This window comes from Nicrophorus vespilloides, unplaced genomic scaffold, assembly GCF_001412225.1.
Source record: "Nicrophorus vespilloides isolate i.1.1-1 unplaced genomic scaffold, Nicve_v1.0, whole genome shotgun sequence".
Lineage (NCBI taxonomy): Eukaryota > Metazoa > Arthropoda > Insecta > Coleoptera > Silphidae > Nicrophorus > Nicrophorus vespilloides.
Window position 1 is genome coordinate 1 of NW_017098920.1, and position 144,179 is coordinate 144,179.

At 32.6% G+C, this 144,179-nt stretch overlaps 11 protein-coding genes and 1 pseudogene across 20 annotated transcripts in view; 5 read left to right on the forward strand and 7 right to left on the reverse strand.

Annotated features, from left to right (window-relative positions):
- Positions 1 to 668: 668 nt before the first annotated feature.
- Positions 669 to 33,795, forward strand: LOC108563597 (cAMP-dependent protein kinase type I regulatory subunit). 2 transcript variants are annotated; one of them, XM_017922323.1, is made up of 4 exons: positions 669 to 836; positions 32,157 to 32,513; positions 32,581 to 33,092; positions 33,635 to 33,795. In XM_017922323.1, exons 1-4 carry the CDS (start codon positions 816 to 818, stop codon positions 33,717 to 33,719), a joined length of 975 nt encoding a protein of 324 aa, XP_017777812.1. In that variant the 5' UTR covers positions 669 to 815; the 3' UTR covers positions 33,720 to 33,795. The 2 variants fall into 2 exon arrangements, with proteins under 2 accessions (XP_017777812.1, XP_017777813.1); XM_017922324.1 differs by lacking the exon at positions 669 to 836 and adding an exon at positions 14,166 to 14,364.
- Positions 1,319 to 5,909, reverse strand: LOC108563599. Its single transcript, XM_017922325.1, has 2 exons — positions 5,633 to 5,909; positions 1,319 to 2,212 (listed from the first exon to the last, which is right to left on the reverse strand). The coding sequence occupies exons 1-2, from the start codon at positions 5,775 to 5,777 to the stop codon at positions 1,533 to 1,535; spliced, it is 825 nt and encodes a 274-aa protein (XP_017777814.1). The 5' UTR covers positions 5,778 to 5,909; the 3' UTR covers positions 1,319 to 1,532.
- A 4,888-nt stretch (positions 33,796 to 38,683) lies between the features above and the next one.
- On the forward strand, positions 38,684 to 41,177 carry LOC108563606 (tyramine beta-hydroxylase). The gene is made up of 10 exons (XM_017922337.1): positions 38,684 to 38,810; positions 38,877 to 39,094; positions 39,153 to 39,302; positions 39,357 to 39,620; positions 39,673 to 39,870; positions 39,935 to 40,019; positions 40,084 to 40,250; positions 40,359 to 40,541; positions 40,638 to 40,825; positions 40,875 to 41,177. The coding sequence occupies exons 1-10, from the start codon at positions 38,753 to 38,755 to the stop codon at positions 41,098 to 41,100; spliced, it is 1,737 nt and encodes a 578-aa protein (XP_017777826.1). The 5' UTR covers positions 38,684 to 38,752; the 3' UTR covers positions 41,101 to 41,177.
- On the reverse strand, positions 41,135 to 44,295 carry LOC108563605 (probable leucine--tRNA ligase, mitochondrial). The gene is made up of 9 exons (XM_017922335.1): positions 44,200 to 44,295; positions 43,923 to 44,135; positions 43,617 to 43,859; positions 42,591 to 43,560; positions 42,361 to 42,534; positions 42,109 to 42,300; positions 41,813 to 42,045; positions 41,520 to 41,750; positions 41,135 to 41,411 (listed from the first exon to the last, which is right to left on the reverse strand). Exons 1-9 carry the CDS (start codon positions 44,284 to 44,286, stop codon positions 41,169 to 41,171), a joined length of 2,586 nt encoding a protein of 861 aa, XP_017777824.1. The 5' UTR covers positions 44,287 to 44,295; the 3' UTR covers positions 41,135 to 41,168.
- Positions 44,296 to 45,285: 990 nt separating this feature from the next.
- On the forward strand, positions 45,286 to 48,275 carry LOC108563600 (uncharacterized protein C630.12). 2 transcript variants are annotated; one of them, XM_017922328.1, is made up of 6 exons: positions 45,286 to 45,477; positions 45,700 to 45,915; positions 46,023 to 46,188; positions 46,251 to 46,511; positions 46,565 to 46,796; positions 47,511 to 48,275. In XM_017922328.1, exons 1-6 carry the CDS (start codon positions 45,461 to 45,463, stop codon positions 47,711 to 47,713), a joined length of 1,095 nt encoding a protein of 364 aa, XP_017777817.1. In that variant the 5' UTR covers positions 45,286 to 45,460; the 3' UTR covers positions 47,714 to 48,275. The 2 variants fall into 2 exon arrangements, with proteins under 2 accessions (XP_017777817.1, XP_017777815.1); XM_017922326.1 differs by having other exon boundaries at positions 45,286 to 45,359.
- Positions 48,276 to 48,953: 678 nt separating this feature from the next.
- Positions 48,954 to 54,353, reverse strand: LOC108563601 (ubiquitin-conjugating enzyme E2 W). Its single transcript, XM_017922329.1, has 6 exons — positions 53,987 to 54,353; positions 53,583 to 53,674; positions 53,419 to 53,521; positions 53,206 to 53,361; positions 49,195 to 49,270; positions 48,954 to 49,125 (listed from the first exon to the last, which is right to left on the reverse strand). The coding sequence occupies exons 1-6, from the start codon at positions 54,008 to 54,010 to the stop codon at positions 49,112 to 49,114; spliced, it is 465 nt and encodes a 154-aa protein (XP_017777818.1). The 5' UTR covers positions 54,011 to 54,353; the 3' UTR covers positions 48,954 to 49,111.
- Positions 54,354 to 56,575: 2,222 nt separating this feature from the next.
- LOC108563603 (putative inositol monophosphatase 3) lies at positions 56,576 to 58,012 on the reverse strand. Its single transcript, XM_017922333.1, has 4 exons — positions 57,399 to 58,012; positions 57,193 to 57,338; positions 56,983 to 57,133; positions 56,576 to 56,925 (listed from the first exon to the last, which is right to left on the reverse strand). Exons 1-4 carry the CDS (start codon positions 57,895 to 57,897, stop codon positions 56,690 to 56,692), a joined length of 1,032 nt encoding a protein of 343 aa, XP_017777822.1. The 5' UTR covers positions 57,898 to 58,012; the 3' UTR covers positions 56,576 to 56,689.
- Positions 58,013 to 58,166: 154 nt separating this feature from the next.
- LOC108563604 (CAS1 domain-containing protein 1) lies at positions 58,167 to 61,012 on the forward strand. The gene is made up of 4 exons (XM_017922334.1): positions 58,167 to 58,470; positions 58,539 to 58,635; positions 58,686 to 59,435; positions 59,504 to 61,012. The coding sequence occupies exons 1-4, from the start codon at positions 58,347 to 58,349 to the stop codon at positions 60,936 to 60,938; spliced, it is 2,406 nt and encodes an 801-aa protein (XP_017777823.1). The 5' UTR covers positions 58,167 to 58,346; the 3' UTR covers positions 60,939 to 61,012.
- A 97-nt stretch (positions 61,013 to 61,109) lies between these two features.
- Positions 61,110 to 61,884, reverse strand: LOC108563595 (annotated as a pseudogene).
- Positions 61,885 to 62,506: 622 nt separating this feature from the next.
- LOC108563602 (DNA topoisomerase 2) lies at positions 62,507 to 68,272 on the forward strand. 3 transcript variants are annotated; one of them, XM_017922330.1, is made up of 8 exons: positions 62,507 to 62,689; positions 63,151 to 63,382; positions 63,450 to 64,822; positions 64,886 to 65,123; positions 65,208 to 66,200; positions 66,258 to 66,453; positions 66,508 to 67,412; positions 67,542 to 68,272. In XM_017922330.1, the coding sequence occupies exons 1-8, from the start codon at positions 62,675 to 62,677 to the stop codon at positions 68,117 to 68,119; spliced, it is 4,530 nt and encodes a 1,509-aa protein (XP_017777819.1). In that variant the 5' UTR covers positions 62,507 to 62,674; the 3' UTR covers positions 68,120 to 68,272. The 3 variants fall into 3 exon arrangements, with proteins under 3 accessions (XP_017777819.1, XP_017777821.1, XP_017777820.1); XM_017922332.1 differs by lacking the exon at positions 62,507 to 62,689 and adding an exon at positions 62,808 to 63,100; XM_017922331.1 differs by lacking the exon at positions 62,507 to 62,689 and adding an exon at positions 62,808 to 63,080.
- Positions 68,273 to 68,847: 575 nt separating this feature from the next.
- On the reverse strand, positions 68,848 to 69,908 carry LOC108563594. The gene is made up of 3 exons (XM_017922317.1): positions 69,599 to 69,908; positions 69,347 to 69,469; positions 68,848 to 69,286 (listed from the first exon to the last, which is right to left on the reverse strand). Exons 1-3 carry the CDS (start codon positions 69,754 to 69,756, stop codon positions 69,109 to 69,111), a joined length of 459 nt encoding a protein of 152 aa, XP_017777806.1. The 5' UTR covers positions 69,757 to 69,908; the 3' UTR covers positions 68,848 to 69,108.
- A 15,938-nt stretch (positions 69,909 to 85,846) lies between these two features.
- The window catches only part of LOC108563596 (potassium voltage-gated channel protein Shaker), a 63,482-nt gene continuing 5,149 nt past the window's right edge, over positions 85,847 to 144,179 (reverse strand). The window contains exons 1-6 of one of the 6 annotated variants that reach the window (XR_001891097.1): positions 137,778 to 137,955; positions 95,923 to 96,956; positions 95,073 to 95,202; positions 93,363 to 93,721; positions 91,848 to 91,980; positions 85,847 to 86,033 (exon numbers count right to left, since the gene is read on the reverse strand). Coding sequence is in view for 5 of the 6 variants with exons in the window: in XM_017922319.1 (XP_017777808.1) it covers positions 93,370 to 93,721; positions 95,251 to 95,380; positions 95,923 to 96,956; positions 137,778 to 137,866 (1,605 nt within the window). In the remaining variant the exon portion in view is untranslated. Of the gene's footprint in view, positions 86,034 to 91,770; positions 91,981 to 93,362; positions 93,722 to 95,072; positions 95,203 to 95,250; positions 95,381 to 95,922; positions 96,957 to 97,575; positions 97,667 to 98,393; positions 98,532 to 137,777; positions 137,965 to 144,179 lie in introns of those variants that run through there. The other 5 variants (XM_017922319.1, XM_017922318.1, XM_017922321.1 and 2 more) reach the window with 5 other exon arrangements.

Below are 144,179 nucleotides of genomic sequence, written 5' to 3' on the forward strand. Positions count from 1 at the left end.
ACATTTAAAAGGATCTACAACCAAATTCACAGTTTGTACATCAATATATGAAAAGTAGTCAGAGAACCGCTCTCTGAGTTTGGTAAGATGAAATTAGAAAAATTACCCAAAAAAAAAAATCATTTTTACCCCATTTTGGGTAATTTACCCCGGTTCCCCGACCGCTGCTCTAACATGTCTGTAAAATTTATTTGAATTCTGATTTGTTTATGCTAAATATATTTTAGTTGCGACTTGATTTTGCTTCTTCTATAATACCGGATTTTACAGACAATAATAACCTCTGAAATATAAGATTAAGGCTTTTTGAAAAACAAATTATATAAGAATGTGCATTTGTGTTTAAATCTCTGAAATCCTTTCAGTTCTTCATCCGAGTACTATTTGTTCCATCATTGTATAAGAACTACAGATTTCTTACGCTCTAGAAACTGTATTGATTTCTATTTCATCTACGACCTGATATTTGTTTACGTTCGCATCCTATTGTATTTTTGTTTTGTTTTATGTGATCCCTCTTATTTTTGCTCTTCTTTGAATTATTATTCGCGCAGCAATTCGCCCCGAATCCGTGGGCGGCGCCTGCGTCGCGCCCTTTCCGCCTGGCCCTGCGTGTCGATAAGGGAAGAGCGTCGCGACGCGTCGACTCCAACTAGTGTTCGGCGTCGCGGTTCTTCTCGAGGAGTCGGTCACAAGGTCGCGACCGCGCACCAACGCTCCCTCCAAAAAGATAAATAAATAAATTTAAAAAAATAATAAAGAGGAACTGATAGATCGTCACCATCGGTGAAAGAGGTGATAAACGCGGGAGAAAAATGATGCTCACGTTGAACGTGGTAAGGAAAGAGAACAGATTACCTTTTTCATCGTAGGCTCGTATAGTTACAATTCATAACGCAATTACTCTTCGCCATCTCCTCCCCGGATGCTGGCTGGCTGCATGGGCGAAATCATATGTTTCGCGTTTTCTCTAACGTAGATCGCTCTAAACGTACTTACTATATTTACGCTATGTATTATTAAACGTAAACAATATATTAATAAACAAACAAGATAAGTTTCTATGAAAGTTAATATAAATTTATCTTGCTAAATTTCATAATATATATGTAGAAAAATAAAATGGATAGATAAATTGTTGGAGTAATGTTAAAGGTTATAGATTGTTTTAGTGGATGAGGTATTGAGTGTTCTTTATATTTGTGAGGGAAATCATTTGTTTCTTGTAGCAAAATTGAATACTGATTATCACATCTATAAAAAAAAACATATTTATTTCTTTTTTAAAAACAATAATATATTCTCAATATATAATATATAATCATAAACTATTCTGTATAAATATAAATGTAACAATACGTATAGGTATCTTGTTTTCCTTAGGTATAGTAGAAATGTGTATAAATTAGTCTAAGTACCAATGATAATAATAATGACCGTGTCGTGAGGGGTGGTGGGCTGTTTGTTATTTTTTAATATATTTTTTTTTGCTTTTCGTTTGTTTGCAAATCGGTGGTGCATCGCATCGGCCATCACGAGTAAGTCCCTAGTATGTACTCCGGTTTCCAGAGTTGGTTCGAAAAGAAATTGTTCACAATAGCAATGTCCCTGTCATGGTCGGGGGTGGCGGTGACCGGTGCGATGGTCACCCCCTCAGGTACCACCAGTCCGAACGGTATTAGCGGATCATCGACCACTCTCTTCCTTCCGCCTCTACCGGACGTCTTGTTGGACGAGCCCTCGGCGGTTGCTATCAGCTCGCACTGAGATGGTAACATGCCTACATCCTGCGAGGAGCTCGTCTCCGCCTCATCCAAATTCTCACTAGTTTGCGGCGATGCTGCGGGCTTGATGGCAGCCCCCCTGTGGTGGCCGTAACTGTTCAAGCCCATGCTGCTGATAAGCTTCTCGCGCTGCAATCGAACCCTCTTGGTGGTGATCACAAATGCGCTGACGAAGGCCTTCTGGCAGACGTCCACCGTCTTGACGCTGGGCAGCACCGGCACCAGATACTTGCAGGTGATCCGACGCGGCGACCTTCCGCTGACTGTCATTTCCGGCAGGTTCATACGCGCCCTCACATCCATATGCTTACGCAAGAACGCGTTCTGTTTGTCCGTGTCGCAGAGGCCGTAGAAGTGCGTGAAGAGGCGCTCCCTCAGCTCCACGGGAACACGTTCGTCGCATTTTTGCGGGCACGTGCACAGTTCATCTGGAAAAGCAAGAAAATTGAAAGTTAGAGGGCGAGCCAAATCAAGGTTTTCTTGTCTGTGCGATTCGATGGGCGCGAGTTTCAACGTTTCAACCTACGTCACACCGCGGGGGTTTGTGTAATCCCGGCGAACTTTGGGGGCGGTCGGGGGATGAAATCCCTCTCGTTCTGCTCTATACTATTGTTCGATCCGCATAAAAGCTCACCTACATTCCATCCCACGTTCCATATTTAGACCTCTCCCATCGTCCAAATTGCTTCTCTTATTTATCATCCTCACAAAACCCAACAAAACGAATGATACAGTAACAAAATTACATTTGATAACAATATCATCTAGTATATAATGTTTCAATTCATCAAGTATATTAATTGTTAAATATTCAAAACAATTGTATTAATAATAACGAGTTAAATCATTTTGTTACGTTTTCCAATTCAAAATTAACAATTCTTGACATATAAAACTACTTCTGATTTATATTGTTTAAATTTGCATCTATCAATTACATCAATGTTTAAAAACCTTTACCAACATTGTTAAATCAGATTTATATATCTATTGATTATTTACCAATAATATATTTAGTAATATAATAGTATTAGAAAATGTTATGCCTTTAACATGTAACATTCATATTAATTCTTACTAGAACAAACTACTTTATCTTTTAAATATGCATGCGTATACACTTGCACAATTCAATAGTAATTAGTAATCTAAAGTGCTTGTGTCAAAAATGCCGTTTCTAGTTTACCATTTCGGAGATGATTTCATCAACATACAAACAGGTTCTTTTCTAAGACGTTGGCGTGCACAGACCGAAAACTTTCGTTAATGGTGGTCTAGCGAAACAGAAATGAATTCGTTCAATTACGAGACAAATTTTGCAGTGGTTTGTTTCATATGTTTTTTACTCTTATTACGCATTCACATCAACAATCCCATTCAACTAATTATCGCGATTCTGCTTACCTATGCAAATTCATAGATCGTGTGCAACGAGTAAATTTATGTTTCTTTTTGAATCGCGCACGAAATTCTTCCACCTCGTGCTTAGAATACTAATATATCGTAGGTAATATCTATTTATTATTTAATTTACTCTATTAGAAAAAATAATATGTAACTACTATCAATTTATTTAATATAGAGCATGTATTTAATTAAACTGGGATGAAATTTATGCCATTCGAAATTTGATTTGGATATAGCTGTTACATTCACAATAATTATATTCTCTCAAATAATTTACTGTTCTTTTCAATAAAATAATTTTAATAATTGAATGATGAAAAATCCTGGATAAAAAAGTTACAATGCGCAATGTAAATTGTAAGTTTGTTTTTAAGTATATTTTAATTAACAGAACCATCTTATAATCGATGAAAAAACAAGATGCAATTGAGTCGAGTGTTTTTTTTTTTATAGATTTTAAAATGCTGAGAATAGATCCGAGAATCTCCCATTATCTGATAAAAATCAAGATGAAAGTTATCCAATAATTGAATACACCACATAATCTTGTTTTGATGTCGAAATTATAATTATAACAATTAAATTCAATTTACGTTTCGTTTCAATGGCAAATTAAAACGTGTGAATGTCGGAATTGTTAAAATATAAGCGGTATATCAATGCGTTCCTAATTAGTAGCAAAATAAAATAGTTTAATTAATCGATAATTTCGTAGATGCAATAAATAAAATAATTTTGAAGTATTTTTACATGTTAATCATCGATAGTCGCAAGAAAACTTAGGAAAGTTTCTAGATAATTGTTTCGATTAAGGCTCTTTCCGCTTTGCGGTTATTAAAAACCTGTTGGCGTTTTTCGAGTGAAAGAAAATAAAGCTATTTTTACGATCGAAATATTTAGTTTCTTAGCATAATTTTTTCGAAAACACCAACCTAAGATTGTCAATACTCAATATTATAATTCTCAACATAGATGTTATGGTCGGCAATAAATATTGTGGTTTTATGAATGTCTTAAGGTTGACGACTCGCTGAACCCACGCGCCTGTACAAATAAAGTAGATTTGTTTATTTTTTTAAATTTATGACAATTAAAATAAAATAATTAAATGACGAATTAGTGGAAGTTCTAATTCGTCATTTAATTAACTTGGAAATAGACTGAGTTTAACTGTATATTAAGTTGTCATTTACATAATTAGCTTTGAAAAAAATCGATGTAATGTAAATGGGGATATGGACTAAATTGATGTCAAAGGGTTAATTGAATATTAATGAAATTGATGTCACAAAGGTGTTATTGACTATCAGCGTTCTATTTGTATATGTGACTATTCTTCGTGTTTAAGGTAAAAAATGGTTTAAACTTTCACGACGAGTATTTCGGTATGTTAATCGTTTTGGAGTTCTGCATACGAAGAGAGCGCGTATCGATTCGAAGATGGGCTCCTAATATTTAATTTAAGGTCTTTAATGGCTTGATCGATAGGCGGTCGCGGCGTCACGGCAAAAAAAGGAAAGGCGGCTTTCGCGTAATTTTAGACGAATACTTCTAAGATTCGGATGATTAGGTAATTTTTAAGGTCTTGATCAATAGGCCAAGCAGCCAGGACTTTCTCTCCCCGATCGGTTACGCGCTCGAAACAGCGTTTTTGGACCGTGGTGCCAAAGCACCTTCGGCGAGGGTCTTTTGTTTGTTTGGTCTAGGTCTTTTGCAAACAAACAGATTGTAGCCTGGTTACTACGTGCGCTCTTTTCGTTTGGAAACAAACGGGGACTTTTTTTGCGGTTCGCGTTTTGGTCTTTTATTATTTTTCCGAAGGCCGCTGGTGTTGCACGATGTCGTGGACGGACGTTCCTTGAAACTGCGACCTACATACAAGTAAGGTCATCGCGGATCGGACTTTTTTTCCACTCTCGAACGTCGTTTTGCGTGTGTGTGCACACGTTCGGGGGGCCTTTTTAAATGGCACGTCCATATCCTAAAAGGGGCCCCTCGCAACGACGATGACGAACGCCCTACCGCACGATTCCGTACAAAAAAAAACTATATAGTACTGAGATATACTAAACGACCGCATCGGTTTTCCCCGAATCGCATAAACAGAAAGCACGATAAATAGCATGAGAATACTGACAAACAAAAACATGGAGATAAATAAATAATGTATGGGCCGCTGGGACCCGGAACTGCCCGATGCAATTGTTTTTAGGGAATCTCTTGGATTTGAGCAGGACATCATCGTCGACGAGGTGTTATTATTGTTGTCACAGGGAGCTGTCAAAGCTGTGACGACAATGTAAACACACCACGTACATCGGGATGACGAGGAAGGTGGAGGAGGACTATACTTCTCTTCTCATGTTTTCACGAGCTCTCAGGGATTTCTTATTGGAAGGTTGTCGGATGTTCGGGTAGGTTTCTGGTGGCGGGATACGAACCTGCGACTTTCTTCGCCGGTATGAGTTTTCCCGTCCTCGAGATGTAAGCCAGACCGGAGCTCCTCAGGTGCTTCTGGAGTTTCCTCTTGGAGCGCGGCGTGTTTTTCTCGATGCCTTGCAGAAGAGCAGCTGTCAACGTCGCCATACTTTTTAATACCGTGGCGCTAACATAATGGGCGTGAGGAACGATACAAACACTCGCTGCTCACACTCTCTCTCGCACACTCTCACAAGTATACGAGCACACACAGAGGCGCGCATGCATACACGTACACACTTATACCACGGTGGGGTAAAAAAACACACTCATACACACGGACGCACACATTCATAGGAGGAGGTCGTGCGACGCACACCAACTCTGCGCCGCTGCTGTCGCTCCTGCCTAACCACCGTTGCGCAATCCAATTACAATTGTAGGCATTGCACACCGCTGTTCTTTCAGTTGCATACGTTTTTTTTTCCCTCCTCGACCTCTTCGCAAATTGATTTAAATCGCCAGCTGTTCATACTGTGCTTCATCATTTCCAAGTACTCCCGAAGCGCTCTTAACTTGCATATCATCTCACCCATTGTTCTCGGAACAAATTGATTCAAATTTGTTAGAACACAATGACTTGATCGATATACCTGTTTACATATACGTTCATTGAATACAACATTCATTTGTATCTTATAATTTAACATATTTGTAGATTTCATCGATATCCTAATTGGAATTGATTAATAATTTATCCAATTAGTCTTCAAGTGCTCTTAGCTACAATTTGATTTCTTTGAAAAAATCCTTTCTAATCTATTCATCTCCTTTACTGAATCTATTTGTATAAACAGAAGACTGTTTAGTCAATCTGTCTCCACATAATTTTAACTTTTATTTCGGAATAAATAGTTCTTAGAACAAATTGATCCAAATGTCTTTACTATATTTATCTTTACTAGTTATTTTAGTATATATGTAAGAACAGGTATTCCAATTGGAATTGGTTAAACATTTATTCGAATTATCTGCAAATACTTTCATTTCAATATTTATTTTGCCTGAGAATAAATTGATACAAATTTGTTACAATGTTTTGTTAGAAAATAAACATTTCAACACTATCCAAATTTGATATCTTCAATCTTACCTTTTTATATATACGTTCATTGAATACATTCATGCTAATGCATATATCTTAATTAATTTAATGAGCTTGTAAGAATATACAGATCTAAATTAATTAGTTTTTTTTTGGTTAATTAACCTTGAAAAACTTTAATTTCATTTTGTTTTATTGAGAAAATTTGAAATAAGTTGAAATTCATTACATCTATTTGTACATGCGTAAAATCGATAAGATTTCACTAGATGTTGGAGATATAATCTTACTTCAAGTTAATTTGTAGGCATACTTCAGTAGCGTCTGATACATTGGATTACAACTAACATTCTACAAGTACGTGCATGCTGCAAATAGATGCTTGGGGTTTGAGGCCACAAGTGGCCATTGTATGCGAAACCCTAACAAATGCCTAACATACCGCATGTAATGTTATTTAGTTTCAAACGTATATTAAACTAGTCTCCTATTATGGCAATTATTAACGTTATTTAATATTAGAGTATAGTACAGATTGCTTCGATAATTGTAAGCAACAATCAATGAATTAACCGATCAATGTTGTATTTCATCATGTATAAATGCATCATTCTATATAATTGCGAGCCACTTTGTTTAAATGTAACAGAAATAATTTATATTTGTGTGTTTATTTATTCCTGGCCTTGGCTTGTTTTTTTTCTCTTACCTACGACGAGGATTGATTTTTTTTCTCCTCGCAACATTTGTCGTTTACGTGGAGAGATCTCTGTAGAAAGAAAACGGCGGACAGAATATAATTCCATTTCAAAAGTACTTACACAGAAGGCAATTTAATTATATTTTATAATTTACTTTGAACCAAACCCGTCGCATCCATAAATTTAATGCAGTTGCGTTTCAATTTTAGTTTGCGAACGAAAACAATTATGTTTGCTATAATTTTCTAGAGAAAAAAAATAAAGTAAATTGGTTTCAATTCTAAATATATATACAGTTTTGCATATACTAAGTGTGAATGACGCAATAAGCATGTTTGAATGTATAATTTTGTTAGTATACGATCTGCCCTTGCCCTATGTATTATTCAAAGAGAACATAAGTTAGTGCGAAACGATAAATAAAACAAAACGAATTTGTTAATATCTTAACGCGATCTTTTATTAACGCCGCGCTGAATACATTAAGTGCATTTATTACTTTTGCTCTGGCATTGGGAAATGAAGAGCGACACGTAATTATATTAGTTTCGCGAATAAATAACCGTTCCAGCTCTTGAAGTTATACACATTTTCCTGTCATAATTTCTACTTTATGTAGTTCACTTCAAGAGCGTGTATTTTTCTACCTGCAGCTATTTAATAATTGATATTAGCGTTTCTGCAGAAGTAGGATAATTACTTTTACTTGAATCGTGGGTATTGTTCTTCATGGTTCTCAGCATACGAGAGTTAAGCGCGTATTTTTTGAGTAGTGTTTTGGGTGGGTGGATAATTGGTACAAGAATTATCGTCACATTATTGAAGATCGTTTAAATCAGGATTTCCCAAACTATGTTCCGCGTGTTAATAGGTATTGCGTGAAAAACAGGAATGAAATAATTACTAAATAAATAATGAATTTTTTTTTTAATTTTATTGATTATATACAAAATAAACAAGGTGTTACGTGAAAATTTCAGGATTTACGAAGTGTTCAGTTGTAGGAAAAGTTTGGGAATTCCGGGATGAAATAATGGATGTATGTTAAAATATGTATTGCAAATTTGGATTAGGATATTTCTGCAAAATATATAAATTGCATTAGGTGTACCACATGGTAGTGTATTGGGTCTTATTATGTGTCTCTTAGATTTGATGAAATGAACGGAACAAAAAAAAACTAGTTTTTAAATAAATTTTCTTGTGTAATTGACTAGAGAAAACAAATTATATTTAATTATTGTAGTTGGAATCAGCGCGGTTCTAACGCGTTTGAAATATTATGTAACATCTTTTTTTTGTAAGATTAGTACCAATACATTTGGCATAGAATACAACTGTAAATTTCGTACGTTCAATAGGTCACCATATGCAAAATTAACGAAAATGGTCTGGAGCGCAATCAGATTTAATTGCAGCGCCATGCATAATAGAAAAGGCAAGGAAGGCGTGTGTGGTGTGTGTGTGTGTAGGAAGAACCACTTGTCTTTTGAAATTCATAAATTTACGACCGACACACAGGAGATTTATGCATGCAACGTCGGTAATTAAGTAATTTCGAGTGACGGAAATAATTAGCAATGTAGGAATGGCAAAATGGGTTTCTAAAAACGTGCCGACGAAACGATTTCAGGGTAAAGCGAGGCGCGGCGGAGAGAGAGAGGGGTGGAAACAACGATCAGAATCATTATCGAATTATGAATTCCAGCTGCAATGCAAAAAGAGAAACGTTCATTCTCATCCTCGAGTTTCATTAATTACAATCAAGTGGACTGTTTTGCATTTCTTCCTACGTCGCAGGATGCAATTGTTTGTTGCACTCTGTGTGTTTGTTGCAAATTTTGTTATTGTCTTTGGTGGTTTTTAGGTGCGGCATAAAATGTTCGGATGGGCTAGTTAATAATGAATCGACTATTTAATGGAGAACAAAGAGCAGTTAGTTTTGATCGTGTTGCTCGGTTTCCACCCTCGCCTCGCGGCCTGCGCTCAAATGTCAGGGGTCAAGTGCAGCGCCGTTGCCCAGGGCAAAGTTTGATGCTATAAGGTCACTTGATATTTCGTCGACTGTGCGATTTTCAATTGTCCTTTGATTATTGGAGTAGATCAAGTTTAGTTTTTTGCTAACGATTTATTTCTATTTAAATGAATCTAAAAAGATTAACTTCTAAATATACCTCGCTAATATCCTGTACTGTTTGAAACTGCACAATAAGAGACTTGGGTGTATAAATGAAAAACAAATGATCATTTATAATTTAGTGTACTAATTTGTAGAATTTATTAATATTCAAATTTAGTTTTTCTATAAATTTTCAAAAGTGAATCCGCACTGATCGAATCAGCACTATGTATTGCTGTATTAACATTTTAAATTTATTGATTATGAATACAGTGGAATTCGCTTAATCCGTTATGTGTGTGCAAAGTTTATGATGTAGTAGGCGCGCAATCCGGGACTTCTCTTCTCCTCGTCACTCGTTATGCGAATCGTCGCTCGTTAAGCGAGTCATTTTTCTTACAATTCATTTTGATCGTTAAGCGAAATGCTCGTTATGCGAGGTTCCACTGTGATCTAGTTTTAAAGGATTTAACTAAAAAATAGTACACTATTTCATAATTCAATCTTTTAAATACAAAAAATATATTTAATCCATATTGTATAATTTAGTATATATTCAATTAATTATAACTACGTGAACTATATATATTTTTTTATTTATAGATGTATATTATAATACGTCGAGTTGTTTGTTTCTTTAGTTAGCAATTAGCGTAATTTTACCCCCACGAGTCTCATAAATTATATTCCGGTGTTGGGTTCTATATTAGAATTCCCTTTAAACGCTTACTACACTAGGGCGGATTACATTCAAAGTTCTGTCAGCGCTTTAGTTAATAATTCATTCTTTATGTTTTACTGTTATCAATTGTATACAATAATTATCAGTATTACTCAAACAATTCAATTGCAGATTATTCTCTACTCTATTGAGTTAAACTTCGTAAAGTGTAAAACTCGTGTTTATCACTGTTGAAATTTGTATTCTGATCTTTTTATATAATCAAAGTTTTTAGTCTCTCAATTGATTGTTAAATATAACAATAATATTTGCAATAATTACAAAAAGTGCCCAAAAAACTAATGAGTATTCATAATTAAAATCATGAAATAAATGATTCGTCTTTATAGCTATTGACCAGTTTTTTCGTCCACTTTTACACTTAATATAACATATTTCAATGTAATTTTTCTGTCATATTACATTAGACTTAATATTTTATACGTTTTATAAACTACATAAATAATATACATTGAACAAATTCGTTAACTAAATTTGAATATTTTAATTAGAATTAGAAGTAAAATATAAAATTATAGAATAAATATGATTTAGTAATGTAAAGTGTATTCAAATTATCTGAAAAGAAAGTTAATTTTAATTGAATTTTTAATTTTTACTATTGAACAACATTTATGAATGAGTAAAAGTGAGCGTACATTTGTAAATAGTAGAAACAATGTTATTAATGAATGGACACAATAAAAACTGTGCTTGAAAATCTTAATATAAGTGTTAGTAATAAATTAGTTCAAAAACTACAAATTTCTATAAAATCAGTTTTAGATCGTGCAATGCCAACTCACGTTGACACACATATCGCAAGTACTTGTACAAGTTGTCGAATATAAGAAATTTGGCAAAATCCGCGTAGTTTGTACGTATCTTTATGTCGTTATATTTTCACTTGAGTAATAAAATAAAATTCGTGACGGCTTGCAAATATTTGATACTTTTTCAATTAAATAATGCCATTGATATAAATCTAAGTCGAACAAAACCATACATTGTTCTTATCTGTCAATGAAATTGTGCAGGTCATAAAATGATAGCGGAATGCAAACTTTTTTGTTTTCATTTTATGTGGGAACCACAGCCAACGCCGCATAACTCATATTCCACAATACAAAGTTTCCTCTGTGCGCGGAATGTGTGCAATATAAATTCAGTTTAAACTTGACTTTCTGGTCTGGTCTGGACATTCATTGTATTGTATTGTGCAATACGCGTTTTATTGCGGAGGGAGTGAAACGGACGGTGCATGCTTCTTGCATGCATACCTTTAAATAATGCAAAGGTAAAGGTTGCTTGAATTAACCTTTACATGTTCGAACGGAGTAATATTATTAATAATAATAATGATGATGAGCGGGGAAAAAAAGTTTGCATTCGGCAAGTTTTGTTTCTCTTACATCTTTCCTTTTGAACTCCAAATGGAAGGCAAATCGAGCGGAACGAAGGGATGATAAAACTCTGGCTCGCTACTTTTTCTCCAACACTATTATTTATTTATCTCTTCCATTCTTTCTTCGGTTTTTTTTCTTTTACCACTTTTGAGCGCATATATCTTTCGTTGTCTGGAAAACGGGGGTAATTGATTGTAATCATCGAAGCGGCTCTTTGAGTGCTCAGGCAAGTTCATATTCCAGGGTCGTATTTAACAGTTTTTATTTGTAAAGTTTTAAACTTTCTTAATTTGTTCAACATTTGTTTTTAAGAATAAACAAACAACTTTTACAATAACGATTATTTGTCACTAATAAAAAATATAATCAAATGGTTACATAGCAAACCGTTAAATATAACAGACAAAAAATAGACAGAGATAAAAGATTTTAAGAATAATTAAGTTATTATTAAACAACATATTAAGAATATACGTTCATTCAACTTCAATGTACACATTGAAATAAAATTAATATTAAAATAACATTGTTAAAGGTTAAACTATGTGAAAGATCTTTCTAAAAATTTGAATATTGATTTTGTATGTTCTGATAATAAAGTGGAGGATATTTATTGTTAAGTCAATAAATCGCAGATAGTCAACACCCTGAAAATCGTTTCGCGTCTTGACACAATTTGAATTGTAGCTTGAGCATGTGAATTTAGTGGATGCTGTTCGAGTTGAAAGGCAACGAACTGTATCAGTGATCGATCTTAGAGTGAAAGATGTTTGACACGGACGTTTGTAATGATAGCGTTCACATAGGTAACAAATTGGCTTTGTGTGTTAATATTACATTTATAATTGATAATTAAAACGTAAATTTAAAAAAAATAATATGTATTAAAATTATAGTAAAATAAAAAAAAACAATTATTTACTTTTTTTGTGTTGAAGTTATTAGAATAATAATGTTTGATTTGTTTTTGTAATTCTATCACTTATTATTTATGTGATAAACATATTTATGACTATACATTATGTTAATTACTGTTAATTGAATTAGTTTTCATCTATATTGTTTCAATTTTAATATTCAGTAAATTAGTTCCCAATTAACAAGTTCCAAATTACTTTCCTTACAGTCATCAAGTGAATTACACATGTCAATGTTGTTTCATCAATTGAAATTGAATACTTTCTATACATTTTTCTAAAATATTTCTTGCAGAAATATACTATGGTATCAATTGAAATATAAGGACTTTATCTATATTATTTTATGCATCTGCAATATTTAATATTTTAAATCGTGGAATTGTTTGTCCTATAAGTTTATTGAAAGTGTTAAGTTCAAAGTTTATTTTATATATCAGAAGTTCTCAATCTATGGGCCGCGAAATGACAGGTGTCACTTTATGTCAAACCGAGGAAATGGTGAACAACTGTTAGCAATTGGGATACAGTACAACTGCAAACAAATATGTTGGGTCGCGCGAAAAAATGGTTGAGAAACGCTGTTCCATATAAATATTTACTTTAGTCATTGTAGATTGTTAATCTTATTTGGTGAATATGTCTTTATAAAAGGAACATTTGCTGTTCTCTTTTGTTTACTTCATTTTCATACGTTATATAATCTAGACCTTTAGATATGATATATTGTCAGACATTTTTCTTGTTATCTCTTATTCACATTCCAATAAGACTTATTGGAATTTGCATGATGAAGAAAAATGAAATGTATTTATAGATAAAGACTGTTTGTCTTTAAGAAATATAACAATATATATGTAGACCCAGACAACTACCATATAAGTAAACAACATTTAGACGAATTATTACTGAAGTTATATACTACATCCGAGGATAGTGTTTTGGAATACACAAACAGGATTATATGAGATTGGACGGTGGGCAGTGGCTAGATCCGCCCCTGCCAATCGGGGGCGGCAGTAGTTTAAGGTTGGATGGTGTCGTCCGAAAAAAAGAAGAAAGTGTTTAATCGTGGGGGCGCGCAGTGTTGCAGACTAACTGGCACAAAGCCGCCCTCGCGGTTTTCGCAAACTGCGCCGTGCCTGGTATCACCGTCCCCAATCTCGACGCAACCACCCACCCACAGAAAACCACCCTTTTCGGTAGTTAATCTTCACCCATACCAACCACATCCATTTTTTGCTCTTCCCAAGATGTAACCCAAAAAATAAAAAAAATATATTGGCATCTCGGGTTTGATTGTCTATGGTCATAAAAAGTACGCCCTAGTTTCATCGAACAACGATGGATGTTTTCGATCTATTTACCAAATCGAAGCGATTGTGAAAGAAGGAAGAAACTGTAAATGAAATTCTCGGAGCATCTTGCCTGGGTCGATCGGTATTTACACCCAGCAAATATTTACTTTAATTGAAGGCGATATTTTGGATTTGGTCGAAGAAAACTGTGCTCGGATATTATTCGCAGGATGCGTAGGTATGGGAGCGCCCGTTGCGCCACTGCCTGACGAGAAGGACCTGGGGTCTTGGAAGCGCGAGATCCGATTCGCAGTCGCAACCGAGCGCTCTTTGCGAGAGCGCTTCCCCTCACGAGTTTGTCAAGTATATTCGAAGAGCTTCGAAAGTATCGCGAAGTTGTGCGAGTGTGCGTGTGCCCGAACGAGAGATCTCTTCTCCATACCATCGTCCGTGTCGAGAGTACCACTTGGAATACAGCCATGCCTCAGGTATTCACTGCCAAAAGGGCCCAAAGCTAAAATACGCGTATGTGCATGCACGGCCGCTCCGATTTGCCCGTATTTGGTGTGTACACACACAACTCGCCTATTAGGAAAACGCACTCCGAATGCAGTCCAATTGAATATGTATCGAATGATTGCAAACCGTCCCACATACGTAATATCTTCATTAATGCCTCTTTAATTAATTTCTTCTAATGCTGCCTGCTTCGGTTACGTAACGCAATGCGCTCCGGTTTTTAGCGTTTCGTTTTCTGCTCTCCCTATTTTGTCTCTACCAATAAAATATCGTTCGCGCGACTTTTTAAAAACAACAACAATAATACAGATTTTATTATGCACATGATTATTAAATAAGATTTATCTAATATTTCGATTGCTTCGTTTGTGATGATTTGTCTAAAAAACAAATAAGAATATTTTAGAAATTTATAAATTAGTAAATCGATTTACTATTATTTTGCTATAAATAATTGTTACTAACTTATTCGAGACATGTTTTATGTATTGATTGACAAACTATACTTCATTATTTTTAAGACATTTTTAATATTTTGATTTTAATTACAAAATTTCTACATAAATATTAATAACTTTTAGATATTACATTTTTTTACAAATAGTTGTAGAAATTTTATCTTTTTGATCATTCAGAAAAGTCATAAAATTGTCTTCATAGCAAATTCGTAGTAGATATACTATTATTACATTGTTTATGGTTTTCTTGTTTATCCTTTGTTTTTGGATTTAATATTTTGGTATTTAAATTTAGAAGATTTACTATAAAAAAAAGGATAATTTTAGACTAAAATATTATGGAAATGAAGACTTCTTACATATTTAAAGATTAAGACTCAAAAGGAACAAAATATTCAATCAAATATTACTATTTTCGTTTATCAAATGAATGAAAAAGTAATAATTATTATAGTTAACTGTAACTACAATTACAATTATTGTTATAAATTGTAACTTTTAAAGTTTAATGCAAAAACTTTATGATAATGATCGTGAATTTTAAATATTCTCGTGCAGATTTTATAATATCTTGTTAACACTTCGAATAACTTTTATCCTATCATATCCGCTTTTAGGTTGAGGAACTTTTTAACAAAACTCGTTTGCAAGTTTCTCATCTCCCGTTGAAAGTATATTTTTTTTCACTTACATTTTTCATCAATTTTGTTTAAGAACACTACACTTACTTGCCCAATATTAAATTAGTTTTACTATACAAGATGGATTTTATGATGTACAGTGATTTTTTTATCACTTTAAATTTAGTTTGATAACATTATTTTTATATAAATCTGGCAGAAAACGAAGGAATTCAAAGAAACAAAAATTCTTATATTTATAAGTTGATCCACATTATTCAAGGTAGACACATCTAAATTAGATATGTGTGTGTGTAATATTTTCCTAGTAAACTTTAAGAACGCGCGAGTCCGTCCAAATCTTCTCTCTATTCATACACTTGGCTTAAATTAGGAAATTGAAGATGATTGTGTGACTCAGAATTTCACTTTTTCACAGAACGAAATTATTTTTATTTCTGCGGATTGATGCGATCACGTACATAATAATTTTCCCGAAAAACATACTTGCATATTTATTTTAAGAATTCAGACATCAGTTTATAGTTTTCAACTTAACTTTTTGTTTACTCTCTCTCTCTCTCTTTTTACTTAAGTAAATTTGCAATTACTAGCTTCCAGTTATTTCTATGATATCTGTTAATAATTATCACAGCAATATTATAAAGTACAAAATGTGATTCTAAGTATGATTGAAAACTTGCTTAATGTCTAGGCTTCATAATTGAATATTGACTAAAGTTATTTTTTTTAAACAGAATTAGAACGGTTTTTATAACGTATAAAACGTGATAAACATTTTCCTTATAAACAAATTATGAGAAGAAAAAAATTGTAAAACTCCAATTTTCGATATAGAATTGCTTCATTAGAGTCTTTAATAGTGCATGATTGAGCATGAATTTCATTTTAACTTTTCTTTGATCTGGAAAAGTTTGAGAGTTCTTCCAAAAGGTTCATTTTTCATCACCAAGGACATTCAGTTCCAGCCTGTTTGCAAAAGTAACGATCGCTTCTGCGTTCTGCTTTACAATTTCTGCCGTTTCTTAATAACCCTTAAGTGAAAAGAAAAAAAAATGTTTACTATAAACTAGACTTGTATTACACTCAAAACACTTTATAATAATAGTTTACAATTAAAACGAATTGTATGTTTGCAATAAGGTGTAATGAGTTTCCACGAAGAAAGGAAAATAATCTCGGGATTTGATTGGATGCAGGTTGTTAATGTAATTGAAAAAAAAAAACAAGTTGTATAGCCGTCAAGTGGATACTTGCGTTAGGCTTATCCGAATCGAATTGGTTGCATGAAAGCGTGTTTGCAATTACAAATTTTCCTTTTGGATTTGTGCAAGCAAATAGAATTACTATGGATTATTTCTACCTTACGTTTATTTCACTGTTGGGCGACTGATTCGTATCACTTTTATATTATTATCAAGATTATTTATGTAATAATACACCAGAAGTTTATTCTGCAATTATTTAAGAAACTACAGGCGAAACTTATTGCATGTCTGAAGAAAAACAAAACTATTTATGAGAGAACTAAACAAATTTAAAAAAAAAAAAAAAAACTAATGTTGATATTGTTCTTAGCGATTACAATTAAGATTCCATTCGCTTCTATTTTTACATTGTGCGAACCAAAAGCGCGCTTAATAACAGCCCTTTATATATATATAAATTTTTTTTGTCGCGTCTCGAAAATCGCTGGAGCGATCACAAATAATTACCATAAAGAATGAACTCATTTACACATTTTAATTAAGAAGCGAATTTAGATAAGGAAATTGCAATTAGGCTTTGCCGCGTACACATATAAATACGCAAGGCAGGGGTTCTCTAGATTAAAATGGATGTAACATGAAAGCATGTCCGAAATTGTAATTCGCTTGTAAAGGGGGTGACCCGAACCCGCCCTTAATAGGACAAACCAACGTGAATTAAACGGCGGCGCATGATTCGCGTTACCGCAACATTTCCTAATTATCCTGTTTGGATCAATTTAAATGGTAATTTGCCGTTCGAAAGATCTTCCGTATTCCTAAGGTAATGGACAGAAGATGGGATATAATTATGAGTAGAAGAGTGATCGGTCAACGGAATTGATCCCAATTTGCAATCCATTTGCTGCAGAGAAAGAGAGTTGTGGATCGATTGCGTACGAGGAAGATCGAAATTATTTTTTTTTGCTAATTAATTGATGACCGCTCGCTTGTTGCGATTATAACGTTACATAAAGCTGGACACATGTCGTGATTATTTGCTCCTCTTACATGATAAAAAAACACTAAAAGCGTATTTCCATCTCAATTCTAATTGTAATGTAAGTAGTTGACATGCGGATAGCGGCGCTATATCAATCAACGTTTCTTCTCTCTTTGCCGAATGCGCACCATATGGTGCGTTCCGCGCTTCGCAAGAACCGAGTCCTTGAAGATGTGTTAATTAACTTTTGTAATATCTCTCTTTTCTTTTCGTTCAATTAATTTATTGCGTTCATTAATCATTTCACTGGCAAACTTAATCCAGAGCGCACGGAACTTCAGGGATGGTCAAATCGTTTACGTATAATCACTAATTATCTCACTTGATTAATATCAATGTTTTTGTTAAAAATGATATTGATTTAGTTTTTGTAAGGCCTAGAATGTTACCACGTGCAACACCGTTATTATATCGATTTTAAACATTCATAGAATATCCAAATTATTGATTATTTTATAAAATATTGTACGTTTTCATTCACTTTGTGGATACAGAAAAACCTCGCATAGTCCGGCTTCGATCAGTCCGAATTTACTATAGTCGGTTTTGAAAATTTCAAATAAACTAAATTTGAATTGAGTAAAATAAAAATAAATTTTAAAAATTGAGTACACAAAATTCATACATTTAAGTCCCTTATTTTTTACGTATTTAGCTTCAAACAGTCCTAAATATTGGTGGAACCGTTCATGCGCACTATATGAGATATTGCTGAATTTAAAAGATTGGATTTCAATAAAACCATACGATATTTAGTTTTTTTTTTAATTTCGCGTATTTCAGTATAATTAATGCACATGTGCTATACATCAGCGCTTTCTATACTGTGAGACGCGGACTGGGCTAAGGGGAGGCGCGAATATTAGTCAAAGTGAGCAGTGACTGCTAAAGTTTTATCTATTTTATGAAATGTAGAGGAGGAGAGACGCCAAATGATTAGATATTTTTAAGGGAGGCGTAGTAACATCAAGTTTGGAAACCACTGCTATACGTAATAGGAAGATTTAAAGTTATTGAGTAATTCAAATAATTAGTTATTGATTATGATCGAAAGATAGTTATCATATAATACATTTTACATTGCATTGCAGTGAAAGAAAAAGTTAACTTCTATAACATTTTGATGTGAATAACTTATTAGTAATTTCTTTCTTATAATTTTGACTCTTTAACTTTTTGAAGATTCTACTATTCTCTATATTTCTTTTGATAATTTGAATAATATACTGATGAGTTTAGAGTAATTTTCCTCTTTTAGAATGTATATATAATACATACAATACAATTTTTTTCAAGAAGAACAAAATATTGTTATTTGATTAAGAATAAATACTTATCACGCACATGTAAATCATCTCAAATGGATTTGATGGATGCGTTAATTGAAGAAAATAACACAAACATTGACTTTATCATCTTCTAACGTTTAGTTGATGTAACATTCTTTTTTGGGAATTAGTAAATACTTTTAGTTCGATTACCTTTATTGTCAATACCTCGCATAGTGAGGGTAATCAGTTCCGCACTATTTAAAACCGTACTAATCGAGGACATTAAAAATAAACAGTACAAAGAAAAAAATGATGATTTATGTATAAAAGAGAAATTTGTGTACTAATTTATTGTAATTTTACTCAATTATTTTGTTTGTTTTGATATTTTCAAACCGAACTGTTGTGAATCCGCACTATACGATGTATTGCTATATTTCAATTGGAATTTCCTTTCTGGACCAGATATACTAAACAAACACAAATTTCTCGTGACACGAGTAGAATCAACAGCGTTCGAACAATGGAAACGATTAAATAATCGTATTTAATAAAGCATCATTAATAATTCATTTGCGTCAGGGTTTTTCTTCAGCTTCGCTTTTCCGGCTCCCGTTTTCCGGCGAATTTGTTTTACATAAATAAAGCAATTGCGGAAACACAAAGTTTAATAATAACAATAATAACGGGTCGGCCTACGGATCCCACGCGTTATGCAAAATGTTCCATTCCGAAAATGGAAGTACACGAAAACCCACGCCGCTTTCGCGAATTAATCGCATGTTTAAAGAAGAAGAAAGGAGAAGAAAAGAAAAAGGTACGCGGTTGAATAATGAAATGAAAATGCGAACGCAAAACGGAATAATTTCAATAACATTATTTAATAACAGAAGAAGGAAAAAAAGAAGTTAATCGATAATTTATTTTAAACGCTGGTGTTATGGAAATTGCAGTTTAAATCAAACATTAAGATTTGTTTAAATAGTTTTGTTGTACAACACAACTTGTATTTTAATACGTATTACTCTAACAATTCGGTTATGTTATAAAGTAAAGAATGATTTGTCTTGTATGATAGATGGTATTATTATAGACGTTTGATATTAATGTTGTAAGTATATTTATTAGTCTTATTGTTTCGGAAGCTTAAACTGAGTAAAACATGTGTAAATAATGTTGACTTTTAATACTGGAAAGCACAAAATGACTAATGTTAACTGAATTTATGAATGATACTGAATTTATTCATTATTATTTTTGCCTATAATGTTTTCAGGAAAGTTTTCACATGAATCCACAATGAAATTTTGAAAAAAAATGGTAATACAAATATATTGTTACATGATATTTAGTCAAAAATAAACATGTTTTATGCTATCGCCATCTCGTGGGAGAATATTAAAAACAGTAACCCTTAAGGGTTTATAATGTTGTTGCTATAGTAAATAAATTGAAAAAGATAATGGTTGAATAAATTAATGAAAAATAAAGTAAAAACAAGTGAAACGTATTAAGTAATTAGTAAATGCAGATAAGATTGCTGCGGTCTTTGGAGGTTGATAAAAGGTTTTGTACGTAATAATGTTGTGAAAAGAGGTAAAGTGAATTGAAAGAGAGAGTGAGAGAGAGCCATGAACAATGATCGATTTTTGTGCCTTATCCTAAAGGAAAATCAGACTAATTGTTAATGCTAACTTGCATCATTCTTTCCGATACAAAGCGCTGATAATGTGTACGCTAAGCACTCGATTTCGAGCAGCTGATTACGTCCGACGACGACAATGTGAGTTCGCAAATGCAAACCAACCCTTCCAGTTATTAGTATATCACAAATATCGCGTTACATTAATTTTCTTGTCGAAAATTCTACCAGCACGTAGATATAATTGTGCACGGTGGAAACACGTTTGCACGAAAATAATCTATTTTTCACGAATGCCTGCGGGTCTAATCCCGGTGGACGTAAATTGGACGTTTCCACCCTACGCACATGCGAAACGAAAAAGGCCCATACACACATCAAATCCCCCCAATTTCCCAGGGCAAATATTTAATACCTCTATGAATATTTCTTGCTCAGTCGGGGGCCTTTCGAACTTTGCCGGCGCTGCAAAACGTTTGCTTATGTTTTACTAAACGAAAATTCAACGCGAGAATTTCGTCCGATCTAATTAATTAACTGCGAATCTTCAACGAACTAACTTATTATCGTGTTTAAACTTTTAGTGATTAATTATAATTTTAACTTCCTAAATGCCTAATATTATTACTATTACGTTAACTACTTAAACTTGTATTATTTATTACTTAAATACTGCTAGGAAAACAGCATTTATTACTAGATTAATTGAGATAATTAATCCATTTCACTCCTGTACTTTATCTAAAGGTCACTATTAAGCATATACTCAACATTAGTTACTTATGTTTTTTTTGGGTTATCAATAGTCAATTAGCCCGAATTAATTATAGTTGTTGGTTAATCAGGATAAAACATAATTTTGTTGTACAGAAATACCTCGCATAGTGCGGGTTCGATCAGGCCGGATTCAAGGTTGGAAAATTTTCAAAACAAATTAAATTTGAATTCAGCAAAACAGAAAATAATTCTAAATAATTATTTTTATATATATCATATTGTAAATTTCATTTCATTATTGTAAAGTTCATTCTTGTCATTAATATTTAGTAGTTTTTGAATAGACTGTGAATTAACTTTTTGTGGGTTATCAATAGTCAATTAGCCCGGATGCAGCGTATACTGCAGCTTCGATTAGTCCGGATTCACTATAGTCCGATTTGAAAAAATAATTGAACAAAATCAAAATTAATTCTAAAAAGTTATGAATGATTTTCTCTCTTTTTGTGCGTTTTATTTAATTCCTCAATTAGTCAAGTTTCAAACAGTGCGACATATTGACGGAACCGATTATATCCGCATTATACGAGGTATTGTCATTATTTCCATTTTGAATTTCGTGTCAATAATGTCGTGTGGCATTTGCGTACAATAGCAATTTGTGTGTGCGTTCATTCAAATTTCAACCCGATAAAAACGTCCATTTTATAAATTGGATAAATAATGACGAACGCGTTTGACGGGCGTTTCAATTATTTTCCATGCCAATCCGTTTCCGTCAACGTAGCTATTTTTCGCATCGGAAACGAAACTGCTGAGATTTTCTTTTCATACGTACGACACAAAGCCGTTCGCATTTACACTTTTCGATGCACGATGTGAAAAAAATACGATTTAATACATTACGTATCATCCGCTTTGTGACTTGTTTTTAAATACATTTCAATTCTTCCCATGAACAAATAAAATAATTGTATTATTAGAATTACAACTCATGTACTTAATTATATTGGGTAATCCATTTTGTCCTTTTATAGTTATTTTTTTTTGTTACGTAATTGTAAATAAATATTGACAATTTGCCTGTCAATTTTGGACAACCAATATTAACTGTCAAATCAAATGAATTGCAGGTTAAACTTCAAACTGTGCATTTTATTTAATTGTTTGATGTTCATTGAAATAAACAAATTAAAGAATGCAAATTTAAAAACCAATTAAAAAAAATAATAATTTCTAAACTTATTATTATTTTCATGGGAAATTGAATAATGAAAATATATTGAGAAATGCTAATAAACTTTGATTTCACAAAATCTTTATGTGTTTCATAGTAGACTTGTTCACAAACTTTATTCAATGTGAAGAATATTCTGAGAAGAAACAGAAACATTGAAATAAGATAATAAAGATTAGAAACGTTTTAAGAAATTAGTATTGCGTGAATGAAAATGAGATTAAGATTTATAAATGTTTCTGTAATTTGAAAAAAAAAGTGATATTTTTACTTGGATCTATTACAATAAACTATAATTAAGTCCAATTAACTGACCAATTCTATTATTTTTTTTTGTACTTAAAAGTTTTAGTATGTATACTTCATATTTTATAACATAAGTAATTTTGTGGAAAGACAAACAGTAATTTCGTTTTTACCATAAATATTTTAATAGTTTTTGTATGTATAAGGAATCATATATCTAGACAATAACAGAAAAAAAAGATATTAAATAATGAGAGAATGAGATTGATTTATAAATGAAATGAATAATTGATATATAAATAATTATATAGCGTTTATAATCATACACAATAATTACTCTTAGTATTGTAATAATAATAGTATAATTTTATAATGAAAAAGTGAATTAAAATCAAATTAGTTTTCTAGTATCGAAGATAAACAACATTTATTAATGAAATAGTTATATAATCGTTATAATAAAACCGAAACGATGTTATTGTGAAAGTTATATCATACAGATTATTGATATTTCAAATAATGCATTCAATTGTTCGTAGATTTCTATACGTTATGAATAAAAACAAATATGTAACGAATGTGCGGCGCATTTGAACACAAACGAAAATCATTTATGCATGTAAATTTGATTTTGAATAGCTACATTTTAAGTACGTATAATTTATACAAATACCTCGCATAGTGCGAGTAATCGGATTGTTTGAAATAACACAAACTTGACTGTAGAAAAAACTATTATTTACAAAATTACTTGTGTCAATATGTTAAATAATTTTGTGAATTTTAGATTTATTTTTTTTTGTTCAATTAAAATTTAGTTTGTTTTGAAATTTTCAACGTATTAACATTTTCAGACTATAGTGAATCCGCACTAAACGAGTTATTGCTGCATTTCAATAATTCGTCAGTATATTGTCATTAATTGAAATCAAAATTAATTACACTAAATAAATGTAATGATTTATGTACACTTTATGTAAGTCAGACTGTAATTATAATAAATCATTTTCAAATTGTATGTGCAGCAATTTCAACAATTAAGATATAATCCGGTTGTATGATATTATACAAGACAAGATTTGGAAGCGAGTTTAATTGTAAATTTCAGCGAGCAAACGCAGTCTCAAATACAATTAAGTTTTGTAATTGAAAAGCACCATTTAGCGCATCACATATATTTGTTTTGTGTGATTTGTCTAATTTGATTAACGAATTTCGTATTCGAGATTTAATTAAATTTGTGTATAGTACAGTTAGTTTCAGTTAACTGATTGATTTTTGTCTGCTTTAAATGTAACTGAATTATTTATACGCGTGAACACTAAATATGTTAATACTTTGAATCGTTCACATGATTTATAAATCATCTGTGAACATAGTAATTTTTTTTTTCCTGAAAAATCTTCATGATATTTAATAAAATCCAATGGAAACAATAAAATGTTGTTTGTTCAGTCAAACGAAACTTTGTTGTTTACTATAAATTCGATAACAATATTCTTTGTATTGAATACAAGAGAATCGCAGGTTTTTCTTTTTCTGCTGCAATTCATCCATAACAGCGTAATACGGATTTCCAAGAATATCTGGAAATTGATTTGTCGACAACATTTTTTTTTCTTATTTGCAACTGAATATTTTCCAGCTGCGAAATGCGCCTCGTACGTCAACAGCATTTCGCGTTTCATATTCGCTCGCTGAAACGATATTAAATTCGTGCAATTTTGAATGTTATCGTTCAGCACTGAAAATGTTGCGAGATTTACGTCAAATTTGTATAGTTGCTCACATCGCGTTACAAATGAGCTTTCATTGTTTCTGCCTGGTGAAAGTCGGGCTTGATGAGATCATTCAGGCTGAAAGCTTTTTGCGCAAATTGTATCAGAGTGCTTTCTGTCTGATGAAATAGGTAAATATTACGATGTTTTCCCAACTCTACATGTAGTGAATTCCTATATGAAACGTTACTTTTATTGAATTGTTTGATGTATATGTTACGAGTGAAAGTATAATTGTTTGTCGAAGAACGTAAATTGTTGATGAAATGTTTTTCCTCTTTAAATGCATCAATTCGAACATAATGTTTGAATAATATAATGATTCAAGAGATTATCTAGACCAGGGTTTCTCAAACTTTTTTTGCAACCGAATTCTTCGTAAATCTTGATTTTTTATTGAATACTAAATTCAATAAAATTAACACCTATTAACTTTTAGTCCTAATAACTATAGGACATAGTTTGGAAAAACCCTGATCTAGACTAACCTAACCTAATAGCTATAGCATATTTCAAATGTTTGTTTTACCAAAGCTACTTGTAATTTTTTATGATTAATATTCTGATATATTTGCAATGAGTAAAAAGTAAAGTTAATTTTCCTAGCATTGTTTACTAGCTGTCACAACTACATGTTGGCAGTAATACTATTTAAATGTATCAATTTCGGAATGAAGTATTACCATTTTTTTCTTTCATTTATATAAATTAATTATTGTGTTATGAATGTATAATTTTTAATCAAAAAGAAGTAAGTGTTTACATGATTCGCAATTTCCACTATTTAGAATCTAAATTTTAGATAAATAATGTCTCACATTTTGAGAGATTTAAAATAATATGAAAACGTATTTCGGAATGTAGCTTTACGATTTTACAGCAATTATTCAAATTATAATACGTTCATTTACAGTTGATGCCACGAACATTAAAATTTAACTATAAGTAGTCTTGTTTGATCTAGTATTTCGACTTTTGTTTTGCCATAAAACTCGCATCAATTTTATGAGATATTTTTTTTAGAAATTTATGCATTGTATTAAACTATTTATGAGTTGATTTCTATAGTTCCAAAATGAAATGTCAGGTACAATATTCAACGTTTAAATAATGCATCATTACTACAATTAAGTATTGTAATTTTGATGGTTTTGTAATAATGCAGTTGCTATAATTCATTGTTTTGTCGTCAAAAGCAGAATTTGTGCTGGAAATGTCTGTGCCATTGTAAGCCTCAGTGCTCCCCAGTATATAAACCACAATGGATATCCATCGTTTCATTATATTCTTCATACAAAATTCGAACGCATTCGTGTTGTTGTTGTTGTAATTGTTCTTTCTTCTTGTGTTTGTTGTTTTTGTTTATGTTACATTCGGATCGATGTAAACGTTCCAATTAGTATTTGCATTCGATTAATTCTCGCACAGGCTCATTCGTTAACGAGCTTCGATTGAATTGAACTCTCCTCGGTTGTCTGATTTCCATCTGTACAATTATTCAGTGCGATTCTAGTGGAGAAGTCCTCCTTCTCCTCCATATTTCGGAATCCGCAAACGTAGTTTCATAAAAATAAACCGTTCGCGACAACCGCCGCCAACGACATTCCAAGCACGAAAATATTTTCCCGCAGACGAAAATAGACGCCCGCCCGCTCGCCTTACACCAGATTACATTTATTAAAATCATTTTTTTTTGCCCCATTTTATTTTTCGCTCGAATCTCCATATCTCTTTCTGTTGCTGGAGTTGTATTTTGTATGCTTAATGGATTGAACTTGGGTATAAACTCAATCCGTTTTGTACTCAAGAAATTGTAATTTGAGATTAAGTTTTGTAAGTGGTTAAGCACTTAAATAATGATTGCCGCAGTTTAAGTTTGTTAAGATTGGCTATAAATACTGGTAGTGGCAATTCTAAAATGAAATTGAGAATCTATGTTTACGTTTTTTTTTTGCGATTTAGTAAACAAGCTATGAATCTGCTAATATTAGTTTGAAAAGAGATATATTTAAAATAATTTTGTTGTGTTAAATGTATCTTTTTTTATAAATTACGTAGTTGGAATGAAAAATCATAATTATCTTGATATCTGCATTAATCTAAATCTACAATATTGAAATGAAAAGAGATATATTTAAATATTATTGTGTGTTTTATACATATTTCCATAATCCACCCTACATATTTATCAAAATTACTTTATATGTATGAAAAATCAAAATTCTTTTTATGAATCTGATTCTGCAAATATTTGTATACATAATGATATACTTTGAAGTATCTGCGTCTTTCCATGTGTTCTATTTTTTTTAATTACTCTATTTGTAAAATATATCTTAATTCTTATAGTAGTCCATATTCTTTAGTGATTAGGTTAGAGCGTTGTTCAAATATAATGCATTTTATTGATTATATAATGCGTTTCTAATCTTTTATCTTTGTAAACTTTATTTCAACTTTGTTCATTTGTGAATACATATTCAATATTTAGTAATTTGCTAAACATAACTTAACTATTAATTAATCACGGTTATTATAACAAACATCGCAATTTACTTCAATTCATCTTCAATTTATTCAATTATTGTGTTATGGAATTATATTTTAGTATATGTTGATCTTTCCGATTCAGCAATAAAATCAGCGGAAAATCTTACTATATTTTAACATTTGAATGAATACTGTAAAATAGACAATCAATTGGTTTTACTTTATATTGTTGTCAAATATTCAAGTTTATAAAAACTCACTAATAAAAGAAAACAACAATGATAAAAATTATGTTTTTCCAGAAAGTAAATCATCGTAAAGAGAAATTTCGTTACTGAATCTAACATAAGATTATTTACATTACATTACATTTTATTAACAAAAACATTGAAATAAAAGTTATATTTTGTAAAATGATATATTGAAGTGACAATAAGAAGAATGTATATTGAAGATAGATGACGTGAAAGACATGGAAGATAGATATAATACAAGTGATCAAGTAATTGTAAAATAAATAACCAGAACTGACCCAGAAACGTGATTGATATTGGTTGCCAATATGAGATTGATTAAGATGTGAAGAAATCTATTCATGATTGATGGAAATCTAGTTGAATGTGTTAAACGCTTGATGTAATGTAGGATACAAGAGATTTAACTAAAAGATTAGTTTCTGAAATAAATTGAAGAAAAAGATGTTATGAAATTATAAATCCACGAATTAGATTGAAATATTTATTAGTTTGTAAATTGAAAAACTAAATGTTTATGAAATTTATTGTTTATGATAATACTAATCAAAATATTTAGACAAAATATCAAGTTTAAGTGTGTTTGTTACAAAATTAGTAAAATGTTTTCGTTGCACAGGCGTATCTATTTTAAACTAGTATTGAGCATTCAGAATTGCAAACAACCAGTCCAGTTTATGATATTCTCATTTCCCGTTGCAAATATCGTTTTTTTATCGTTTTGCTAATTATCTCTAGTTTTGTTTGTTTTATTATTATAAGTGAGCAATGAAAAGTTTAACTAATTGTGCGCAATTCAAAATAATCACAGCATAGTGCTGCTTCGAACAGTGCGGAAATTTGTTAAAAATTATCACACAAAATTATAATTTTTATGTACATAAATAATTGTTTGTTTGTCTTTATACAGTCAAGTTTTGTCTTTATGTATTTAGTTACTGGATTAGTCCGGTTTCACTATGTGAAGTATTATTGAATATTTTAATGTTTACGTGCCTTGTTTTGTGGACTAAAATTTTCACAGATATATATTTACTTAGTTATGAACATTTTTCATATATTTGTGTTTCACTTTTATTTATTACAAGAAACATTTATTTATTTCAATTATCTGTTGGTAAGAATTATTTCTCTTTCTCTATGAGTAACGCAATTTCTTGTTGAAATTCAATTTATAAAACGGAACGTGCTCTGCAGATGGAAACGAAACGAACGATCTGTCATTCCTAAAGAAAGTTGCGCAACGTTCTTCTTTTTTCCTCCTCTTCGTGGCATCTTATGCCACTCTATTTACAGCAGTGCCGCATACACGCATTTCTTTTTTGTTTGTGCGTTTTATTAATAAAATTCGACAGCCCGGTTTTTGGCGTCGCCACAACAGGTGCGTCGCGACGTCGTCACGCACTGCACGCACGCACGCAATTGGACAGAAGTGGAACGGGCGTCGCGTACTATTAAATTTCTTATGTAGAAAATAGCAAATTCTTCGCTGTTTGGACTGTTGTGCATAATGCGTGTGTACAGGGCCGTTGTGCGCGACTAAAAATAATGCGCCCCACTTCATAAGAAAATGCACGTGAAGGGAAGCAAAATTGCCGCCTCAAAAGGCTGACGCCACAGAGCTTTAGCCCTGTGATTAGGGTTGTCCTGCGTGTGCACATAACGTGCAAAATTTTCTCTCCTTGAGGCGCATTGCGTTAACAATAGTAACATAAAATGTAAATATGTTACATAACAGAACGCTGAAGATCGAAAGAGGAATACGTTTACTGAGCCTTACTTGATGTGTGTCTTATTTAACAAAATCTATATATCCTCGAGATTTGTTATATTAGAGATTACAGCGAGCCGAGTTTCAAGTTTTAAAAAGAAAATTGCATTAATACTGCAAAATATTAGTTTATTATTAATGGATGAGAAATAATTATAGTTATTTCTAAAGTTATGTACATGAAGGTCGTTTTGAACTAAAAGAAGATAAAAAGATGTTTAATTCTTTTAACAACAGAATTTAAACGAGTTTAATTGCATTTTTAAAGTATATATCTTTTAAGAAATTTATACATGAATAAATATATTTAATTGGTATAATTGTATATTTGGAAAAAAAATGTTTTTGTATCATTCCGATAATTAATTATTATATTGTATTAAAATTCTGTTAATCTATTATGAAGAAGTTTGGATTTTATTTAAGATTACTAAAACGTTTTTGTTTCATAATTTTCGAGATTGATCTATTAATTAATTTTGTAAAGTGCTTTTGCTTCTAAGCAGTTCAAGAGTTCTCATATTAGTTTTCAATAACTTTCCATTGTTTTATCCGCAAGTTTCCAAACTTTCTTATAGATTAATTTCAACTTTTTTGTTTGCTCAAATAAAGGGTGCATATTAATTATACAAGCTCTTTTTCTTCAGAAACTTTCTATTGATTTTCATTATTGTATCGTCATCTTCTTGTACCATTAGTATCAATTTTCTCTCCATCTCCTGAAACCATTAACTGTGGTAATGGATGAGTATCTTTGTTTGGTTTTATATTTCTAACTATTGATGCTTCAATGTGCAAGGACGAAGGATGCGGAAGATCCATCAAATTGTGTTTTATCCGAGCTCAACGTTGCGTGATGATGCATTATTGTCACGTCACGGAGGAAACTCGTAAATCGCATTTTCTTACAAAAACTTGGAGCGCAATATTTATGCGCTGATCGTGTCCCAATTCGTTTCTTCGGTTTCCTTCCTGTCTGCAACCAACGCCAGCGAATCCTTTAAATTCCGTTGATATATCATGATTTTCTCTCCTATTTTTCGCTATAATGCGCGAACGTCGTAAATCGCAATTCATTTAAAATAAACTAATGTTTAAGTTTGATTTTATGATATTTTCCGAGCAATATTTTAGTGTTTAATAGCAGTGAAAGTATGTTTGTTATAAGTAAATCCTATCTTTAGCTATAAATTCGTTCAAATGCATCATTTGTAAATTGAGAAATTGTAATGCGAAAACTCATTTCTCGTAGACTAATAAACTATATTTCTGTTGAATCAATTACAATTTATCTTTATAAATATTTAGCAACTTTATTAGTTCACTCATTATTGCAAAATTTTACGTTAAAGATTTTGTGTTCCAAATTCTTCTAACTTTTAGAGTAAATAAAGGAGTTTCTTTTTGATGTTAAGGTTTTCCTTTCGTATCAAACTTTAACAATTCATCAATTATTTAGTTATAGTTATAAAATAATTTGGTAATTACATTATTAAGAAAATATCTTTTATTGTATATTATTGATTAAATGATGTTGAGACGAGTTTCTTGGATTGTTTTGTTATGCAAATATTAATTAAATTGAGAACGGGTTTCTGCAATTTACGTCTCTGGCAATATAGTGTTTTATTAGAGACATTAAGTGTGCTACCCTTGCAAGCGATATCCATTCAAAACCTTCATCCAATTTATCTTCTCTTAAACTACTTGCCTCTGCAGACACCGGCTATGAGCGTAGTTTGCGAATTAATCGCGTCAACATCAATACTGCTTGCACTCACGTTCAATCCAATTTCGGTGATATTAAATTCTGCCTACGACAAGCAATTACCGCTAATACTCTACATACCTGCATTATACACTTAATTGCTTGTAATTCCATAATTCGGAGGTCGTGGAATTAATCTTAGTTTACTTTATTCGTTTAATTTTAATTAATTATTTTGTTGCTATTTAATGCATATTTCTTTTGTATTTATATAAAGAACGAACCTACACGAATTTCAATATTTGGTATAGAATATATTAAGGTGGGAAGTTCTGACTTTCTATTTTAGATGTTTTGATCACAAAACTAAACAATTGAGTAAATTGCTGTGTTGACCTAACAAATCGTACTTTTGGTATTGAAAAAATAAAACAAGAATTAATCTGTATTTAAGGAAAGTACTTTTATTGCATGTTTTGCAAACTTTTAGGAATATCTTGTAGATTACATATATCCAATTTGTTCTATATTTTGAAGATTATTTCTTTTTATAAAATATGAACTTTATTGATAGAAACGTGTTTCAATAAGTAATGTAAATCTGTCTTTATATAATTTAGTATGACAAACTAAATTGATGGAATGGAGATAATATTTGATGACTTTGCTGCTTTTGTTAATGTTAATAGCATTTTAATGATGATATTATAATAAATATTTAATAGTAAGTAACCAATTTGGTGCTATATTGATTGCACAATACTATACGCAATGATAATTAGGGTGCTGCTATTTCCGTACTATATTCAAAATCGTTATAAATGGAGAGAATGTTGATATTTTTGATACAGTTTTTGATAAATAAATACAAAAAATAAGAGGTGAATGAAGATACAGTTGTTGTAGTATAAGATAATTAATGAAGGTTTCACATTAAAAAAATATTAAGTGATTGGTGTCATATAAACTGAAGAGAATGAACATTCTTTGAGTGTAAATCAAACGCAACTAAAGTCTCATTTTCCTTATTGTTCGGTGTTCTCTCCACCATGAACAGACTTCCTTTTTGGTAATGTAATTGTGTTTGAAGGAAAGATAAACTTTAAAAATATTGAAAAAAAACATAGTGCAATGCATTCCTTCCTTCATGGGCGAATAGAACTTGATTTTCAATAATAATCCAACAGGAAGTTGCGTTGCTTTTCGAAGCGTAAATAGATACGGAGATATTACAAATATTGACAAAATGTGTTTGTGTGCTATTCGAATGGATTGCTAATGGTGTGGTTTATTTTTAGGAACAAGCGTTGGACGCGAAGAACCAGGCCGCTTCTCCGGAAGACACTGAGGACCTGTCTCCGCTTCCAACCCACGGACAGCAGCCCGTGCGACGTCGCGGCGGCATTTCTGCGGAGCCGGTATCCGAGGAAGATGCCACCAGCTACGTCAAGAAGGTCGTGCCGAAGGATTACAAGACAATGGCGGCTCTGTCGAAGGCGATCGCCAAGAACGTGCTCTTCTCGCATCTGGACGAGAACGAACGCTCCGACATTTTCGATGCGATGTTCCCCATCAACTGTCTGCCCGGCGAATCCATCATCCAGCAGGGCGACGAAGGCGACAACTTTTACGTGATCGATCAAGGAGATGTCGAGGTACGGAGTAATGGGACACAGCATCCGGAGATGTTAAAGTCATCCGTCTTCTTCCGTTTTTTTTTAGGTGTACGTGAACAATGAGCAGGTGACGACGATAGGCGACGGCGGCAGCTTCGGAGAGTTGGCCCTCATCTACGGTACCCCAAGGGCGGCCACGGTCCGCGCCAAGACGGACGTCAAGTTGTGGGGCATCGACAGGGATTCGTACAGACGCATCCTGATGGGTTCCACCATCCGCAAGCGTAAGATGTACGAAGAGTTCCTGTCGCGCGTCTCCATCCTGGAGTCGCTCGACAAGTGGGAAAGGTTGACGGTGGCCGACGCCCTCGAGCCGGTCAGCTTCGAGGATAGGGAGACCATCGTCAGGCAGGGAGAGCCCGGCGACGACTTCTACATCATAGTCGAAGGAACGGCTCTGGTGATGCAAAATCGGGCGGAGGGTGAAGAGCCCAGCGAGGTGGGCAAGCTCGGCCCGAGCGATTACTTCGGCGAGATCGCACTCTTATTGGACAGGCCCAGGGCCGCCACGGTCGTTGCAAATGGACCCCTCAAATGCGTTAAACTCGATAGGGCCAGGTAATCCATCATTTTCTTATGAAATCACATTATTTAAACAAACTTTATCTGACAAAATTACTAATTAGTATTTATCAATGCAATCAATTTTAATAATTGAATATCTCATCGAGTTAAATTTAATTTTCAGAATGTTTTGTTTTTTGTTAAATTATATTTTTTAGTAATTCATTTTTGATTCGGAAAACACCGCAAAAGCTAAATGTATCTATAACTAAGATTAATAGAAAAACAATCTGCAAGAAGATGGAACAAAACCTAATACACGAAACTTGCCAAGTCACTTTTATAAGAACTTGTAAAATATGAACACAATCCTTATTACAAAATAGATAATAAATATCCATTGATTTTTCACATATTGATAGATTTGCTTTTCAAATATTTCTTTAAAGTAAAACCATTTATTATTAAACATGATTGATTGATGATTATTTGTAATTCATCTAGTCGATTTAATTATTTGAACAATGAACTGTGTTGCTTTTAAACTTTTTTTTCTATCGTGTGCATAATTAATGTAAAATTCGATTGATTTTCAGATTCGAGAGGGTCCTTGGTTTATGCGCGGACATCCTGAAAAGGAATATTACTCAATACAACAGCTTTGTGTCTCTTTCCGTTTAAATTAAACCATGGCAGGTGCTATCAACAATCAACAACAAATATAACAAACAAACAGCAACAGCAGCAGCAGCAACAAATATATACTTATATAGATTTATATATATATAATCTGTGCCTCAAAGAAAAATAATGATGTTTCGATATAAAAAAAAACCGAACTGATTTCAGCCAAATTTTACGTCTTCACATTACTATTTATTTATTGTTTTGTTTATTTTCTATATATATATGTATATTACAATACGCTATATTTTGTGTGTGTGTGTGTGTGCGAGTGAAGAGTCGTAGAAGAGTAATCTCGAAAGTATTTTTTACTACTTGTTGTTTCTTTCTCATATATAATATATTTTGTTTTTGTATGTTCGGCTCTCAGTTTTAGTGCGCGCATATTATTTGTTTTATACGAAACGCATATAAATAAATAAATATCGCGAAGCAACCAGTTCCAAGAACGAAGAAAGGAGGAAGGAGGTGCATACTTAATATTAGTTAGATGTAATGGATGCAACAGTTATTTGTGTTTTTTTTTTCTGTTGCCGGGTAGAAATAATACTAAATGAAAAAAAATAAATATAAATATAAAAATGATGCAAAATATAAATATTGTACGGAGAAATGATATAATAAAAATATATATATATAAAAAATAAATCTGTCGCTAAAGAAATTGTAAAAAAAAACAACAACAACATATATATTATTAATATCATTAATTAATTGATTAAATAATTACCTAATTGTGCGAGTTTGTGTCGAGTTTATTATTGATGTATATAATTAAATTATTTACGTTTTCGTTGTTCAGTCTATACGGTTAATCTATCTTCTGTTTCTCACTTTCTTTGTTTAAATATTAAATATATCTATATTGATTTATATTATTGTTTATTTGTGATTTATAGAAACCCAGATATTTATTACTATTATTATTATATACACACTACATAGTTATATATATTTCAAACAAGCTATATATGATTAATAATAAAGTGCTAACTTCATTTTCTACAAATATCTTTGTTTTGTATCACGTATCACCTTTTTCTTAATTCCTACACAACTACTCCCTACAATCCTATTTATCTACTATTTGAGGAGTCCGAAATTCCTAAATTTCTAGACCCCACAAACCTTTAGACAACTGAATCAGACAACTTCGTCAACTGAATCAACATCGGATCGTCGTGGCCGACCATTTTATTATCATCTATTGTATATGTATATTTCTTAGGTCTACCACTTTCCTCTTAATTATTTCAAAGCATATTTCACGTATCCATCAAATATACAAACGGATACTTGTTGGTGATTGTTTAGAATAATTTGTGAAATATTTTGAAGAACGGTTACACATTAAATCTTATAGTTGCGTCTATTTTATCAACACTCAACAGCCTTCTTCCGCCCTTAAATATTTGGATAGGATCATAAAAATAGATAGATAAACAAACAGTTGTATTTTCCACAAGCTCAAAACTGATTTCTTTACCTCCCACACAGCCCCTTTATGAAATGAACACATTTTTGTATTATATAAGTTAGTTTTAGCTATAGGGTCGAACTGAGAGGAAGTCTTAGTTGGAGGGCCGAAGGACGAGCACTTTCATCCTAATTACTAACTTACGAGAAGAATGTAACTCTTAGTAATAATCCATGAGATGAACTATTGTATAGTTGACTTCTCAATAAAAACTCCGATGTATACAATAAAGTTAATTAAGGATATTGCATTCAATATTCATAAACCCCTCTAAGACTCCACAACGACATAACTACGAGATAATCCACGGTGTCCAGAGATTTCTTAATCCTGGTGTCGTGTCCCAGGGATGGAATTCTGGACACAGTGGAATATCTTCTTCTGGTGTTGTCGTTGTGGAGTCTCAGTTGTAGGAATTAAATAATTCAATTGGTTTAAAACAAGTTCATTATATTAATTGGTACTCTTGGGGTTCTTTCTAAGACAATGTAGATACTTTAAAAGATTGACTAAGACTAATTACAAATACTGATTGTACTAACAAAGTTAATTCTTATTAATAAGGACGGGGTGGGAGTTTGAGGAGTAAGGCACGGTTTTGAGAAGACGCTCCACTTAAGTTTCCAATTTGTAGTTAGGTCTTATCAGTTGAAAATACGAAGAAACGCTGCAAAACGGTCACTGTCTTCCGTGGGATTTGCCTACTCTGCATATTGATTCTGTCAATGACCTATAATAGTCCTCAGTGGTACCTAATCTTTAGTGGTTCGACACAACACTGGGACACGACAGGACTATCGAGATTCTTCACTTGACAAACCAATAAAATTACATGGTAATTCCTCTTTCCTGTACATTTTCTAGAAAATTATAATAATACCCTACTAGGAATGTTCAAAAGGTGGATAATTCATTTGTCGAGATGTTCATTTCTCCTATTAAAAAGACTTATTATTTATTATCTTTAAATTGACGGTAAACTTAAAGAATTATTTTGTGCGTTAACTATATATAATGAGAACATACACAATGCTTAACATTGAATTAAATTATTAAACAACAAACTTAACAAATTGCATCTAAACATGTAATTTTGTACTAGTATATATTATTAAATTGTTAGCAAAACGTAACTACTTAGAGGCATTTTTTAAATCAATTTAGTTATGAGCTAACTGAAAGAGTTTAATTTCTAAATTGAGTTTCTTTTAAAAGTTCTTTATATTCAAAACTAAGTAACTTATTTAATTACGACAATACTTTTCAAATTAAAACCAATTTCAATTGGATCTTGAAAATAATAACAAACTATTTAAAATTACGTCAAATTGTATCGATAATCAAGAATTATTACAATATTAATGTTCAGAAATGAAAATAATAAAAGAAAAGTACATTTTTAAACTCGAAATCTTATTAAAATGAACTTGATTACATTTATCAAATTTCTTCAAGCATTAATCAAATCAGTCCATGCAAATACAACTAACATAAACAATATTCGATCAATTGAGTCACTATGGTAATATACAAAATTGACGTCTAATAAACATATTTTTAGAAAATTTGAAAATACCTGTGATCTATGTTTGATTTAGTTGTTTAGATTTAGTTGCTTGTGCGAAAAGACGACTATATAATTATTATACAAAGTGAATGTTTATCTTTGAAAGTAATCAACTAAAAGTGTTAAAGTTATAAAAGTGCAATAATAATCTTTATTGCAACAATAACAAAAAAACAAAAAGCACAGGGCATGCTTAATTTGTAAGTATTTAACTAATTAATTTATTTTGTTCAATGTAGAGAATATTCAGTTATTAACTCTAAGTTGTGGACAAATGTTCAAAAGTAAGTAAGTAAATTATTTCTTTCTGTTCGATAAATTTACTTTGTATTTCTTAAGTAAATTTCCGATCTCTTAGTAATTTCAACTAAATGTTCGTTATGCAGTAAGTTTTTCCTCTAAGCAAAGCATCTTATACTTTTAGAACTAACTAGAGGAGACGATTCATCCTAATCAATTTAGTCTTTATCAGTTTCAAAATAATTATTGTTTTTTTAAATCAATCTAAAACACAAACATTCCAAATTAGTTTTTTTTTTTTATTAAATACGACTTTTTTTTGTAAAGCAGCGTTTCTCAGCCTAATTTTGAGTTAATTTTTTGATGGGTTACGAATAACAGATGCAACATCAACAATTTCATATTATAAACAATTGGGTCGCAGTATAATTACAGTAAATATGTTAGTATCACGAGGAAAAAAGGATAAGAAATGCTTTTGTAAATTATGACCAAGAATTCTTAATTGTTTTACTTTTGAACTGTTTTGATACACATCTACTTTCGTACTTTATTTGCTCAGTGTCTGCGTATTATTTTTATTTCAACGTTAATTTGTCATTGTTTCGCATGTCAAACACTATCTTGATTGTCTGCAATTAATTTATACAACTTTATTTTTTTCTTGTGAATTTCCATTCGCACACTGAAGAGTATTTTTTTCTAGAAATTTAATTGTGATGACATTAATTGCATGTTGCCAAAAGACCATTAACTATATCAGAAAGTCTTAGACCATGAAATATCGACTTATACCCAAGGAGTGTCCACATAACACGGTATTATGAATATATTTACTAATCTAATCAATATGAGTAATTTACTATGAAATGCGGCCATCCTCAATTCCATGATTTAGGCTTTCTTTATCTACCATATTTGACATTCCCATTTCATCTTCAAATGAAATAAAGACATATAGATCATATATAAATGTTTTATGATGATTTTTATTTAATGTTAGTTAAATGAAAAATACATACATTTATAAAAAATAATTAATATCTTTTCTGTTTTATCAACTTACAAAGGTTTTACATGATTCTACTATTCAACTTTTAATTTAAATAAAAATGTTAAAATAATCAATTTACATTTTCTTCCTTTTTTTAAATTCATTTATTATTATATATTTGACGTGAAAACGCAGCACTTGGGCCGTTTCTTCGTCTCATTAGAAGGCGATAAGCATTTTCGCATAGAATTCCTCCGAGTTCTGCAAGGGTGGAAATATTTCGTTCAAATTGCATTCCACGATTCGCGCACACAGGAATTTACCATTCGGATCAATTGGAAATGGAGAATTTTAATAATTTCACATTCGCATTCCTCAAAATCTCCCTTTATTATTATAAATAATAAATTAGAACAAAGATATTGACAACAAATTAATGAAAACGTTGCTTTTCTAATTGTTAATTTAAAAAAAAATGAATTAGAGTTTCCAAAAATAATAATCATCAATAAATACATTTGCAAATTAAAATTTTCCGCATTCAAATCTAATTAGTTGTATGTTTAAACTGAATTGAAAGTTAATTTCATTCATGAAAATGTAAATAAATTCCGATAAAATGAGGTTTGCTGATGAAAATTGCTGTAATGCAATAGGGTGGAGTATGGATATATATAAGGGTAAATTCGAGCGCCTCGAGCTTAGTTTTCAACGAGCCGTCTTCGTGGAAGGACGATGCGAACTTGGTCGAAATGAAAGAAATATTAATCCTTTTCCTGTTTGCTCCATGCATGACCCACTGCTTCCAAGGTAATTCTAACTTTCGACAAACAAACATTTTAAAGCTGAACTAATTTTGAATGGTTTTGTTCTCAGTTTCAGGATACGATGAGGTCTTTCGCATCGCTTTGGATCACAACAATTCCGTCACGTTAAACTGGGCTCTGGATTACACGAAGAAAATTGTATGGTTCGAGGTTCATTTACCAAATGACTTTAGTTGGTTCGCTCTGGGCTTCTCCGACAGAGGAGATCCGTATCCCGGAGATTATTGCGTCCTCTGGAAGGATTGGAAGGAAAAGTTTCATTTGGAAGTAATTAACAAATTTATTGATAAATTTTAATTATTTTACTAAATATTACTAATTTTAGGACACTTGGGCCGAGGCGGATGGGGTGTTGAGGTTGGACGCGCATCAGGATTGCAAGAATTTCCACATCAAGGAAGACGAGCACGAAGTGATCAAGTTGCTTTTCTCACGAGATTTCGACACTTGCGATGAGCAAGATTATATTATTCAGGTTTAGTCTTAAAACTGTTGCTTGGAGTTGGTGTGCATTTTAATATGTTTCCAGGATGGCACCGTTCATCTCATTTGGTCTAAAGGCATGGAAAATTTGCACCATGTGAAGGGATTCAACATAAGCAGCACTGATTCCGGTATGACGAGGACACAGCTGCTTAAGAACACCGCTATACCGAAGAAACAATTCTCGAAGGACGTCAAGAAACTTCCCATTCTTGCAGATAAAGTCAACGTTCCTGATGACGAGACAACTTACTGGTGTCACGTACATAAACTTCCGGATGAATTCAAACAGAAACATCATATTCTCCAGGTAGATTTATTACTATTTCTAATATATTTATGAAGCTAGAAATGTCTTTTAGTATGAGCCTTCCATCGAGGAAACTAGTCAGGGTTTGGTACACCACATGGAAGTGTTCCACTGCGTAGCGCCTCCAGATCAGGAATTTCCTCAATATAAGGGTTCGTGTTTTGCTGCGGATAGACCAGAAAGCACGCAACTCTGCAAAAGGGTTCTCGCTGCATGGGCAATGGGCGCGAAAGCTTTCACATACCCCGATGTAAGAATTTAAAATATTCAATTTCAACAATAACAAAAAACTATAAATAAATATTATTTTTAAGGAAGCTGCTTTGCCGATTGGAGGTCCTACTTTCAACAGGTACATCATGCTCGAAGTTCATTACAACAATCCTCAAAGGCATAACGGTAACTGGATACTGAATATGCAATATTACATTTGTATTAAAACATATTTGTTGCCTTTCTTCAGGTATTGTGGATAGTTCAGGAATCATATTCAGTATAACTTCAAAGTTGAGACAGATGGATGCTGGCGTTATAGAACTTGGTCTTGAGTACACGGACAAAATGGCAATTCCTCCAAAGATGGACTCGTTCTCTTTAAGCGGATATTGCGTTAGCGAATGCACAGCAGTGGTAATTCCCAATATCTGAAGATCATATTATGTCATAAGATTTAAACTGCCAACATTTCATAGATTTTTATTAAGTAATTATACAGGTACTAATTATGTACATTTTCAGAGTCTTCCACCTGAAGGTATTACCATTTTCGGATCGCAGTTGCATACCCATCTGACAGGTATAAAGGTCGTGACTAGGCACATCAGAGATGGCATCGAGTTACCGGAGATCAACAGGGATGATCACTACAGCACTCATTTCCAGGAAATCAGAAGGCTGAAGAGGACTGTCAAAGTTCTACCGGTTAGCCGATTCCTTAATATATAAAAGAAAAAATGATTTTTTTATTTGATTTAATGGATGGAAAGTATCCTTGGTGATTTATTAAATGTTATCTAGGGTGATGCTCTTATAACAACATGCTATTACGGTACCAAAGAAAGGAGTAACATGACGTTGGGTGGTTTTTCCATAAGCGACGAGATGTGCGTCAACTACGTGCATTATTTTCCTGCGATCAGTCTGGAAGTCTGTAAGAGCGCCATCAGCGATCAAGCGTTGAAGACGTACTTTCAGTACATGAGAGAGTAAGGATAGAGCTTCATAATATACTTTAATTAACTTATAAATTTTCAGATGGGAAAATCAGGATACCGCAAAAACAGCCATCTCCGACAATTACCAGGCCATTGAGTGGAACAGGATGCGTGTGCAACTTCTTCGGGACGTTTACGGGGAGGCCCCGTTGAGCATGCAATGCAACATGTCCAGCGGAGACAGATTCCCCGGTTACTGGGAGAATACACCTCTGACACCTATATTGAGACCGTTGCCTCCGCCCGTACGCCAATGCTTACAGTAAAGTGTAGAAATATAATGAAATATAGTCAAAAGTAGTTAACAGAGCAAACGATTCTTTAATTTCAATCATCAACTGATCTCCCCGACCATTTCATTCTTTTGACCGTTCTTTGGCGGCGGATTTGTCGTTATTATGTTCACAACACTCTCGTATCCCTTATGCATCACATACTGAACATCCAATACTGTCCTTCTCTTCAGGGTCTCCTGAACTTCCTTTTGTTCGAAGGCCAAAGCTATGGCCTCGTCCTTGCACAACATCTCGATCTCTTTTCGTGGAAACTTCATCACTGCATTCTCACACCCGTTCACCTAAATATAAAAAAAATTAACAAATATTACAAAATTCCAGCCATTTAAAATTCAGTTATAACTTAATTAAAAATAACATTTTCATTGATTTACTAATGATTCAAATACCTGAAAGACTAGATCCAAATTATATTCGTAATCAATGTCGGGCCAGGTTTGCTTAAGGATATTGGCGTTCCAATCGATTTCGTTGGATTGATTAAGTCTGTTGGGCGCAGAAAGGAATCCCGACCAAAGTTCGGAAGCGAAATGCGGAGCGATCGGTGCCAGTAATATGATTTGGCAGGCCAGCGCCCTTTCGAACTGGTGTCCTCGGGCGAATACTGAAGGCGGCGCTCTCTAACGGAATGAACCAATCAAATTAGGGTAATCGAGAGATCGGAACCATTTTCTATCATTACCCTGAGGCTATTGGTTAGTCCCTGCATCTTGGAAATGGCGACACTGATCTGCTGCGAGTCGCAATAATTGAACGTAGCTCCCTTTACATAGTAATTCCTGGAGTCAAACATGTAGTCCTCCTGCGCTCGAAATTCGTCTTGGGACGAGATTTCGGGCATTGCCGTACGGTGCTTGATGAAATCTCCCACCGTCAACCATAACCGCCGTTGCCAGCCCAAAATACCCGGAAATGCTAGAAACCAGAATGAATACAATTAAAATTCTAATTACAAATTATATTAGATGATATACTTACTGTTACTGTTCCAATTTCTATGAGACGTTGGAGCAACATCTGCGAGTATAAGCAACCTCGTAGTATCCACTCCATATTCCTTAAACATATCCGAAGGATCGACTCCGTTATGTTTGCTTTTACTCATCTTCTCCCACTGCATCGTAACAGGTTCACCCGTTTCCTTTTTCTCTGCTTTATTTTTCTTAACATCTAAAATCGCATAATTCATAAATAACACATTCACCTTTAGCAATTAACAAATGATCTTACTAATAATATTAACCATGGATTCGTGCAAATATTGCCCGGTTCCTTTAACTCTGAAACTCCGTCCCATCACCATGCCCTGGACCAATAACCGCTTGAATGGTTCCCTCTCCGGCAGTAAACCCAACGAATGCAGAAAATGACTTATAAACCGAGCGTAATACAAGTGCAAAACCGCTGAAAGAAATTTGAAACTGTAGATAATACTAAATTATCTAGTCATTTTTACAAACCATGTTCTTTGCCGCCGATATACAAGTCAACAGGAAACATGGTCTTAGCCCTTTCAACATCGAACATATCCTTCTCGTAATTCGGATTCAAATATCTCAGAAAATACCATGTGCTGTCCACGAACGTATCCATTGTATCACTTTCGCGTTTCGCTGCGCCTCCGCATTTCGGACACTCCGTCTTCAACCATTCTTCGTTTTGGGCTAGCAAAGATCCAGTTTTAGTCGTACTCGTCGATACTGGTAACTTTACTGGTAACTGTTCTCTAGGTACTGGCTGAGGTCCGCACTTATCGCAATGGATGATGGGAATGGGCGTGCCCCAATACCTCTGACGAGATATCAACCAATCGCGAAGCTTCGCGCTGCTAACAAAACCTTTACTCTTAGCCTTATCAATGTCTGGTTCTCCATTTCGTTCGTAGCTTAAATTGAAATTATCCGCAAACTGTTTATCTGCTGAATTCACCATCGGAATACCTAAGTAAGTGTCACAAGATTCTTGATACTCCAAAGAGTCCGTAGCCAAGATTGGAATCTCTTTCCCGTTCAACGGATTAACGGCTTTTAAATCCAACAATCTCGTGCTTGCGTCCAAATCGCTTCCTGCGCTCGCTCCAAATTGCGAAGCCTTTCTCACAGCTATAAAAGCCGCATGTTCCATGTATTCCGGCTTGTCGCTCCACATGCTCAAAAAATCATCTTTCCTCCCCACCAGTGAGAAATCAAGGGAAATCCCATTGCACTCTCCAATCCAGTGCTTCTGTAGTTTAGTGATATCCCTCCAATCTTTCAAACTGGGATCATCCAATCCATCCAATAAGCTTTTAGCGAACTTCCGCGTTTTCACGAACCACTGCCTCAATGATTTCTTCTCCACCTTAGCACCAGACCTCCAAGATTTTCCATTCTCATCCACCTGTTCATCAGCCAGTACAGTCTGATCTATTGGATCCCAATTCACTTCTGCCTATTAAAACGCATTCAAAATAACAATTCAAAAATCACTATGACAACAGATAATACCTGTTTCTGATAGACCAATCCTGCATCATACAGTTTCAAAAACAACTCTTGAGTCCACTTATAGTATTTTGGATCACAGGTGGCCAACTCTCTGTCCCACTCAAAACTCGTCCCCAATTGCTTCAACTGTTCCTTCATATATTTGATATTCTCATAAGTCCAATCACTTGCCGCAACATTTCTTTCAACAGCTGCATTCTCAGCCGGCAATCCAAATGCATCCCAACCAATTGGATGTATCACCTGATTGATAAATATACATTAATAATTGATTCATTTGGCTCGAAACAAATAACAAGAACTAACATTTTTACCATTCATTTTCTGGAATCGAGCAACTGAATCGCTGATTGTGTACACCCTGACATGGCCCATGTGCAGATGGCCAGAGGGGTACGGGAACATTGACAGCACATAATACTTTTCCTTATTGCTCTTTTCATTGTACTTTTCCACTGGCAACTTATTCCGCCAATGATTTTCTATTTTATGCTTAATTTCAGGTGTTAAATCTTCATTCTAACATAAATAAAAAGCAAATTTTGCAATATTCATTATACTAAACGATTGTTACGAAACGTACCCAAATATTCAAACCTGATATTGACCTGTAAATCAACGATTTCTTAAGTTTAAAATAGTTAAAGGGTAGAGGTTTTAAATAAAACATTTTTCTAGGTTAAATCATTAAAAGTTCATTGAAAATATTCCTGCTACAGCAGGATTTGTGCATTTGTGATGATAGATGACGCTCATATCGACAATACAATTTTGAACATTTTTTGAATTTAAAGAAACTTCATTCTCTTTCTTCACATTGATTAAATTCTTAAAAAGGTTAATTAATTGAACTCATTATTTAATGAACTGTAGTACTTAACCCAAGCAACAGCTAACCTTCTTGAGAATGATGAATCATGCAAATTTAATTCAATTTACAATTTTTTATTAGAAGAAAAGTACTAAATTAGTTAATTTTAACAAATTTGTTATTGCTACCATAGATTATTTATCATAATATTATTTACATATTGAAAATTTCCAATAGGATTTACTTAAAAAGTGAACAAAAACAAAGAAATTGTAAGTGTATCAATCTAATTTCTACAAGTAGGCAGAAAATTATGTAACATTCTGGAAAAATACTTCTTAATGTATAATACTATTATATAATATTGAAGCTTTGGATATCTATAATCATTATTGTATTATTTAAAATCAATAGTGAATGAAATCATAGTAGAAAAGTGTAGAAACTATACAGATACTCGATAAAAAACAGTTGAATTTGTAAATCTGTACAGGATAAATTGAGATAAGTAACAAAATATGTATGCGGCATTGAATATTAAAAAAAAAAACAAGTAACGCACGTATTGATAATTGTCTTCTGCAAGTCATAGTAATTTTTGAAAATTCAAATTTTTACACTAAAGAAATATCGAATTTCCTCTTTATTAGTGCATGTTTCGAGTGCAAGAAAATAATAAATGTCTAGATTTAGTATTTGCAAATACTTTGCGATTCTTTTGGTTCGTTTAATTGCAGTTCTTAAGTAATTATCTGCGTTTAAAAATGTTGTTTCCCGCCGTAGTTTTAAACATTGTTTTAATACATGAATCGACCACGAAAGTCGCCGCCGTTGCGCTCAACACAACTCACTTTCTTCAAGAAACATTGTCAGATGAAAACAAGTGCAGTCGTTTTTCTCTGTTTGTCCGTCACTGATCGTTTTGTTTATCCGTTCGTAGATAGAAAGTATTCTATGTGCGTTTGCTCGAATTAGGTAGACGAGGCTGAGACCTAGGTAGTGTGTAGCTATATTAGTCTTATATTTTATTAGCATGAAGTATCTAAGCAGGTAAAAACTAATAAGCAGAATGTGTATGAATTTTTTTGCGCCAAAACGTAGATATATATATATTTTATATATTCACTAGCAAACAAAAAAATAACGTGATCAGAGCTTTAGTCACACACAAGCAGTTAATTAAATTAGCCTTTTGCATGTACCCTAATAATCCTATAAGACTTCTCTGACATCAGTTGGCTATGAAATGTTGAGAGTGTGTCGATGTTGCAGGAAAATTCCCAGCAAGACTTTGCTGGTCTACATCCTGTTCCTTCTGTCAATATATACTTACAATGAGGTGTACCAGTATCATTCGAAGAAGTGGAACCAGCTGGACTGCAAGCAGAAATGCAACAGGATTTTGCTTGTTGCTGACCCGCAACTCATTGGACTTAAGAATGAGGTGTTGCACTTCTTGACACCCCTTACTATTTGGGATAGTGATAGGTGATTGAAACTACAACATTATGATAAAAAAAATTCAAACTCTTTTTTTTAATAATATTATTATAAACACAGTATTTCACTAAGATTACAATTTTCATAAATTTCAGGTACCTAAGAAAAACCTATGAAGATGTCTACAAATTCACCGAGCCGGACATAGTGATCTTCTTGGGAGACCTATTTGACGAGGGCTCTACAGCAACCAACTCAGAGTACAAATCTTACGCTGATAGATTCTTTAATGTGTTCAATATACCGTCCAATTTCGCTAAAGTATATGCGTAAATTCCCTCTGTTTCTGAGATTCATATTTAAAAGAAAAATATGATTTTCAGACTATTTACATTCCTGGTGATAATGATATTGGTGGCGAGGGCTACGAGATAGTCAAAGGAGATAGTCTCATGAACTTCGAGGATGTATTTTTCCAGCAGGATGTACTCGATGTAGGGACGAACACGTTTTACAAGATAAACAGATTGACTAAGACATGGCCTAAGATGCAGGAGGATAAGGAATTTTATAAGGTTGATAAAATTCGTATAGGTTTGAGCCATGTACCGTTGATCTTTCAGCCGGGAGGTTTCGTGGAAAAGGTACGAATATCGGCGCATCTTCGACCTGCATTTTAATGCAATTCAATTTTCAGGTAATCCGTAATCTTGAACCGCATGTGATCTTTGCGGCGCACGAACATAAATCTATGATCGTAACGATGGATGGAATTCTGCAAACGGTCAGAAAACTTATACCAGTTTCTGAAGAGGACAACGACGTGTACACCTTCACTTTGGGTATGACCGATATGTACGAGTTCGTCGTACCTACTTGCTCTTACCGCATGGGAACCAAACGTATTGGATATGGATTTGCGACTATCGGTAAATAAATTTAAATTAGAGAAATAATTTGATAAAGAAAACGTAAATATTTTGAAACTAAACATTTGATTTAAACATTTTTTTTAAACAAAATTATTTATTATTATCGTAATTATTAATCTTAATAGTAAATGAATCAAATCAATTTAGAGAAATTAAGAATTATGTGAATGCCTATATGCTATTTAGAAATGTGTTGAAATCATTTGTAATTATCAGATATTAACGTTTCATAAATCACTTTTGCTTGATTAGAAAGTAAAGTATCTCGATTTTCAACGTTAATCATTTAAATACTAAATGGGTCCATTATATAGCGTTTCTTTGACACATGTTAATGAAACAATTATCATCTAATTTTATAATTATTGATTTGATATATGAATCAAATATGTAACATTATGATGGTATGCGTAAAATTGATGTACAGTGGAACCTTGCTTAACGAGTTTAATCCGTTCCAGCAATACGCAGGCGCGCAATCCGGGAATTCTCTTCTCATCGTCACTCGTTATGAGAAACGTCGCTCGTTAAGCGAGTCATTTTTCTTACAATTAATTTTGCTCGTTAGGAGAGGTTCCACTGTATTTATAATTAATTAAATCGTGCTCGTTGCACAACGCGACGAACATTACGTAAGCGTCGAATACAGAAGATTAAGATCAATTTGCGAGCGAGAGAGCCAAATTGGAATTGATTGAGAGTGCGTTTCAGAAAATGGAGAAATCAACTACACCGTCCTCTGGTCCCCATCCAGACTAGATCAGCTCAAGAATTACGCCTGGATCGGAGGGCTTTCGTTGATATATTTCTTGTACAGATGCATCGTCAGCGCTTGCAAATACTGCTGCAAGAAAACCAAAAGCTCCACCTCGTCTACGCCCTCCTACATAAAAATCGAGAACCGAGAGAATTGACGTTCCTTTTTTTAATATTATTATTTCCTTTTTATTTTGTCCAGAGATAATTGACGTTTATTTTTTTTATTATTATTATTTTGTCTTCGTTCCATAGCAAAACTCTTTTTAAATAATGGAACGAAATTTTTAGGAGACAAAAAGGGACGTTCGCCGGAGAATGAACGCCCACCTCATGTTGCTACATAAACATGAAGTCTCCACATCAATCCTATTTGTTTTATATAATAATATTGTGTGCGTTTTAAAATATTTACAATTTCTGGATACTATTGCTATGCGATGCGGACTAATTGACTAATGGATCTGAAGATATGAATGTTTACATTTCATATTGGCTTTTTATTAATGAAAGCTTTCGTGTTTTTCGTGTGTGTTTGTGCTTTTAAAAAAAAAGTGATTTTTCGTGTTACCAGATCTGAGATGATTTAGCGTCTTGCATAAGTATTATTTTAATTTTGTCGTGTGTTTATTGTCTTTCATCGATGTTTTTTGTGCTTTGTCGTGTGTTTTGTCTAATCCAGTGGTTTCCAAACTGTTCGTCACTACACCCCCACCCGTTTTAAAAAAAAATAACCTTGGCGCCTCCCCTTGTTTGAAAAATGTTTCAAATTTAAGCGTGGAGTGACTTCCAAATTTTTTATTCAATTTATATCAGACTTTCAATATTTTTCCAAATTTGAACGGGAGGGTGAATTCCAAAATATTTCATAAGTGCCATTATGAATTATATTTCCAGTATTTCGTTCGCGCCTCCCAGTTTCGAAACCGCTGGTCTAATCGATGTATTTTATCATGTTTATCTAATTAATGTGTTTTTCGTGTGTGTTTTTTTGAATTATTGTAATCAATGTGTTTTGTTTTGTTTGTGTTTTTTTTTTGCAGTGTGTTAATGAATTAATAAAGTGTTTGAACAAATAATTCATTGAATTCTTTTCTTTATTCAAGTTTCAATTCACACTCGTAATAACTGCAATCATAATCATATGCGCTGAGAAGAAGCGGAACTCCAATTCGAAATCAACGTTGCCTAAACAAAAGGGGTATATTCGATCTGTTTTGTTTCTTCGTCACTACCAAACAATCAATACAAAGTCGTCTCGATCGTCTTTCTTCTGCATCATCGTCATCGCTTTCGTTACATCCATATCTCTTCTTGCCTCATTTTATATTTCATATATATCACTATAATCTATATATTTATATACGCTTAAAATCTATACATTTACAATTGTTGATCAATAAAATAAATTTAATCGAAAAAGAAAACGAACTAAATTTGGAATTCTATAAATAAATCACATAACGTAAAAAGAATAGAGGAGTAGGAGTTATGGTGAGGGGGTTGGGGGGAAGATAGGTGGCGGTTAGGACGTACTATTCAAATTAACATCGTCATTACACGGAATCATCTGCAAGCGAAGTAATAATAATCGATTAGATCGAATTGCAACTAAGCCTTCGCTTCTTTACGAACTTACCGTGATACCACCATTTTGTTTTCTTTGGGTTCTTGTTGCACGTTTTCACATAGAACGCATTGTCGGGAGGCCTCTTCTACAACAGACGAAAAAAAAATCCATTTTTATTATCGAATCAAACAGAAACACAATCATTTTCACTTCTTCACGGTACTTAAATAAAATGTGATTTGCTTTAACTATCTTCATTATTTTATGCTAAAATCAACGTTTTAATAAATATTTTCAATTAATTTTATAGCTTATCTGAGTTGTAATTAATAATTATAAATAATCACAAATCGATATGCTTTTACAATTGTTGTCCGGAAAGTTCGTGCCGAATCTCACTAAGTACAATTGGCTATACTTAAATACAAGATAATTGTTAAAAATAATTATTTTGTGTACATATTCTGACTGTTTTTAGAAAAAAAAATATGGTTCGCATCAAATAATTTGTGTCAGTTTAGTTTCCTCTTGAAGATTAATGAAATAAAATTCAGACTTTTCTATTAGACAATTAGGAAAGTCAAAAATGCCACTAAATAAGAAATATTCTGCTTTAGTTAAAAGAACTGAGCTAAAGTAATTCGCTAAGTTCTGAGCTGGTGATTTCAGCCTTGAAGGTTTGCTAGTAATAATGATGAAATCATTAAATTGATCGAGAATAATCCGCACTACATTAGCAGATACAGTGTAACCTCGCTTAACGAGTTCCAAAATTTCCCGATGTTCGTATAGCGAAACATATTAAAAAATACACAAGTTTTAAAAATGATGTAGCAGGCGCACAATCCGGGACTTCGCTTTTCATCGTCACTCGTTATGCGAATCGTTGCTCGTTAAGCGAGTCATTTTTCGTAGAATTCATTTTGCTCGTTAAGCGAGGTTCCACTGTATATTAAAAATTACAGCCTACATTTTTGTTGACAAAAAACCTCTAAATTCTAAGAGGATGGAATGTTTAAGTTGTGTTTAAGGTGTAACGTAATTAAAAATGTATATAAAGTTAATTCATTTTCTTGCAAAATCGGGACACACTTTCCGGACAACTCAATTTACAACATTTTTTTTTTCATTTATTACTAGATGATAAGTATCTATGAGTAAAATAATCCATATTCTATTTGCACAAACAAAAATTAAACTTGAGTTTTGCATGAATCAATCAAATGTAAATAATATAATAAAACGAACATTTTCTAAGTATTTTATGCGAATAAACAACGACGTTTCAAAAATAAAACTGTTTACAATAATGTTAAGATTTAACATTTAACGCCCACGAAAATTGAAAACTTATTCGCAAGTGAATGCGGAGCTCTAAAATTAACGCGAAGATAAAAAGAGAAAGTTATGAATCAACAAGCAGTCGTCTTTAACAACAATTCACTATCATTGCACAATACATATCAATTGCGTTGGCGTGATATGGAACATGATGGGCGTTTAATGAATTACATAAGAAAATTCTGCATTTCTCCAAAAAAAAAAAAGGATTATTTAAATTCAATTATTAATATTTTCAAGTATTGCATCATTTTCAGTATCTTTCAGATATAATAAAGTATCTTAGCATTAGTATTTGAACACATTTCTTCATTTAAACACAATAATTTATAATTTTGCATTTGTAATCAACAATTCCAATGGGAAAACTTAATTGTAAAATGTTTATTTTAGCTTTTTGTTTTTGCAATTGAATTGCTCTTGATCTACAAACAAGTGTGACTGAAGTTAGAGAAAGGTGCATTTGGCACAGATAGAAAACTCGTCATTTTTCGTTTGAACGAGTTTCAACAAATAAATACATTTCACCTTCAACACAATTTTCCAATCGATAAACGAACAATATAAAAGAAATACTTAGTATTTACAAACAATAGTTCTACGATTATGCAGTATTTATCAACTGCAAAATGAGCCATCAATTAATTATTTAACGCCGATAATACGAAAACCGTCCATGGAAATAATCATATTATAGTCTAAATACATATTAAGTATATTATAAATAACGGTAATTCCGATCGACCACAATACTTTATGAATTATCTACAAGTGTTTACCTTCGAAATAAACATTAATAGTATTATTAACATTTTCATAACGTAATCGTAAATATTATCCGCGTTTATAATAAAAATTAAACAGGAAAAGCTTACGTTATTTCAATACGATTAAATATTTCGCACTGAACATAACATTCAATAAATCATTAAAACAATATTACAAATGACCATTCTCAATTATTCTCACTTTAGATATAACGTGCACTATGCTTATTTCTCAATGACGACATATTTCAGTCTAAACATCAACTGCAATTTGTATAATAATAATAACCACTAAACGTCTACGCTGTGGCCTTCTTATTATTATAATCAGTTTTCATTCAATTCTAGTATTACACATGCATTTATTCCACTTCCCAGTGTATAATAATTCTCTTTACAAACACTATAAACTACTAATTTCACGACAATGGACAAGTTACAATTATCGCAGCATATATGCGGGCAATATGTTCCATCAATATCCCGCACTGTTTGAAACCGCACTAATCGAGGGAATTACAGCCACATACAATTAAACTTGACTGTACCGATCATTTATGTATTGTAAACTATTTTGTTTAATTTGTATACAAATTTGAACAATTAAAACTTAATTTGTTTTGAAATTTTCAAACAAGTTTATAGTCTATGCTAGGTACAAGTTGACCTATCACATAACTAGCAATACTTTATTGTCTACGCATTTTTTTCTGCTTTCTATAAACATTTACTAGATATTTAGTATAGTCTTCAAACACAAGCTTACGTTAAATTTATTTATTTCAGGCAACACTTGTTTGGCTTTCTGTGTAAGCTCTTCTGATCCATGCATACAAATATATTCGTCGAAACTGCTACAAATATCAGTCAAGTAAAATATAGGAAATCATTATTCGAAAATATTTGTATATTGTTGCTTCCAAATATAATTAGACCCTGCATTATTTTAACCAAATTAGTAAATATTTAGCTAAATTGCTTATTTTTCTCAAACATAAGACAATATTTAGATGCGATTAACATAGAGTTGTTGTGCAGTTTCTCTAAAACACGTCAATTAATTAGTGCATGTACGTCCTTCGCTCCAGTCAACCTCAAGATGACAATAATACCATCGCTTGTACGTGCATCAGCCGGATGACAACGTTTTCGGAACGCTTCCTGCTCGCTCCACCGACAACAGTAATTCTATTAAAACAGTAAATCCTCCGCAATACACCTAATCTCTTCCGTTCCGTGCATAAACAAATTCAATATTCATCCGATGTCTTTTTATTTCACCTCACTCGTGACCACAAACGTTTTTAATTCCCGAAGGTTACTACTTCAACGATGCGCACTTCACACTCTTCATATTTATAAACTTTAGCAAAATGCTCAATTAGTGCGGTAATGAACGTTTCTCAATAAGTTATCAGCAATTAAATAATCAACATTCGCTTTCCAATGCGAATAGTTATTTAAAAAAATATTATATATGACTTTCTATTAAGGACGTTATTCCGTTTCAAAAAAATGAAAACATAAACAGAAACATGATTCACTAGTATAATAGATAAAAATTTACCGGCGTGGGTCGCTAAATACAATTCCTAACATTATCATTACACTTTCGAAAAATTGCAGTCCTAATTGCTTCTGTTGCATTTTCAAGCATAAGTCAATGTTTAATTCATAATTTTGATTACTTTGTTGGCATAACAAATTTTAAAATTACATATTTGAATTGGTTCAGCAGATGCATATTCTTCTATGTATTATCTAACAAACTGTTCAAATTTCTTCATATATATATTTTCATGTATTACTTGTTCAAACAAAATATTATCTAATCAATTTTCCAGACTTGGAATGATATTTTAAAATTGGTTTTTCATTATTAATTAAGATTTTCAGTCAATTTTTGATAAGCATATGAAGAAATTAGCCTTACTAATAATAAATGAGTAATAAAAATTAAATAAAATATTACCTTCTCTTTACAGCTACTGAGCATAGATACGATGGAAAGACATACGGATTGTACAGAAAGAGCTGGAGACCAGTCATCCGTTAAAATTGACAGACAGATGTGTCCATTGCTATAGACATGTGGATGCACTGGTATATTAGCGCCAATAAAAGTCACCTGAAATGGATATGAAAATTTAGTGAAAGTAACAAATAAGGAGATGGCTGTGTTTACCTCTGGTGAGTCGAATGGGTACTTTCGGGAGAATTTGAATTGGAGCTGAAACTGTTCCCCCTCATACAATGTGCCAGACACACCCTCCATTTGTATGATCCATCTGAAATAAGAGTGTGCTTAGTACAGTTTGATAATGCATTTTGAGATAAGTGAATAAGTACTGCAGTATATTCTGCTCTGCAAGGTCTACATCAACTACTACCCCAGGTGGGGGCTCCTTCATGAGAGACATAAGCTCCTTCTGCAATCTCCTCTGAAACATAAGAAAACACCACACAAGTTATTTGGTTGAAGTCAAAGAATGCAAATTGTTGCAACAGATTTATTGACTTTTGGCGGAATCATAGGTAGCCTTGCCAGAACTGGCGAAGGGGATTTACCGTCACGTTTTGCGTTCTTCCATTTTTGTTTTGCGTCTCCCAACGACCGAGGGCTTGTTGTTCATATTGAAATGCGGTTTGCAGTCACGAAAATCGTTAAGGTTAATAATATCTCGGAGAAGTGAGAACCTCTTTCAGTCGGATGGGCAAAAGATAGCAGAAGGATGGATCTGTTGTTGACTTACCTCGGAAGGTGAGAGTCCTGCCATCTGAGCTGGCCGACAAATAAACTAAAATAAAACAAAAACTGTCCGCTCCTCGAGCAGCTCACGGGTTCCTTTCTGTTCCTGGCTGTTTCTTTATGTCTGTCTGTCTGTCTCTCATATGGATAAATGTCAAAGTCTTACGCAGCACACGTATCGACGCGCGCAGCCATAATCGTTAACAGCTGCGCGCATACCATGCTATGATGATGATGATAATGATGAACTATCCGGAATTTAATTGCTTCGATCTTTCGAAACGTAAACACGAAAGGGAACTGCACTCGAAATCAACCGAAAACCAGGAAACATATGGACTGAGCTGACATTTGACCTGCCCGGATAACCTGCAATTAAACGCACATAGAATCGATTTAAATATATATTGTAGTGCCGGTTGCCTACCTCACCGCACGCATGCTCTCACATTTGTTGCATCAGTGTTTCCAAACCTGCTAATACATCAGCTGTATTGATTAATAACTACAGTAAAAACGCTATGGTCGCCTGTATCACAAAAATCTGATACGAAAGGTCGTTGGTTCAATTCCGAAAAATCAACAAAAATTTGTGGTGGCTGTTAAACCCGAAAGGGGTAGAAATAGGGCCGGAGAGATTTATATCAATAAATAAATTGATATAAATCTCTTTTTATTAAAAAAATAATTAATTACAGTAAAAACCCGATTAACGCTGTTTCAGTATTACGCGGTAGAATTGGAATGGCACACGATTTTCTTGCTTTGATACTATGCCACAAAACTAGCGCGTTTCAGTACGAACGCTGTGTAACAGTTGATTTACGATTTGTCATCAACGTTATTTTTTACGTGGGACTCGTAACTCGTTTAACGTTGTTTCGTTTAGCGCTGAAACTTATTGGAACGTATCCGCCTCCCGCGTTAAGCGTATGCTTTAAACCAGTGATTCCCAAAGTGGTCTATATCGACCCTCAGGGGTCTATGACAACCTGCAAGGGGTCTACGTCAGCGAAAAAAAAAATTGGGGGGTCCACGATAGTGGATCTTAACATACACTGATAGTACTTATTTACTTACATTATACTATCTTATAATATAAAGACATATACATTATTTATAAAATTACCTATGAAGTAAAAAAAATATTATATATGTTTATAACATTGCGTAAGTTGTAAGATGTAGGCATTCGCGTTGTGGTCGCAATACATTTTGAACTTGTAAAAACCTGCACATAATGATATACCAGTATCATCTTGTTACAAGCATACGCGCAGTCTCAGAGCAAAGATCTTAATAATTATAAAGATGTCCCAATATAAATAATAAATTTACAAAAAAATCAATATCAGGTAAGTAGGGGGTCTACCCAAAACCGAAAAACTTGGCAAGGGGTCTACGACACAAAAAAGTTTGGGAACCTCTGCTTTAAACCTTCTCGCGCTATTTTTCATAGCATCGTTACTCGCGTCGCATCTGAGAAACTCCGTTTCTAAATGTTTAACTCTTTGAGGGGCTGTTGTACCACCTTTTGAATTATAAATATTTATTATTATAATTTTGTAGAAAATGTACAGGAAAGAGGAATTGCCATTTAATTTGGTTGGTAAGTCAAGGGATGAATCTTGATAGTCCATACCATCCGATGTTGATTCAGTTGACGAAGTTGTTGGATCCAGTTGTCTAGAAAATTGTTGGGTCTAGAAATTTATGGCCCCCTCGAAGAGTTAAATTTAACATCTATTGAGCAATAAAATCAATAAAATATTATCAGTTGAGAAAATATTGCTAAATCGTTGATTTAAATATGTTTGTTTGAAAAACAATGTATAAGTAAATTTATATACTACTAAGTTATGATATAGTTTCTCTTAGAAAATCTAATAAACTAGTAATAATAAAACTGTTTAGAAATTCACTTCTTCTAAGTCTGAGAATATTTGTTTGTTAAATACCAATAATACGCTTCCAATTGGAGATTGTGGACCCTTGTAAAATATCATTTGAACGATAACTATTGTAGATAAATATAGGAGATTGAAAACTAAAATCCAGTCGTCTACAAATATTTGCTTTGTCCGTTGAAACGTTTTTTTTTTCTTGATAAACTTCTTATTCATTAAATTACTTATATCTATCGGCCTATTAACGAGAAACTTTTTGATGTTAATTGCGTAACTAATTCTTTGGATACAAAATAATTATAAATTGTAAAAAGTGTACTAAATGTCGAATATGGATTTTATTATGTGAGCAGATGTTAGTTAAACATCTTAACGATTTGTTCATCAGATAAACTCGCATGAGGTCAAATAGCTAGATGAGGAGGTAAAGTGCAATTTCAGCGATATTCACGCTTGAACAAACAAAACGACAAAATATGTTTTATTAATGTTTATGATTCTGTAAGTTACAATTAGTTAGTTTGTGAACTTATCTACATATTGTATTTATTATGTAATGAGTCGACGCCACTTTCTAATTTTACTGATACAAAATCATATCATCTGATATATGTGTTTGTACAAAAAAAATAATTTACAAATTTTTCTACATGGAAAATCATTCAATAACATAGCATAATTTAAATAAGAAACATGTACCACTTTATTACATACATATAATAATAAAAATTTAAAAAAAAAAATGTTTGTTCCTAGAATGTAAACCTCTACAACAAATAAAAGTCGTAAAACTTCACTTTTCACAGTTTTCCAATAAACTTGTTGTGACTCGGTTTGTGCATCGATGCAATGATTCCATTGTAATTCACCACGTTGAATGTGTCGGAATAGTCGATGAGGAAATTGTCGCTTGTTGTCAATTTACCATCCAAACTCTCCAGAATCGCATCTCCCGCGCAAATATCCCATTTCTTTATCGCCGTGTTATGAACGTAAACATCCGCTTTACCTGCAACCACTTCAAGCACCTTAAAACCTAAAATAAGACTTCGTTAGCAACATCAAATGAATCGTATATAATTATTATAGAAACCTGATCCAGCTGCCTCAGTTATGCTAATTCTCTTCATGTTTTTCTGTAAATTCTCCTTGATCTTTCCACTGTGTGACTTTGAAACAATAACTTTCAACTCAGTGTCATCCTCCTCCTGTATTTCACCATCAGCTTCTTCATCAGCTGGAATCTATAACAAAATACTTATAGTTTGCTAAATTAAATAATGCTTGTTTTTTTTGTTGCTACCAGAATGGATTTTATGGAATTGGATTGCCCATTGCCCACCCAAGACCAGAAACTCTCATTTGAAAATGGTTTATAAATAATGCCCATGATGGGTCTTCCATTCACAGCCACACAAACCATGGTAGTGACATAGTGATACAGCTTTTCTAAAACATACAACAAAAGACCTCTTCAAATGTTTCCTTGGTAAATTCCTCAAAACAAACCTGTGTATTCCTTTGTGGCATCAAGTGGGTCAATCCAAACAGTTATGTCCTTCTCATAAACCAGAGAAGGTGGCAGTGATTTGAATTCATCCTCCTTACCAAATGAGTAATCCAGCTCATTTTCATCCTTGCACTCAGCTTTGGCCTCCTCAGAAACAACAACCACATTTGGGAAATGATGCTTTATGGTTGCTTTCATTGCACAATGTGATTGGAAATCTGCTGTGGTCACCACATCATTGAGGCCTTCTTTGGTCTTCCCCTTGCTTTGCACTGTGAGTTTATCTTTGACAGAGACCACCTCAATGCCTCCATTCTTAGCTGCTCTGATCGCAACACCTAACAGTTTCTTCAGGTCCACCTGAGGGGCATCCTTCAGAGAGTTATGGGTTGTTGCATTGCTCCTATTAGAAATCACATAAAACAATAGCAGACACGATATGCCGCAAATAATAAGAAATCCTGTTCGGTTCAGGTGTATTGCACCGCCCAAATTCATGTTGTGTAATTCAACTGTTTTTCACCGGATTCGTTAATTAACATAGTCCACTATGACCTGTAAACTAAACATTCCTAATGACTTTGGCAAATGTCACTTCAAAAAATAATAAACATGAAGTCGTTCCTTTGATACACACACACAAAGAAAGTCCATTCAAATTAAAAGAAAACTTTCTCATAGTTCATTGATTAATAATTGAGTTAAATTAAATCTTAATAAAGCCTTCGATTAGGTCATAAATAATGCAGTGAGAAATATTCTGAAGGAAAGTCACGATCATGAGGATGACGAGTTCGTGACTAAGTTCATTGTTGTAAGTTTTTATTAAAAAGAAAATCTGAAGTTCACTCAGAGCCGGTCAGTCTTAAGATTTATTTTCATTTTAATTTGTTTTTTTAATTTGGAACGTGATTAATTGCAAGCGAGTAAGTATGTAGTGAACAGTTATGGTGCAGAAGTCAAAGGTTGAACAGGTGATTGAGCAAATTAACTCAACAAATGCCAAGTGGGTGGCTTTGTTAATGGTCATTGGATTCGCCTGTTATCATGAATTATTGCATCTCAGATATGGTAAGAATGTCGCCGTCGTTTGAATCCCCTCCATGTATCTATAATTAACAACATATCATTGTTTCAAGGTTCAAACTCATGTCAATGGCTGCTCTCCAATGGAAGGTACAAGGGTGACCAAGAGTGGCAGCCGTACGGCTGCATGTTACATCACTACAGCACAATGTAAATATTCATTGCAATTAAATGGTGCAAAATTCATGTGGCTTTTGCAGAGATACAAGGAGATGCCTACGATACATAGCTTTTTATGGGAAGGAATCTCAGTTTATATTCATAGGTGATTCTAGGATAAGAGATCTGTATGTTGGTTTTGTCACACACCTTCAGCAAGGGGGTGATGTCACATCACCCCCAAATGAGGCTGAAACGAATCTCATTCATGTTGATAATAAGCTGAAAATCAGAGTTGAATTTATTTGGAGCCCAAATATCTCCAAGAAGATGGTGATGGAGTTTAAAAAGTGGAAGTCTGCGGAAACGCCGCCATCAGTTGTGATAGCAGGATGTGGCCTGTGGGTTATAAAAACAGGTAACGCGTCTGAAGCCACCCTGCAGCAATACAGTGTGAATCTGACAAGGCTAGTGCAGCCCATTGATTCTCTGCACAGGAGAGACACTAAAGTGCTCTGGGCGTTGCAAGAGCCTGTGAACACCGATAAATTGAAGTCGGATTATCATGCAGTCACTAATGAACAAATAGATCTTTACAACAAAGCAGCCATCGAGATACTGTCGTATTCGTCGGCGGAACTTTGGTGGAGCGCTCGTCTGGTAGCGCAGGGGATGCTATCAGAGAGCAAAGATGGTATACATCTAACGCCTAGGTCTTTGCAACACAATACTCAAATCTTACTTAACATGTATTGCAACGACAATATGAATTTTAACGATGGGACTTGCTGCAGCTCAGCAGAGACCTATACAATCCTTCAGATTGTAACGTTTTCTATACTCGGAGTTTGGTAAGTTTTCATTTCTTAAGTTAGAAAAAAGAAAATATTGTTATGATTAATTTGCCGTTTTCTTTTAGTGTTCTGATATTTATAATAATGGTTTTACATCGATGGTACATGAAGTGGAGAGGAAAGCCAGTGCAGGAATACATCCTATTACCGAACGAGGATAATAACATGCTTCATACGCCGATTCTCTCGATAACACCAGGAGAAGACGTGCGCACGTTGTTCAAGTCGCTGACGATAGTAGCAGTGATCATGTCGTACTTCTTCATTTGCGATCGGACCAACTTTTTTATGAAAGAAAATAAATACTACTCTGAATTCAGTTTTTGGTTACCGATAGGCTACGTGTTCGTGCTCGGGCTGTTCTTCACCGAGGATAGCAACTTCACGAAGATACTGCATAGGGATCAGATGAACGAATGGAAGGGTTGGATGCAGCTCGTCATACTGGTCTACCATATGACCGGAGCCTCTCAGATCCTGCTGATCAATATGCACATCAAGATACTCATCTCCGCGTATCTTTTCTTACTCGGCTACGAGCAGTTCGTCTACATGTTTCAGCACGGCGATTTAACGCTTGTCGGGTTGTTCAAGATGCTCTTCCAATTGAATTTTATGACCGTAACGTTGTGCCTGTGCATGAACCGACCCTACCAGTTCTACTACTTCGTTCCGCTGCTGTCCTTCTGGTATGTAATGTGCTACGCGGCGCTGGCACTGCCGCCGCTCATCACGGCCCAAAGCTCGGAGAACAATATTGCTCAGTACTTTTATTTAGTCATTAAGTTTGTGGCATTGTTCAGTGTGATTACGATATTGTTTATGTCCGAGGTTTTCTTCGAGAAGGTGTTTGTGACGAGGCCGTGGAAGGCGCTATTCGTTACGACCGACGACGACATCCACGAATGGTGGTCACGCTGGAAACTGGATAGATATTCCAGTTTGTATGGCATGTTGTTCGGGACTATCCTCCTTCTGGCGCAGAGGTACAACCTCTTCGACGATAACAACCACAACAACTTGTTCTCCAGGGGAATCGCGCTGAGCGCTACCTTGGCCAGTCTTTTGGGATTGTCCTGCTACATCCCCTTCACGTTGCTCTGCAAAACGGAGATGGACTGCAGCGAAATTCACTCGTACATCGTTTGCCTCCCTATACTCAGCTACGTCGTCTTGAGGAACATTTCGGGTGTCTTGAGGACTCGCTACTCCAGCCTCTTCGCCTGGTTCGGAAATATCTCGCTCGAACTTTTCATCAGTCAGTACCACATATGGCTCGCAGCAGACACGCACGGCGTCCTGGTGTTGATCCCAGGGTATCCAGTCCTGAACGTCATCATAACATCGTTTATATTTGTGTGCGCATCGCATGAAATCCATCGTCTCACCAAAGTTCTGCTTCCCTACGCCATTCCGGCTGATTTTAAATTGGCCCTGAGGAATCTCATATTATTCATGGCCATCCTCGTGCCCATAGGCATCAACGACGGCATGTTTTGAACAAAAAGCTTATTATAAAAATGAATTGGAGCCAAAAAGAGTGTTTGTTCATTCCTTCTTTCATTAATTTATTAAGTAAATAAATAAAATGCTCCAATTTCTTTTAAATAATAATGTATTTAATACTTAATTTATAATAAAATATTATTTACATTAAATGTTTTATTTGTTTCTTTTATCACAGCAGTCTGATAAATTCGATATGTATTTTAAATACAATTCAATGCATCATCATGAACTGACATCATCCTGAGATTCCGACTTTTCCAAAGGCAGGTAATTCTTAACATAAGATGTGTACACATCATAACCCAGGGAAATGGTACTGTCATACAGAACTCGGTACTTTGTGGGCAGGAAATAGAAATTGATGAATTGCGCTGGAGGCCAGACTATCCATTCTGCAACATACAACCTCCAAGCTTTCTGCTTAACTTCCTCAATGAAATTCTCCATGGATGATTGTTCGAGGATGGCCAGAGTTATGAAGAATGTTCCAATAACCAGAGGAGAACAAACCAATTGATCTACAACCAGTTTTCCCATAACCATTTTCATTGAGGTACCTGGCCATCTCTTGTCCAAATACTTGTAGTACCCATGGCAGAGCATACCTATTGTAACACCAGAGATGGACATATTCAGCGTTCGTCTCTGATCCCAGCTGGGCAACTCCTCCTTGAAGATTTCGTAATTTTGTTCCAAAACATCGCCAACTCCAGAAAGACCCAAGGAGATGGTTACGTTCGTGTACAGAAGGTACTTTGAACTAAATGCCACCTTAACATATTTACCGAAATTTGTGAACACACGTGTTGCCATTTTCCCATCTAATTAATACCTTCCCTCGGAAAAGCCGAAATTTTTAAATAAATTACAGGTTGAGACCTAATGTCATAACCACATGTCGATGATTACATCAAAATCTTATAATCATGAATGTAGTTGAGTATAGTTGTACATATTATACTCAGTGTTGCCAGATTTTCCAACATTTTTTATAAAATTAATTATTGCTCACTTAATAACAATTATATGGAGCTTATGCTCAATACAACATCTAATTCGACCATAATAAAAATATTCCAATGCAGTGAAACCAAAAGGGTGTCAGGAATTGAACCGTAATAATACTACTTTATTATTTAATTAAATATACTTAATAAAAATAAGTAATTTGTAAACAAAATGTGCAAATCAAATCTAATTATTTATAAATATTCTCACATCTCTGTCATTGTGAAATAATATTATATACAATATTTAATATACATACTATGTTATATAATTGTAATTAATAAAATTATTACAAAGTTTTTTTCAAGCCATTTGCAATATGTTTAAGAAATGAATGCTGTATTTTTTCCTTTTAATTAAGTTACGTAATATCAAAATACGCAGTTTTGTTGTGAATTTAAATTTTAAATCGCTTTAATCAGTGCTACCAATATATGCATTATCGATAAAAAATAGTGATGTGAAGAAGGATTCTGAATCCTTATTCGTTGGTCAATGGAATGCTTAAAACGCCATTGGTGCATTTGAAACAAAAAAACGTTTCGTCGAATGTCATCGAGGGACGCCGACAATTCGACGGTTGGTATTTTGTGTTTAGAATTTATGTGGAAGCGTGTGTGAAAGAGACGGTTTTTCGTTTACCGGAGTCCTTTTCTTGTGTAATTATACAAAAGGGCCCGGATTCTATTGATCAAGAGTGAGGAAACAATCATATCAGAATGACCGACATTCGGGTAAGAAAATTACACTTACTTTTCCTTGTTCCTAAGATTAGGTCGACAACTCTGACTTGGTTCATTACTTCTACCGTTCTATTGGAGGGAGATCTCGTCTAGGTTATTGATGCGGTGTTTCTCCGTTGTTTTTTTTTTCTTCTACCTTCAACTCGCGAAATGCCGCTTGGAATGCAATTTGCGCTGATAAATAACCTCAAATTTTTAAATATTTACAAAAATGCAAAAGAACGCCGCCAGTAACTATAGTATCTCATAAACAAACTTAATCATTTCGCTACAAGCGTTTGTTTGTTTGATAAACTAAGTCACTTTGCGTTGCGTGAAATTGCAACTGTTTTCCAAGTGAGAGCTTCAAACAAGCATCCATTGTGATTGCAGATTGCAACATGTAATTGAACTGAGAATAGAGTAAAAATATTGTTTGTGTTTATATTAATTTTATTTATTGTTTTTTTTAGTCAATGGTTTCAAAAATGGGCAAAGGTGCAGGAGATGGCCAAACAAATGGCCAAGCAGTGTCAAAAAAGCCTAACTCCATTGAGAATACCTACCAGAAAAAATCTCAATTAGAGCATATCTTGTTACGTCCTGACACATACATTGGATCTGTTGAACATGTTACAGAAAATATGTGGGTGTATGATGAAGAGAAGAAGACCATGGTACAGAGGGATGTGACTTATGTTCCAGGTATTTTTATTTATTATTGAAACAAATGTTGATTTTTTTTATATATATATTTTTTTTTCATTCACAGGTTTATACAAAATATTTGATGAAATTCTGGTAAATGCTGCTGACAACAAGCAAAGAGACAAAAATATGGACTGCATTAAAATAGAGATTAAACCAGAGGAGAATTTAATTTCTGTCTGGAATAATGGACAGGGTATTCCAGTGGTCATGCACAAGGAGGAGAATATGTATGTACCAACCATGATCTTTGGCCATCTGTTAACATCATCGAATTATAATGATGAAGAAGAAAAAGTCACAGGTGGCAGGAATGGTTATGGTGCAAAATTGTGTAATATCTTCAGTACCAAGTTCACGGTGGAGACATCCTCTTATGAGTACAGACAAAATTTTAAACAAACATGGGGAAGCAACATGACTAAAGCTTCTGAACCCAAAGTGAAGGATTCAAGTGGTAATGACTTTACAAAGATCACCTTTTGTCCGGATCTTTCTAAGTTTAAAATGGAGAAACTGGACGATGATATTGTTGGTCTTATGTCTCGCAGAGCTTTCGATATAGCCGCTTCCACGAGAGGCGTGAAAGTCTTTTTAAACGGGACAAGAGTACCAGTCAAGACTTTCAAAGATTACATTGATTTTTATATAAAGTCCAACGAAGAAGCCGTTGAAAACGGAACGACACCTAAAATAGTCCACGAAATAGTCAATGATAGATGGGAAGTCGCTATGACTTTATCCACTAAAGGCTTTCAACAAGTATCATTTGTGAACAGTATCGCAACCACGAAAGGTGGTCGTCACGTCGATTACATCGCAGATGCCCTTTGCAAGCAAATAATGGAGGTGGTCAATAAGAAGAACAAAAACGGAGCCAAGATTAAGAATTTCCAAATCAAAAGCAACATGTGGATATTTATAAACTGTCTGATTGTCAATCCCACATTTGATTCGCAAACGAAAGAAAACATGACTTTACAAGCAAAAAGTTTTGGGTCCAAGTGTGCTTTGTCCGAAAAATTTGTTAATAATGTTATTAAAACGACGGGAATCATTGAAATGATTTTATCCTGGGCCCAGTTTAAGGCTCAATCTCAGCTGGCAAAAGCTTCAGGTAAAAAGCAATCGAAAATTAAAGGTGTCCCTAAATTGGAGGATGCCAACGAAGCTGGAACAAAGAACGCTATGAAATGTACGCTGATCTTAACTGAGGGAGATTCAGCCAAATCTTTGGCCGTTTCTGGACTCGGTGTTATAGGACGCGATTACTATGGAGTATTCCCACTGCGTGGTAAACTTTTGAATGTACGCGAAGCCACGCATAAGCAGATTCTTGAGAATGCTGAAATCAACAACTTGATCAAAATTTGTGGCCTTCAATATAATAAGAAGTACAGAACTGAAGATGATATGAAAACATTAAGATATGGAAAGGTAATGGATGAATTAACTAGACATTGAGTTTATTTTCTTCAACTATTTTGTTTATTCTTTCAGATTATGATAATGACTGATCAGGATCAGGACGGATCCCATATTAAAGGACTCTTAATCAATTTTATACATTACAATTGGCCGGATTTATTAAAGATGAATTTCTTAGAGGAATTCATCACGCCCATTGTTAAGGCCAAGAAACGCAATTCAGAGCTTTCCTTTTATTCACTGCCCGAGTTTGAAGAATGGAAAAAGAATACCGATAACCATTCAACGTATGAAATCAAATACTACAAAGGTTTTTATTTTTTTTTAATTGATTGTTCTTTAAGTTTACTTTCAGTAAAAAGTATATGAAATTTAACGTTATTTAACTTTATAGGTTTGGGTACTTCGACCTCTAAGGAGGCGAAGGAATATTTTTCGAACATGGACCGTCACAGGATCAGGTTCAAATACAACGGTCAGCAGGACGATGATCATATCATATTGGCGTTCAGTAAGAAGCATATTGAGCATCGTAAGGAGTGGCTTACAAACTTCATGATAGAATCAAAGCGCAGAAAGGAATTGGGTATCGCAGAGAATTATTTGTACACGAAGGATACGAAATGCATCACGTACACCGACTTTATAAATTTGGAACTGATTTTGTTTTCGAACATGGATAACGTTCGGTCTATTCCGTGCCTGGTCGACGGGTTAAAACCTGGTCAGAGGAAGGTAATTTTCACTTGCATCAAGCGTAACGATAAGAGGGAGGTGAAGGTAGCGCAATTGGCGGGTTCCGTAGCCGAGCATTCGGCGTACCATCATGGTGAACAGTCTCTTTGTATGACTATCGTGGGTTTGGCCCAAAACTACGTAGGTAGTAATAATATAAATCTGCTGGAACCTCGTGGTCAATTCGGAACTCGTCTAACTGGTGGCAAAGACTCTGCTAGCCCCAGATACATTTTCACGAAGATGTCCCCACTTACACGTTTGATTATCCATCCCAACGATGATCCACTTCTCAAACACGAGTATGATGACAATCAGAAAATTGAGCCTACATGGTACATTCCTATTATTCCGATGATTTTGGTAAATGGCGCAGAAGGTATTGGTACAGGTTGGAGTACGAAAATACCCAACTACAATCCCAGAGAGATTGTAAGAAATCTCAGATGTTTGTTGAACAACGAATCCGTGACGCCTATGATTCCTTGGTACAAAAACTACAGAGGGACTGTCGACGATTGTGGAGACAGCAGATACGTTACAAGCGGTGAAATCGCGATCATCGATGACGAGAAATTGGAAATTACAGAGTTACCAATATCCGTTTGGACGCAAACGTACAAAGAAAACGTCCTGGAAATTTTATTGAACGGTAAGTGAACTTTTAACACATGAATTGATTGCAATCATTTATTAAATTATTGTTTAGGTACGGACAAGGTGCCAGCAACTATAACAGATTACAAGGAATACAACACTGATACAACAGTAAAATTTGTTGTTAAAGTATCCAGGGCTGAATTCAATAAAGTCGAAAAAGAGGGATTCCACAAAGTGTTCAAGTTACAAAACACCCTCTCGATATCTTCGATGTGTCTATTTGATGATTTAGGTTGTCTGAGGAAGTAAGTCTATAAAATATAAAACAAATTAGTTTTGTATTAATATATATTTTCTAGGTTTGAATCTGTAATGGATATATTAAGCGAATACTATCAATTGCGTTTAAATTTGTACGTGAAACGTAAAGATTATCTAGAGGGAATGTTGGAGGCTGAAGCATCGAAGTTATCATTCCAAGCTCGTTTCATTTTGGAAAAGTGTAACGGTGATTTAGTGGTTGAAAATAAGAAACGCAAAACGATCATAGATGATTTGCTTAAAGTTGGGTACCTTCCGGACCCCGTTAAAGAATGGAAAGAGCGTCAAGCAATTGATGAAGATGCTCCCTTACCAGAAGATGATGTCGTTGATGAGGACGAAGCAGGTGCTTCGGAAAAGAATTTCAGCAAGTTGACAGATGTAAAGAAATTCGATTATTTGCTCGGTATGTCGATGTGGATGTTGACCGATGAAAAGAAGAATGATTTGCTGAAACAGCGTGATCAAAAACTAACTGAACTGGCTACGCTGAAGAAGAAGACAAATGCGGATCTGTGGCGGGAGGATTTGGATGCTCTTATGGAAAAGCTGGACTCTGTCGAGGAAAAAGAGAGGAAAGACGAGCTTGGTGAGGTGAAAACGGCGGTGGTGAAAGGATCCAAAAAGAAGGCCAACTTAAATGAAACAAGGCCCACGGCGCACAGTGAACGCATCGCTCCGATTATAAGTGAAGACATGAAGAAGAAAATTCAGACGGCGGCCAAGGCTAACCAAAGGAAGATTAAGAAAGTTAAGAGCGAAGGTGGCACCGGCGAAGAAGAAGATGAATTTGATAACATGGTGAAGAGTACTAAGACCATTAAGGATAAAGTGGGTACACCGGAATCAGTCGAAGCTAAAAACAAACGAGGAAAAAAGAAGGCCCCGTCCAAAGATGGTATGAAACAAACAACTCTTAACTTCACGAAAGTCAGTCCTAAAGGTTTGTTGATTTACTATATATTGTCTATTAACATCATTTTTCTATTTACGTTATATTTGAACTGAATTGTTTTTGTATTATGCACAAGTTATGCATTTACTTGAATAATATTCAATTTGCATGTTGCAGCTAATGGTAAAGGCAAAGGAAAGAAAAAGAACTTCTCCGATGACAGCGCAAGCGGTTCCGATGAAGAATTTGTGGCGAACGTTTCATCTCCACCAAAAGATCGGTCAAGGCGTAACATTACACAGAAGAAGTACAATATCGATGATTCCGATGCAAGTAATCATGGCATCGAAAATGATGACGATGATGACTTGGAATTGCTCGATAACGAAGCTGTTACCAAGGATAATAGCGTGAAGGAGGCTATGATTATAAACAGCGACAGCGACGAGGAGCCAACACCACCACCTAAGAGTATGGATAACAGCGAGGTTCTATTCGATGAGCTTATCGGCAAGAAAAAGACACCTGCCCCGAAGAGGAAACGAGCGATTAAGGACAAGTCGCAGGACGACAGCGACGATGATTTCGAAATCGATTCGAAGAAAACCAAGCCGAAGGCTTCCGCCAAAAAGAAGAAGGTGGTGGACAGTGACTTTGAAGATGAGATCTCCAGTCCACCCGTAAAACCCGCAGGTCGGGGACGCGCCAAGAAAGCCGCGAAGTACTTCGACGACGGTGATTCCGATTCTTTTTGAGGTAAACGGCCTAGGTGAAAATTTGTTTAAAGAATGAAAAGGAATAGTGAGTAATAAGAATCTGATGAAGAAGAATGTTCCCCCTCCCACACATACACACACAAATTGTTTATTTTTTATAAGGAACAAGATTTTATTTTAGAGAATTATTATATTTAACTTCGTTTAGTTTTTTATAATTATAACCACTTTGTATTTTGATAATTTAATGAACTGACTGTGAATTTTCTTTTTTTAACCAATATAAATATGTTTGATGGACACTGTTGTATTAGATGACTGAATGGGAGAAGCAAATCAAGGCAAACGTTCCATACAGTTTTTTTTTGAAATATTTTGTAATTAATAATATATATATTTATTTATGTGTCTGTAAGTAACTTTCAATTTATATTACAAGAAACTTGAGGCATGTTGTATTTGATTTCCAATTACAAATTTGTCTTTCAATACTTAATGATAATTATATTTTGTGAGTTATATTTTTTAATAAATTTAGTTTAAATTTTACTCATATTTTTTACTCTATCGTACCCACAATTTTATAAATATAATCGTATTTGAAAAGTTAAGCTGTAAATTTTTTGAAATTAATTCCGAACTTGGCCAGTAAAAGAGCCGCGAGTTGCCGACCCCTGTTTTAGACAGACACCACCATCATTTGAAACAGAAATAAGGCTGTTTTTATATGATTGTAAAAGGGTATTATTATGAAAAACACAAGCAAATAAACAATCCGTTAGTTTCATTTATTGTTTATGTAATATATTGAAGCCTACATTCAGTCAACAAACGAATTGGCAGTTGCATTATTTATTAATATCGCAAATATCATCATTACATGGTACTAAAAAATAACAACGACAAAAAAAAATCTACTTGTAGTAAAATTTCTATTGTTTCCATCCACAACATCTTAAAAACGCATCTCAGCTCATCCCGTCATATTGTTCTTTTGTGTATATAAAATAAGCCACTCCATCATACTCTTACTTCTTGACCACAAGGGAATCAAGGTACTCTGTGTAATCTTTACCAATCTTCAGTAAGGCAACACCAGTGCCCACACCACATGCTGTGCACAGAGCAACATTCTGAGGGACAACACTCCTGAGTATAGCCCAAATTAAAATTGAACCCAATGAGAATGTCACAGCTCCAAAAGCACTGCAAAAAGAAGAACATTCAAAATATTTGCATTTTTTTTTTAAATGAAAACAATGTTACCCATAGAGGATTTTTTGCTGCTTTGTTAATTTACTCATATGCGGTCTGTTATACAAATACAGACTCGCACCTACAAGAGTGTGAGCGAGAAGCACATTCGTGATATCCTTCTTTGGGAACAATCTGCAACAGAGGACAGAAATAACGATGAGACGTTGTTTACATTTAAATTATATAATATGTGAGGTTATGCGCGAATATACGTTATATGCGTATATTATTCCATTTTATGTTCATCGAATTCATTCGTACCTCAACACGAGCGATGGATTCATAACATTCACGGAGAGTGCTGTGTAACTCAGGACACCCTGGATCGGAGCGTAGTAGAAGAGTATATTGTTGGTGTTCAATGGTTTCAAACCCAACTTTCCACAGAGCGAAACCCTCGCGTCAGCAGCTGAAGCCATCTTTCTGTTATTTGATAATCTCTGTAAAGAGTGTCGATGCAATTAGATCACGAGAAAATTTATTAGAACTTTTCGCCAAAACACTGCTAACAAAAAAATATCAAAATTGCGAACTGTGACACGTGAAGTTGCTGAACGTATGTTCCTTATGTTGGCAACAATTTCAACTCTCCTGATCAATTAGAAATAGTTTATTTGTAAATTGCAATTAAAAGTAATTACTTTCTAATTGAATTCAATAAACACCACAACATATTCTAGTATATATTTTTTATAAATTTTCATTATCCAAGTCAGGCAACCAAATTAGCATCACATGTGTAACTATTACATATATCAAAACTTGTGTAATTGATAAATATATATGTTTTTGAATTAAGTTTAAAGTTTATATTAAATTGAAGGTTGGTAGTGTCCACGCCTAAAGCAGTGTTTCTTAATTATATACATCTTAAATATGTTGATATTTACTTCATATTGTTCTGCAGGATTAAATTACTTTAAGTAAGCCAAAACAAGAGGAAATAAATCTATGAAGAAGTACAAAAATATATACATATATTTATGATAATTTACATCCAGTCTTTTTGACAAAATAATATATAAATGATTGGATATTAACTACGTGTTTCAGTATGTCACTTCTATGAAGCTGAACAAACAGAAATACACGTTCATTGCGAACAAAACCAACACATCTTTTAATTTGAACTTAATATAAGGACCTAACACGTACAGCAGCATATATTCAATAAATGTACTAAATAGAACGAGCAGCATAAAGTAGAACAAAACGCGCATTTTCAATAAATTTCTTATGTAAAAAAAATGCACCAATGTCCTAAAATAAACATGTTAATTGCATAATTTTAATAATACTTATGATATACTCACAAATTGTATAATCCTTGAACGAAAAGCGAATTAGGTATGTTTTTTGTTTTGTTTTGTAGGGGTTTGATTCAATGCAAATGCGACATCGAGCGTCTTTGCTGCTCCGATTAATAATTGTATTCTATGTGCAATAGTTTAGTTGCACATCTGATCAATACGTTGCACAACCTGTAAACTGTACTTTCGTAACACCATCTGCAATGCATCCTCTAAACAAACTTGTCGAGTATCGAAAATAACGGATTGCATAGATGGCGAGATATTTCGACATTATTTTATAATGTCTACGTTATAAAATATGAAGAAAACAAATATATCACAAACTGAGAAAATGAGCTAACTAGATACAAGATGAAGTCGTAAACGTCATTTATTTAAACTTTAAATTGAATTATTTGTTACGTAATTATTGATGATTGTAAACAATAATGATATTTGGAAAATTCATTAACAATAGTTATTTTGTATGAAAAATAAGATAAAGTATTTCAGTTCATTACTTATATGTATATATATATTTGTATTCATGCAATTATGAATGACTTTTCTATTGACACATGTCAAAACATTGATATTATCTTTATTATATTTTTTGGTGGATGCGCCAGGATAAAAACACAAACATGCAATTAGTAAATATATGTTTTTAATACAAATTAATATTAAATAATAATTGTTAAAAGGAAGAAACACATGTATTTTGGGAAACTAATGAACAACATTTATATTGTATCTAAACTAAATGAATCAACTTAAAAATTAAAGTTTTATTGATTATGTATTAATTTTCTAATTAGGTAACTGAACAGTCTATTTATAAAATATTATTATAAAAATATAAATATTTATTTACTTATACCTCGAATAGTCCGGGTAATCCAATATCCCGGACAATTTGAAGCCGCACCAAAGGAGGCTTGAGTGATTAAAGGAAAAATAAAAGCATAACTATTTTTTTTAAGAATTTATTTTGATAACTAAAATCATCAACTAACAAAATTGTATGGTTATATTGTATTCTTACAAAAATAAATAAAATCTTCGTTTTGGTCATCAACTATAAAAATATTTTTGCTATTTAGATAACTATTTTTTTTGAGAATCATATAATGCAAGTGAGAATGGAATGAGAATAATCATATTGTGTTTAATCAAGATATACGAAGTGGGTTATTTAATGATCCACCACCAGGCAGCTAAGGAAACTCAAAACCACATTGATGGAGAGGAAAACATATAAATCTTTCATCTTGACCTCTATGTAAGCCCCGAAGAAGGATATTAAAGTATACTCAATGCTTATACTGTAGAGTACGCAGTAGGTAAAGTACCATAAAACGCGCAAATTGATCATCTTGACTCTCCTCTAAGATTGCTCTTATCACCTGAAAACTAACATTAAATTGAATCTTGTTTGTAAATATTTAAATTTATATACTCACAGATGTAACGTGATCAGCAAAAAATTTCGCAACAGCGCTGTATGCAGTTTTAGTTACAAATCAGATCAATAATTGTACGCATCCCACAAAACTGTCCTTTCACAACACCACCTTCAGTGGATGCTGCGAATAACTTGTTGAGCCTTGAATGCGAATCTTCGATAAATACTATGAACGGCGCAGCTATGTTTCAAATCGGCGCAGCAGATGTCGTGACAAACACAGTTATATGTCAACTTATAATAAAAGTTGAATACATATAAATGTAAATAAAATAAACTATTGCAAAAGTGATTATTAAAATAACTCTATATAATCTTTCGCTTTTGTATCTTGACAACAACAAAATAAGCTAATTATAAAAATTGATACAAGAATTTTTAAATTAATTTGAAAAATTAACATTGAAAATGTTCATTTATCTATTAGACATATAAACAAATTCAACAATTATTGACTTTTTTTTTGACACATGTCAAAATATTGATATTATGTTGTTGATTTTTGAAAAGCACACAAATGTGTAAAATATTTATTTCTGAATAATAATTAATTTTCTATTGAAATATGTCAAAATATTGATTTTATTATTATGATACATTTTCGTGGATGCGTTAAAAACACACAAAAATAAACGCGATAAACTTGATTAATTTTAATATTTTTTAATTATATTATTAACATCAATCATGGTTTAATAAAGAAATGTATCAGTGTATGATATTTAATTAAATGTAATAATGAATAATAAATGACATGGTTACAAATGTTGTTAAAAATTAATCAAATTAAGAAATTGTGGATGACTGCAAACAATAATGATATTTGGAATATTCTTTAACAATAGTTATTTTGTATGAAAAATAAGATAAAGTATTTCAGTTCATTACTTATTTACATATATATATATATATTTGTATTCATGCAATTATAAATGACTTTTCTATTGACACATGTCAAAACATTGATATTATGTTTATTATATTCTTTGGTGGATGCACCAGGATAAAAACACAAACATGCAATTAGTAGAAATATGCTTTTAGTACAAATTAATAGTAAATAATAATTGTTAAAAGGAAGAAACACATGTATTTTGGGAAACTAATGAACAACTTTTATATTGTATGTAAACTAAATGAAACAACTTAAAAATTAAAGTTTTCTTGATTATGTATTAATTTTCTAATTAGGTAACTAAACAGTCTATTTATAAAATATTATTATAAAAATATAAATATTTATTTACTTATACCTCGAATAGTCCGGGTAATCCAATATCCCGGTCAATTTGAAACCGCACCAAAAGAGAGTGATTAAAGGAAAAGTTAAAAAAACTATTTTTTTTGAGAATTTATTTTGATAACTAAAATCATCAACTAACAAAATTGTATGGTTATATTGTATTCTTACAAAACTAAATAAAATCTTCGTTTTGGTCATCTACTATAAAACTATTTTTGCTATTTAGATAACTATTTTTTTTAAGAATCATATAATGCAAGTGAGAATGGAATGAGAATAATCATATTGTGTTTAATCAAGATATACGAAGTGGGTATTTTAATGACGCAGCAGGCAGCCAAGGTAAGTAAAAACCATATTGACGAAGAGGAAAACATATAAATCTTTCATCTTGAACTCTATGTAATCCCCGAAGAAGGATATTAGAGTATACATAATGCTTATACTGTAGAGTACGCAGTACGTAATGTACAATAAATCGCGCAAATTGATCATCTTGACTCTCCTCTAAGATTGCTCTTATCACCTGAAAACTAACATTAAATTGAATCTTGTTGGTAAATATTTAAATTTATATACTCACAGATGAAACGTGATCAGCAAAAAATTTCGCAACAGCGCTGTATGCAGTTTTAGTTACAAATCAGATCAATAAATCTACGCATCCCTCAAAACTGTCCTTTCACAACACCACCTTCAGTGGATGCTGCGAATAACTTGTTGATCCTTGAATGCGAATCTTCGATAAATACTATGAACGGCGCAGCTATGTTTCAAATCGGCGCAGCAGATGTCGTGACAAACACAGTTATATGTCAACTTATAATAAAAGTTGAATACATATAAATGTAAATTAAATGAACTATTGCAAAAGTGATTATTAAAATAACTCTATAAAGTCTGTCGCTTTTGTATCTTGACAACAACAAAATAAGCTAAGTATAAAAATTGATACAAGAATTTTTAAATTAATTTGAAAAATTAACATTGAAAATTTTCATTTATCTGTTATATATAAACAAATGCAACAATTATTGACACATGTCAAAATATTGATATTTTTGAAACGCACAAAAATGTGTAAAATATTTATTTCTGAATTAATTTTCTATTGAAATATGTCAAAATATTGATATTATTATTATGATACATTATCATGGATGCGTTGGGTTAAAAACACAAATAAACATATTTGACAATATTTGTACATAAATAAAATAAAGCAATGTGTAGATATCCGGTTTTGGTATTAAATTTTTGAGTAAAAAGTACGAAAACTAAGAAAATTAGCTTGTTTATGAAGTAATTAACAGTTAAGCGATAGTTAAAACTTAGGTTAAGTTGAGTTAAGGTAAATCATTTCGTTTTATGTTATATCTATCTATTTGTATTTATGCATTTCAGAATGACTTTTCTACTGACATATGTCAAAATATTGATATTGATTCTATTGACATATGTCAAAGTATTGACATTATGTTGTTGACATGAAAGTATCCAAAACTTAGGTTAAATTATATAATTTGTATTCATGTATTTTTGAATGACTTTCCAATTGACATATGTCAAAATATTAAATTGAAACACATATTTTTTAAATATTTTTATATAAATGACACAAATCAATCTGTCAAAATATATTTTTAATATGAATTAAAATACCAGAAACAATTTCTAATTCATTAATCAACTGAATAAAAGATATCCAAAACATAACTTAATTAGAGTTAGATAATATAAGTAATTTTTAATGACATATGTCAAAATATTAATATTAAGTTGCTGATATTGTTTGGTAGATGCGAAAGTAACTGAATAAAAGTTGTATAAAACTTAATCTAAGTTTTAGTTAGATGAGATAAAAAATGTAAGCTTATATGTACAAATAAATTTATTCATAATTAATGAGATATTAATTACATTTGAAAATTAATTATTGAATATTGTTTCAAAATAAAATTAATAATTTGCGTACTGTGCGTATTTAAAAATATTAGTCTTTTTTATAAATATATTCTCGTTTTCATTCATTGACAAAAAACGAATACAAAAATGGACGCCTCATCATTGCGTTTTCGTCCATTAGCGTGCAGCAAGTTAAACTTAAAATGATGTTGAATATGTGCAGCACCATCACATTCGTTACGGTTATTTCGAGGTAATCGAAAAATAAATATATTAACGAATATTGCATGGAGAAGCTATACAAGAAGCAGTAGCAAAAGAACCATTTATTGCGTAAACGGAACATCTTGAAGATGAAGACGAGAAGTGTTTAAATCACCTAAAACAATTGCTTATTTGAGTTGTTTTTATGTAATAGTGACAACGTACTCACAGACCGAATATGTTTTTTAATGTGTAAAACAGCTACAACTACGGCTCATTTAATTTGTAAATGTGATCAATAAGTCTTGGAACTGTCAGCAAGTGAAATTCTCGCAACACCACCTGTAGTGGATGCTGCGAAAACTTGGTGAACATATGCTGAACATTTTCAAACAAATAAAATCAACAAGGCTGTTACATTTGATATTACTTTGCGACAGATGGCGCGATAAACTTGATTAATTTTAATATTATTTAATTATATTATTAACATCAATTATGGTTTGTAATTAATAGAGAAATTGTATTAATGAAATGTAATAATAAATAATAAATGACATGGTTACGAATGTTGTTAAAAATTAATCAAATTAAGAAATTATTGTGGTTACGCCGGGTCGGATCAAATTTTATGTGTATATTTTTAAAGTTTTGACTCAATTATTTGTTTAAATATTGAAAAGATGCATAATTTTTAAGATTTAAACCCTTTTGAGGCGGTTCTATTGGTTTTAAACTGGTTTTGTGCGATTTATAATCGAATTATTCTACCGAAATATTGGGTTGGCAATAAAGTAATTTCGCTTCTGTAGTGTGAAATAAAACTTTTTTTTGTATACAAATAATGAACTTTAATAATCATCTTGTAATTTCATGATTCCGCGCTCATAAAGCTTCTGGTCCTTATCTGCAAAAAACTGAGCAAGTCTGTTTGCAAGTCATTACAATTAGTGAAAGTTTTACTATTCAAAAGATTGTTATGAACTTCGAAATAAATGGTAGAATGCCAAAGTTATAGTCAAGATGCTACATCACTTCCCAATCAAGCTGTAATAATTTTTCACAAATTACCAAATATGTGTCAATTATCAAATACACGTCAATTCTGGCAGTTTTGATTCATTAGTAGTTTATAGTAAACGTTTGAATTGATTGTTTGGTTCCTTGAATGCAGCTCAAAATACAGAACACCTTTGTAATCCCACCAATTTGCGCATCATAAAATTTCAGCAGGAAAGTTGATCATTTTTGAGTGAAAACTTCACCGAACGGATATTTTTAAAACCAATTTTGACACATGCATTTTCTTAAACAATCAGCTTTTATGACGACATCACGGAAATGTAAAATATGTCAAAAATGTTAATTTTTGCACTCTTGTTAAAATTGACCTTAAACTAACAGTTGCAAAACAAAACTACGCACAATTTAGTTTTAAAGGAAGTGTCATTCCATAAAATGTCAAAAGGATATAATCATAATATTAAAACAAGTCCTTCGAAATTAATATAACATTATGTATTTGTTAAAAACGAAATTACTTTCTTGCCAACCCAATATAATCATAAAACTAAGATTGTATTTCTGTATTAAATGCAAATACTCAGTTTTAAGTTTCAGGAATAAACCTAACCTCATCCAGATCATGAATAATGTATATTAAACAAAATATATTGAAGATAAATATCGTAACCATAGTAACATAATAACATTTCAAATGTTGACTCATTTAAACCTTTTATTTTATAGTGTTTAATTAAGATAGTGAATGAGATTGAAATGGTTAATAAAAAATAGAATCCTGGGTGTCAAAAAGTATTTATATTTCATCATCATTATTAAAATCGAGTTATCATATACTTTAGTTAGAAAAAACAAAGGGAAATCTTTTAGTATCTTTGCACGTATAAACTGTCAATCATACAGGAAACAACGTTAATCGCAAATAACATAATCAAGTCTCTTAGTTTGAGTTTGACGAAGTAACCGAAATATGAGATCAACCAGTATTCGGTGGAACAAGTGTACACCAGACTGCAAGTGAAGTAGCAGAAAACCCAGCAATTACACATCTTAGGTTTATTAATTTAAATCGTTTAAAAGTACCTAAAACAAATAAAAAAAATAATTTTAGATATTTGCTTAATCGACTTACAAGTTGTTTTCTGATATTTTCACTTTAAAATAGTGCTAAAAGATTGATAAACTTAGGTCGTTGACCTTTTTGCTAATGGGAAATAAATATCGTCCCCTTCTACTATTTTAATGGATGGTTTAGATGCAAATCTGATCAATAAATATGTGCGTTTCACATATGTAACACCACCTGCAGTGGACATTGTGAATAATTTTGTTTACTATTGAACAATTTGGAAATCTGCGATAAATAACATACTTTTAGTACCAATTTGATACTACAGATGGCGTAATTAAATATTGGATAAAAATTAAGGATTACATATCAGAATTATTAGGATAATTTAGTTGATTAGGATAAAATAAGGAATAAGGTAAAATTTTATATATAATTAATTATAATTCAGTATACATTTTTTAAATAAAATGGTGGTAGTAATGAAAAATAACATGACTACGAAGATTATTAATAGCATATAGATTGGAGGTTAAATAAGGATGAACAAATAACGTTAAGATGAGCTTAAATCATATTTATATTATTATTATGAGAATAAATGTGGATGTTTGATGTTTAAACAGATGGAAAACATGTAAGTATCTAATAATTCAAAGGAAAACATTATAAGGAATAGGTAGTATTTCAACGTAAATCGTAACCAACTGATTTTTGAGAATACTATCTACACATAAAATGATATACATTAGTAGGATTCTGAAAAGAACTTTGACGGAGAACATAGGGTATTCATTGAACTCGGAATATATGTAATAGAGACCAAGGATTCCTCCCGTAAAGCAAATAAACAAAGTCCAGACATTTTCTAAATCAGTCATGTCGACTTCTACATTCGGTTTCGTTAACATCGTTACCAAAAAACGATTTTTCCCCAACACCTACAAAAAAAGTAAATAATTAAAACATATGTTTTTTTTTACTGTGAGCGTAATTGGATGGACTTACAACAAGGTAAGGAATTCGTACTTTCGTTGGCTTTTGTTGACCTCGATATTGTAATATGCACAAATTTGTAGATCTGATCAATAATTTGTATGGACTGCAATCTTCCCTTCCACCGTTTTGTGCATCTGCAACACCACCTGTGTTGGATGCTGCGAATAAACTTGTTGCATGTTTGAAATCTACGTTAAAATGAGATGAATGTAAATTTACGTTTAAAATGTTAGATGGCGTATTGTAAATACACTGTACCAATAGTGTATTACACAATTATATTATTTTTGTTGTTATATATCAAGGGAGCAACAGCTTTCATAACAACTATATACTAACTCTCTAAGTAATGTAGCATATAAATCAATAAAAAGGAATGTAAAACTTTTAATTGTTAAAACAAAATTGATAACAAAATCTTCAGGAATATAGTTAATATCAATGACATGAGAAAATGAGTTGGCAACCCTTGAAATAATAATAAAAGAATAAAAATATGTGTCATTAATGCCAATGATAGAAAAATGAAAACCGTAATTACTCCATATCTTTTGAATTAATCATATGCATAATAGGTGTGGACTTATTTCAACTTGCAAAGAAACTTAAGTATTCGAAGTTAGTGAAGATGATTACGGCTGTAAGCAAATATGGTATAAATGATTTAAGTTGAAAATATGCAAAGATATTTCGGTTAACATTAGCTAACGAAACTTTAAAATAACGAAAAACAAACCAAAATATTGTAATTTCAGGACAACGAACGATGGTTCAATATATATGCTCTGAAACTGACGATGAAGAGGATTTTAGATTTTTTTTGAAAGCAGAGATGATGGTTTTGCTGTGGAATATTTAGAACATTTTGTTCGCAATGATGACAAACAAAATGAAGACCAAATCAAAGATGTTCTTGAAAAGTGTAATTTACGTATTGGATGTTAGTGACAATTGTTATGTAAGAACTAAGAAGTAAATATAGTAGTATAAGTGATTTGAGTTGGTATTAATGAATACACAAATGCGTTTGTTTTTGAAGAAATGCAGAGATATCTCGGTTAACGTTACCTATTTTAACGAAGCTTAGAAATAACGAAGTCCCCAATTTTACATATAAAAATATTCAAATTTAACGAGAATAATCGATAAAATGTGGCTGGGAATAAGTAAATAACAACTAATAAATTAGTAATCTACTTATTAAGATGGTTGAAACTACATGCTTAAAAAATGTCGATGAAAAGGATTGTAGAAATTTGTTGAATGCAGTAGATGATAGTTTTTCAATGGTAGATTTAGAAAATTTTGTTAGCAAACAAAACAACAAAAACAAACAAAATGAAGACGAAATTGCTGAAAAGTGTAATTTATGTATGTATGACAATAATTACGCCAGTAATAAGTATAAGTGATTTAAGTTAGTATTAATGAATGCAAAATTGCTTGGAAAAATGCAGAGATATTTTGGTTAACGTTTCCTTTGATAACGAAGCTTTGAAATAATGATTTTACATACAAACATATTACAATTTTATGGCCTAAAATATTCAGAAAATCTCAATGAAAAAGTTGTTAAAAAAGTTTTGAATGTAGAAGGTTTTTCAGTGGAAGATAAAGAAAATGAAAACGCAATTAAAGAAGTTTGTGCTGAAAAAATGTTAACAACCAAAGATTTATTATAAGCAACTTCTTAAATCTTTGGTTATTATTTACATTCAAGATGTTTTTCTTTTTTTTTGTATAAGTATAAACAATCAACTTTAGACTCATATTCTGGAGATTTTATGTGAAGTAATTTCGTTTAAAGCGAGCATACGCCTATGCTTTTATTTATTAATAATGTATTAGTAAAATTTTCATTAAGATATTTAAAATATTTAACCAGGCAAATCCACCATATTTAGACATACTTACACTCTTTTATATGTTGAAACAAGTAATGGAAAGTAAGGTTTTGTACCCAGAGCTTTAATGTTACAATATTACATCAATTTCATATGATGTTTAGGTCAGTTTGTAGTTAACATAATTGGAAATAATGCACAAGAAATACAACTTATCAATAAATATATATTTTTTTGAAAAATAAATTTACAAACACATCATGATAAATATTTAATTTCTTACGTATCTATGTTCGAGAACGCATAAAAATAAATTGATAACGAAAAATACCAATAAATCTTTTAGTTTAATCTTCACGAATGGACCCAGAAGAGACATTACGGATAAATCAGAAGAAATGTTGTACAAAAGAAAAATGATTAAACACAAGATCAGTTGTTTCATGTTTACGTTGAAGTTTCGCAACAAATATGTTGTGAAATCCAAGCAGAGATGATTTAGTCCTAAAACAGTTTAAAAAAAAACACACATAATATTTTCTGATCGAAAATAGTTATTTGAAATACTTACAAGTTGTTCTCAAATCATGCAATTTTCAGGTAGAAACTTTAATGAATGTTTTCAGAGACCATTAAAATGTCTGCTAAATGCAACAGTGCAGATGCAATCCGATCAATGAATCTGTAGCTTGGTAACACCATCTGCATTGCAATTTGCAAACAGCGCGAGAGGAAATCTTCTTTTCTTATTTATCTTTTGGGTTACAAATTAAGTGTAATAACTTCTGATTTGAATGTTAATCTATAGAAGAAAATTTAAAAAAAAAATATATTGAAATCAATATGTTATTATGATGATTATGTAAGATTGATTCTATAGAGATGTAAAAATTGATTAAGTTTAAATTATCTCTTAGATGTGCCGCGAAATTTTATATCAATATAATTTAAATATGCTGCGGTATTTTAACTGTAATTTAAGTGTGCTGTGAAATACTGATATATACTTTGTATCGCTATTATATTCGATGTAAATGTAGTTATACTAGTTTTTTTTATAAAAAAATATAACAAAATTATGCAAAAACCACAAACTATGAAAAAGGTGGACGCGCCTGGCAATTTTGTGAAAAATCATTGTACAAGGTGGCGCAAAAGTAATGTCATAATTTGAATTGTGCTTTGACATTTATGATGTAGATATATAGTGAATTAGTTGTCAAAAAGTCATGGAGCGATACACAACTCAATAACGTGGATTTATTGTTACTGCTTATTTGACAAATTTTCAGTCTGTTAACGTATTCACATTGCGTCGTCGCCGTTTTCTCTGTCGTCGTATTCAATGTGCTCGAATAATTAAGCAATTTGGCTGAGCGCCTTGTGCAAACTGGGTTTTTTTAAAATCTCGCATTTTCCACAACAAACTACGAACTTTGCAAATCGTGAAAGCTAATATTGAAGAAGAAATCGCCAATTTGGAGCCAGATGTTTTGCGAGCAACAATTGAAAATGCCGTAAGACGAGCTCAACTTTGCATCAACTCGGGAGGTGGCCATTTGAGCGATATATTTTTTTCCAAGTAATGTCTCCAATTTTACACTTTCAAATAAACTTTCGATGAAAACAGACCTCTTTTTTTTAATTTATAACAAAATAGCAGCCAATTCAAATTATGACATTATTTTTGCGCCATCTTGTATACCTTTTATATGTAAAGGATTTGTTGCATGTATACATATGGTGGATGCGCATGGTTTATTTATTTTTTAAATACACTAAGTCAAGCGCATTCAAATAAATTATTATTAATAAATGAGAGTATTATGGTAAATACTAAATTTAGCAACTGTGAAAGTTAAGCTACATCCATTGCCATTACTACTTGAATTCTATTGTATTGTAACAAAGATGATTTTCTAGAACAACAAATCTTAATGTTTGTACAAAATACATTCAAAAATTGAGGTTAAAAAAGAATAATCAGTTTATATTTTTAAATTTCATTTGCAGTAAGTAAACATTAATTCTTTAAAAAAATCACATAATATACTACTCGTAAAGTGAAACACGTATAACTAGGTCTCGATTTTTTTACTTTTCATATCAATAGTTCTTTTTGTTCTTTGGCTATTTATTGGGAGATATGCAAGTGTTAATAAATTTTTCACAAAAAAAACACAAATAACGTGTCTGAACACAAGTTTGGAAATTTTGTGATCATAAACAATACTAAGATGCAACTAGATTGACCACTAACACTAGGAACTGTTTTGCAATTCACACACGGTAAAGTGAGTTTATATTTGTTTATATTACTTGTATCAATTCGGGGACTTGCTGGAGGTCTCTTTATACTTTTAATATATGTTTATATAAAAAAAGCGTATATAGTGTGTTTATATATTATAATAATGGTTGGACACAATACATTTGTGTTTCGCATTTACAGCAAACATAAATTATATTTGCAAAGTATAGTACGTTTTAAACAAAGATGACAAAGAAAATCTAAGATGGTCAATATATTAAAAAATACAAACAAGTTTTAAAAATGAAGTCGCAGGCGCGCACGTCACTCGTTAAGCGAGTCAACTGCGGATTCAATCAGTCCGGATTAATTATAGTATTTGTCTTGAAGGTTTATTAATCATTAACTGCTTAACTTAAAAGTCCGAGAATACTCGTGTATCATGAAAACATCCTGAAATCTGAATATGTAAATAAAATAATAGTTTATGATTTAGTAACTATAGAAGTCAATAATCTATATTCATAATAAAGTGAAATTCGGCAATAAAAAAAATTGGAAAAATGTGGACATTGTCTTACAAAACAATTGTTAAGTTAAGCGGTTAAAGGTTTTAATTTACAAATTTCAACAAAGGAATGCATTATAAAAGAAAACTTAAAAAAAAAACATTCAAAAGTTCACTCGCTATAACAATCACAAGAATACTAAAGGGACTACAGAATATAAGAAAAAATGTATTATTATCATATTAAAAGTCATATTTTATAAAATAATTCCTTAATAATTTGTATTGAAGTAAAAAGTTCTGATCGTTTCGTCCCATACATCGAGCTTCCTCGTAAGACCTTATGCAAATTGTTCCAAACGGTTTTCTCGCTAATCTTCAGCTCCTGGGCAATGCATTAAGTGCCGGTTTAACTTGACGAATTCCATCAACGTTTTTGACGATTGGCCTAACAAAAATTTCTCATTTCTCAGTTTACTATAAACGTTTAATGTAGTGAAATTAAATGATTTTGGTCTATATTTTCAATTCATATTTACAATTAATCGTCTTAATAGTTTTTTCTTTTATAGCATGAGTATTATTCTCAATTATTAAGCAATTATCACAAATTAATGTTATTTCATTCGATTATCATTTAATTATTGCTTCATTATATTTCATATACGTAATAATTACTTTATAATAATAATTTATTTAAATTAATAATAAGTAATTTTTAGTGTTTTTTTTTCAGTTGCAATTGACTTCCATAATTTGTTGTGTGTTTTTTAGTTATAATTATTCTTTATATGTTTTCTTAATCATTCGTATTCATTGAATGTTTTTAGTTTACAAATAAGTTTACTTTAAATAATTGTTAATACAAGTAGCAAAAACTAATAATAATATGGTTGATTGTTATTTCCTTATACTAACTATTAATTATTGCTTCATCATATTTATTAACATTTTTATTAATAACAAGTAATTTTGATAGTTTTTTCAATTGTATTTGAATACATTATACAAAATAATATTTTTCTCATTTACTTCTATGTTTGTTTTTTGTAGTAAATAAAATATATAGCTTTTCAATTTAATTCTTTTAGATAAATTTAGTGATTAATTTTATGGCATTTCATTGACACAATTATTCATTTATTTTTCTTGAAAATTGGATTTTCATTTTTAGCAAAAAAAATATTTTGTTCAACTTACTTAGATAAATATAATTAGTATTTTTATAGAACTTCATTGTTATATTTCTAACAAAAAAAAATATTAATAGTTCATTATTGATTGGAGATATTAGTAAAAATTACTATTACTTTATGAATAATAAGTAATTTTAGTAGTTTTCGCCACTTCCTTTTCCTGAGAGTAAGAACTCTTATAATTTCTTTCTCAGATCAGCACACTTCTTCTCCGACGGTGTGTCTTGGCTTATCTAGAGCACCAACACCGTCCTCTTGGAGCACACAAATATATATTAAATATCTTCAACAGGAGACCTCGACCGTCTTTCTTGGCGGTTCGCTGTTGTCTCCCCGAATTTTGGAAGCATAGTTGCACCGTTGAGCGTAGTTGCAGTTACAACTATATTTTATTGTTATTACCTTAGAATATCTATTAAATATTGCTTAATTGCATAATACTTAATTCATATACGTTATAATTAGTATATGATTTATTTTTGGTCAATTAATGCAATTTTCAAACATTCGAACTGATCGAAACCGTACTATGCGATGTAGTTTTAATAGATTTCATTTAAACTAATAGATATCTTATTTACTTTACTAAACATTATTTTTTTCAATTTGATTGGAGGATCTAGGTTGCATTGAAATGTATAAGATTCTCAATTGTTTATGCAATTAGCAAACAAAAAAAAGTTGGGGCTTTATTCAATAATTTAACAAATTCATACAGCACATCGGATAAATATAAATATATATAATATATATATATGTACAATGCAAGTTAACGATTACTTAATTTAGACACATATTATTTTCTTCATTTATATATGTATATATATATAATATAACTTATGGCAGTTCATGCTTAATCGAAACAAGTTGCACCGCATTATTTTTACTTTCATTTAAATCGATCGAGTAATCATAAATCATCATCATATTTTTTTTTATAACAACATTCACTATGCTACGAGAAAACTAATTTAACACCCTGTACAATAAAAATACTCAATAGCTGTAAGAACGTGACAGAAGTCAAGTAGTAATTAAGTAATTAACAAGGTGAACAGATTATATGTTTATATAATAATAATAGTAAATAGCGTTTTATTCGAACCGATGCGAAAAATTGTATAATTATATATATATGTATAAATCATTACAAACAATTAGAGAGGTTCTTTTTTTTTATTACTAATTCTTAATTGACTGAATATTATTATTACTATGCTAAGTTTTTATATAAATTAATGTTTAAGAGTTTCGAGAGATCAATTAAGTACGGTTTCGTTAACAAAAAAAAAAAACAATATAATCAGCTGACGTTGTACTTGCTTTACAATTATTATGGTCTTTTTTTTTATCTCGGTAAGCTTTGCTTAAAAGTAAGTCTAGGTCGAACGGTACAATATGTTGAACGGAAGAGCTCTATCGTTCAGTCACTTAATTACTGTTTAATTTTATTCATTTAATTATCATTATTTTTTTGGTGTGTATGTGCATATTATTAATATTTTTTTTTCTTTTTGGTAAGCCACTAAAAGTTGAAGCGCTCCATCGTGGGCTTCTTCGGTCTGCGGAGAATTGAAACTCGTTCGAAATCGGTCTTGGACGGTCTTCCATAATCATCGCTGAAGAAATTCGGTTCGCATTTCTTCCATCATCATCATCATCGTCTTTTTTTTTGTTTAAGTCCTACTCAAGTGATTCTAAAAAAACATCGCGTGCATTAGTACATTCTGGCAGTGTGTCGTTCGTCGATGCTGCTTAGATCTTAAGTGAGGAGACGTCGTCCGGTCATCTCGTTTTTTCCTCACGCTACTTACCACGGGTCTATAACGAAATCCAGATAATCAAATTCCCGACATTTGAAATACCGACATAGTGGAAATCATAATCCTGATACTGAAAATCGCAAGAGTATCGAAATCCCGACATCATTTTTTTACAAATGAATTTAAAAATGAACGTTATTACTCACTACGTCAATCAAAAACGAACATCGATATTCTATTGTTTAGAGCAGGGGTTCCCAAACTTTTTCGGTTTACAGCGACCTTAATGTATCAGAATTTTTCGCGGTGTCCCAAGTCAAAACATTGGTCTATCTCAGGACGAAATTTATGTTAATAATAGGTGAAGTAAAAAGTTCTGAGGTTTTTTTTGTTACATGAGCCATATCTCACGATGTATACGTTGCATCTTATCATTCTATACTGTGACTTAAAGGCGACATAACGCTTTAAAAAAGTTATTTGACAGTTTTATGTTTAGTGAATCCAGTTGTGTGTTAGAGCATTCCAGAATGGAGGTAAAAAAAAGAGAGAATTCGGTATATTCTTCAGTACCACTACGACCAAAGTATCACCACGAGTAGGAGTAAGCGGCCAAAAAAATATATTGTTTATGGACTCAATACAGTATCGAATGCAATAACAAAGCGTTGGTTCCAACGCTTCTGTTCTGGTAATATGGATGTCGAAGATGAGAATCATCAAAAATGTTGATAAAATCATGTAAATCGTCGAGTTGGATCGATATGCGAGCACTTATTCCATTGCCCATGAACTGAAGATTAGCAAGAAAACCGTTTGGAACATTTGCATAAGGATGATCTCACGAAGAAGCTCGAAGTATGGGACAAAACGCTCGGAACTTTTCACTTCACCCAATATATAAGATTTCTCGCATCCCTGTAGTACAGCTAGTTTGGAAGCCCCTGTAATTTACTGGAACCGTGTTTTATAGCTACGCTAATGTATTTTTTTTATTCATGTAGAAAATAATAACGCTTATTTTTAAATACGTTTGTTTAACTTTCGGGATTTTGTATACTGTCGGGAAATTGATAATGTCGGAATTTCGATACTGTAGAAATTTGGGTACTGTCGGAATTTTGTTACTTTAAGGATGTCCGGTATTGGAATTTGAACACTGTCGGAATTACGGTTGTCGGGGTTTTTAATTGTCGGGATTTTGATCAGAACCGACTTACCACACATATACAAACACCGGAATGTGAATACGAGTGGGAATGATGGAAGGAGTTTGTTTTTTTTTTTGGGGAATCGGGAAAGAGTCGAAGAGAAGAATAAGTATATACGGTTTGTAATTTTTTTTTTGTTGTTTTTTTTTTTGAAATAGGAATGTCGTATATTAATCAACATTTATAAAATATTTTAAATTGTAACAAACATGACTAGATTCGTACTGATTCACAAATAAATGACAATGAGCGGCGTCGGACTCGCAATAATAATAATAATCATAATAATAATAATAATATTCGGTTGGTGCGGGGGGGAGGACGGCCAGCACTCGCGCGTTGTTTTTTTTTAGTTGTTGTTGTTGTTGTTTATATTTTATAACCTCATCATTCGCGAGATCTTCATCATCATTATCGCACATACACACACAATCACACACATATACACACACGCACACTGCATCCGTTGAAAGTGTCGCTTCTTCTGCTGCAACTTGGGTCGATTGAATTGTTGATTTCCTGTTTGGTTTTAGTTGGTTGATTGATTGATTGATATCGTTGATGGTTTCTTTTGTTGGTAGGCTGAGTGAGGGTTGATTGGTTGGTTATTTCGGTGGGGGGACGCTGCAGGAAGACCGATTCCTCCGCACCGCCCCGCGTCTTTATCTTCTTCTTCTCGTGGCCGCCATCGCCGCCGACGAAAAAAATCATCTTATTTATTTATATCCAAAACATTTCTCCTTTTTACATATTGTTTGTGTATGACTGTTAGCAATTCTTAATTTTCTCCATAGTTTTGCCCACTTCTTTAGAAAAAAAAAACTTTACTTTCTTTATATATGTATTAAAAAATCCTCATTAATTATTACTTCATCTGCACACTTTCTCCACACATATATATATTATTTTTTTTTTAGAATTTTTTTCTTTCAACTTTACATATTTTTTATTCCTTTTACCATTTACATAATATATTCAATATATATAAAAAAAAACGTGCGTTCACGTACATACGCATCCTTAAATGTTAATTACTTTTGGTATTATTTCCTTTCTCGCGCATCTCATCTTAGTACTCCCACTTATCATTTTTTTTATCATTCTCTCTTTTACACATTCGCATACATTTTTGTTTTGTTATCATAAGCAAAAAAGGAAATCGTAACGCAACCATCCGGGAAATGAAACCAAAACGGTTCAAAGTTCACACGACTGTTGTTCTCCCTTGTTTTTAATCCCATTTATTCAATATATATATATGTATAGAGGTTTCTTTTTTCTGTTGTTGTTGTTTGTTAAGTACAGTTTTTCAACGCAACTTTCAACTATCCGAAAACGTCACTTTGAACCGCCAACTCGATTCAACTTTTAAATCAAACTTTTATGTTCCTTAAATGGAAATTAATCGAGTATGTTTTATCCCATAATTGAACTTAGCTTACTTATTTTTTTTTTCAACATTTAGGAAAGTCAACTAATTTAAGGTCAATTCAATAAAAGAATACTTTAGTTTTCATTTCAAAATGAAAATTATGATTGGAAATAACAAATTGCATGTAGTGTTTAGAATTGATCATTATGAATTAGAAAGTTTGATTCATAGAAAGAAGAATTAGCAGTTTGTCTTCTATTATGAAGACAATTATTACTATGCTTAGAAGGCCTTGAACGGAACAGAAATACAGAAGTGATTAAGTTTCAAAATTACTTGTTTTTAAAGCCTGTTTATTTTAGTATAATTATTAAGAGAGAATTGACTCTAAAGTCAACTGAAATTTGAGATAAGACTCATATAATTTGTAAATCTAAGACGGCTTACTTTTTAATTAGCTTTGGATTAAATAACAATATTTGTCGTTGCAATTAAGTTTCAAATCTATACTTAGTAATACAGCATAACTTGATTGAAAGAGTTACTTTACTGAATAGATGTTAAAGTTACTGTTTTCGATACATTGAATTTTTTATGTCTTCTAAATGCGTTTAAATACTAGTTTTAACTTGTTGATTGGTTCAAAGTGACTGTTTTCTCTATTTGAATGCGATCGAAAAACTGCAATTGTATAACAATGAAATAGAATGCAGCGTGGACTTTGTTTTAACGGATGGCGCACGCTTGAACCGCGATACTTGCTGCACCCGATGACGCAATTTGGAACGTTATGAATAATAACAGATTTAACCGGATTCAACTAGAGGCGCCGTTCGAGCGTACGTACATAGTTAAAACAAGCAAACTTAACCGTAGGTTTTGGAGTTTCGGTTTCGCGAATGCGTTTCAAAACGACGATTTATTTTCTCATTTCTTTTTGCGATATCTTACTTCCTCGTGTAATTATTTTTTTCGAATTTAACACCAAAACGCGAGAGCTGCCCCACGCAGATCGGAAAATAAAGGAGACGCGACGGAGGGGGCGGTGGTTGTGACACGGCGGGCCTCGCGATTCCTCCTGAGTTAAACGGACGGCAGGTTAAACCCAGGTTCTTGGTTGAAGGTCGTTCAATGGCAGTCACTCGTCGACGATGGTTCGCTCGTCATCATATTAGCGCATTAAACTAAATGTATAAAAATGTGGATAAGATTGTGAACCGGGGTTTAAGCGCCGAACGGGCGGGGGGCGAAGGAATCCGAGCCGAGCACCACGAAAAAGACGAAAAAAAAAATAATAATAATAAAATAATAGAAATAGAAAATAAATTATTATGCAATTTGATGCGGCGTACAAAAATTCTTCGAAATCCGGAATCTCCAGCTCCTGTTGCTTGCTCGTTAATTATTTACTAATTAATTATCGTTTTTGTTTGTTTGTTTTTTTTTTGTTGTTGTTATTTAAATATTTGTTTTTTTTTTTGCGGCCGATAAAATCCTCTTGCAGTGTTTATTAATTTCGCTAATTTTGCTCGATTAGAAAAATTCTCCAATTTTTTTTTATTTGGTGATTCTTATTATTTTCTTTTTCTTCTTTTTGATTATTGATTATCTACACAGTAATTGATTAATTTTTAATAATTAGCGTTTTTTTTTTCCTCGAACTCCCGTTATTTTATTTACTTTAAGTGTTTTTTGTTTGTTGTTGTTGTTTTTCTTTTAAACTCTATCGGTTTTCACTGTCTTCTCTCATTTGCAAACATGCTTTCTTTCTTTCTATTTAACATTTCTCTTTCATTCTTGCTATCATTGTCGTCCTCTAGTGCTGGGTTGCCGATCTTAGCATCACGATGAATCCTCCTCCACTTCATATTCTCATTTCTTTGCTCAAATGATACATATACGTATGTATGCACATGTGCACGCACATAATTGTACACACGTACATACGTACGTTTATGTATTGCGAAGGGTCGCGGGGGCTGGGGGCGGCTGGAAGCGGGGCGGGGGGCGCGCGCCGCCCCGCACGCTCGGGTGGATATGTAACAAGGGCTAAAGCTAATCCAACCCTAAGTAATTAATAATGTATGTAGGTAGTTTAATATTATTTATTTATTTATTATTCCATTGTTTTTTTTTTTGGTTTAATATACGTTTTTCGCGTGTTTTTTTTTTTGGTTTAATTAAATTTTATATAATCTTGTTTAATTGGTATTTTGAAGCTTCACACAGCCCGAGATTATACAACAAGCACTTAAAACAGTGCCGACTAAATAGAGTTCGGGGTGAGCGCACTACAGGCGGCATATTTTTTTTTGGTTTAATTTAATTACCGATTTTTTTTAAAATAGTTTTTTTTTTGGTTTGTTTAAATATTATCCCATTTTACGAACAACGAAAAAATAAAAATAGAGATAGATAGAGAGAGAGAGAGAGAGAGATTGATAGAGAGAGAAAAAAGGTAAATCATAGTCGAAACGAAACAGATGTTCCTTGTTTTCCTCTCGTTACGATGTACGTTATCATCATTTGTTTGTTTTGGTTTAGTTAAATTTCATTATCCTCGGATTATTAGATCTTCCGCGCTTTATTGTTTGTTTATAAGTTTTACTTTCAATTCACGAAGAGGGGGCAGGGGTCGTTTTTGTGATTTTACATAGATTTTGCATTCTCTTTGCATTGATAATTTAGTTATATAATTATAATAACATCATTTTTTGTTTTGTTTTTAATTTATTATTTCTTTTTTATCCTGTTGCGCCTCCTCGTCCTTCTCCTCTTCCTCCGTCTCGTCCTCATCCTCATCCTCTTCATCCTTCATCATCTTTAGCTCCTTCCTTATTGGGGTGTGGGCGTGGGGCGACGGGCGGAGTTGGTTTCTCGAGATAGACGCACATCCTCTTCCCGTCGCGGCTTCGCATCCTCCTCTTCATTTCACATAATTTTTCATTAATTATTATTTCCTTTTTTTTATTTAAATCTCTTCTTCCTCCTCTTCTGCTTCTTCATTTTTAAATTATTATGTATATTATTTATAATATTATGTATAATTTATTACTCTAAGAGTTTGGTTTTCATTTTTTTTTCCTTTCGTACTTTGTTTTTGTGATTTTTTTTTGGTTTACTTTGTTTTAATAATTTATTTATTTATTTGGCAGGATATCTCACCCGAAACAAACCGCGATACAAAAGTACCAAATCGGTGGCGGAGGCAGTTCAGTGAGGGTCCGGAGCACTGCACGCACATACTGATGTGAGGACGGCTTGACGCGAAGCAGCCGTGGGCGCAGCGCATCCGTCACTGTAAAAGAGAACAAACAGAAGGATTTCATTTTCATTTTACTGAAGACTCACTACTCTGAAAGACAAACGAAACCAGAATATAATGATCCTACTCATTAAGGTGACTTTCTTTTAGTTCATATTCTTTCGATGGTTCTTTTAACTAAAGTAATTGGAGAGACCTTACATCAACCACAAATCACTGATATATTTATCTAGCTTTAATTATTTACTGAAAATATGTTTTCTTCAATAGAAAATGAAACAAATTTAAATTAAGTTTTTCAAGACTCTTCATTCTTTCAATTATTTAATTTCATACTTCAATGTTTGGTGGATTTTATTTTCCATTTATTAAGAAATAAACTTAACTACTTTATGTACTTTTTCGTACGTAAATTGAAGGAATTCTTAATAAAAAAATAGTAATGTTTATTGCATCAGTCGATGAAAAAAACATGTAGAAATAAAAATAAGTAGCAATTAAGTTAATTGAAGATTATAATCTGGTGTCAAACAAAAATTAATATAATTAATGAAGTAAATAGTAAAAAGTAAGTCGTGAAAATAATATGAATTACGAATAAAGTAATAGGGAAGGTCTGGAGTTTGATGTAGACGAGTGCATGTAATCTTAAGAGCATAGTTTTAATTGCTTTCAGAATAATAAGTTATAAAGAGGCTCATAGCTTTCGTAGTTGTTGGAAGTACAACTCGAGAACCTTCTCACCTGAAACTTTGAATTAATTAAACAAAATTAGTTTCGGTTAAGTTTTTTTTTGTTATAAAAAATTAACGCTGAAATAGTTTAATCTCATTAGTTCTTTGTGCTGAATTTATCATAGGAATTAACTGGAGCCCTATAGAATAAGCTATGTAAATTGTGTATATGTGTAATTTAGATTTCGTACAGCTGCTGCATGGATTCAAATCAGGTCAGACTTTGTCGGATTTAATTAGAAGCCGTTGAGTAGTGATAACACTTTGCAGACCGTACATACATCATGCACCATTCAAACCACCTACAGTTTCCTCCAGAATGCTTTCATTAATTGCCTGTTAGGAGTTAGACAAGACGCATTTATTGTATAGTCGTTTTAATTAGAAGGTTGGGACAGATTTGTAGGAAATGCATGTTGGAAATATGTTTAAAAAAATTAATTTTAGTGGTTTATGAGGGAAAGGTATGACTATTTTTTGTGAATGATTTGTGGAAAAACTTATAGCCTTTATTCTACTTGAGTTATTTCCTACAATTGGCAAATACAGTTTTTTTTTTTCTAATTGACAGAGACTACTATTTATTAAAATGGAGATATTACAAAGTAATAATTGAGCAAAATTGATGAAAATCTTAAATTTTACATTATAAATGTAAATCTTCAATCGGGTTTTATTTACCTCGTAGTCAGACGTCAGTCTCAATGCTCATGGCGTTGATGTTGTTGTTGTGGCGCGGATTGCAGTTCTGCTTCCGAGCGAGCTGATCGCGCGTCACAAGAAGACCCTCCTCGAGTTCCACCAGATCCGACGAGGATTCACTCAGAGAACTCTTCTTCATGTGCTGGCCAAGCGTCCCCGGGAGGTACGGACAGCTTGTGACATGATTGAAGTTCTGAGACTGCATCTCCTCCTGGTCTGTTTCACGATGGTAGAAATAGTTGAAATTTGAAACTATTACGGGCACTGGCAGTGCAATCGTCAGTACACCAGCTATGGCGCATAATGAACCAACAATCTTCCCCCAAACGCCCACCGGCCTAAATCGCACGAGAACAAACAGAGAAAAAAATAGATACATTAATACCATCGTGTAGTGAACATCAAAAGAATCGAATAACAAGAAAAAATACAAAAAAAAACAAACACAAACAAAAACCAAGAAGAAGAATGTAAGAAAACACACAAATGAACATAAGAAAACGAAAAGGAGAGCACATGAGACCAAAACACAGGTAGTTATTTATAGACGCATAAGCAAGATCATTTCCAATTGCTTGTTGTTGTTCGTTACTTAAAGTGTTTTAATTCACATGCGCACCATTAAATCATCATCTCAAAGATCAAACATGCATTTGACTGCGTTAAATTAACGAGTATCTATTATTCTTTTACAGTTCGAATAGATATCAGTTAAATTAAGTATTCAAAGCATAAGACTAAGCGAAGAGGCGGGGATGAAATATAAAATAAGGGAATTGTTGTTTTTGCGGATATCACGTTTTCTTAATTGAAAATGTGATATTTTTGGTAAGTGTTGCAAAATTTTAGTGCAAATGTAGTAGTATAGTAACATGCAAGCCAGGCGGATTTTGTTGAAATCCGTTAGAAAATTCTTTGTTCCCTTTGGTGTCGAGGAGACTCTAACTTTAACACCATTCAACCTTTGGTTCGCACTTTTTACATTTTTTTTTCAATCTGATCTTAGGATCTGATGGAAGCAGCGACATCAAGCACACATATATAAAAATATTTGTATATAAATATATAGAGAGAAAGAGCGCAGTTACAACACTTAGAGATTGTAAATAAATAATTATAAAAGTAAACATAAAATACATCTTATAATAATTACAATTATAACTAGAGCTATTCAATAGAGATTTCGAGGAGGGGCGGTTCAGATTGGAACGGGTTATTTTTTGGATAAGAGATAGAGAAAGCATAGATGAAAGAAATAGAGAAATAGACAGAGAGAGAGATAAAGAGTTTTAGTCCATCCTAGAAAACGTCAAAACATGTGGATCCATGATTTAGTTACGTTTGATAAATTGATGCTGCGATAAATTTTGATCGTTCGTTAATAATGCAAATACACACATGGTGGTGTGGAAACAACTGCGAGTTAATAAAACAAACACAAAGAACAATGGTGGGTCAAAGAATTTTCTGGCGGTATTATGTTTAGAGATTCGTGAGCGGAATTAGTAGAATTGGTGAACGAGTTATTGGTAATAATGTAATCATAAGGGTCGCGGCGACCATCTGCTGTTCTTATTATCATTATCATAATTACTGTTTAGGTAGTATTGATATTAAGTTTAAAGTTAGTGTGTATCCAACTACGGTGGAGAGAGGCAACTAAATTTGAATTATGTGTATACATCATACGTCATGTCGCCGTAGCCGACGGTCGTCATGGTGACCACTGCCCACCAGAACGCGTCTGGGATGGACTTGAAGAAGGAGTTCTCGGAGCCCGCCTCGGCGAAGTAGACGGCACTCGAGAACAGCACGACACCTGCAAGGAGGAGAAAGTGGGGTTCAGATTCGGACACGGCTACTGTACCTCATGTCGCCGTAGCCGACGGTGGTCATCGTCACAACGGCCCACCAGAAAGCGTCCGGGATGGACTTGAAGAAGGACTGCTCGCTGCCTGCCTCCGCGAAGTACACGGTGCTGGAGAAGAGCACCACGCCTGCAACAGAGAGTAGAGAGCGACGGGGAGGACGCGCCCGGGGGGTTGACGGTGTTATCTGTGTCTGCAGACAATTTGATGGTACGAGGCGTTTACAAATGTACGTCTCGTACCATCATTTACCGTTTTGCACGACTGAAAATTCTGGAGAGAAAGTGGGCATAGAACAACCCAAGAAAAAGAAAGACAGAAAAAGATAGATAGAAGTGGTATGGACAGTGATGTGCTGCTATGGGTGATTCGCATAGCTTCTTCAGAACCGTTTCCTAAAAAATATATAACAAACACAATACTTTACATTGCAGTGAATTTATAGTTAATTGTATAGTGTGTTTGCTATTTTTCATATTAATGAGTATTATCTGCGCATAGTTAATGTAAAGTTATATTTAAACTGATATACAATACTTTGAGCTTGTTGAACTATTTACGATGTCAACATCTTCATTATATCTGAATACCTAGATCGTTTGTTCTAAGTGTATGAGAAAGGTTGATCTCTTTAGCAGCACATCACTGGCGACGAGGTAATGTTGTCTCACCGATAAAAAGGAAGAAGATGAGTAGACCGAGTTCACGCATACTGGCTTTCAGCGTTCTGCCGAGGATCTGAAGTCCTTTACTGTGTCTGCTGAGTTTGAAGATGCGGAAGACTCGCACGAGCCTGATCACCCTGAGGATTGCCAGCGACATGGCTTGGTTGGTGCTCTTGTCCTGCGGCGAGACGGGCGCTCTGAGTATGTGGGCCGTGTCCTCCTCCTCGGCGACGACGGTGGCCAGAGTGATGAAGTAGGGAATGATGGCGATGATGTCGATGATGTTCATGACGTCCCGGAAGAAGTTGAGCTTGTTTGGGCACGCCAGGAAGCGCACGGACAACTCGAACGTGAACCAGATGATACAAATAGTCTCGATGAGGAAGAACGGGTCCGTGATGTCCGGCACCTCGTCCTCCTCAATCTTGGTGCCGTTGGTCGTGGTGTTGAACACCTTGTAATGTTTGAACTCGGGCAGCGTCTCCAGACAGAAAATAACAATGGACAGAAGTATAACGAACACGGATATGATGGCGACCACGCGCGCCGCTTGCGATGACTCGGGATACTCGAAGAGCAGCCACACGTTGCGCTGGAACTCGTGCGACGGTAGCGGCTTTTCCTCCTCTTTGATGAAGCCCTCGTCCTCTCGGAACTTGTTGATCGCCAGTTCACCGAGCTCGTAGAACTTGATCTCCTCGGAGAAGACGTCCAGCGGAACGTTGACGGGCCTTCGCAGACGCCCTCCGCTCTGGTAGTAGTAGAGGATGGCGTCGAAGGAAGGCCTGTTGCGGTCGAAGAAGTACTCATTGCGCAGCGGGTCGAAGTACCGGATCCGACGAGCTGGGTCACCCAGCAACGTGTCCGGGAACTGGTTCAGCGTACGAAGCTGGGTCTCGAACCGGAGGCCGCTCACATTTATCACGACCCTCTCACAGAAGTCGTGGTCGTGCGGGATAGGCTCGAAGTGGGCTACGCCAGTGAACTGGGAGTGGGGGGTGTGCCCGTCCTCTTCCTGGCTGCTGAGCTTGGGCAGCGACCTACAACAACACACATTCCATCATTTCTTACTCATTAGCCTTCAACTAACATCTTAACATCTTTATTTCATCACATTCACATCCAATATTTTTCATTAACCCTAATCGTTCATATCTAAAACCTTGTATTTCAATGTCGCTCAATCACACAAATGATTAGGATCCTTAAATTCCTAATTCTAATTACATTCACATTTTTGGTTTTATCCTGCAAACTTCATTACATACATACTCTCAAATATACTCATATGGATTTTAATCAAAAATTTCATCATAGTTCCATTTAAAATAGTATGTGAAGTAAAATTTTTAATCAGAAATTTAAATATTTGTTCAATTTCAAATTATTAGACACTATTTCTAGAATTTTGAAGTACATATTTTTACTAAAATGTTCAAATAATTATGTAAGGCGTGAAGATAATCTCTTATTGGAAGAAGTTTACGTGACACCATGACACTATATGTATAAGTACAACATAAGTAATGTATGTTCTGTACTGTTCGCTGATATTTTACTTGGTTCAATGATTCTTTTGGCTAAAAGAAAAGAGAAGTAGTATAAGATGATGAAAAAAAAAAACAAACCGAATCCGTATAATGTCAACAACAACAATACCGGTCTGCCATGGGTTGGGTTTCTGGTGATAAATCGTGCCAGCAAGGCTCGAGCACAAATTCGCAGCAGTAAGTCTCTGTCATAGTGTTCGGAATGCCAAATATCAACTAAACCGTGCGACCTCGGGCATTTTTACCGGCAAAATTTTTTAGCGTTTATCTTTCCATTTCAATACCGCACAACATTCTTTTCCCCGCAACCTTTCAAAAGGACAAAAAAATGTTAACAATTGGTTCAACTTTATTGTCACAGTTCAATACGTGCATAACATTTGTTACGTTCAAAATACCTTTGTCAATGCAGGTCCACCATACATTTTTTTTCATTTTCTTTATGCAATCATATTTTAAAAAAAAAACTATTGATTATATTTAATTTTATAATCTTGATATAATAATTCATATTTCGAACAAGTGTACGCTTTTCTTATAAGAATATATAAAGTAATATTTCCTATACAAGCGAAGTGTGAGACAAATGTGAATACATGATGCAAGAAATAACGAGAAATAAATAAAATTATATTATTTTCTTGAATGATATTTTTAAAATAAATAATAATTTTAAGGTGATAAAAGAATTCTTCGTCATTCACACACACAACCAAAAGCTTTTTCATCATAAAATCAGTAACATAATAATACTAATCTTTATTGAAAGAATATATATAATAAAAATAATTGAAGAAATAATTAACAGTTACAAAGGGATATTGAACATAGGTCTTTCCGACCAGAATAAATACATGTTTTCTAATAATTTCAGTAATATGTGCATATATTAAATAAGCTAACTAATAAACAAATGTAAAGACATACTCCTTCTTACTGTTCCTTTTGGATAACTTTCTGACTATAGCGTGTGGTACCTCGGTGACAGGTTCTCCTATTTTAAACATGTGTACCCGAGAGCATAGAGCATTTAGGTTCCGAAATCACGGTCGGCCGGGTTCATGGCAAGTTGATCGCGGTTTGTGCCAATTAGGTTCGCACGAAACACGACATTTCCGGGCTCCTAATTGGCGTAATGAAACTACCGACCGGAGGAGCGATGTGAGCGAGGACTTCGAGCACTGATGATAGCTGATAGTAGGAGTAGCAATAACCGATGGCGAGAACAAATGCGTTCGGAAAGGGACACCACCGATTTATAAATGGATTGTCTTTTTCCGTTTGTCACCCATTTGTGTGTCGCCCGGCTGCGTATCCTTGCCACGACGTCGACCTCCGCATGCTTAACACCTTTCTAAGACTTCCCCACAACCCTTTCCAGAACCACGTGTTCATAACAATAATATAATTTCATTAGAAGTTTGCATTCGTCTCGTCTATGAAACATATAAGTATGTGCGAATCGTTGAATCCTCGATAGCTGTATGGTAAGTTTTTGGGTTGTTAGATGGGTAGTTAGAAATTCATCTGAAAGCCATGCGCGTTGTTAAGCCGGCCGGCTTTTACGGCCGAATTAAACTTTATCATCGAGAAAGCTATTTTGGATAGGCGCTAGAGCGGGAGAGCTATCAGGAACGCAATTAGAAATTTGCGGCACTTTTGGATGAGTGCCAAAACATTGTTATTTTTTTCTCTCTTCTGCCCCAGTGTCTCTGGGCGCGCGCGTGTTCCTATACGTGTACTATATAGTACGGTCTGTATGTAGTAGTAGCAGCAGCACGTATCTGTGTATAATAGGCTACAGCTCTAAATCTGCTCCACCTCCACAACCTATGCCATGCGTTCGTTCGTTCCATCAGCAACGATGACGTCGTCGAGCCGATGCGGTGAATGGCGCTATGACGTCAGCGTAGCAGGAACTGGGTCGTTTGACCCATTGACACATACAGGGGCAAGGAGGGGTCCGCCCTCTCCCTCTCATGTACATAAGCCACCCCAACGAACAGAAGATGGGATTCGCGAACGGCGGAGGATGGCGTGTGTCCGCGCGCACACGATCGATGTGCTCCGAACATCCTCACCAAGAGAAGAACGAATGTTTCTGAAAGATGGATCGGCTCATGCTTTTCTTTCTTGTTTTGTCCGCGTTAATGAGCCGATGAATATTTCAGATTTTCGGTGGCCATCGTCAAAGAGAGGTGATGAACGTGAAACCCAAAGGGATGCGAAAAATTCACCCGCGAGGGCTAGTTTGTGTGGCGGGACCTATTGCGGGGTAGATCAACTGAATGAGAATGGAATGGAAACCTTTCTTTCGTTTTTAATAACGCCGACGTTTACTTTTGTAATCAATGCTGCTGAAAATCTCGAAGAAACCTTACAAAAACATACTCAAGATTTATACTTTTTTGCATTCCGTTTACCCACTTCCATTACAAACTTATTAAGGTTTAATGTATTCTTTTTGTACAACACTACGGAACATACTTATATAAGTCTTTTAATGTTTTCAGTTAACTATCTCATATAAAGTTAATAATAATTTGATTTTTTTATCAATAACTAATGTTTATTACATATTAGACTGTGAACTATGCAATAAAATATAATTTATTTTAATTTAATTTACACAACCATTAAATTAATCTGTATATTAGGGCTGTTTTAAGTTTTATATGTGATTGGCAATAAATATTATTAATCTAAATATAATTCAATTATAATTTATGTTCTAGATGTAAAAATAATTAAAGAATCTACAAAATAAATTTAGTATGTTTCATTTGAAATCAGTGTATGAAAAACGAGTATCAATAGTCGATAAAATTATTTTTAGATTTTAGACGATCGTATAATTGAAACGAGATGAACTAATTTCGCCTTGTGTCAAGTTCAGTGGGAACTAAATTTACATTGCCGATGAGATACTTCGAATCAATGAAGCTTACTTAGATCTAATTTAAATCAAATGTTGAATTGAGACGACGTAAGTAAAGTCAGTTGTACTGGTTTTTTGACATTTGTACGTGACAATAAATTGGTACTAGTTAATACATATAATAACGGCAAGGCGAGTTGATGTTTCAGCATTTTAAAAATAATCTATGACCGTTCTTCGGCTTCAAATAATAATAATAACACTGTAAGTTATTTCGTTCTCGGGCTCAAACAGGACGGGAAGAAAACATAAACATTTCTTGCCGCCTCAATAATAATCCGCAAGTAAATCTAATCCGAACGCATTTTCTCTGCTGTAATTTCGTGTAGACAAAACATCATCATTTTCCTTGTTTCCAGAAAATATGCCATATAATCTATCAATTCATTATATATTATATATCTTATTTTTATGAAGATTTATTATAAAATTGTCTATAAGTTAAATTTATAACCAACTTTTTAATAATGTCTATGACAGAGAACTTACTACTACTTACTATTTAATTAAATTAAGTATAATTAACACTTTCAGAGTTGCATAAATTCATTTCGTCTAATTAGTAATATCAACGTTTTTACTCTTTTTTAATATTGTTTTTAAAATTTCTGAAGCAGTTTTAGTGTTATTATTAGATTAAGACTCATGAATTGCAAGATCATTACTGTTTACAAATTATATTAATATAAAAAAATCCATGTCCAAAAAAATAACCAGTAACTACTTTTATCACATCTTTGTTTGCCTAACATGATTTTCCAAAACTTGAATAAGGTGAATGTGACAAAGAATGAAAATAAATTTATTTACTCAGGTTCTAATTGATATTAGTTCTATAATTCTATTAATGGGTATTGGAGTTTGTAGAAAGGTTATTCATTTCAGTTAGTAGATGTGCAAAATATGGTTTATGTATGGGGAAAATGATAAACACTCTGGGGAATTCAAATTGTATAGCAGGCGAAGGTATTATTTTTTGCAAATTGCCGGAAAATCGTTATTGTATAATTGGGGAAACAGTTGTTTGTTTTTCATATAAATATATATATATCTACACTTTATAGAAGGGGATGTATATGCGTGGATCTATTTAGTGGTGTAATAAATAATTCGATTCCACTATGGAGCGATTACAGTTTTATGGAGGGGGCGCGTCTGTCCGGCCCTTGTAAAATTCGCGTATCGCATCCCCTGCGGGCCCTATGCTGGGGGGATGACGAGGGGTGTGCGAGAGGCATAGGCGGTTGGTAGGTACAAGAGGGGAGAGGGATGGTAGGCAGGCAGGCAAGCAGGAGGAGGCGGCGGCGGCGGTTGCTGGGCAGATGACGATATTGAGCAGCACCCCCCGCGCGCGCCGCGACGCCGATCGATCCGAAGCCAAATTTATCGCAACGATGCCTCTTCCTCCGCCACAACGAAGGAATCCACAACACGAGTGTCCTCTCACCTATTTCCATCAATTACACTACAACAATCCTAACAATATTCTGCAGAACCCTTCGACGGTGGTGCTCACTTCAGCACAACTTTTATATCGTTTCGCCGAGATCTTTCGAGTTTGAACTACTTTCCATTATACCCTCTATTCTCATCATGCAAACGCGACAACAAATCCAGAACTACCACCTCATCCCCTAACCCAAAACAAAAAAAAAACTATGGGGAAAGAGATGGGTTTCAGTTCAAATTTCTGAATAAACATTTTACATTCGCAGAATTTCCATAATTTTTGCATGGTTTGCTCGATAATTGGCTCAGTTTTAACGGCGCGACACCCCCTGATTGATCTCCGCTTGCGCTTGCGTCGCGACGCTCTCGCACATGGCCTACTAGACTAATCGAAACAATGTTTCACGCTCGTTGTGTGTGTGTGTGTGTGTGTGTGTGCGAGAGCGGCTTTTTACTCCCGTTGTTGTTTTCTTTTTGTTCGCTTTGTTTCATTTGGGGTCGGCGTTTTTGGTCTAGTTTGCTTTCAATCCAACTTTCGATTGTTTCGGTCGGTTTTTAGAACCGCCGCCCCACCTCACGAACCGTTTGCATGCATATTTGACTGCTCCTGATTCGGGATTTGAGGAATCCCCGGCTCGGGATCGATTAAGAACGCTGTGATACGAATTAGAAATTTATAGGCTGCGAGTTATGATGGGAATATCCGAAGATCGGAATTTACTACGCCAATCGCGCTGTAGTAAATTGTATATGCATTACGAACTTCCAGCCATGTCACCCCCCCTAAATCTGTCATTTATTAACTAACACGGATTTCAACTTCACAAGAGATTAGTGCCTACAAATATGTTTAATACAGCGACACGATCGGCCATTTCAGCTTTCCGATTTTGCAATACATGGATGACCACTACATCATGGTCTAAATTTAAATTAACTCCCTATATAACATAATACATCTAATTTAAAACAATATATTCAGTATAATGTAGTGTTTTGGTACAGACAAAAATAAGAAAAAAATATTCATTTATAGTTTGGAAATGTAAAATGAGAGTAGTCTCATTTTTAGTTTATTTTACAGATAATATAAATTTGAAAATAATTATTTATATTCTTTATTACTGTATTACTTACTGTATTATTATACAAATAAACTTTTCTCAATAGTGTTTACTGCAAATAGTTGTGATTTATGTAGTACTTGTATAAGTTACTGGTTTAGAATTGTGAGTATCCTACTTTGAAAGAAAATAGATGTGGTAACGTCAGCATGTTGTATGCGTTGTTGTGGATACTGCCGATGATGGTTGCGGTGAGTGGTGAACTTTAGAGAACGAAGCTGGCTGTATGTATGTGTTGCGTTGTGTTCTGTTTCCATTTCCAATAATTATAGACGACGTTCGAGGGAAATAGAGGAAGCAGCAGAGTGAGTGTAGATGGACTGAAAGTGCGGAAGTGCGAGCGAGGCGATGCATTAATCAATAATGATTATTGTTTATGTTTCGAGCCTTGTATAAAATTAATCCACCTGGACTATTTTAAATATGATCTATAAATGTTCGCTGGATGTGTATGTACGTGTACGTGGAAAAGCGGGCTTTGAAGGACGTCTAGCCGACCAACCATTGTTCTAGCGACATCGCAGACCATTCACACAATTCATGCAGTCTCTTTCGTTCTCATTCATTATCCGTTTGCGTTAAAACCATTCCTATTCACAAACTGCAAATCATTAATATTTTCTGCAATTCCAAATACGTCTCTATTCGAACTACATTCACTTCTTAAAAACACATAAAATGCGTAGTTAAATTTTTGTATGCTAAGCGAATATACGTGAATCGGATGATCAATTTTTGCATTTATAATTTTGTAAAACACTAATTTATATGTATTTTACTACTTATTAATTGCATCCTGAAGTAAAATAGAAATATATTTTTTATTATAAATGTAGCAAATTCTTACAAATAATTACAAATTTCCTTGTAATATTTCATATGCTTAACAAAAATATCCAACATTTTTAAGAATTATGTGAAAGGTCAGGTTTGGAGCACATGAACATGAAGATACATATGTCATTTTTGTCTATTTTAAATTACATATGAATTTACAAATATTCCCATCTCCGAAGTAAAATTACTTAAAATTCTGTATTTTGTATTATAATTTTGTAAAAGGTCAAATTTCTAATATTCCTATATGAAAATTGAGAGATATACAACAATAATAAAGTATTTATAATCAAAATCGTTGTAGCTTCTTTCGTTCTTTTTATATATGTTTTGTTGAAACTAACCAAGACAGCTAGAAATAAAACTTTTTGTCTCCAATTGCCGATTTTATTTCATGTAATTCTCTAATCAAGATAAACTTAAATGGGAAATGTATCAATAGCTTTATTAAAGCTTTGTAAAGCATATCTTTTATTATTAGTTTGTAACATATCAGGATTGTAAAATTACTTACTTATCTATTATGTGATACGATAGATGCGAATGTCGTTAACGTTGAAATTTGAGTGTCCTTTGTTCTCGTTTATTTTCCTTTTATATAAAAGACGTGTTTACTAACTATTATTTCCTTCTCAGTTATTACATTTTCCAATTAAAGTTTAAGTGAAGATTTGTAAAGTTGCTAATATATTATTCAATGTAATTGAGTAAAACGTCAAGACTGGAAATATATCAAACAAGATTGGAACAATCTTTCTTTTCCATTATGTGATACGATAGATGCGAATGTCGTTAATGTTGAAATCAATTATTTTAGTATCCTTTGTTCTCATTTATTTTCCTTTTATATAAATTTACTATCGTGTGTTATTCCTTTCTCACTTCTTCCAATTAAAGTTTAATTGAAGCTTTGTAAAGTTGCCAATATATCATTCATTGTAATTGAGCAAAAGGTCAAGATTGGAACGGTGCAATATGAAAATTGGAGTTTCAATCGTCGTCAATGCAGAAATTACCACTCATCCAGTCGTTTCTTAATTACATTTTTTGATTCGTCGAATATGCGAGTGGATTTCTGAAGTACTGAGTAGTAATGCATATGCATGCGCCTTGGTAGAGACATCATTAAAAATACTCGTGGTACTTAACGCCTTGAGTACTGCAGATACCTTAACTGCTTTTTAAATATAGACATTTATCCTGCTTTTTTATGCATGATATTTGTTTATTTTCAATGTCGACATTTTCGTACGTTACTTTCGAGTGCACTCCTTAAGTTTATTTGTGGCATCCAGTTGATTGTCCTTGCGACGTCATGCATATCCTGGCTGTAGCAACTAAATAATTATATACATCAACTTCAGATTTAATTTACATCTTACAGTTTGTTTGTTTCATAATAGTTAAGAGTTGCAATTTATAACGTTCAGGATAAACTTTCATAAGAAATTGATGAGGTAATCGCAAATCGTTGGTATTAATTTAAAATGAGACGTGATTCAGGATGAGAACTCCGCAATGTAAACTAGGTTTAAGGCTTTTGAAGTTCGAGCAATAAGCTCCCTGCTGCTTGAACTTTAACTGCATCTCAAATGAATGGTCTTGGCAAAGTTCGGTGTCAGTTTGTGATAGATTAGTCTATTGGGGTGATTTTAATTACTTCTCTCGTTTCCTGCAGCTTACTTAATTGCCACTTCTATTTGTACTCATGTGGATCATATGAATCATCATCTTCATAGTCAGTTAATCAAATCATTTAAGCTAATAATGTTATAAAAATTATATACACAAATATGAATGTAAAGCTGAAATATTAATTATTATTAAAAATATGAAAATTAAGAATAAAAGGGAAGAAAGACTTTTGTTTGAATAATGTTTTTTTTTCTGTCTATACAAAACGTTACAAATTTCATATTGGATGGGTTTGCAATTATTGAAATGTATTTTGGGAACACTGCACACGGAAGCCAATTCGAAATGGTCCCCTAAGCCTTCGCGTCATCCCCGCATTGCGGGTCATCCCTGTGCGGTAACTACATTACTGCATACGCCCTAACAAACTCGGGGGGTCAAATCTTTCAAACACAACACACGGGGAAAATAGAATAATCCCCTGCAAACCCTTGTAAAATTATACTGCAAACATAACTAGAGCCATACAAGTGAAGATATATCGTGTTCATTAAAGCAAAACATTATAAGTCATATTTTAGTTCTAACATAATTAGTTATTTCTTAATTTAAACATAAATTTCAATATCTTTAATAGCTTCATATGTTGTTATTATCCTAAGACAAGGGTCGGAAAACTTGATTGATAATTTTCAATGTAAGTTTAGTATTAAAAAAATATTTATGTTAATAAATGAAAATAAGTATTCTTAATTTATACCTTAATAAAATTAAGCAATGTATCCAGAGGTTACTACTTGAATGGATTTTTTTTTGCAGATGAAAATTATTAATTTGAGAATATTTATTCCACCAAATGTCTCAATGAAATTAATAAGATGAAAGAAGTCTTATAATGTAAAATTACATAATTCTTTTCGTTGCAGAATCTAACTATACAAATAACTACTATTACGAAATACGGTGAGAACAATATAAAGTTTGTTTTCTGGGATTAGATGTTTCTTGTTTTAAAGTATATAAACGATAATAAGATGAAACGATAATAAAGTCATGGTTCTGACACATTTGTAGGAACCGTTGTACATACTAAATTCATTTTGTAAGTCGGGTGGATGTAAAAAGATAAATTTGGTCCACGTGCCCGTGCGAAATGCACGTGTTCCACGGGCCGGAGCTTGCGTCGAGGGGTTTGGTTGGTCGGATGAGATATATACGCAGTGAGGAAGAGCAAGAGAGAGAGAGAGAGAGAGAGAACGAAAGACAGAGAGCTGCGGGGGCGGCGGACTCGCCCCCTCGGAGCTTTTTCGCCGGTGGAAAATCGATGAGACGCCGCCGCCTCCTCCTCCGACGGTTGCGTAACCGCGAGCTTTTCAGATGACCCCCGCGACCAATACGGGTGTGTACCTAATCCGCACTGCTACACATATAAATCCATCTGTACGTGCACACTCAAACCCATACACACACACACAGGCTACTTCAATGTTTTCGAACGTCCTTAAAGCCTACGTTAAAAATAAACCCGACTCGACCGATATAATCATTTCGGACGCCAATATTTCCGATTGAAAACAAACAAATGACGTGCAATTCGTTCATTATTACAAGAAAAAAAGGTCGCTCTCCGGTCTAATTACCAATTAATTGTGATCGTAATTACACTGTTGTCGAACGCTTGATTATGCTGTTTTTCGTGTTCACCAAACAATGGTGCTTTGTTCGCAATCCGCTGCCATTTGCTACCGTTTGCAGACTTTTCAATCGTTATCACAACCTCATTGACACAATATACATCACGACACAATAATATTAATCAGTAGTACAGATCCAATTTATTTCAAATTTTCTGAATAAAATCAGTGGACGAATTACAAATCTTTGTCCCACTTGTAAAATATTATTTGGGCCCTTAAATTGCTCAGGATTTATTAAAGTAGTGAGGTACTCAGACAATTTTAATTTGAGATCCCTCCCCCATTTAAAAATAGAGAACATCATAGTAACAGTTTCAAAAATTTGAAGTGTTCTCGAAGGGCGCCACACTAAGAATGTCCCGGGCCCTAAACATCAGTTACTTTTGTAATAAATTTACAATCAATCTGTTAATCTGTTATTTCAATTGTACATACTTGTTGGTATTTGTCACTTCTGCATAGGTTATTTGTTTTATGTTGTAAGGAAAAGGAGATTCTTGTTTATTGATGTTTTTTTTTTTTATAAATTAGTCTACATTTCTTTTATGTTAGTCTCTCCAAATTTTATAGAAATGAAAATACTTTCAATATTACTTATTTTTATTTTACACATTTCCATAAGTATTTTAATTGTAATTTCTACATGATTGCAAAGTTATATTTACTAACTCAATAATATAATTAGATACAATAGATTTTGATATTAATCCTATTAGGTTCCTAGGATTTAGTAAAATTTTTTTTTCTAATAATTTATACATCTATATTATAAAATATATTTCTAAAAAATATTTCCTGGTAGTAAATTAATTATTACAATATGTAATTTACTTTACTTTTAATACAATTATTTGAGAAGATTACACTTGATGTTGTATTTGTCTAAACGTGCTGTATTATCTTCATCTTCAAGGTTATATTAAATTGAAAATATTTGAACGTATGATTTGAAATCACGTGTCACAAAACATCAAATTACAAGTGGAAAGTCAAAATGTGTGAACGACTTCGATGCGCCAGCCGTTGGCCATGATCCAAAGTATTTGTGCCAAAAATATTGTATTTCAATTAAAATAAAAAGGCCAAAATCATGTGTGACTACCATAAAAGTTAAATATCAGTTATAAACGAAGAATTTCTCATTCGACTATGGATATTTTCTATGAGATGTCAAATTTGACAAGGGTGTCATGATCGTAGGTTTCAGTCAAAATCGCCTTCGGTGCGTCAACTGTTGGCCGTGGATTGAACTAATCGTGCCAAAAAAGTTTTTGGAATTTTGATGATGAATATAGAGAAAAGAAGCAGTATAGAAATTATGAATGAGAATCAAAAGCGCTAGGCTTTATTTTAAGATTTGAAAAATTGTAATGTTCATTAATAATTCTGATAATAATTATGGATAATTTTAATAGTTAAGAAGAAATGTTTGAATAATTGTAACAATTGACAATGATTTATTAATTATAATATTTTTTATTAAAAAAAATCTTTGTAAAATAGATGCAAATATCTATTTTTATTAATATATTTAAGTTTATATAATGTAAGTTATTTTGAATACGCGTGATCTTGGCTTTCCGAGTTCGAAATCTGGGTAAACGCAATGCAGATGCAACATTACTATAATCTGCACATTCAGAAAGGAGAAAAAAGAGGAATAAAAAAAAATGCGTACACACTCGGCGATATTTGGCATGAATTCAGGTCTAAGAAAAGCCTCGTGTTTTCGAAAGCGAACGGTTTGTTATTGCATCGAACGTTTTCCTTGTGGCCTCAACATCGATTTGCAAACGATTTCATTAATGAAATACCAAAGATAAACTAAAAATATAGCGCACAGCGATTTACTCGCACCTGCAACTAATCACCTTTCAAAGTAAAACATTAATTTAATAACAATTTGTTTTAATTGCAATAAATTATTCGACAAATTAACGAAGTAAAATGATGCACACTTAATGTATGCTTTAACAAGGAAAAGTCATTGTTACGTAATTTATAAATTATATGGGACAAAATGTAAATATAAACAGTGGATGTATTTTAAGAGTTTTATTCCAGTTCGGTATTCTGAAAATAGTACTGAAAATCAGCTGTTGGTGTTAAAGATAAATTTCGTGTCCATTTCACGTTTACTTTTATTTTTCGTGCGCCACCAACGCACACGCAGATGTAAATCATGTCTCTGCATCATTCCAATGCACATTTTGCTTTATTGCAGTTTCATCAATCTTCTTGGAATAGTCTCGAGGTCGGATGGTAACAATCAGAAGAAAGTACGGAGGATATAGAGGAACGGAAGTGGGAGATGCACAGCTCGCAATTTGCAAGTTCATTAAATTTAATTAATCTGTAAACCGAATTATTTCCGTTTCCTGCCCTTGTATATATTTTTCATCTCGTTCTTGGCTCAATTCCAAGCAAAATATACTAACTGTAAGATATTTTTTTTTTTAATTATAATATTACATTTAATAATAATATTATTCAAGGGCAAATCTAATAATTAAAACTTTATTTTTTATTGTAAAATTATATAACATCATTTCCTCTCATTTTAATACAATATAATCAACGTAATTAACTTAATGTAACAAAGTAAGAAACTTTGTAAAGTATTAACAAGAAACATGTTCCACATATTGTTTTCGTCAATAGATCTGAAATCATCATAATTTATGTATTATTTGGGAAGGAAGTTATATTTATAATTAATTATTATTAAAATATTTGAAAATTATGTAATAAATTTCAGTATAAATACATTTTTAAATCGGTTCAAATGGGTATTTCATATATTTAAAAATACATTTGTACTAAATTATCTAACTGATTATTATGTACTCTCACAATTGTACTTCTATTATTATAGTAATAATAAAGTATATTCTCGAGCATTGTAAAGTTATACGAAAATTGTTTATATTCTTATAAATTTGAAGACAACGAGACTATAAAACACTTAACTGGGTTAGCCGGAATACCTTGATCTAAATCGACCAGAGTTTCTATAAGACAATAAAAATATCGGAGTTGTGCGTTGATGCTTTATTTTATTTCTTTTGGCATCGACCTGAAACTGTAATTTATATGCGAAGAAAGGTACAGAGAAAAGATTATAAACAACCGATTTATCGTCGTGCTTTATTTCTTTACTATTCATTTGAATTTTGCAGTAATTATGTGATAAATACGTATTTCATTTATGTACGAAAGAATGAAACTTTAGTAGTAACACATTTATTATTAATGAAAATTCTCTATGACGTTAGGATTTTCATTGCTATTAATAAAAATAATAGTTAACAATGAGTTTTTAAGTCTTTTGGTCGCTTATTGTCAAGTGAACTTCTACATGGTGGAATAGATGAACTAAAGATTGAAATTATTTCCGATATATTATAAAAAAAAGTAATGAAAAGACAATGAATAATTTAAGTATTAATTTTAGTTTTGAATAGTTGAATTGTAGATTGAGGAATCAATAAAGTGGTAGCTCCAAATTGGAAACTATTCGAACTTCGATAATAAAGGTATTGAAAATGTAATTAACCGTATCAATGCATGACGGCTGCAGATAAGAAATGAAGTTGGATTTTGATAGAGACAAAGTAGCGGAGGGTTCGAATTGCAAAAGTTTGGCCGTTTATATTCCTGGTATTTACAAGGGGAACAAACGGAATTAACAATCGGACGTTGGTGATTTATGGGATTAGGAAAGACGTTAAGAAAAATAGGAGGTGGAGAGTTTTTTTACAGCTGGTGGTATTAATTTTCAGTTTTCCGCTCTTCGTTTCACTTCAGGCTGGATGACTAGCCGTTTCCAAAAATACGCTAAGGATGATATCGAATCGTTGTCGTCGTCGGGGAAGAAAGAGTGCAAGTCTGATCGTTCGGATAAACAAACACGTCGTAGCAGTTGAATGTGTTTACAAGTTGCGCGGTATTTTAAAGCTGCTTCAATAAGTGGAGATGCTGGTTCATATTTTGAAGGAGAAGTGTGTATTAAGGAATCGAAGATTGTAATAGAAGGATGATGATGATGTTGAAGGAGGGTGATTCCAATCCGTCTTGCTTTCATCATGATCATCATCATCCAAACTGTTCTTGGTCTTATTGTCGTTGCTCTTAAAATGTCCACCTAGGTGAAGGAGCGAAGTGTCGGAGAATCTCGTGTGTCTGAGGGGCTTACAAACATAACCTCTGGCATTTCGTCGCAGCACGCATCGATCCGCCCCCGCACACAGCACACGCGGATCCCGCATTCTGCCTCCTCCAATATATATGTATATATATATATTTATGTGTCTATATATAGGTGGAGTAGCGAGGTGGTTGAAGAGAGAATGGAGATGGCTTTGCTTCAACTTCGTTGTGCTGTGTCAAAGTAACAGCAGAAGCAGCGGCAGTTGTAATAGTAGTAGTAGTGGTGGTGGTGGTAGCAGGCAGCAGTAGTCTAGATACAAATGCTCTCGACTTTGCTCCACTCCTAAAACCGGGTGCCATTGTTGTTTAGTGCCGCGAGGGAGGCGGAGGTCGGAATCCATTCGAACTGCCGCCTCTCCAAAATGCACTAGTTAGAATCAATCGTATCTATCCCTCTGGCTGCATGCGAAGAATCACGCTTTCAGATCTATCCCGTTCGCATTTAGTTGCAGAACTGGAGGACCATTTAGGCCTCGCGGGAAATCTATGCACAGATTTGTACCCAACTATACACACATACAACAAAAAAAAACTACAGATTTTTCACACGCCGATGGAATAAATATTGCACACATACACTTCTTCGATCAATAAATATGTTGGATGGAAATATTGGCGAACGACCAAAAAACAACTTCAACCTATTATACATTGGCCCATCGAAAAAAATCTCGGAGAAGAGGAAAACAAACAAAATATATAAGCACACGAAAAAAAAAACTGGAGAACCTCTCTTCGACCTCTGACACGTAAACACGATTTAAAATAAATGCAGATTTCGTAATATTTAATTAATCATTTCGGGTAAGATTGATGGAAATAGTCAGAGAGCAAGGTTATATTTCAATAACAAATTTGTCTTTGTCGCAACTTCAACGTTCGGTATTTTCATCATTAACTTCATAACCTTGACTTTAACCTTTAAATACACTGTTCAAATCTAATAATAGTACATTTTGAAAATATATTTTTAAAATTTACTGCATTCATAATAACATACACTCACTTTCACATTTAATATAGACTTTAATTAATTCTTTGAAAAAAAAAACTAATTAAAAATATATATCTTTAAAATGGTATTCACAATACTAATTTATCATCATAAATTTGTATGTAATGTTGTTATATAATTATATAAGATACGATTGAAATAATATACTTATTGTATGAAATATCTTTTAAATACTTTTTGTAGCTTATAATATAAATATTAAGAAAAAATGAAATACGTCCCTCGTGTTATTGGTGAAAACATATTTATTACTTTAATTTAAACGTAAAAGATCCATGATATATTGCATGCTTAAAATAATATTAAGAAATTGCGAGAAAGTTTGAATGATTTACTAATAATAGTGATAAATTAGGTAATTTGATTTATATCATATTGAAATTTTATTGTATCGAAACGACTTGTTCCAAACAAAAAAAGCATAAATTTTGTAGAATTATATTCATATCATTTCAGTTCAATATAGTAGAATTGATATAAAATTAGAACGAGAAAATATATTTTGACTTGGAGAAGTTTTGTATATTTTTAAATAAAAGTTTAATAACAAATTTTTGTAAATAATGGTTGATGTTGAGGCCAAATTTCAAATGAATATTTTTGGTTAATCATGACTGACGTGATTGATTGATTGCTATGATTGACGCTTTCTGTATTACGCACTTACACGTTTTTTATTTGTTATACAAAAGTGAGATTTAAAACTAGCCAGTTTAAAAATAACCGATTCTCTAATAATTCTTGTTTTCTTGAAACCAGATAATTGCTCATTAGAGTTTACTATAAAGTATTGCGTTTTAGATTGCCTTCATATTGTTCAAATCGTATTTCGCAAACTATAAACGGAATATTAATTATACCGACATGCAATTAAAAGTTGAAACAATTGTTTTCCACCAAATTTTGATATGAGTCGGTGAAAGTTCAAGCACGAACATATTAAAAACGGCAACATGAAGTAGGTTATTATACAATTAGTGCACGTTATGAATACATGGCGAACGTAATGCAATTACTGAAAAGTTTATTTTTATAAAATAACTAAAAATGTAAAACTTTTGTTTTCGATAGGTTTAAATACCTGGAAGTATGCATTTAATTGGAAATATATTGAAGCAGTTTAAAATTAAAATATTTCCAGGATAAATTAAAAATAAAATTCCGGTTACCATGAAAAATAAAAATATTACAGAGAATTTCAGAGAATGTTAAAAAAAACACGAACTCGAATGTTGCCAATGCTAGGAAATAGCAACGAGAAATTCCAAATACTATTTAATTTGTATATTTGTTAAAATTTTATTAAAAAAAATGTTTAAATGTAAATGGATTTGTTTCACTAAATGAAGTTGCAAGAGAATGGAATAAATACGAAGAACGAGTCAATCAGTGTTGCTTTTAGTCGTAGGAAATAATTAATGATGCCTTGGAAACATGGAGCTCCTTCGACTCAGATCAGCGACTCGTTCATTAAAATTACATCTCAATTACTTACAGTTGTTCCTATTCTAATGGACTTGATGAAAACTTGCTGTTAATGCCCTGTCCATTCACCAAAGATGCAAATGCATCTCAACATCACATTCTCTCATCAAATATATCCATTGTGTTGTCCCATTCCCCGTGACTAACGTTCCATTAAGCTAAGATAGTTACTCACCTGAAACAAAGAGAAACGCAATAATCAATAAAAGTTGTTATAATGATGATGACGATGCGGACTAATCGTGGGAGCATTTGTAATTCTATGAGTGTGAAATGAAAAACTCAACGTGCTATGTTCTTTGTGTGTACTTTCCCCCCTCGTCCGTTTCAATTTCGAATCCATCCATTAACCGAATTGTTTATGAAACCGAAATAAAGTTGGCCCGTTGTTCGTGCTCATAAACATTCCAAAATGCATAAAACCGGATAATCGAAAACGCGATTTGTAATGTATGTATGTTTTGTATAAGTTAAGAGAATCATAACAAATTCCAAAGTCTCGTGCATTGAGACGTCGGTGGAAATGTAATGGATGGTGGAGCAGACGTGAAATTGGGGCGAGAAGAGATAGCGCGACGGTGAAATAAATGTATGATATCTAAAAAGTTTTATGAAATCTGGATTATAGTTATCTGTAGGTAAAAGAAAGTTTGGATTTTGTTTGAATTATGTTCCATTTTTCCATATATTGACTGGTAACAAGATTCAACGTAAAGTACTCACTATTTCTTTTTGACTTATTTCCAGTTGGAATTTTGTTTGTTATTCAATAATTATGTGTAAAATGGATTAAATAAAAAATGTAATTATACAATTATATTTATTTTTGTAGTAAATTGTCTATGTGTTAAATTACTTAAATGTCCGTTACTCGCGCGGCGTCTGTGTGTACAATTCAACCACAACTTTTAAAACTGGAAAATTGTGGCAATCCTATGCCCTTCCTTCATACTGATTGATAATTTGTAAAAGCACATTACGCCATTATAAATTAATGCGATGAAGGTTTTATATTATTTTACTTTACCATTTTTGAATAAGGATGCAGAGATTTTACAAAAATTAACAAATGAATCAGAAAAGGACAAACAATCAGAAACAAACGATAGTAGTGATGATGAAGATCTTTGTAGATGTTTTATTTTTCCTCAATGTAATCAAATATATATTTATATAGATTTCACGGAGTTTCTCAGACGAGTAATTACAAGTAATTACAAAATGCCGCGCAAGTAACAAAGTGTTAATATGATTAACTAAAGATTCAATTATTTTAGTATGATTTTTAGTTTGATCTACACCAACTTTAGATAGTTATAATATTATAATACTAAATTAATTTCAAGTTAAGATTAAATTTCACTAAAAAAGTTGTTTGAAATAAATTAAGTAATTTGATAAGGATTTAATGAATGAAAATGTATATCCTTTATACGTTTGATAATATTGTAAAAAATAATTAAAAACTTATAATAATAATAACTAAATTGTATTGAAATGTTGTTGTTTCAGTAATACTAATGCAAATATGTGTTGTAAATATGATGGTAGAAGGTGGGGTTTGCTCATCATTTGGATTCAGTTGAATCGATTAACTATATCCGAATTAAGTTATTAAGTTACGGACTTTTTATCCTAGTCTTATTTGAACTTTCCATCTAATACATTTAGTTTATACAAGTTATTTGAAGTATTACTTCAATAGCATGAATTTAACGTGAATGGGGTTGCAAAAACAAAATGGTGCGGTTTTTCCGCATCGAAGACTTCCGCAATGCCGGTTGTTAATGTGAATTCGAGTTGGCGATGCATGCGTATGAGTGTATTGGATTGATCAAAGGGATGGAACGTAATGGAGTGGTTTGCATGTACAGGTGAGTACGCGAAATGTGTGTCTGGTTGCGTAACCGGGGGTTTGAAAATTCGGACAGTTCATTGATCCGTGCGTGCACGCCGCGTGCGTAAAGCTACGATGGGGGGCGGCAACGTCGGTGGAAAACCCGGGGGCGAACAGACCCAACCCCGTTTTCGGGGGTTGGAGAAAACGCAGTCGCCGTCGCTTTCGATTCCACCGCAAAGATACTAACGTCTACACAAAGGCATCGATTTGCGAGGAGGAAACAAAACAAAATCCCGATCGACGCCAACACCAACAGATAACTCTCTTTATACGTTTCGCGCTCTTATTGACTTTCTGGTAGTTTGTTATGTCGCAGTGGATATTAAGAACTATAGCATATCAGCTAAAGTTTTAACGGTTGGAATACCTTAGGTAAGATCGAACAATCCGACCTATCCAAACCGACAAGCATCTGGACATCTATGCCGTGAATCCCGAATATCCTGCCTCACATGTCACGAGTATGTGCGATTGAAGTAGGTCAAGCATGCATCATTAGTTCTGATATGGCAGGGATTTTAAACTGAGACATTTCTCGAAGGAATTAAGCAGTAAAGCTCTGGTGTTTATATCGAGCCGTCGCAACGTGGAGGCGGCTGCGGCGGTGGCAGAGGGCACATCCTTATGTAACTTGGCGGAAACGAGGCAGCAGCGCCGCCGCCTCTGCCGCCACCGCCCCCTTTCCGAAATTGCTAGCATTGCCGGTCGTTTTGGATACAAATTGCATCCTCCGCAAAACGAACAAGGAAGGGCACGAATAAGAAACAGGAACAAGGAAAAAACAACGCAAGCAAACTTGGAAGACAACAGCGACCAAGATGTGTGTGTGTGTGTACTATATGTATATAGAAACTCGTTGCACAAGATGCTTCTTTATGTAGTCCATAGACTGTAATCACTGTAATTACTACGAGCAACTGTGCTGGCCTGATGTTCTATGTTCTATTCCGTTCGCTCGCCTCTTTTTACATCACTTCGTCTTCAGCTGCAAGCTCGAGAGTTAATAATGCGAGATTACGCAAGATTATAATTATTAAATTTATTATTAGCCTTGAAAAGAGAGCGCCAACCACGCGGAAAATGTTGTTATATAATTCATACTAAAGTTTTCGGTTTAAGAAAGAAGTTTTGCCACATCTTATTCGTCCAAAATATACTTTTAAATTATTAAAATTAATCTTATTAGCATAAGGTATTCAATAGATTTTAAAACATTACTAACATAAATACATCAGATTTTTATTACAAGAAATGTTTTTAGAATGAACTTAACATATTTTTAACAATGTAGTCTTTTTAATTCCTTTAAGTAATCAATATTAATATTTTGCTTAACAAATAAATCTTTGAAATTTTATTAATGAGCTATATTGTATGGAATTTATTATTCAAATATTTTCGGATTTTCGAATGTCACTTAACTTAAACAGAAGATAATTGAAATACTTTTAGATATTATATTTAACACATTGAAACAGTTTTTGAATATATATAATAATTTGGTAAATAATTATTTATTTTAATTTTATTATTGTATTTATTAAATAAGGGACTACAAGGGACTATAATGGATTAAGTAACGAGTTTAATCCGTTCCAAAGTTTCCGGATTTTTACTCTTATAGTGAAATGCTCGTATAGCGAAACATATTCAAAATACACATAATACGTGTACACAAGTTTTAAAAATGATGTAGTAAGCGCGCAATCCGAGACTTCTCTTCTTATCGTCACTCGTTATGCGAAAGGTCGATCGTTAAGCGAGTCATTTTTCTTACAATTCATTTTGCTCGTTAAGCGAAATTCTCGTTATGCGAGGTGCTCGTTAAGCGAAGTTCCACTGTATTTGATTAATTGAAAATATTATGCTTCATTATATTAAATTTACAATTAGTATACAGTTTTAATTAATACATTTTATCTAATTTGCTACATTTTTAAAACTTATATATATTTATAAAATTTTAATGTTTTTTTTAAGTGGACACAATATGTGTTTATAAAGTGAATATTTTCATTATATGTTTATATGTAAGGATTTTCTTTATTTTCATGTAAAAAAATAATAGAAGATAAAGTGAGTTACACATTCGTGTTAAGTCAGACTCAAATGCCAGGAGTTGTTAACAAAAGTTGCCTGAACAAAGTCAGTTTCCTTTGTAGAAAATAAAATGGAAAAAGAGGTGGGTAGACAAGAAAGTTCACATCCTCATGACATTTGTCATATATAAGAAAAAGGAGACAAAGAAATCAAGATTGAGGATTGGGACGTCCATTGACCTAGTTGTTAAGGTGGCGGCACACTTGATGGGCTTAGCGTTCCGAAGTAGATTTTTATCCGAACACATACGTGTATGAAACATTTGTAGTAAAGGTGATGTTTTTATATTTACTTATATAAAGCAATATAATTTATTTGAACTATTGACTATTTTATAGAAAACATTTGCGATGTGCAGTAACTATAAAATTGGTATGGCAGAAGGTCGATGGGGTGTTGTAAAAATAAATATGAGTGTCTACAATAAAGTAGAATTGGAAAAATGTAAAATTGACATCGGGTGAAGGACCCCATGGGAAAATAGCGAATTTTGGATGAAAATGCTGATGCCGGGTGAAGAGCAGAGTGCGCATGTTCTGAAACTTTGCAGAAAACCCCGCCGGGCGAAGGGGCGAATGCGCATGGACCAAAATTGTTCGAAAATTAACGGGGTGATTGCCTTTAGACAATAACAGTGAATGATTTCGTACAGCACTTACCAAAAGTTTGTTTTGCTTTTATGTATCGTTTATGCATTGTTTCATTATAAACTTAAATAGGAATCAATACAATTGTACTGTTTGAAACCGGACTAATCGAGGAACAAAATATATATGCGAGGTGTTGCTGTATATGTTCGGCGATTTGTAAGAATTTAATAAAATCGTTTACATAACTCATTATTAATATATCAATAAAATACATTTTCATATATATAAAATATAACTATATTATTATAATGTATAATATATGTATTTCAATTAATTACATTATCAAAAGGTTCATCGAAAATTTACTTATACTGATTTTTTGCGTACATTTATGCATTTTATTGAAAACACATTGCAATTCGGAAAATATTGCTGCAAAATATTTTTTTGAACCGAAAATAAAGTACTTTATCATTTGAAATAATATTTTCATTTACAAAAGCTTTTTACATGTTTATGAAACAACACATTAGTAGAGTAGAACATTTTCTACTACATTTATTAATTAAAATAATGATTCTTTTAATTATCAAATATAATCAACACATTATATTTTTTATTGATTTTGTATTTTGCGAATTTATCGAATTAAAAACTGTACATAAATTCATATTTAAAGTACATAATTAACTTATTTCATTAATTAACTTAATGAATACAGCAATACTTTGCATAGTCCGGATAATCAGTTTCGCCATTATCCCGGACTGTTTGTAACCGGACTAATCGAGGAAATAGATACAAAAGTATAAAGGGAAGACCCGATCATCAATTATTTAGAATTTATTTTGATTTAACTGAATTAAAATTTAGTTTTTTTCTAAATTTTCAATTTATAGTGAATCTGGTTTTGCTGTATTTGTATTATATATATTTACATTTTTTTTTGTATGTGATATTTATTTTCATTGGTTTCAGTTTAATCATCGTAAATGTGTAGATTTTCTAAATATAGATTTCATTACATTAGTTTACATTGAAGACGTGGCGAAAATAAACTGTGTGTATATTTGTGTATTGGCGCATTAAAATTGACGGACGACGACATTGACAGATAATAATTTTATTAGTCGACGAGTCTTAGCGATATTTATTATCCCTGCATGAGATATTGCTGAAGGAAATGACGTTTCCTCATAAAACATAATTTATAATGTAAAGAATGATCGAGGAAATAACATCATCGCAGCTAATAAGTTTTCCAGCGAAAATTTTCCCAAATAACAAGTATATATCATTTATTAAATAACAAATCACATTTTTTGTGCGATTTTTTTTTTTTGATATTTTATTGGATATTTTTGCAACTGTAAATTCAAGTGAATGCTTTTAATATTCTACATCCAATACTTTCTTCTCTTTGAAATTTTTATAAAATGTTGATTAAATTAATGATTTAAATTAACATAGAATGTTACAATATTAAATTAAATGTATAAATATAAGGATTTTCTTTCATGAAAAGTGTATTTTATATAGAAAGGGTTCTAAAATAAAGTAACAATTTCTAAATATTATATGTTATATAAAATATAAATAATTTAAATTAACTTAATAAATATTACATATTTACTTTTGTAACAGATTTTAGAATGAACGTCATTTGATTTTTTTACGTTAATGAAAAAAACACTGACGTTTATTCTAAAACATATTAATTGAGTAGATACGAAAATATTGTAATACTATAGTATTTGCTATATTTCTAAAGTAATCAATTAATAGAATGAATAGAGAATTCCGTTAAAAGGGAATTACAAATATAGCTTAACATAATCTACGAATACTAGGGTCTAAGTTAAGAAACACGCTAAGAATGTAAGGAACAACAGATGAGATGATCTTCGTTGCATGAACTATAAACTATAGACAAGTATAAATATATGTTAAAACAAGTTAATGTATATGTAATTATATATGTAATAATACAATCTGACTAAACTGTTTAATAATAAAAAAAACTCTCTCAAAGAAGCCTAGTCAAGTCACCAAAATGAGTAGCCGACATACCTATTAAATTGTCTTTGTAATCCATCAAACCATTTCCATCCTACTAAAAACCAATACAACATTAAAAACTTGACATTATACTCGGTATAAAGATAAGTCTATTACTAATAATCATGATCGTGGTTGAACTGATGCTTGGTTTCTTACTTGAGGACATCGTAGATGCTAGTGAAACACTTATTTTGCGAGAGAGTTAAAGACCAGAGTTGTAAAATTGTGTTTGCAACGACGTTTCGGTTGGTTTACATTGATTGACAATGGCCTTAGTTAGTCGAATGGCAAGTGTAAAAAGGTTAAAACGCCACCATGCCAAGTGGCGTGAATCAGTGTAGATCGTACAATTATTTCTATTTTCGGACTTTGTTATTCTGAATCGACAGATTTTATAAGCGATATTAAGAGCATCATTTCTCTATGTTTCTCTTCTATCCTGTATACTACGCATAGAGAAATTATTTGTTTTTGTTGCAGATTTTTGTTTCATCTAGGAACGGATCAAAGGCGGGACCATTCATGTTTTCATATATACGCAATACTTTGATCCTATATTTTTTTTTATTACATATTTGTACGCTCTTTTTACAACAGTTATAACATTTTTCAATGTACGTCTATTAAACATTAACAAAAAAAATCATTTAGCTTTCATAATTCAATTTTTTATTAATTATTTAAATAATGATCAAATATATCAACAATATTATCTCATGAAAGAAATTGAATAAAATACAATTCAATTTTGATATATTTGTATTTTTTTGGGCAAACAAAATTTATCATTACCTTATTACATTAAATAACAATTAGAAAAATAATATATTTGTTGATAATATAAGTTTAATGAAAGCATGGAACTTAATTAAACCTTGTCTATATGAATGAAAGTTAATTGATAACATATTATTAATATAATCAGATAATAATGTCAGATAATGTATATTTTGCAATTAATAATGCTTCATCAAACAAATTACATTTGTTTAAATAATGTTATAATCTGATCTAATGCTAATATTCATCAAGTAACAAGCTTGCTTTTTATAATAGTATAATATTTATCAGCAATCCAAAAGAAGTAGTGATTTACAAAATAACATTTTCAAATTGTAAAACAAAATTAATGTTAGAAATAAAATCTACTTAAATTTACTTAGAGCATTATTATTCATTATTTTTTTTTTTACTTTTAATATTTTTATGTATAAATTCCAATTTATACAATTCAACAATTATCATAATGATAAATCGACAAATTGAGTTATTCGCCATAAATATATATATATAAAATTAACAAATTTATTGAATCAAAATTGATTCGTTATTATTAAAATTGATATTTACTCTGAAAATAATAAAAAAAATCTTACGATCCAAATGAAGAATAAAATTATGATTGCAATATAATATATAAAATTTTAGAAAGAAAATCGTTAATTTAATGATTTCATAAATTTTGTTTCAACGTATGTGCTATAGCAGTGGGGAAATAATTGTAATAGATTATTGTCAATGCGCCGGGTATCGCATATGCTTGGTTCTTCAGAATCATCGTTTCTCCAAGAAAGCTGCAAACTGAAATACAAGCTTAAAGCTTGTAATAATCAAACAGTGGTAAAATGATCAAATTTCAGACACAAAAGTCAAGGCGTCATTTTACATTGTGTTGGCCGAGGAGGATTAACGGCAATAGGTTATAGTTAGTGGAAGTACATGTGCTTCAAATCGATAGTTCCTGTTGTGTTTCATTAAGTGCGCGCAATGGATTCTGTAATTGCCGATCACGTTGTGCTGTGCGAACGTGGACAGTGTCCAACAATTTATCTCGATGGATCGCGAAATGGGAGTGGTGTGTATGCTGCGTTTGTATGTGTGGTGAGGGTGGATTTTTTTTTGAAAGATGCGCTGTTTGTTTATTCATGCAATCTTCGGGATTGAGCTGGATTTGGGCGGTGGGTGCAAAGCAGTGAACGATGTTTTTAATCTTATGGTTCTTCGGATTGATGTGTAGTTAGATGGTGTATTGTTGATGATGTTTGTTTGTTCTTTTTTTTTGTATGAAAGTGGTGATGGTTGTGGTTGGTACCTGGCGCCTTCGGGGGGCCGGGGGTCCTGCCTCGGCTTGAGGACAGGGGTCAGCCCCCATTTCTCCACTAATTCGAAGCGGGAAATGTTGGCAGATCACGAGAGGGGAGCCGCACCTCCCCCCTCGGGCCCCATGCTGGTCAACAGGGGCTCAACACACACTACAGACACCACCGCGGACACACACAGACTGCGCCCGGTGAACCACCGACGTCGACCGGCGCTCGGAGTCGCGCGATTTCCCGTCGACGGCGACGCTACCGACGCCGACTACCAACATTTCAAAACGACGCGTCGGGAACAGCCACACAGCATCCCGAGGTACCAGCCGAAAGAGACCCGAGCCACGCGCGCGCCTTTCCACATCCACCGCTCCTACCACCACCTCCAACAACATCAACGTCGCTGCCTCCACCACCGCCTCCAACGGCAACAATAACGACCAAAAAGAAATAACAACTAAAATAGACTCTACTGTCTTCTCTATCCACTTCTATCCCATATGTAGAAGCCAAATTACAAATTTGACCATCAACACACCTGCCGACCACCTAACATTCTTCGATTCAGAGATGGCGGCAAACCGCTTTTGAAAATCGGCGGGGGCGGTCCTCGTGCTGATGGATGTATGCCTCGAAAGGTTGGCACGACTGCACGACGCTATGTCTGTCTGTGTGTACGTGGATGTGTGTATGCGAGGTGGTACACGGAGAAGCGCGAGATCATTGATCAGGAGAGGAGAGTCGCTGCAGGAACGATCAATAGCGAAACCCCCGCACTGCTACAGCTGATCGCAGGCTGACAACCGCAGCAGCAACTGTATGTGAAGTGAAACACTTTTCAGAGGAGTGGACGGCTTTCGGCATTCGTAATCCATACCACCTCCTAACCTACTGCTGCGACGACATCATTATCACCATTTTCTTTAGCCCTCAATAGCTCAATCAGCAATTACAATTAAACCAGTTTCCTTTACAAAATGGATGTAAGTCCATGATTGATTCTCTAACTACCTGACATCAATCGCCTAACTTCCACTCGCAATTTCTTATCCAAGATTGACATAATTATATTCCAAGTAAACAATCATTTTATATAACATTTTTGATACTTGATAATTTACTATAATAATGATATACAAAAGCTCTAATAAATTAGATTTCAAACATTGAAATTAGTGTCTTCCACTGTTTCCACATTGAAACCTTTACTTCTTTGTTTATTTCTTTATTGTTAATGAAGTCTCAATGATCATCTCTTAGCAATTAAAATCTTTGGATGGAATATGATTCTTAGCATCACTAGATTAGTAAACTGTTTATTTGTTAATTATAACATGTTTTACATATGCAATAAATTAAATTCACAACATAAAAAGAACTGAAATAACTGAAAAGGTCAATAGCCTAAACAATATTTTTGAGTTATTTCTATATATAATACGTAAGTAAAATAACAATTTGTAAGCAATAGTTTTTATTTTAATGACACTGAAAATGATTCTCTGTTTTGAAATGTTGATAGTTTGTCACGAAAGGAATCCGAAATTGCTTTTTGCTAAAGATATATAACATGTCCTTTATTCATTTTATGGATGCTTAGAGAATATGAAAGAAAAGAAGGATTTCTTCGCAGTATGCACGGGGGATTCTGTATAGCTTTATAACTTTTATGCAAGGACTTTTAAAATTTTCTCTATGGACTAGCATTTCATTCATATAAGACAGTCTAGTTTCATAGAATAGTTTACTTAGAATATTATAAATTGTGGATATTTCTTAAATTATATTCTTACTTTACGTATAAATATTGAATATATCAAAAACTTTGAATCAAATTCAAAAAATATTTGATAATTCGAAAAATTCATATAAGTCAATATCCGGAAAGGAATGTTAGAGAATATACGATTATATAATAAATTAAAGAAACAAACTTCTTGAATGACACACAAATGTTTTTGATATTTGAACATAGTATTAATTTAAAAAATATGTTAGTGAACAATTAATTGGAAGCTAAAAATAATGAAACATTGCACAAATATAAAACGAACTTGTAGAACAAACAAACAAATTGCGTGTTGTTGTTTTTTTTTGTGAGCGATATAATGAGTAACATTTATTGTACGGTGTTGTTAATAGTGACTGCATAATAGCAGGGTATTTACTCGCAGCGCAGCAGAGTTGAACGATTTTTGACTTGTCTTTAGAAATACTCCATCGCGGAGCTCCGAGGGGCAGAAGAAAAGAACTATTTCCCCGAGGAAAACTCGGCTCGTGTTTGTCGCTCGTGCTGCACGGGCTTTTGTTGCCGGAAGTTTCGTGCAATGAATTTTGCAATGTTCTCTTTGCAGTATTCCAAATTACTGCAAGAAATATCTTTGTTCGGCGACGACAATAGCATTGGTAATTAACAGATCGCACTGTACTCTGAACTGTAATTTTTCTAGTATTGTCTTGAATCTAAACCATTTTTTACTTTACGAAACTTAATCTCATATATAGAAAAATTGACTTCAAGAAAATTATATATTTGTATCAATCCAATTAGTAACCACCAATTCCAGATATTACAAAAAACTAATTGAATATATTATTAATTATAATATTAGCAAAGATTCAAATTTGCTTGATATTCGTCCTGAATATTGAAGTTCCACTGTAATACTTAGAGATATAATTGAAATATAAAATTAAATAATTAAACCATCCACGACACTTGTTGGATGATTTTAATACAAGCATCAAGCAAATTTATATAATGAAAATGAAGAAAATAAAATCTTATATGAATACATTTATAAAATCTAAAATTTAGTGGATGCGCCAGGCACATTCCAACTAATATTTATTATATTAACTGAATACAGTTTTTTGATATTCGTCCTGTTACTTTACTGAAATTTTTATTTTATATTCTTCCGAAAAGTCAATATTCGTCCTACAACTATATGTGCACTCTCGAGCGCTGTAAAATATATCTGAATATACAAAAGTATGAACTTGGTGATTCATGTGGCACATTGCAATTATCATTTCTATGTATAAGAATTATACATTAATGAAATAATTCAACCATCTAACTATTTCATCGATATACAATACACGTTGCTTAAAAGCATTTTAAAGTATCAACCAAATTCAAATATTGAATAAAGAAAAAATTATACCAATATACACACATACTAATTTGGTGGATGCGCCAGGCACAGGCACAATTATGTATTAGTATTAACAGCATAGGCATAGGTATTTCAAAGCATTATACATTAATTAAATGGATTGATTAACGCATTGATTAACTTTATAAATTATCAAGCATCAGACATTGAAAACGACAGCTACGTCCCACTCCAACCCGTAGCTGCATTCCGGGAATTCTTGTATAAATACTAGTTCCTGTAGGAATTAGTGGATGCGCCAGGTATAGTCATAATATTACTCTTTCAATGCATTGAAATGATTTTTTCGGAGTAAGTTTATGAAAATATTAAGAAAGTTAATAATAATATTTATTGCAACAAATTACCAAAATATAAACAATAACATAGTCAAAAAAATAAAGCTAAATGAGACTGCTGCAAAGGTCTATTGACATAAATATAAGAAAATTATTTATTTCATATTTTTAATAATGGTAGTCAGGAAATCGGACGATGTGCGATATTTGAATAATTCAGTAAACATTGTGAAACATTTATTATCATATGCTGATTTCCGTAGGGTGCAATAAAACACGAGCAAAGTCAAGTATTATATAATGTGCTGCTGACTTATTCTATGCACGAAGTACATATATTACAATTGTATTTAGATGTTCAAATATTTTACGAAAAACAACATTCAGAACATTTTCATTTCACAAGTTGTATAAAATGCATTAATTTGTAGAAGTGCAGAAGTTTCACTTTCGACTCTTTTAATGGAGCTCGGTTTGGTTCGAATGGCAACAAATATTAATGGGTCAATTAGGATCCGAACGGCAGTCGATTGCTTAACTAAATGCATGCCCAAAGAGGGTCGACTTTAAGTGCACGGCCGAGTACATTCACTTAGAGGCGGACCGATAGACAGTAATGCATTTTAAATATAGATAAAGCGGATATTGATTCTGTATCAACAAGTCAACAATGAATGAACGCTGTTTATCTATTATTTTCCGAATAACCCGACTTCGATTCAGATTTCCGACAATGCAAACTACTTTCAAATGTCTGTGCATAATATCATTACGATTGTTATCCACACAATGGACTCTCGACTGGAAGCTCTATTCCAGATATTGATAAAAAAAGAGAGAAAAACAAAAAAATATTTCTTTATAAAAGCTTATTGCCATATCTTCTTTATATGAGTTCAAGTAGTAAATTATTAAATGTAATTATTTCTGTTTGAAAATCTCAAAACAAAATAAATTTTAAGTGAAAAATAAAAACATATTCTAAAATATTAGTACACGAAATAAATATTATTATTTTTCAAATAAAAAATTAATAATATTTTTTTTGTACATAAATTAATTTTCTCTTTATACAGTCCAATCTCTTTTAGTTCCTCGATTAGTCCGGTTTCAAACTAACCGAGGTATTACATCACTCAAATAATTCTCTCAAATAAATTATTCTTTCTCTTTTATGTATATATATGTCAATTAATTAAAGAAATGTAAATATTTTATTGAAAAAAAAGTTAGTCCAAATAGTTTATAATTTATAAAATGTGGATGCGCACGGAAGAAACTGTTTATTTCTTCATATTTGTTCAAGATTTGTCTACCAAATCCAAAATATATCACAAATACTGCATTATATTTGTATTTAATCACTTAATATCCACTATACACGTTGTTTAACTAAAGAAATTTTTGAGAACAAAATTAATAAAAAAAATAAATTGAATAAGCAGAATAGAACTGATGGTGTCATAAATGTACAGCATAAACGTTAGTGGGTTGTGTATAATGTTAATGCAATAATTAACAATGTATGTTACCATCATAAAATAGAGACGCTGCTCCACGTGCTCGTTTTAATTAACTTAACATAGTTGGTTAACGCACTGGAAATTTCATATAATCGGTGGCAGTTTGTGCTTGGATATTTTGCATGCAACTTTGCATCCATCCTCAATTTTCGCACAAAATTTTCGTTTAATCATTAACAACTTCATGAATTATTAAAGTATCAATATCTACAAACAATATTTACATTTTATTTCATATTTACATTTAATCTATATTTGTTTAATAATATTATTATAAAAAAACGTTAACAATGTAAATTGAAAAATAAGCATAAATATGTTCAAATATGTTAAACATTAATTTTATTTTCTTGGGTTAAATTAACCATTTGTACCAGTTCTTTATATTTTATTTCATAATACATTTTTGTAAGTATTTGTGAATAACTGTTCAATAAATATCATTGATATTATGTTATTATTTAAAAAATACTACTTATCAATATTAATATTTGTTTAGCACTCCGTTACTTGCGCGGCTTCTGTGAGACGCCAGTGGGTACAAATCAACCATAACTTTTAAAGGTGGAATTGGAAAGGTGGGGCAACCTCGACCTAAGTTCCTTCTTCATACCGATTGTCGATTTGTAAAAGCACATCATGCCATTTTAGTCTATGGCGTTGAAGGAGTAACAGCAAAATATTCTAAGCAGATTCTATATGACGCCACGCGAGTACTGGTTTAGTATTTTAATTTACCATTTTTGAAAAAATGATGAAGATATTTATTTTTACAATTTTTTAAAATAAACATGCTTAGAAGATAGTATGTCATTTTTTGCTTATTTTATATTATTTATATACTTATATAAATTAATTACTAACGTTATATTTAACGAAATTTCTCAGATGCTACGCGATTAATAGAATGTTAAGGAGATTAAGTAATCTAATTTATTTATATCTTATTTAAATTAGCTGATATATATTTCGTTAAATTAATTACAAATTAGAACATAAGTAGCGGAATTTACATGTATTAATGAATAAAAGAAACAATTTTTTTTAATTATATAAAATGAAGTTGTCTATTTAAAGAATAAAACTATATAGTTATATTTAATTTAACGTTTAACGAACTTTACATAAATCATTCGATTTATATGTTTTAAGTACGTAACAATACTATCAAGGTGTGACTGAATTAAAATTAAATTCTGTAGTTTATTTAATACGTAAGTAAGGAAATTCCTAGCATATTAGACTCCGTTCCATGCAAAATGTAGGTTAGTATGAATGTTGAGTATGTCCAATAAATCTTGAATGCAAAGGGATTCATCGTCTGATTAACGTACGCTAATTTGGGTAAGAAATTTGTACGTTAACCGAAGGATGATTGTATCATTGGAAATGAAACTGAATGTGAGAAAGATAGGATAGAGTAGAAAGAAAGAAATAAACAACAGAGTCCCAATTCGCCTGTGGCTTAATATTATTGGATTTGAAACTACTCAGTGATTGTCTTTTCCCCAGCGCTGGAGAAAGATCTATTTACTAGCCGCAAGAACTTCGTAGTGAAAGTTGAAAGTTATTTAGTTCGATTATTGACAGAGCGAAGAAGTTAAAAAGGTAGGAAAAGCGACGTTAATTCGGTTTCTGCTCAAGCTTCCAACAGAGGAAAAAGAAAAAGAGGATGCCACCACCCCCCTTACATTTCCGTTTCCCTTTCGCCACCGCAGCGTCTCCCACCGCCCACTTCCTTATTCAGCTCCTTATTCTTCGCATTCTTAATTTACGAGTTCTGAGGGAAATTGCCAACCGAACGATTTTCATACACACACATACATATACGTACACAACCCTCCGCAGAGCCATAGCCATACCCATAGACGCATCTCTTGGGGGGATAACATCTGAGCCAATTACCTCCGGCGCCTAGTAATTGCGCCAAACCGCAAGATTTACGCCTTCTTCTTTTCCATGCTACGCTTACGCCTCCACCGCCGCCCCCTTTCGCCGCACGGTAATTTCCTCGTGCGGCTCCGGCGCCGCTGCACCTCGCCAGATAAAAACCGAAAGTCAAAATTACCATATCAAAACATAATTTCCTCCCCTTTTATACAGCCTCCTCCATCCACGCATGGATGACGATGGGGCACGTATGTGCATGCATTCTTTCAACTCGGGATGAAGTACAAAAAAAAACCGGTAAGGGCTTTCATAAAAATAACGTTTACCCACGATTTGCATAATTTCTATTAGTTCTGTTTCTTTTTCACTTGTTTTAGTTTTGATACACATACCAGGTTATCTGCATTTTCTCACTCGCGTATAAAGAGAATGCTGATGTTTATGTAACAAAAAGTTTATTTCAATTTTACTTTACATACAAACTCATAAAATCTTATTATACATCAATAGTGAATTACATTAGTGCTATTATCTTTGTAACTTTTAGAGATTTGAGTTTAAAATCATTATGATTAACTAATGAAAACTAATAAATACAATATAAATTAATTGAAGAAAATGATCAATTTAATTTAACCATATATTTCTCAAGTTTTACAATAATTATATTATCAACATATTTTTATTATCACTATTGATATATTTTCATTAACATGATATTTGTATTATTAGTGTTGTTTCAATAAATACATTTCTAATATTTTTGTACCTATATGTGTTTGACAAATATTTTAAATTATTAACGATCTTTTATTTCTTTCCACTTGAATGAATTCATATAAATATTTATAGTTTACTTTTCATGATATTATTGTCATGCATTCCTCTCGGTGCTTTAATTTGATCTTAATAAGAAATATGAACATTTCCTCAACTATGCTTATTAAAATACTAGTGTTTATTCATTACTTTCCGAAATCTTAGTATTTTGATTGTAAACATTAGGCATGTTAAATTTCCTATTGAAACACCACCTAATGAACGGATTCCTATATCGAAAAGGAGGTGTTTTCCAAGCAAAAACGACAAGAAAACAGCAACATTTTGGGACATATGCAAACGGTAAATTTGTCCTACTTGTCCTAAAAAAAGATGCCCTGATTGTTTTAAGCAACAAAATCAGTTATCAATTATGTTAAATTCTACGTTTGTTGTAAAATTTAATCATTTGTTCTATTTTTTTAAATATTTAATAATTGGGTCATTTTGACCCATAGGTTGGGTTGACTGTGTATATACTATTTTCAAAGATAATAAACATAAGTTAAATTATATTTAATATAATAAAAACGTTATAAATCGGAAAGAAAATATGAATTTTATATGTAAGAAAAGTACGAGTAAACATGTCGTTGAAATTTAATAAAGCTTTTGAGATGGTATCGAATACACATCGGCATTCACGACCTCTTGAATACGACTGATATAATAACAAGGAATCCATATTGCTCATTTTGCAGTCTCCTATTTCCTTGAGTCGAGTGAGTATTATATTCACTGAAAGATCGTTAGGCTTTCATGTTTACACAAATAACATTCGTTTCATCCACTTAATATTTGCTTCGGTAATAAGGATAAATAAAACAATTTATACCACTAATTAACAACAACAGTTAATTAATATCATAATTTAATCAATTTAATAAAACATATAATCATCATCTATAATTTATTACAATGTTTTAATAGTTAATTAAATAAAGTGTTCAATTTATATAATTTTAATATTTGTTTAAAAATTTTGTTTACGAACTCTATTTATTTTCCTTAAAAAAAAATCGATTGCGTAATTAATTAAATTTGCACGCGAAACAATAATATGGTGTCCGGTAATTCAACTATACGAGGGCTTATATTTAATGAATTATGAAACAATCATTGTTATTGACAACAAACAATTAGGACGAGGCTGGACATCAAAGCTTATTTGCATTTTCCGCATGTCAAATTAACAACAATATGAATATCTCATTTATGTTAAATTTGGTATTTCGAACTCTATAATATTATCTAATAATGGATTATAAAAATTGGAAATTGGAAATATTAACTCATTTTTAAACATAATCAATTTATTTATTAATTATATTATTACTATCTATATGAAATGTAAAATTTTATTTTTTTTTATTTATTTTCATATATACAGCAGTTATTTAGATTCCCTTGAACTAGTATTAAGAGTGAGCTGCTTTTTAAAAAATGCTTCAAGTTTAGTTTTAAATAATCTAATTCTTGTCTATTCTTTTATTTCATTTGGTAAACTGTTGTATACTATTATCCGTCCTGATTTTCTCTGTTCTTAAGTTTTTGTTGTGTTAATCATTATTTGTAGTTCTGTTTTCTTTCTATATTTTTGTCTTATTAAGAGATAATTGCCTTTGTTTTCATTAATTGTCAGTAGGTTTTCATTGTGCCACCACATCAGGTCCTTGTTTGTTTTCATTTGAAGTCAAAATAAAAAAAAACATGAATACTTGTATTGATTTTCTTCAATTTTAACAAGTGAAATATCCGTTCGAAAGGCCAAATTTGTCGTGTTTGCTTTGACAAAAAGTAAAGTTTTAGTAAAGCCACTGGCTCTAGTTACTATCGAGTCGGTTGACATTGTTCTCGTACTATTAACTATCATCGAATGTATTGCCTCTCTAACTTCGAACTCAAGCCAAGCCTTTCGGCTATACATGATTCCGCTCGTTGCAAGGGAAGAGCAAGAGAGCACACGTTTAAATTTTGCTTTAAAGGATATAGAATAGGGAAAGAGAGAGAGAAGGAGAGAGAAAAGGAAAGAGAAAAAATGAGTCTCGTGGAAAAAGGACTACCGATCGATGTGGGCCGCTTTCGCAATCAGTTCCTTGAATTTCTCCACAGCTTGCTGCAGAATTCCAACATCGATTTTCCCAATTTCCTCCACTATTATTTGAGGACGAGCCGAGGGAAGACGTGCCCCGTGCCGGCCATGCGATGCCTCCAATTTTCCCACCGTTTACGTAACCAACGTCTTGCAAAAATTTTCGTTAACTCATCTCACTCAAAAACTCTCAATTGCAGTTTGAAATTTATTCATTTATACAATTTATTTTAGATTACCTAACAACAATTTGGTTTACAATTTATGTATGTTTTATAACAGTTTTTGAATGAAATAACTGATTGAAACGTATATATCGACTCTTTTTTATTCAACTAATAAATACGGGCGGAATGACCTATGGTTAATAGCTCTTTGTAACAGTTGATCGTCTTTATGAAAATTTGTTTTTTTTTTTGGGGTGGGCCCCAATGAGGTTAAAGAGAACCGCAATCCGATTTTTATATAATATGAAGAGTCACACATAGACACACAAATTCATTTTTTTTTTTAAATTTAAGCTAATCGCATATTTTCACAAGTCACATATAAGAACTTACATAAAAAAGAAAATAATTGTTTCAAATTTTTGGTAATAAAATTAAAATTTTAATGGAAGCCAGCACTTGACACAACGTAGAGCCGTATTTGCCTACAGTTGATTTATGTGAATGTATATTTTTATTATATCTTCAGAGTGTTACTATTATTATACAAATTAATTCTTACCTTCCCCAATAAAACATTTTTTTCCTAAAATAAGAACACGTTTTGCTAAATATAAAGCATATATGCAACTACTTTATTTGTGTGAACAGTGACTTGTGTGAAAAGATACTCAATATTTTACTATATATTTAAATTCTTATAATAATATTTTAACTGTGTAATTGTGTTGATGCGCCTCGTTTAAAATGTATACAATTGGTGTATTTTTCCTGGAAAAGTCTGAAATCTCATTTCCAGATTCTACCACTTCTTTGTTTATTATTCCTTAATGGTTCACCAGTCGTAGGAGAAGAATCGATCTTGCGGTGTCGAAATGAGTAGCTGCACGAGACATTTTCTCTCGGCTTTAGTGGCTTTTAATGGTTCTCACAATCAAACACGGGTTTTAAAGATGTAGGATCAAGATTCCATTATTTCTGCAGATAGTAAATAGTTTCTGTCTGAACCACACGATCATCGCCACTTTATAACATTGTTTTAACAATATTCAAATCAATTAATTTATAATGTAATAAACGTATTAGACGTTAATAATTAATGTTTGCTCATGGAATAAGTAAATTATGCAATTTAAATATATAATAATAAAAAATATCTATAATAACATGTTACTAATTGGCGCCTAGGTTGAATCATTATCGTAACTTTACGTCTAATTTAACTGATGCAATATTAGTACTTATTTGCAAGTAAAAATAACTTTTGAAAGAGACAAAACTAATATCAAATGTAATAAAAAAATCAGCAAATATTTGCATGATTCTGCATTCAAAGTAAATTCATTCAGTTGAAGGGAGTCCCTATTCGTTCCAGTGCATTCCTGAAGGAGTATAAAAATGTGGGTTGGAGGACCCAGTTCTGCCGATAACCGTATGGACGTCAACGTCAGTCGAAGACAAAGCCTATAGACATCAACTGATTTGCAAGTCAACGTCGCCTGTCAGTATATTGGAAACGCCTTCGAGCATATTCACATTACCAAATCCTTTAGAATCTTAAATGATTGTGTATTGTATTTCATATGCACTTCTCTCACATCGTTCACATTTTAAAATTTAGAAAGTTTTACATTACTGGTTGTCAATTAAAATTTACTGTATAAAATTTTATATAAAAAATAAATATCATGGAATCTATTATTCCAGTTAAAATTATTCTTGTTTATTCGTAATTTCATTATTTTTTATTTCATCAATCGTTTAGGGCGGAATCTGATGTTTGTCTGTATTAATAATATTAATGTATGAAAAATTATTACTTTTGTAAAAAGAAATAACTATATTCAGATAACAAAGAGTTATAGAAAATATGTATAGTTATAAGGTCCATTTACTGAAGAATTTTACCCTTAGTTATACATTTATTAGATTGTAAGTTAAAATATTTAAGAATATAATGAATAACACTGAAATACCATTAAAGGATTTAAATCCTTAAATATTCAAATGCGGATGTTGTATAAATCAATAGTTGAAATCAAAGTAATATACTAGTGCAGTATCATGAATCCTTTAAATATGCATCGAATGCAATATAATCCGCGCCCCAAAAACCTTAATTATTAATCTATATATGAAATAATAGCCACGAGTACGGTATTTGCACCAGTTATTGATCCCGGTGCCATCTATTGTCGATTCCGGCAACAACAACATCAACAACACACATCCATACAGACTAGGTGGAAAAAAGTGTGTGAAGCGAATGTGCACACCCTTTACCCGGCGCTGCCTTTGTTTTTATTTCTCTCCGTTCACCCTTTCGGTAGCGCCGCACGTGACGGCAGCGCCATCGACCGAGGGGCGATCGAAGCACTGAATTATTAAACGGATGTGCGTATATCTGAGCTCACCGTGCCCTAAATATTAATTTGAAAAATAAAAAACGAAGAAACATAGGAGATGAATCAATTCCCGAAACTGTGAATACCGGAAACGTCTGTGAAAACCGTTACACCTCGAATTGGGGTGGTGTTGATGTTATTACGTTGAATTTGTTTTTCCCCCACATTGATTTGAATATCGTGTTTGATGTTAATGTCAATGCGCATCTGCGAATGAAACATCTGTTATTCTTTCATAATCAATGACTAACGCAGACTTAAACATCCTGAAGTTGTTACGCGAGCAACAATAGCACGCTTTATTTGTTTACACTCTGGTTACTATGGTTACACAATTACCGAATCCGAAAATTGGTCGCTGGATCCGGAAGTGTTTTTCTCAATAGGGATAATTGCGAACGCCGTTTTGTTGAGCGAAATCCGTGTGTACGAATTTTATTTCAAATAACACGCGTCAATTGGTTTTGGTAAATAAAATCGCTGTTGGTAAACAAGTATTATTTATTACCACTATATGACTGAACAAACCTAATTTTTCTGTTGTTTGTAAATAAAAAAAACATCAAAGATTATTGTAATTCATGACTTGTTTTAAATTTTAAATGTATTGAATGTTTGTAATTACATATTTGATTTTATAGCAGACGTAAGAATATACAATTTCTCTATTTTAACATTTGCTGATATTTGGCGTATATATCCGCCATATTCTTACAAACTTGTATGTAAGGTCACTATGGTGGCGCAGTCATCGAATCTTAGTTCTAAACGTTTATTATGTAGAGGCGCCACTTATGTTATCGAAATACTCAATAACATAAAAATATATAGCAGTTTCACAAAAGAAACAGTTACATCAAATCAAATATATTTACACTTTTCCCGCAATTATTTAAAAAAATTATCAGTATTACAAGAAAAAGTCAATGAATTATAATTTATTTTGCAGATGCTGTATCGAATGTCGATGGTTCTTTTCCAATAAATAGATTAGACTATATATCCCTAGTAAATCTAAACTAACCCGAATCGAAGCCGAGGAGTGCAGCAAGCTAACTTCCTCTGGAAGTTCGGAACCGTGCGGTTACTAGTTACGTGGTTCTGGCTAATAAATAACAAACTTAAAACGAGGTGTTTCAGGATATTTAGTTTCACACACTCGCACACGTACCTAATTCCATTTCAATCCAATAGTTATCTAATTTAAAGTTTCTTCCGGGATAATCTAGGTTCGCTTCAATTTCCTGCTAATCACATTTCAATATATACTTTATAATGATCTGGATAAAAAAATGTCATTTTATTTGATTATTCTACAGTAATATATTGGTTAAAATTGGATATTTACTATATATTATTTGACAACTTCAAAAAATCTGTCAATCTATCCCAATACACTATTTCATCCTACTTAATAGATTTTGTTTAATATCCCTATTTCTCCAAACACATCAACTTTAATTCATAATTGGGCATAGGGTTTTCAGGTTGAAAACCCGTTTTTTTTTTAAGAAATTTATATAATTCGATAACTGACAATATTGTTAAATACAAAGTTTTATGAAATAATGAGAAAATTGGAAATGCTTAAAAGAATGTGTTTTTGTCTTAATTGGATCGGTTTCAAATTTGGAATGAAGTATTGTAAAAATGTAGAGTTACAACAATTTTGAAGACCAATACATTTAGTATTTTAGGATTTAGGACGTCAAGATGCGAATTTATTAATTCTATTTACTATTGTTAAGTTGAGTGAATAGAAAAAAAATGAAAATTTAAATAAATTCTAAGGTATTACTTGCTGTAGAGTCACGAATTTAAGAGAAAAGACATAAAACATTTAGATAAAAACGTTAAAAATATCACAAATATTATGTAATATTCTAGAAAAAAAAAAATAAGTAATAAAAATCCTTTGTCTCTATTTTTTTTGTTAAAATTCGAAAAGAGTTTTATAACCTAATCCGCTACTACTGGTAAGTGACTTAGTATATACATATTTTTAGCTGTTGAGCATTTATAGGATCACAATAATATATGTTTAAATCCCATGATTTTCTTATTTGTACACATATTTATTCATTTGTATATAAATGATATGGTATAATTATAATGCCCATACAAGTAAATCATTAACAAAGTATAATGTGTATTATTAATTAGTATATACACTATACGTTGTCAATTTCTTCTTATATAAGGTTGTACAATTCGTGTTACAGTAATTGATTCAAAAAATATTTTTTCCGCAAACGTCTTTGTTAACGTTTATTTATTATATTTTATTAAACGAATAAGAACATAATGTACAATATAAAATAATAATTAATTTAATTAACAATGCTTTTATATTATCAATTAATTATTATTTAATGTACGTCATGTATAAGTCGTTGATATTTAAGTATATGATTGATTATCTAGTTAAATTTGAGAAACACATTAGTTTATTAATTTTTGTTATAATACCATATTATTCCATAAAGTACTTAACCCAGATCTAGATTTGCGACTTCATGTATTTTTCAAAGACACGTATTAAAACTCTTAAAATGATCTACTTACTATTTGTTCATTATTTTTCTATATTTATTTCAATTCCTAATTTAGTTGTGTTTTACCACTCGAATTATTTACTTCGAGATAATATATTATTTCTAACGAAACTTATATAAGGTTGTTTAAGTTCTATAAGTTGTAATATCACATTAGATAATTCAAGAGTGTTTTGTGGTAAATAGTGCTTTTTACGATAAATAAATGTAGATCGAGAGTCAAGAAGGTCGTATTCGATTGGTGCACTATTATTGTTGCAGTGTTACCTTCTCAATTGTTGCTCTGTAGGTTGTTGACGCGTTTGTCGATGACCGCGATCTTCGCCGATTCCATAGAGGCCGGCGCTGAGAGCCATGTGGACAGGGGGCGTCGCGACGCTCGGCCTCCTCGACTTTCATCCCAGAGAAGATCCGCGACCCATCGGCGAGACGAAGAACCGGCGTACCTCGTATCACCAAAGCCGCATTCCCATTCCCATCAGATCGACAAGATGTACAACAACAACAATAACTAGAAGAAAGGCACGAGCACCACCAACGACACACCGATTGCTCGAGGCGTATCTTCGACCTGACACCATAACATCACACCAACACATCCACCTCCGCGCACAAAACTTGTCGGACGGCAAGGAAAACACTGTAATCCAACGGAACACCAATTTACCAGGGACGAGAATTGCTGCGACAATAATTTATGACAATTTCAAATGTAATTTTGTCGGTGGTGGTTAGATGGGGCTAAGGGTTTGGCTCGGGCCGCGGGATTATAACAATAAATACTGGGGAATCATCGTTTACTTTAAACTGCTATTATTCCACGCGAAAACATGCTCAAACTAGGGCAACGTTCGGAATGACCTCCGAAATCCATTAAAACCCAGAGGACTTTGATCATCCCTTGATAATATAATACCTGTACTATTTACTGTTCACGTAATTACTTTACTAAATAAGTCTCTCAATATTAGGTTAAACCGTTTATATATTCAATATTACTAAAGTTAATACATGAAAAAACTATTGATGATCATAAATGCTATGATACATAGTAGATTTCAATAATATGTTATACCTTTCATATAGCAATTACTAGGATATTTTTATTTAAAAAAACTTGTATAAAGTAAAGCGTAAAGTAATGATTGAGAAACGATTGGTTGTCAACTATTACACCTTGTACTTATTTGAAGACTTATGTGGTAAGAATTAAGAAGACCTTTTTCTGTATTGCGTAATATTATTGCATGTATGACTGAAATCATAGGTATCTGATCAATGGTTGGATTCATAAGAGTGAGGGGAGGTTGGTGAAGTCAATTTTCGTTCATTATTTATAACTGTTACGCAAAGGGACGGTTTTAATCGACGTATCGATTGGGTGTCCCCACCTTTAGGGGGGCCACGCACACCATTTTTGGGACACTAAACACACTCTTTATAAATATAACAGCACCTCCACGCGAATGAAAAAAAAAATAACGGAAAGGACAAAGGTATAACAGGAAATACTTGGTTATTTCCCCCCGTCAAATTTCCACAAAGCCGACCGCATTAAGGATGAGTGGAATTCCAAATACGTTAGTTCAATCTTTGAGTTTCATTTTCTCTCTTTTTTTTTCTTTTGTCCACAGGCATCGGCGTTTTCCTGCTTGAATGCAGATCTAAAATTAACTTGGAAAACCACTAGTATTTCGGTAACAAAATATTTCGACGTAAAAAAAAACTTTAAAAAGCAATTTTTGTTTACTTTATCAAATATACTAGCTTTAAATTCAAATTATCTAGTATTGCCTAAAGTCATATATCCAAACGATTTAAGTTGAATACTTCATGTTAAGCCAAATCTGCCAAATAATGTGCTTGTCAATATCCTAACAAACTTAATATTAAATACAATATTGTTATGAAACTGATGTTAATTGTCATAGAAATATTAACTTTTATGTTTAAATTAATGTATAAACATTTGTGAATACAATATACATAACTTCATGATTCATCTAAATATTTCAGTCAGTCTATTACTTGATGTTATGTACATTTACAAGCACTTTAAAAGCAGCTATAAACTATTAATAAATAAAAGGAGTCTCATATAACGTCCTGCAGGAGTCATAAACTACATGCATTTCAACTCACATCGCAAAATACATTTGCATGTACATAGATTCTTCTTACAAAACATACTTAGAATGTTATATAAGAATTTAGTAAAATAAAGAATTATATAAAAAAAAACAATGTTACAAATGGTATTTGAGGTAGCGATTGCCACAAGTAAAATGTCACAAAACTAAATTACTTGCCTTAATGTCACACAAAACAGTAATGATCATAACTTTGTATTCTATATAAATACTAAATGTATGTAATATGTATAATACTGGAATGCCCTTTTGTTATCCTTCATCCAGTTTTATATAGCTCATCACCACATTTTTTACAAACAAAATATATAACATTACAATTTTAGGTAAAGTTCAAATATAATAAAATATTGAATCATAAATGTAAGAATTGATTTATTTAAACCGTTTTTCGCGCGGAATTTCGTAATCTTTACTCGCGTGGCATCTGAGAAACTCCGTTAAATATAACGTTAGTAATTAATCTATACAAATATATAATTGATTAGAGCATGTTCATTTTATAAAAATATCTTCACCATCACTACTATCGATTGTTTTTATTTGTCCATTGATAATTTTTGTAAAATTGTATATTCCATTTCTGGACAAATTTTTTTTTTTCGATGCATCTATAAAAGATGATAAATTTTAATTTCATCATATATATTTTAATCACTAAAACTTATGGTAAAGTAAGATATTATAAAACCATTACTCGCGTGGTGACTGATAGACTCTGCTTAAAATATTATGCTGTTAATACTTCAATACTAAAGTTGGCGTAATATGTTTCTACAAATTGTCAGTCAGAATGGAGAAGGTACATAGGTCAAGATTGCCCAACATTCCAGTGTTGACTTGTACCCACTGGAATCTGACAGAAATCGTGCGAGTAACGGTGCGTTTTATTAATATAGTCAAATTTGATACAATTTATATCAATTTAACACAAATTTCTGGTAAAGTTCTAAAAACAACTTAATGGCCAATTGTGTTAGCATCTATAGCAACTACACTACTTTTAATAGAGACATTTCAGTGACAGTGAAATTTCATAGATACGATCTATTTGCATAAGAGCCGCATTACTGGTCTATCAGAGCCGCATGCGGCTCGATAATCTCCTATACAACAATCAAAATACTTCCATAGTTACCGAAATTTTATTGTTTTTGATTTGGAATTACTGTAAAATAAATTTATAAATCAATTTATCCAATTTTTTTTATATTTTTCACATAAATAAATACTGCATCTTTTAAGTAACACAATAAAAACAAGTAAATGTTAACCATAGGTATATGATTATTGGGTTATTACTACGAACATAAATACTAATTCATATACACATAAAAATCAAGGAATCAAGTCAGAAATACATATTTAATTAAATCAATATAACTATATTTTTTCTGATAGATTCAATCTATGTTTTCCTTTCATTAAAACATTTATAGTATTTATTTTTATAATATCAATATTGGATCCAATAATATCAGAATATAAGATTAATTTTCATCATCGCATTATTTTATTCCCAATAAAAAATAGAATTGAACAAACAAATTTAAATCATTTTTTGATGACTTTAGCTACCTTGTATATACATACAATTATACCAAAGTACTGCATCATTTATTATTACTGGTGATAAGTAATTTCAAAACAAAACTTCGAACCGTACGTGTATTTAAAATAATGAATAATTCTTTCAATAATGAATTACATGATCGGAGTGCTTAATCGAGTTTACTGCATGTAATAGTAGTTAGATAATAGTTTCATATTCAGTTTTATTGTATTTTTCCCATCGATTTTTTCATCGAATACATAAAAAATATATTATTAATTATAAATTAAAATTACATTAAAATCAATATATAATATCCTTGATCCTTTTATTAAGATTTTCCCAAAAAAAAAACAAGTCTAAAAATATTAAAAAAATCATCAGTTTTTTGAATAAACAGTATTTTAAATAAGAGTTAAGAATTCTTGCAGTAATTATTTGAAACAAAAATATAAATGTATATTTTCATTGTTTTTCGATTTTGTATTGAAATAATTGTATATTTTATAATTTTATTGCAGACAAATTGACTTGAAAATTTAGTAAAAATTAAAGAATATCTGTTAATTTCTTTGAAAACGTTCTCATATAAATATTTTTATACATTAAATGGAACGTTCTGTACACGAGTGAAACTGTAATTTTAATACGTTATAATTAATAAAACATTCCAAGCTGTGTGCTTCTATTCCAACCATTTCCATCGTAATGAAAACGCAGAAAATCGATTGCGACTTGAATAAAAAACATAACAGAATGGAAGGAATAATAAAAATAGCGTTACCAAATGAAACTCGATAGACAAATTCGTTGAAACGTGGAGTTTTATTAATTAATTGCGAAATAATGATAAGTTGTGGAAGTTATTATAATATTATATAAGAAATTTGTGGATGTCGTAATGTAATATATTTTAATAAAATTATTATAAGTAATTAAAAAATTAAATTATAATAATTGTATTTATGTGTTATGGACCTAATTATTTTCCGATAGGGGGTGGCGTGGACGTAGATAATCTATAAAAGTCTATAATTAGCTAACACCGAGCCAAAAGAAAGGATGGATATTGTTTGTTGTAAGTTGCAAGAAACTTTGGAAGCGCCAAACCCTTTCGGCGAATTATAATTATGATGATCACATTTATGTTATTTTAATTTTGTTTGTTAAATCAACTGCCCCAAATATCGTTTAAACGACCACCAACAAAATTAAGTAACCTCGAGATGTTTTCGATATCACTTACACTTGTTATCGTTGTTAAGAGACGACGTTCGCACGCGGATTTTGAAAATCCCGCCGCGAACGAGAGGAGACTGGGTAAAAAAACAACACCACACCGAGTTATGAGTTGACATACGTTATATGACTGTGTCACAATGTAGATACATACATATACATAGAGCGTCGTCAGGCGTCCGACACACACGGAAAGGGGTGACGGAGTGGCGCGATCCGTTCCGGAAATCGACGATTGCCGGACGAAGGGTTGAAAGCGAAAATATGAGATAGAGAGAAAAAGAAAAAAAGCAAACACATGCAGATATACGAGTAATATGTATAATGCAAATTGCAATTAGCTTTAGGCCCTAAAAAAACGTGCGTAATTTTCGATGCACGATTGTTGGAAAACGGGATATTTCTCCCATGAAAAGCACGTTTTTTTTTCAGTGACAACAAAGCTACCAACTGCGGTATACTTTGTTTAATATCGATTGCATTAATATTTATTTATTACTTGAGGAGAGAGTCATTGCTCCAAAGCCGCATACGCAGTTGGCCGCAGTGGGAAGCAAAGCACATAGACATGAAGTAATATATGGACGTATAGATGTACGTATGGCCCATTACAACAAATCAATTACATTAATTGCAATAATTGCAGCATTGACTAATTGATGAAGGCTGAATAATTTATATAATTAATAGAGGGAAGCAGGTCGAGCGGCCGACAACGGATTTGAGCGATCGACGATGGAGCTGATTTGCATACACTGCTTGCTTTTGCACACAATTCCGAAGCTGTTTAAGAATTTAAACAATTGCTATTTCTATAAATACTGGTAGAATTATGCAGCGAATAACAAAGGGTTTGTAAGGGGTTTGCTGTAAAAATACACCACGTATGTTTTATTCATGGTTCCACTATGCAGGCATTCACCATGCGCCATTGTAACACTACGGTATTTTTTTTATCAGGATCACCCTGTATATTTGATCAAAATCTGTGAATGTTGCGGCACTTTTAAAATAGTTCTCACTTGACAAATAATTAACCCTTTCGCACAATTATATTTATACCTACACGTTTTTTAATACTATTACAGCAATAAGTGTAGTTTGAAACTGGACTATTCGAGGACTTTAAAACCGCATACAAATTAACAGCACAAAAACAGAATTGATTCGATTCGCTTGATTTGAAAGCGAGAAAATCATAGATTATTTAAATTCAAAAAGTAATAAAATTATTTATATAAAAAAAAACATTTTTTTTTAATTTTGCTCATTCCCAATTTAGTTTCAGTTTTGAAACTTTTAATTCGCACAATATGCTTTAATATTCATAATTTTTATTCGTTAGAATTGGCCAAGTTGAAATATCCAACCTTGCAATCCTTCAGAATTATATATAATATAATTGCACTTTTTCCTGTCAATTCGCTCTCATTAATCCATCTATTTAGGATTGGAAATAAGAAAAAGTTTATAATGTTTAAGCTGATGAATAAGGTTCAAAGCTGGAAATATGGAGGTCAATTGTCTTTTTTATATACGTATGAGGTTCATATTCAATTATTTATAATAGTAATTCATTAAATTTACCAATTCAATAAAATAACATTTACAAATATTGAAATTTCAGACTATATGAATATTATTATTTCTTTACGAGATTAATTTTAAATTTTGAAAAATAATTTGAAAATTTATGAAATTTTCAAACATATTTAATTTTTTTTAATA

Bases quoted from the DNA above. Each gene is read 5' to 3' on its own strand.
- LOC108563597 (XM_017922323.1), top strand. From the start codon at position 816: ATGATGCTCACGTTGAACGTG. The intron at 837-32,156 runs GTAAGGAAAGAG...GTTTATTTTTAG, and splicing joins TGATGCTCACGTTGAACGTG to GAACAAGCGTTGGACGCGAA. The intron at 32,514-32,580 runs GTACGGAGTAAT...GTTTTTTTTTAG, and splicing joins TCGATCAAGGAGATGTCGAG to GTGTACGTGAACAATGAGCA.
- LOC108563599 (XM_017922325.1), bottom strand. From the start codon at position 5,777: ATGGCGACGTTGACAGCTGCTCTTCTGCAAGGCATCGAGAAAAACACG. The intron at 2,213-5,632 runs GTTCGTATCCCG...TTGCTTTTCCAG, and splicing joins ACCGGCGAAGAAAGTCGCAG to ATGAACTGTGCACGTGCCCG.
- LOC108563606 (XM_017922337.1), top strand. From the start codon at position 38,753: ATGAAAGAAATATTAATCCTTTTCCTGTTTGCTCCATGCATGACCCAC. The intron at 39,871-39,934 runs GTAAGAATTTAA...ATTATTTTTAAG, and splicing joins AAGCTTTCACATACCCCGAT to GAAGCTGCTTTGCCGATTGG. The intron at 40,826-40,874 runs GTAAGGATAGAG...ATAAATTTTCAG, and splicing joins TACTTTCAGTACATGAGAGA to ATGGGAAAATCAGGATACCG.
- LOC108563605 (XM_017922335.1), bottom strand. From the start codon at position 44,286: ATGTTTTATTTAAAACCTCTACCCTTTAACTATTTTAAACTTAAGAAA. The intron at 44,136-44,199 runs GTACGTTTCGTA...TATTTATGTTAG, and splicing joins TATCAGGTTTGAATATTTGG to AATGAAGATTTAACACCTGA. The intron at 42,046-42,108 runs GTAAGTATATCA...TCTGGTTTCTAG, and splicing joins TAGAAATTGGAACAGTAACA to CATTTCCGGGTATTTTGGGC.
- LOC108563600 (XM_017922326.1), top strand. From the start codon at position 45,301: ATGAAAACAAGTGCAGTCGTTTTTCTCTGTTTGTCCGTCACTGATCGT. The intron at 46,512-46,564 runs GTACGAATATCG...TTCAATTTTCAG, and splicing joins CGGGAGGTTTCGTGGAAAAG to GTAATCCGTAATCTTGAACC. The intron at 46,797-47,510 runs GTAAATAAATTT...AGTGCGTTTCAG, and splicing joins ATATGGATTTGCGACTATCG to AAAATGGAGAAATCAACTAC.
- LOC108563601 (XM_017922329.1), bottom strand. From the start codon at position 54,010: ATGGCAGGACTCTCACCTTCCGAG. The intron at 53,675-53,986 runs GTAAGTCAACAA...CTTATGTTTCAG, and splicing joins CAGGACTCTCACCTTCCGAG to AGGAGATTGCAGAAGGAGCT. The intron at 53,362-53,418 runs GTAAACACAGCC...TATCCATTTCAG, and splicing joins ACCCATTCGACTCACCAGAG to GTGACTTTTATTGGCGCTAA.
- LOC108563603 (XM_017922333.1), bottom strand. From the start codon at position 57,897: ATGAATTTGGGCGGTGCAATACACCTGAACCGAACAGGATTTCTTATT. The intron at 57,339-57,398 runs GTTTGTTTTGAG...TGTATGTTTTAG, and splicing joins TGCCACAAAGGAATACACAG to AAAAGCTGTATCACTATGTC. The intron at 56,926-56,982 runs GTTTCTATAATA...GTCTTATTTTAG, and splicing joins AACTGAGGCAGCTGGATCAG to GTTTTAAGGTGCTTGAAGTG.
- LOC108563604 (XM_017922334.1), top strand. From the start codon at position 58,347: ATGGTGCAGAAGTCAAAGGTTGAACAGGTGATTGAGCAAATTAACTCA. The intron at 58,636-58,685 runs GTAAATATTCAT...TGGCTTTTGCAG, and splicing joins TTACATCACTACAGCACAAT to AGATACAAGGAGATGCCTAC. The intron at 59,436-59,503 runs GTAAGTTTTCAT...GTTTTCTTTTAG, and splicing joins TTTTCTATACTCGGAGTTTG to TGTTCTGATATTTATAATAA.
- LOC108563602 (XM_017922330.1), top strand. The intron at 66,201-66,257 runs GTAAGTGAACTT...ATTATTGTTTAG, and splicing joins CCTGGAAATTTTATTGAACG to GTACGGACAAGGTGCCAGCA. The intron at 67,413-67,541 runs GTTTGTTGATTT...TGCATGTTGCAG, and splicing joins CACGAAAGTCAGTCCTAAAG to CTAATGGTAAAGGCAAAGGA.
- LOC108563594 (XM_017922317.1), bottom strand. From the start codon at position 69,756: ATGGCTTCAGCTGCTGACGCGAGGGTTTCGCTCTGTGGAAAGTTGGGT. The intron at 69,470-69,598 runs GTACGAATGAAT...CCTCTGTTGCAG, and splicing joins AATCCATCGCTCGTGTTGAG to ATTGTTCCCAAAGAAGGATA. The intron at 69,287-69,346 runs GTAACATTGTTT...TTCTTTTTGCAG, and splicing joins CAGCAAAAAATCCTCTATGG to TGCTTTTGGAGCTGTGACAT.